Source organism: Phocoena phocoena, chromosome 2 (genome assembly GCF_963924675.1).
Source record: "Phocoena phocoena chromosome 2, mPhoPho1.1, whole genome shotgun sequence".
NCBI classification, from domain to species: domain Eukaryota; kingdom Metazoa; phylum Chordata; class Mammalia; order Artiodactyla; family Phocoenidae; genus Phocoena; species Phocoena phocoena.
Window position 1 is genome coordinate 139,433,912 of NC_089220.1, and position 140,276 is coordinate 139,574,187.

The 140,276-nt window shown below is 49.8% G+C and overlaps 4 protein-coding genes, 1 non-coding gene and 1 pseudogene across 7 annotated transcripts; 3 read left to right on the forward strand and 3 right to left on the reverse strand.

Annotated features, from left to right (window-relative positions):
- The first annotated feature begins 2,351 nt into the window (after positions 1–2,351).
- On the forward strand, positions 2,352–11,437 carry ZNF710 (zinc finger protein 710). Its single transcript, XM_065872614.1, has 4 exons — positions 2,352–3,812; positions 6,552–6,743; positions 7,232–7,406; positions 11,268–11,437. The coding sequence occupies exons 1-4, from the start codon at positions 2,352–2,354 to the stop codon at positions 11,435–11,437; spliced, it is 1,998 nt and encodes a 665-aa protein (XP_065728686.1).
- A 3,860-nt stretch (positions 11,438–15,297) lies between these two features.
- IDH2 (isocitrate dehydrogenase (NADP(+)) 2) lies at positions 15,298–32,249 on the reverse strand. 3 transcript variants are annotated; one of them, XM_065872972.1, is made up of 11 exons: positions 32,010–32,249; positions 22,864–22,955; positions 21,704–21,869; positions 19,905–20,065; positions 19,677–19,820; positions 18,578–18,714; positions 18,239–18,390; positions 16,632–16,744; positions 16,361–16,458; positions 16,175–16,267; positions 15,298–15,697 (listed from the first exon to the last, which is right to left on the reverse strand). In XM_065872972.1, the coding sequence occupies exons 1-11, from the start codon at positions 32,122–32,124 to the stop codon at positions 15,610–15,612; spliced, it is 1,359 nt and encodes a 452-aa protein (XP_065729044.1). In that variant the 5' UTR covers positions 32,125–32,249; the 3' UTR covers positions 15,298–15,609. The 3 variants fall into 3 exon arrangements, with proteins under 3 accessions (XP_065729044.1, XP_065729045.1, XP_065729046.1); XM_065872973.1 differs by lacking the exon at positions 32,010–32,249 and adding an exon at positions 23,130–23,142 and having other exon boundaries at positions 15,610–15,697; positions 22,864–22,922; XM_065872974.1 differs by lacking the exon at positions 32,010–32,249 and adding an exon at positions 23,026–23,035 and having other exon boundaries at positions 15,610–15,697; positions 22,864–22,922.
- Positions 32,250–39,890: 7,641 nt separating this feature from the next.
- Positions 39,891–99,400, forward strand: LOC136118527 (acireductone dioxygenase pseudogene; annotated as a pseudogene).
- Positions 55,347–55,419, reverse strand: TRNAW-CCA (transfer RNA tryptophan (anticodon CCA)). The gene has a single exon. It is a non-coding gene; the product is annotated as a tRNA-Trp (tRNA).
- A 14,584-nt stretch (positions 99,401–113,984) lies between the features above and the next one.
- Positions 113,985–123,274, forward strand: SEMA4B (semaphorin 4B). Its single transcript, XM_065871377.1, has 12 exons — positions 113,985–114,073; positions 114,236–114,298; positions 115,911–116,009; positions 116,685–116,796; positions 117,078–117,191; positions 117,332–117,483; positions 118,674–118,824; positions 119,886–120,096; positions 120,197–120,312; positions 120,536–120,702; positions 122,175–122,260; positions 122,532–123,274. The coding sequence occupies exons 1-12, from the start codon at positions 113,985–113,987 to the stop codon at positions 123,272–123,274; spliced, it is 2,103 nt and encodes a 700-aa protein (XP_065727449.1).
- A 1,532-nt stretch (positions 123,275–124,806) lies between these two features.
- Positions 124,807–127,997, reverse strand: CIB1 (calcium and integrin binding 1). Its single transcript, XM_065871953.1, has 7 exons — positions 127,834–127,997; positions 127,655–127,689; positions 126,503–126,611; positions 125,736–125,886; positions 125,481–125,599; positions 125,305–125,393; positions 124,807–125,060 (listed from the first exon to the last, which is right to left on the reverse strand). The coding sequence occupies exons 1-7, from the start codon at positions 127,882–127,884 to the stop codon at positions 125,039–125,041; spliced, it is 576 nt and encodes a 191-aa protein (XP_065728025.1). The 5' UTR covers positions 127,885–127,997; the 3' UTR covers positions 124,807–125,038.
- Positions 127,998–140,276: the final 12,279 nt, after the last annotated feature.

Consider the following 140,276-nt stretch of genomic DNA (forward strand, 5'->3'; position numbering starts at 1 on the left):
GGGCTCTCACAACCCTACCATGGGTAGGTGTTTCCATCCCCATTTTTGGACAGGGAAACTGAGACGCAGAAGTGACTTTGAAGTGACTTTGCTTTTAGTCACTTGTACACGACAGAGCTGGGACTTGAGGCCAAGCTCAAGTCGGGTGCTCTTTCCAGCAGGGGGTGGGAGGTGGGCTCTGAATCAGGGCTAACCCCCCAGCCTGTTCCAGGTGGACCCAAAGGTTTCCTTCCATCTGACCCCTTCCATGAGAGCCCTGGTTTAAGCTTAATAGTTTAATCTTTAGTGTCTGTTTCAAGGAGGCTAAATTCCTCCCTGGGGTATTTTATTTTTAGCCGGCTTCAGGAAGGGGAAGCTCCTCTGGCCTGTGGGGGGAGGGAGGCACCAGGCCGGGAGCTGGTTTCCTGAGGAAGGGCCGCCGCCGGCCGTGCACCTGACCCTGGCCCTGGGAGAAGAGCCAGCAAGGCAGGCAGGAGCCACCCCAGTCCTGCCTTCCTTTCCCCTTCCTTATGGGGTGCCTCTGATGTGCTGTGCTGGGCACTGAGCTGGAGGCGGGGTACAATCTGATGAGTATCCCAGGCCTGGGAGGAGGCCCTTCCACATCCGGGCTGGCGGGGAGGGCTGGGAAGCCCCAGGAACAGGGGGAATTTGAGGGAAGCCTGGGGCGCTGGTGGGAGGAGCCGGCAGCTCACCGGGGTTGGGGAAAGGGCACCTGGGTGGGAGAATCCCTGTGCAAAGGCCGGGCTACACGGAGGGCACTGGTGCACCTGGAGCCTCTATGAAGGCAGGAAGCTGATGCACCGGGGGTTGGACCCTGATAGGTGGACTCATTGGCTTTTTTAGAAACACCTGTTGGATCAGAGCGCATAGCTGTGAACCTGGGAGCCAGTTTTTTTTTGTTTTTTTTTTTCTGCGGTACGTGGGCCTCTCACTGTTGTGGCCTCTCCCGTTGCGGAGCACAGGCTCCGGACGCACAGGCTCAGCGGCCATGGCTCACGGGCCCAGCCGCTCCGTGGCATGTGGGATCTTCCCGGACTGGGGCACGAACCCGTATCCCCTGCATCGGCAGGCAGACTCTCAACCACTGTGCCACCAGGGAAGCCCTGGGAGCCAGTTTTAGCATTCATTTCAGCCAGTTTTCTCAAACTTGGTAGCCATCATGGAGCCCTTCTTTCAAATCTGATCTTTCAAATCAGATCATGGAACATGGAATTCCAGTGTACAAATCAGACACAAGCTATACATGTTTTTTTTTTTTAACCCACTAATTTCTTTCTGTTTTTTTTTTTTTTTTGGCTGTGTTGGGTCTTCGTTGCTGTGCGCAGGCTTTCTCTATTTGCGGCGAGCGGGGGCTACTCTTTGTTGCGTTGCGCAGGCTTCTCAGTGTGGTGGCTTTTCTTGTTGCGGAGCACGGGCTCCAGGTGCGCAGGCTTCAGTAGTTGTGGCGCACAGGCTTAGTTGTTCCACGGCATGTGGGATCTTCCCGGACCAGGGCTCGAACCTGTATTCCCTGCATTGGCAGGCGGATTCTTAACCACTGCACCACCAGGGAAGTCCCCACAAGCTATATTTTACACGGTATAAATTTAGGTATTTAAATGTCTAACATTTAGCTAATCAAGAACAGTGACCTGTTGCGATGGGCACAGTCATCTAGCATCAGGGCTGACAGGAGGTAGCTGCTGTCTGAGATCGGCCTCGGCACCTAATTGATTTTTGTGTGTTGCCTTGTTTTTGCCCCCCCAAAAAACCCCAAAAGACCACATTCACATGGCCAAGCCGTTACAAATGGTGACAGTTGTTTAACACCTCACTGTACAGTCTCAAGGTCTGTGCAAAATTAATTATACCTTGGCAACAAAGCCAGTGGGCCTACTGAATGTGTAGGAATGAGGTATACATTACATTTGAGTAGATGGGTTTTTAAAATAGCAGAATCTTTATTTTTTGCAATTTTGGATCCGATTTTTTTTTTTTTTTTTGGAACTCCTGAAGGACATGCAGAACATAGTTTGAGAACCACTGAGGAAATCCAACCACCCTGTATCACAGATGGGAAGACTGAGGTCAGCAAGGGGACAGGGCTTACCCAGGATCCCACCGGGAGATGGAGGACATGGCGATGATCAGATACACAGAGGGTTATCATTGCTCCCCATAATTACAAGTGTGCCCTGTTCCCAAGGCAGGAAGAGAAAGGCGTCAGGGACAGACACGCCCAAAGCTGGCTGAGCCCTTGCTGAGTGTGTCTGTCTGTTGTCTGTCTGTTGTCTGTCTGCGCGACATTGAGCGGCAGTGCTAATGTTCCCTTCTCCTCCTGCAGCGATGCCCTCCTAGCCAGCCGCCACGGGATGGAGGGCTTCATGGACTCAGGGACACAGACGGATGCCGTGGTGGTGCTGTCCTTGGCTCAGGCTGCCGTGCTGGGCCTGGTCTCAGAAAATGAGCTCTTTGGAGCCACCATAAGCGCCGAAGCCTTCTACCCGGACCTGGGGCCGGAGCTGTCCGGGGCAGCCATGGGGGAGCCCCGGGCCCCGGGCCCAGATGTCTACCAGCTGGCCTGCAACGGGCGGGCCCTGGAGGAGCCGGCAGAGGAGGAGGTGCTGGAGGTGGAGGCAGCCTTCGAGAAGCACACCCGGCGGAAGACACGGCCGCCCGTGCGGCTGGTGCCCAAGGTCAAGTTTGAGAAGGTGGAGGAGGAAGAGGATCAGGAAGTCTACGAGGTGTCCGTGCCCGGCGACGACAAGGATGCGGGCCCAGCGGAGGCCCCCACCGAGGTGGCCAGTGGCGGCTGCGAGGCCCTGGTGCAGAGCAGCGCTGTCAAGATGATCGACCTCAGCGTCTTCAGCCGCAAGCCCCGGACACTGCGGCACCTGCCTCGAACCCCGCGGCCAGAGCTGGACGTAGGCCCCTTCGACCCCCACTTCCCTGACCCAGCCCGGGACGGCTTCCCCGAGCCCAGCATGGCGCTGCCCGGGCCAGAGGCGCTGCCCACAGAGTGTGGCTTCGAGCCGCCGCACCTGGCCCCCCTGAGCGACCCTGAGGCCCCCACCATGGAGTCCCCGGAGCCCGTGAAGCCGGAACAGGGCTTCGTGTGGCAGGAGGCAGGCGAGTTTGAGGCCGACGCAGCCGGCTCGACGGTGGAACGCCACAAGAAGGCCCAGCTGGACCGGCTGGACATCAACGTGCAGATCGACGACTCGTACCTGGTGGAGGCAGGCGACCGTCAGAAGCGCTGGCAGTGCCGCATGTGCGAGAAGTCCTACACATCCAAGTACAACCTGGTGACGCACATCCTGGGCCACAACGGCATCAAGCCTCACTCGTGCCCGCACTGCAGCAAGCTCTTCAAGCAGCCCAGCCACTTGCAGACACACCTGCTGACGCACCAGGGCACCCGGCCGCACAAGTGCCAGGTGTGCCAGAAGGCCTTCACGCAGACCAGCCACCTCAAGCGTCACATGCTGCTGCACTCGGAGGTCAAGCCCTATAGCTGCCACTTCTGCGGCCGCGGCTTCGCCTACCCCAGCGAGCTCAAGGCCCACGAGGTGAAGCACGAGAGCGGCCGCTGCCACGTCTGCGTCGAGTGCGGCCTGGACTTCTCCACCCTGACCCAGCTCAAGCGCCACCTGGCCTCGCATCAGGGCCCCACCCTCTACCAGTGCCTCGAGTGTGACAAGTCCTTCCACTACCGCAGCCAGCTGCAGAACCACATGCTCAAGCACCAGAACGTGCGGCCCTTTGTGTGCACCGAGTGCGGCATGGAGTTCAGCCAGATCCACCACCTCAAGCAACACTCGCTCACCCACAAGGTAAGGACGCCACAGGCCTCCCCGAGCAAGGCCCCGGCCCCTGGGCTCTCCCCCCGCCTCCCGCCGGGGGCTTGGCCCCAGGCCTGAGGCTCTGCCCTCTCCTCCTGCCGTGCTTTCATCCAGTGCTTCCCGAAGCACTGCCTGAGATCTTTTAGGTGGTGAACATCTCTCATTTTTATAGTTATATTTTTTTGATGAGTGTCAGAAAAGAATGTAATTGAAATTAGTTTTTTTAAATAGTAAAACTTGACTCATTTTAAAACTTTTTAACTGAAATGTTTGAGGAACCCCTGCGGGACCCAAGGAGCACAGTTGGAGGAGAATCGCTGATTCTCTATCTCGTGGCTGGGAGGACCGAGGCCGGAGAGAGGCCAGGGTGCCACGGGGAGGTGGATGAGATGGATGGTCAGAAGCTCAGAGGGCTTCCTTTGCTCCTTGTAATTACACGAGTCTATCAAAAGCTGTGTGCCTTCCCTTTAGGAAAATGCTAAATATATTTCATTTTAAAAGGGAATAGATGTGGGCTTCCCTGGTGGCGCAGTGGTTGAGAGTCCGCCTGCCGATGCAGGGGACACGGGTTCGTGCCCCAGTCCGGGAAGATCCCACATGCCACGGAGCGGCTGGGCCCGTGAGCCATGGCCGCCGAGCCTGCGCATCCGGAGCCTGCGCCCCGCAACGAGAGAGGCCACAGCGGTGAGAGGCCCGCGTACCGTAAAAAAAAAAAAAAGGGAATAGATGTAAGGAAAAATATTTGCTATGGAAAAGTACAATAGGTTCTAGAATATGACAAAATGAAGCAAAGTGGCTTGTGGGGACAGAAGGTGGAGCAACACTGTCCTTTTCCACTGTGTCCCTAGACATAAACTTGACCAGTTCTCCCCTTACCTTCCTCTTCCTTCAGTCCACTGGCCACCCTGCCTTTCAGCCAACGTCACCTCCTTTAAGAGGCTCTTACATCCAGAAGGGGAATGAGGCCTCTCAGGTCCCACAGTCCCACTCTGGCACTTGTCCTGACCCATGGTTTCCACCCCAGATCCAACCAACTTCACTCTTTGAAGCTGAACATGCCTAGAGCTGCCACTCTCCATAATTGCGGCCTTAGAGACACTCCTGGTCAAACTCATGTCCTTATCTCTCACAGTGGACACTACAGTGAGTAGGGAAGAAACAGCCTGCCAGGCCGAGAATCCAGCCTTTCCCAGCCCTGGGAACTCTTTCTGCTGGAGCAGAGGTGATTCTTAGGTATCATTGCAGGCGCTCCTCATTCAATTGGTGTAGCTACCTAGAGTGTAATGTTAAGAAGGATTCTGAAGCTGAATCTGGGCTCAGCTGTAAAACCAGATGATTGATTCTTTCCGCCTGCGGGGAGTTGGGGGTTGCAGGGGTTGAGGGTGGGGAGAGTGCAAAGTGATAAGTACACGTGCTATATATTTGCCATCTTTCTCCTCTACTAGGAGACTTAAAAATCCCCACAAGTCCACAAAGTGTTAAAGGAGAAATAATACTGTGAAGAAAAGGCAAAAGCAAAAATCAAAGGCTGATAAAATTATCATTATCAGCCTCAGTTTACACATGTGCACACCATCCCAAAGGGCAGGGCCCCTTTGTGGTCATACACATCATCTTCGCTCTGTCAAGCAAGCATACGAGACAGGAGACACAGCCTGTCTGCTGAGAGAAATAGACACGGGAACTGTTAAATTATAACATGAAACTTTGTACCAAACAAGCAGTTGGGACAGCAGCTGTGACCACAGAAATGTGTCTGTGCCACTGGAGTTCTACTAAATTACTGGGGTTCTAGGAACTTTTGTCCTCACTTTTCTCCCCAGACAATACATTGTGCTTCCTGTGCACACAGCACCCTGTCCTGCTCTGGGGGTCACCTCCAGACCATGGAAAAGCATGTTGACCATCCAAACCAGAGGGTTTTCCCTTGGAATCTTTGTCTCCTGGGGTTGTGTTCCAAAGTCCATCAGTGATAAGAATCACCTGCGGAACCTGTTGGGATTAAAAATTCGTGGGAATTTGAATCTCCAGGGAGGGGCCTGAGAGGCTTTATGTTCAACAAGAGCTACAGGTTGTTCTTATCACAAGAGAAGCTTAGAATACACTCTCAGGGGTCGTGGACGGGCTCCGAGGTTTGAGAAGTCTTTAAATTCTACACAGACCTGAATGTTTTTTCATTTTTCCTGGGGTGCTCATACCTTTAATCATACTCTCAAAGGGGTCTGTGAACCAAAAAGGCCACTGAGAGACAGCATTGAGGTGAAAAATATATACATGCATCTTGATCTCAGGAAGCCGTCCAGGCCCCCAGGCTAAGGCTGTGTCTTCTTGGCCAGAGGCCCCTGGTGCCTGATGTGATGCTGGCTTATAGCAGGTGCCTGGTAAATGGTTGATGAATTAATGAACGAATTAACGTGCAAACGAACACGCTTGCCTCGGTGCCCTGGTACAGACCTACAAATCCACCTGCCCTCTTGGGCAGGAGACAGCAGGTGTATGGGTCAGAACAATAAGACTCAGCCGATCTCTCCCTATCACTGGAATGCTTTCCATAGTAAACGGTTCTTCCCCAACATCCTCCCGGGCATTTCAAACAAGTGGCCCCTGTTTGGAACATCCCCAGGAAGTCATTTCCCAGAAGCACTGACCCTGTGGTACACACACACACGCACGCACTTCCAGAGCCTGTGTCCGTTGTGTGGCCCTGACCATCGCTCCCACCCCGCACAGGGTGTGAAGGAGTTCAAGTGCGAGGTGTGTGGCCGGGAGTTCACCCTGCAGGCGAACATGAAGCGGCACATGCTGATCCATACCAGCGTTCGGCCCTACCAGTGCCACATCTGCTTCAAGACCTTCGTGCAGAAGCAGACCCTCAAGACCCACATGATTGTACACTCGCCCGTGAAGCCATTCAAATGCAAGGTACCAGGCCTTCGGGCCCCCAGGTGGGACTTCCCCACGAGTGGCCTCAGCATGACGGCAGCAGCCGGGACCCGGTATGGGCAAGGGAGCCCTGGTTGGGTGAAACTGCCTGGGCTCTGGGGGTTGGGGTGGGCGGTGAGGGTTCAGGTCCTACAAGCTACTGAGGTTGTTTTTTGAGAACTGGAGGAGGGGGTGAAGGTCACGGTACAGCCGCAGGGAAAGAGCCCCGACCCGAGACTCAGTACACCCGGAGATCCGAGCCCTGGGTTTCTGACAGCTTCAGCTCAGGGATCGTGGGGCAGACACACAGGAACGGTGACCAGCAGGGAGTGGCTCAGTCCTCGGCCTCTGGGATCACATAGGAAAGGACGAAGTGAGTGCTTGTCCACAGCCGATGGGATTCCGGCCCAGCCGTGGAGGTAGGAGTGGCTGGGGGTCCGGAGAGCGCGGGTTCCCGGGCTGATGAGGCCGGGTGGGGTGTGTTCCAGGTGTGTGGGAAGTCCTTCAACCGCATGTACAACCTGCTGGGCCACATGCACCTGCACGCGGGCAGCAAGCCCTTCAAGTGCCCCTACTGCTCCAGCAAGTTTAACCTCAAGGGCAACCTGAGCCGGCACATGAAGGTCAAGCACGGCGTCATGGACATCGGCCTGGACAGCCAAGGTGGGTGGGCCACACGCAGTGGACAGAGCAGGAGCGGTACTGTCATGGCACACTCAGGAGCCTCCTGTCCAGTGAGGGGAGTGGGGAGGCTGGCCAGGCCTGAGACCTCATTGGGGTGGGCTCAGGTCTGGAGAGGGAGCACCCTGGAGGGTCACCATGGTGATAATGATGGGATATTTGTGTATACTTCAGAGGACTTACGAGGGCTCACATAAACAATAATAAAAATAATTTGTTGAGTGCTGTGTGCCAGGCCTTTATTAACTCACGTAACCCTCACAGTGAGGTTGGCTCTGTTATTATCGCCATTTTACAGATGCAGACACTGAAGGACAGAGAAGTTAGGTAACTCATGCAAGATCATTACTGAGAGATGACATTTTTTTTAAATGGATGGGAAAGAAAGTAACAAAAGGAAAATTGGCAACTGTAAAGATAAGGGAGAGCCAGGTGAGGTCACAACCCCAAGTACACCATGGGATGTCCTATGGGCATGCAGAGGGGAGCCCTGAGCTTCCTAGTCGCCAAGGCAAAAAGGGATATAGAATCAGTCACATTCTTCATAGTGCCTGCCAAAAAGAATGTAGCCCACATACTCAGGAGAAGTGTCCTTACCTCTGCAGTTGGTGGAGGTTTCATTGGCTGTTGGTTATAACATCCCTACATGTTAGTGATAGCTGCTCCCCTCAACACTGGTCAGTACTGGAAGAACTGTAGTCGCTCTGGCCTCTCATGGGGAGGAGGCACTTTAGAGATCCTCCAGGAAGGAGAAGCCAACCACACTTCAGGAAGGTTCCTTGTATAGTCTGGAGCTATTTGACTTTCTGGTGCTCCTTCTGAGACAAATTAGCTGGGAATGTGCCCCGACAATCACCGGGTGAGTCGACTTGCCATGTGAGGTTACTTTCTAGGAGTCAATCAGATGCTGGGGGATGCTGCAATAACCCTGATTTAGTTTTGGAGCAGTGAATGGCCGGGAGTGTTCTGGCAGAAACAGGTGGCATCAGTTTTCCATTCTGGGTGAGGATGAAACGCTGTTGGCTGCATATAGTTGCTCTGTAGCCCCTTCTTACCCAAAATGTGGTTCTAGGACCAGCAGTACTGGCATCACCTGGGATCTTGCTAGAATTGCAGGCTCCACCCCACCCCAGACTTGCTGAATCAGGCTCTGCGTTTCCAAAAGATCCCCAGGTGATTTGTTTGCACCGGAAAGTTTGAGAAGCATTGAATAAAGTGATGGTTTTCAAACCTGAGCAAGGGAGCATGAGAATCACTCCAGGCTTGTTAAAACAAATTGCTGGGTCCCACCTTCAGAGCTTCTGATTCTGTAGGTCTGGGATAGGGTCGGATCATTTACATTTCCGACAAGTTCCCCAGGTCACACCGAAGCTGCTGGTCAGGAACCTCACTTCGAGAACCTCTGACCTAGACTCCAGAGAACTGTTCTCAAACGTGGCTGCACATTGGAATCACTTTGAGAATTTTTAAAATGCTGATGCCTGAGTCTCAACCACAGAGATTCGAATGTAACTGATCTGGCGTGTGGCCCAGGATCCGGACTTTTTTTTACGCACCCTAGTTCATTCTATGCGCAGTAGAGTTTGAGAGCCAGTACTCTAGTGGACATGCCAGGTAGCTAACCCACCAGGAGGGGCCAGAACAGGACTGGTCCTTTTGGAAGTAGCTGTCCCTGCACACCTCGCTCCCAGGGGCTGGTTAAGGCCTAAGCTGTTTCCACCTGAGGTCAGTGACCAGGGATGCCTAGGGTTGCTTTGTTCCTGATTGTACCAGATGACAGAAAGTAAAGCAGGGATTGGCACGGGAATGGCTGGGGCCCAGGTCCACCCACCACTCACGTATAACCTTGGTCTGAGAAGCTCAGGCTTGACACTTGTGCAGGAGGAAGGCAGCCTACAGTCTAGATGGAACCACCCAATAAACGATAGGACTGTAATTCAGGAGGTAGATCAACATCTTTGTAAAAAATGGTACAGAGTATTCCCTGGGGCCAACCGGACAGGCCAAATAGAGTTAATAAAGGGAGGTTGGGAGGATAACAGAGACCCAGAGGTAGAAATTTTCCCAGGGTCTTTATTTAGCTTGTTTTTAATCAACTATATGGTATGAAGGTGTGGCACTAGGATTTGAGGAAGAAAGTGCCTAGGGGCTATAAGATTTGGTACAGCTGAGGGAACTCCCTAGAGGTCAAGTGGTTAGGACTCATGCTCTCACTGCCCAGGGCCGGGGTTTGATCCCTGGTAAGGAACTAAGATCCCGCAAGCCGTGTGGTGCGTGCGGCCACAAAAAAGTAAATAAATAAAATTTTTAAAAAAGATTTGGTACAGCTGGCCTCATTTTATAAAGTCAGATGCTATGGGCACAAGTAAGAGACACCCCATTCAGACTGGTTTAAACAATAAGGCAATAAATTAAGAAATGATTTGCAGTCCAGGCTGTCTTCAAAGTTGGCTGATTCAGCCCCTCAACAAGGACAGGGTGAGGCTCCCTCTGTCTGTCCACATTATTAGCTGTGCTTTTCCTCATAGTCGCAGAATAGCTGCCAGTGGCCTTTAGGGCAATATGCTTCCTTGTTCACCTCCATTGGAAGAGTAAGAGCCTGCTCTCCTTTGCTCTGTGAAACTAATAAGAACATTCTAAGAACTCACTAGCAGGCCTTTCCTCATGATTCACTGGCCAGAATTGGGTCCCATCCCTAATCCTGAGCCACTCATTGGCAACGAGTGGGATTACCCTTCAACCAGTGGTTCTCAACTGGAGGTGAGTTTGCCCCCCAGGGACATTTGGCCATGTCTAGAGACATTTGGTTGTCACAGCGGGGGCAGTGCTACTGGCATCTCGCTGATAGAGGCCAGGGATGCTGGGAAGCATCCTACAATGCACAGGACAGTCCCCCACAACAAAGAATTATGGCCCAAGATGTTAATAATGCCAAGGTTGGAAAACCCTGCCTTAGACTCATCAGGGCTACCCCTGGGCTGGGGTCCATTTCTCCCCAAACACATCGCATATCCCAGATGGACAGGGGCAGAATGCACACTGGGGCTCAGCCACAGTCCCTGCCAGCAAGACTCCCAGGTCCCCAGGTCACACCCTGGGCCTCCCTCCCTCCATAACTCATTGGAAGGCAGCCCCACCCAAGCTCCTTTGTGGAGTTTTCTATCTGGCTTTTGTTCCAACAGTAAGAGCTTTATAAAAGATTTCAATTTGATAAAATTACAAGAGGCCTCTTAGAATTTTTATCTCGTCGTCTTTGTTAACCTACCTTGAGTGCTTGGCCTTGGAGAGCTAGGCCTGAGGATACCACTGGGTAGAACTGGCGCCAGGTCAGAGGAGAAACAGCTCCCTCCAGCCAAGTAAGGTAGAGTTGCACAGTGGATCAAAACAACAGCACTGCTGGGTGCCCTTTGGCAAGTTGATTAACCTCTCTGAACTTCCTTTTGATCTCCTAAACGGGGTTGCTGTGAGCATTCATGAGATGATATATGTGAAGTGCCTGGCATACAGTAGGTGCCAAACGAGTGGTATTGCAGACATGATATAGTACAGGAGGCTTTCATATGGCAAAGGAGGCTAATGAGTAATGTTGCAAAGAATAAATAAGGGCTTAGTGACTCAGGAGGTGCAAGAGAGGGATGACCCCAAGAGTTCAAGTCCAAGCCTGTACCCACTCGGCACACATTTGAGAAGCCACGGGAGTCGGGGGCCTCCCAGAGCAGGAGGGCAGAGGAGGCAGCTGAGAGTCTTTTGGAAGCAGTGACTGGCAATGACTTCTTTAGTTCTGCTTCCCGTGTGGGAGTGACCACAGGCAGCATCCAGGCCTAACTGTGCCCTCTCTTGCAGACCCCATGATGGAGCTGACGGGCACCGACCCCTCCGAGCTTGACAGCCAGCAGGAGATCGAGGACTTCGAGGAGAACGCCTACGCCTACGCCGGTGTGGACAGCAGCGCCGAGGCCAGCGTCCTCACCGAACAGGCCATGAAAGAGATGGCCTACTACAACGTGCTATAGCACAGGCCAGGCCACCCAGGACGGGGCAAGGAGGGCGTGGGGCGTGGGGGGAGACCCATGTGCTGCAGGCTGCACCTCCTGCAGCTGAAAAACAAGCTACTGCCCCACTGTCCTGAGCCCTCCCTCCCACTCAGTCGTTTGCACCACTAGGGACTTGTAGACCAAATGGAGACTGTACTACTGGCCTCAGCTGTGAACCAGGCACAGGCCCCAGGCATCCTAGAGAAGGAAGGGTAACACGGGAGGCCCAGGTCTGGGTCTCCTTGGCCTGCTGCTGTGGGAGAAATGCAGATGGGGGCCGTCTGGGGACAGGTCACAAGGGCATAGGTTCTCAAGTCTCTCCAGGCCCAGCAGAGCTGGGGCGGCCCGTGTGGGCAGGGCCATCCTGATGGCTCCTCGGGGCTCCTGTCACTGGAGGGAGATCTCTTGAGCCATGTCTTGTTTCTCCTCTGGACCCTCTCCTGCCTCTAGGGATGTTTGAGCTCCTGTGCTGGTCAGCCTTGCCCCCCACCCTTACCCCCCACCAGCCCCTGGGCTGCAAAAAGCCCAGGCCCAGAGCCCATTCCCCCACCCTGTCCATGGACAGCCAGGCAGGGCCCTCTGCCTTCTACCTCCTGGTGCCTCCCGCTCTCTCCTCCAGCCAGGCGTGCATGCAGCCTGGTCCTGGCCTTAGGAAAGCGGGGTGTAGCCCAACCCCCAGCTACCGTCCTCTCCAGCCGACCCCCAGAAGGCTCGCATCTTACAGCCCTGTTTGGAAGTGGGCGTCCCTAAAGTGGATTTCAGCAAACTGTTATCTAGTTCTGTCTCGGAGTGGGGCACCACCCCAGGGTCCCCCGACAAAGCCAGGACATGCCTTGCGTCAGACACACACTAACAAAGACAGATGGAGGCCCCTTGAGCGAGGGGACCGGTGATGGGGTCGTTGGGGACCAAGAGAGGCTGTCCTTAAGGAGGCCAAGGAGGGCCTATGTAGGGGTGGGGGCCTGGAGTTTTCCTCTTATTTAAGGTCTAATAAGTATCCATTTTGAGGATGGGGACAGCCAAGAGTCAGCAGGGTCCCAAGAAGAGCAACATATTTAAAAAGGAAAATGAAGACCATAGAGGGAAAAAAAAAAGGTTTTTTGAGCAAAGGGGGATATTTTGAAGGTAATTTATTTTTCTCCTTTCCAACTCTGTGTCACCTATTATCTTTTCTGATGGAGATCATTTTCTTTTTGCCAGCGGAAGCTTTCTCGTGTGCTGTGTGTGCTTTGTGCCTCCCCAACCAAGAGCAGCGTGGCCTGCCCTGGCGGGACTCGGGCTCGGAAGGCACTGTCGGTCTGGCCCTGGGGCTTCAGCTGCTGGCAGGAAGCCTCCGGAGGCCAAGGCGAGAGGCAGGAGGAGTCAGAGCCCGGCAGGCCGTCCACCCTCTCCCAGCTCCTCCGGCTAGTGACTTGCTCTGCACCACCCAGAGCAGCGGCCCAGGCTGCCGCCCCTGCTCAGCCCACGGTTCGCTCCCTCGCCAGCCCGCTCTCATCTCCTCGGTCCCCGCGCCAGCTCCTGTCCCGGAACTGAAGACTGCAGGCCCAGGGCGGTGAAAGAGCACATTCAGGAATGCTGGGGCACCCAGACGCCCACCCACTCGCCCCCTGCGGCCTCCGTGGAGGGGAGCAGGCAAGGCCATTCCCAGAGGCACAGGAGGTGAAGCCACCAGCTTCAGCCCAGAAACCAGGAAGCGGGGAGCGGCTGGGGAGGGAGGTGCCCCCAAGGCCGTATCCTTAGTGAAGGACCAAGGCAGGCCTCAGGGTGGCTGAGATCAGGACGGAGGGGAGGACAAGGTAGCCTCGGGATCAGGCAGCCAGGTGCCCCTTCCTTCTCTGCTAGAGTTCATGCTAAGCAGCAAATAAGAGGCCTGGGGCTCACGGGAGCCTCGCCCCGACCGTGGCTCTCCAGACCGAGGCCCCCAGCCTCCCAGGTGCCCGCCATGATGACCCTCAGGTGGCAGTGACCCCGTCACTGTAGAAGACATTTTCTCCTGCTGAGCAGAAGCATCATCCCCGCAAACTACCTCTTCCCACAACTTCTTTCACCCCTGGTACCAAAAAGAACCCTGTACCTCCTCTTCTTCCTCTTCCCTGCCAGTGCAGTGGCCTTGGTCTTGGAAACCCATGAGAGACGGTCTGGCCCCCAGGGTGGGGCTCTCCTCTCTGCCCCCAGCCCCGCCATCAGCACCAGCCCTCTGCGAGGTTCAATACTTGAACGCCCCCCATGCCCTGTGCCTTGGACCTGGGCAAGGCTGAGAGAAGGAAGCAGCACAACTCACAATTGGAGCTGGGTGGGCGGTGGTCTTGGCAAGGCTCCGGTCCCCACCCCCCACCCCACCCCAACCTTTTCAAAAGAGGCGTGCAGCCTCTCGGGTGACTTGGAAACTCCTGGACAAATCCCATTCTAACTTATTTTGACGTGTATACAAACCAACTGTTTAGAAATTCCACTTGTGCAAAGCCCTACTGTGTTTTTATGTTCCTGTTTAAAAGAGAAGTTTACTTAGCAATAATTATAAATAAATGAATATTCTTTAGTGAGGTGACTGCGAGTGCTTCTTTCCATGGTTCTTGGGGACCCGGTCCTCACCCCTCCCTCAGAAGGAGCTCCCTACAAGGCTTCCCTCTCTGGGGGCCCAGAGGAGCCCCAGCCCATCCTTTGCACTAGAATGGCCACCTGCAGAGCTCCAAGCCCGTGAGAAAGGGGCGCGGGTCAAGGCCCCAGAATTCCCACCACTCGAAGAGAAAAAGCCGCTTCCCCACCAACAGGCCACCAGGACAGAAGCCAGCTCCCGATGCCAGACTGGGCTTCAGAGGCTGTGCCTTCTGGGGAGCTGCCAGCCCTTCGTTACTGATGGGGAAGAGGCCGGAAACCTTGAGCTTCCCCCCAGGAGTTGGGCCAGCCAGAGTCATCACGCCAGCTTTTCCTCCTAGAGCGCCAGGAGTCCAGTGATTACTGAGGAAGAGTGGTCTTAGCACAGAAGGCGGCTGTCAGTGGAGGTGGGCAGCTGAAGCCCATCTCAAAGCTACCAAGGCTCCCAGCTATTGGGTTTCAGAATACATGAGAGCCCACCCAAATGTGGGAAATGGACTTTGGGTTGCCAAGTATTTATTTTCTCAAGTCAAGATGACACAACTCGGGAATTCCCTGGCGGTCCAATGGTTAGGACTCCGCGCTTTCACTGCAGATCCTGGTCAGGGAACCGAGACCCAGCAAGCCATGCGGCCAAAAAAAAGACACAACTCTTCCCTAGGACATTTTAACACCAAAAGTAGAACATAATCCCTGAATAAAGGATAGCCCTTTAAGTTGGATCTGTTTAGCTTTATAGCAACTTTATAAACTTATTTTTCCAAGTTTTGCCACAGAGTGGTGAAGAAGAACCCAAGTCTGGGACTCACTAGCCTGGACCACATGGGGGCCCCACTCACAGGCCCAGGCCCGAGTCCCAGGCAGCCGTGGCGAAGAGAACTGAGGCGGCCACTGTGTGGGACCTGTTTCAAGGACTGAGAAACAGGCAAATAAAGAGGTCTGGGCACGTTTAGAAAGTTAAAACTATCAAAGAAAAAAAAATATATATATAACCGTACTCTATTGGAAGTGACAATCTCAAAATGGAAAAGAGGATACAGAAGCCAGGTCGTGCTAGGAAATTCCAGGGAACCCACAGGTCTTCTGCCTGGTCCCCTCCCCCCGGTGGCCCCCTGACTGGACAGAGGCCTGCTGTGACCCAAGGCACCCCGGGCAGCCCCTGGGGGAATCCGCCAGCCCTTTGAGGGCTTCTGCCTCTAGGCCCCAGCTGCCTCCTTCCCCTCAGGGACAAACACAGCAGACTGTTTTGTGAAGAGCTTTTTAGTAGCTAAATATGGCACCATGTGTTCCGAGGGCAATATAAATTACAGTATGCAAAACATACCACTGGCTGAGGTAAAACACACTGTTCCTGCCTCATGTCACCATGAGGGGAAACACACAGATACTTTTAAAAACATCTTGCTTATAAAAAAGAGTGTCCCCTAGAAAGGTCTCCAAAGAGGGGTTGTGAGGTTCACCCTCCGCTGCGGGGGCGTGTCGGGGTTAGGGGGGACCTGTGGCCACCCGCTCAGCCCCAGCCTGGCCGCCACGGCAGCCAGCAGCGCTCCCACCCGCTACTGCTGGCCCAGAGCTTTGTCCAGGTTGCTCTTGATGGTGTCCAGGAAGTCCGAGGTGTTCAGGAAGTGCTCGTTCAGCTTCACACTGCCAAGAGAGCACCTGCACGTGAGGGCCGCTCCAGCCCGGCCCTCCCAGGGCAGAGCCTGAGCTCAGGCATCCGGACGGCAGCCCCCTCATGCGGTCATGGGGAGGTCTACAGGCCAGAGGCACCTGGAGCCAACGGTCAAGAGGCCACGGCAAACTCGGCAGGAACCCAGTAAGGCCTGTCTTTGCTTTCCCAGGTGACTGGGCAACTAGGTACAAGCTCTCTGGGAGAAGCTGGGAGATGGGTGCAGCGGGGCATGGAAACATTCTGAGCAGCAAGCCTCAGGGATGGGGACCCACTCACTGCGCCTGGTGTGCGGAGGCTGGCCCGAGCCATCCCCCAGGGCCATGGACCTGTCCTGCCCCCGGCAGCTAAGTTAACTCAGGAGGAGGCCTCTAACAAGGACCCTGGGCTTCTTTCCACCTGACCTCGACGTCCCAGAAGGCCAGCCCTGCCCTCTACCCCAGGCCACCCACTTGCTGAGGCCATGGATGCAGCCCGCCAGGTCCTTGGTCATGGCTCCACTCTCCACTGTCTCGACACACACCTTCTCCAGGGTCTGGGCAAACCTGCAGGGGACAGGGCAGAGTGAGACCCCAGCTGTGCGGAGCCAGGGCCCATAACCTGCCCAGATCCGGCTCAGGCGCTCCCTCTGCACTCACCTGATCAGGTCCTGGTTTCCGTCCAACTTCCCCCGGTGCTCCAGGCCACGCGTCCAGGCAAAGATGCTGGCGATAGGGTTGGTGCTGGTAGGCCGGCCCTGGGGGAAGGGGTCGCAGGGGGATGAAGAGCCAACCAGCCATCAAGAGGGCCACCTGGACACAGCTGCCCACCTCTAGACTGACAGGACCAGGCCCGTGCTCCCAGCCCTCAGGGCCAGTGGGCTCGGGCCCCGGGGGCAGATGGACATGAGGCCACAGTCCTCGCACTCACCTTCTGGTGTTCCCGATAGTGGCGCGTGACCGTCCCATGAGCAGCCTCAGCCTCAATGGTCTTCCCATCCGGGCAGATCAGCACGGACGTCATCAGGCCAAGGGAGCCAAAGCCTGGAAAGTAGGAAGACATCCTCTCGGTGCCGGCACCTTTCCTCAAGCCACTGGGGTTGAGCCCACCTGCCCTCCAGCTGTTGTAGCTGCTTCCTTGCTATGTCTCCACCCACCCCCACCTATAACTGGGAGAACAGAGACTGTTTCAGGCTTGTCTGCTCTTGTCCTGGGTCTCCAGGGCCCAGTACAGGGCAGAGGGGCACTCAGAGGTGGCTGTCATCAGCCTGTTAGCATAATTCTGCATCCCCTACCTCCAGGTGCCCCAGAGTCTATGGCCCCCCCAGGGCATAAGATCCCCCAAAATTCTGCCCACCCACCCTGGCTGGTGACCGGGAGGCTCATTCAAGCAGAAAGAATAAAGCCTGCAGCCAGCTGTTTCACAGTGATCACTTTATCTGCTCTTTCAGGCCACTTTAAAGCTTTGTGATTTATTTCCAAGTTTTCCCAAAACCAGATGTCAACCTTTTCTGTGGCCAAGGTCTCCTAGTTTTCAAAAGCACCCCCACAAGCACCAAAGTAAGAATTCTGAATGCCCAAGAAAGAAAAAGTGGGCAACTTCTACAGGAAAATTATTTGCTGTTGGGGCAGAGGAAGGGGGAATCCCTTCTCCATTTGCACCTGGGACCTTCACACTCACCAATCTTCATACACTTAAGGGTACCTTTCACACCTTTCTCTTGTCTGCTAGGGCTTTTCATGCTCCCATCCTAGATGGGAATTGTTCCAGTGAGAGGATCACACCAAACTTTTCAAAATAAAGTCAAAGGTTTTTATAAAGCACTGAGACCCTCTGCCTTTTCATCACAACCTGGCGTGGGCTTCACTTTCCTCCTTATCAGGAGCTAGACCTCGCCCCCTCTCACAGAGCCTGGTTTCTCTTCCACTCGCTATGGATACATGTTGCCTCCTCCCACTATCTTTCCTGCTCTCATTCCCAATACAATTGGGCTATTTTTTTCTGTTCTTCCCTAACGGCTTCACGCAGGCTTTCTGCTGCAACCCAACTTGTGTTTCAGGATGCTCTGGGGCCTGGGGGTTTGCATCATCCCCAATTTTCTCCTACATCCAAAAGGTTTACTGTGCAAAACAAATTCTCTGTAATTTAAAAAGCATCCGGTAGCGCTTACTCCCCTTTTTCTACTAGAGCCAAACCTAGTCCAAACCTGGAGCCAAGCAGAGTCACTTGGCCCTTTCATGGACAGGAACAACCTCGGGGCTAACACATCTAGCCCTTTAGCACCTGAATTCCTACGTCCTCCTTCCTCTGGAACGGCAGCCTTAGTAATACCCCAATCCAAAGCTAACTTAGGATCCTTCCTCACTCAGACACCAGGGAGCCCCTGGCCCCTGCTGTCCACAGGAGCCCCTGAAATGAGCAGGCAAGCCCCAGTCCTGCTGCTCCGCTAGAGAAGTGTTCTCCCCAAAGGAGAAAATCCCCCCAGCTAGGGAAAATCAACAGTCCATCCCCGCAGGGAGCAGGTGCTGCCAGTGTACCCTGGGCCAGGATGTCTGATTGCACGTCTCCGTCGTAGTTCTTGCAGGCCCACACAAAGCCGCCCGAAGACTTGAGGACCTGAGCCACCATGTCGTCAATGAGGCGGTGCTCGTACCAGATCTTATTCTTGTCGAACTCGGTCCTGTAGTGCCTGGGAGCAAAAGGGCCTGTTGTGGGGAGAGGGCGGGAGGCTGACAGGTTGGGGATCCCTCCCTGAGCCTCAGAGCTGAGACAGATGCACTGGGACAGCCATCTCCCTGGGTGGGTAAGGGCGGCTGAGGGGACAGGGAAGAAGGGCCATGGCGTCCCTGGGAAGTATTAAAGGGAGAGGCCATTACTTCTCAAAGATCTCCTGGAAGATGTCCTTGAAGCGCCCGTCATAGGCTTTCAGAATGGTGTTCTTGGTGCTCATGTAGAGTGGCCACTTCTTCTGGATGGCATACTGGAAGCAGCTGTGCGCAAAACCCGAGATGGACTGCAGGGAGAGAGAGGTCCCTGGTGTGCTCCCCCAGGGCAGGCCCAGGCCCTAGGAACGGCATCCCTTCCCTCCACAGGACCCTCGCAGGCAGCCGGGGTTAACCCAGACTCCCTGGAGTGAGCATCTGTTGTTTCTACTGGCCCAGCATCCCCCTCCCAATTTCTGGGACGAAGTAGCCCCACCAACTGCTTTGGAAAGCTACCACCCTCCCCACTTCTTAGACCATATGGCTGGGGTGGGGCTAATGCCCTCAGCCCACCTGCCCGTCTCTAGACTTGATAGTGTGTTCTGGGCTTATCCAATCAGAGCCCTTCCTTCCCTGGGCCTCCATGATTGGCTCAGAGATGGCCATGTGACCCAGGCCTGTACTTTTGCTGGAATCATAAGCAAAAAGGCTCTTTTCCGGGACTTCCCTGGTGGTCCAGTGGTTAAGACTCTGCACTTCCACTGCAGGGGGCACGGGTTCAATCCCTGGTCCGGGAACTAAGATCCTGAATGCCACAGCGCAGCCAAAAAAAAAAAAAAAAAAGGCGGGGCTCTTTTCTGATAGGGTAGCCAGGCTGGCAGCGATAAGCCTGGAGCTACTGGTGGCCATTTCTTCACAGCCTGAGAGTGAGCCCAACCACAGAGGAAAGGAAAGCCAAGAGATGGGGGTAGGGAGGGGAAGAAGTGCTTACCCAGTTTGCTGTAAGCCAAGAGCTAACAACCAATATGCCCCCAAGGACGCACCCGAGAGGGAGTGCAGGAATGGTGGGGAGCACAAGCACCTGGCTGGGCGGGAGTGGGACAGCCCTCCACACCGGGCCCACTGCAGGGCCCTTGGACACACCTAAGATGCATTTGCTCTCAGGCCTCAGACCTTCAGGCCACCGATGCAGGAATAGTCAGAACCACCAACCTGATGTGGCTGGAGATGGAGAGACAGGCGTAGGGGAGGGAGCCGGGGAGCCGCTGCTCACCTCATCCGTGTTGTACATGCCCATGCCCACGCCACCGGCAGGGAAGCTGTACACCTCCCACTCCTTAGCTCCGCTGCCGTCCTTTGGGGTGAAGACGATCTTGAATGTGCCAGCCCGGTCAGCCACAAAGTCTGTGGCCTTGTACTGCAGAGGTGAGAGGGTGGCTCAGGCCAAGTGCTCCAGATGCGGGACCCAGGCCCTTGGAGCCCCAGTCCCACCGTGGCCGACCTGGTCGCCGTGGGCGTGCCTGCCGATGGTGATGGGCTTGGTCCAGCCAGGGACGAGGCGTGGGATGTTTCTGCAGATGATGGGCTCCCGGAAGACAGTCCCCCCGAGGATGTTCCGGATGGTTCCATTGGGACTCTTCCACATCTTCTTCAGCTTGAACTCTATGAGGACAAAGATGAAGTGGCCCCACTGCAGCCCCCACCTTCCAACCAGAATTTGAACCCCAAGCAAGAACAAGGATGGGGGTCCTAAAAATCATCTGGGGGTAAGCAGCAGCAGAGTCTAGAGTGTGCACGTGGGCTCCCGAATCAGATTTCCTGTCCTCAAGGTCCAGCTGTGGCACCAACTCTGACTGTCAGCCTTAGGCAAGTGGCTGAACTTAAGCCATAAAATGAAATTGCTGATAAAACACCTGGCCTTTTGGGTTGTTGTGAGGATTAAATGCATGCATGTGTAAAGTACCTAGAACAGTGGCTGGCACATGGTAAGAGCTCTGTTATTTTATATATATACATATATATATACATACATACATACATATATATACATAGATATATATATATACACATATATATACATAGATATATATATATATATATTTTTTTTTTTTTTTTTTGGCTGCACCAGGTCTTAGTTGTGGCACGCGGGATCTTCGTTGCCGCATGCAGGATCTTCAGTTGCAGCATGCAGGAGGATCTTTAGTTGCGGCATGCATGTGGGATCTAGTTCCCTGACCAGGGATTGAACCTGGGCCCCCTGCATTGGGAGCATGGAGTCTTAGCCACTGGACCACCAGGGAAGTCCCCTCTGTCAGTTATTATTATTCCCACATCACACTTGGACGTAGCTGTCTGATGAACCTGGCAGTGTACGGCCTCACTCCAGATGCTCTGGTTCTAGCCCCAGCACTGCCACTCACCGCTGGGTTCAGCCTAAATTACTAAGACTGTGACCCTCTACTTCCTTGTCCATAAAGTGGGGATGTATGAATCCCAGGGTTCAGGAGAAATCAAAGAAAACCAGCTGAAAGAGCTTAGCACTAAAATGATTCCATACCCTGAGGTCGGGAACAACCTGCATGACAGGAGGAGGCCTGCAGAGTTTGGAGATGTCTTGAAGGTTTCCTTAAGGCCCCTCATACTGCAGGAAGTGGGGAGACAGAACTCTGCAAGTTCTGAAACCACCCTTTCTTGAATTTCCCAAACCCAGATCCTTTACCCACACACTGGTGCCATTTCATGGAACCCTCGAGAGCAGCCCCCAGAACCGAGGACCAGCGGCCTGTCCAAGCGTGGTGGGGCACCTCTCTGAGACCGCTCCACGGCCACAGAGGCAAAGGGCAGACCTGCAGTGCCAAGACAGTGGCGGGACACGAGGGATGTTCCGAGCCTCTGAAGGACACAGGCCTGACACCCAGCACTACCCTGGACAGAGGTGGCCCCAGAGTCTCTCTGTAAACCTGCCTGCAAAGCAGTCCAGGAGGCCAGGGGGGCAGGCTGCCCAAAGAGGCTGTCCTCACTGTGACAGTGTCAGCATCAGCTCTGTGACCAGTGATATCCACACTGGCCAGAGCCACACGGCACAGCAGAAACACCACCAGCCTGGGAGCAGGGGACACAGACCCTGGCCCCAGCTTTGCCACCCCCAACTGTGGAACCTAGGCCAGCCCTCAACCTCCCCTCCCCAGCCTCCTCCACAGGAACCTTGGAGGCTCCGCTGTGTGCTGGGCATTCGCAGGGAGACCAGGGTCACGTCCCAGTCCCCACTGTCCCAGCCGCCCGCCCCCGCGCCCCTCGCACCTTCCACACGGGCCTCGTCAGGGGTGATGGTGGCACACTTGACAGCCACGCTGTACTTCTGGGTGGCCAGCGCGGAGTCGATGGTGACCTGATCATTGGTCTGGTCACGGTTTGGGAGCCCCAGGTCAAAATACTTGAGCTGGACGTCCACATTGGGCAGGATGAGCTAGAGACAGACGGCCGGGGCCTGGCATCAGCCCAGATGACTGTGACTCAGGGGCATGTGGGGACGGTGGCAGGGGACACCCCGTCAGGGCAGGGAAGAGGAAAGGCCAGCGGTGGGCTGGCCAAAGCTGGCAAGAGGTCGGGGCTCTGGAGAGAGGCCGGCAGACCAGGCTGCAGCCCCTCAGAGGGCTCATCCCCTAGCGTGGACCACACACCCCCTGCAGTGGCCCATCAGTTCAGCCAAACCCCAACTCCAAGTGCATCTAGGGTTCTCTATACAGCGGGTTCCCTCTTCTTCCCCACTCAGAAGTGGTGATTCTCAACCTTCTTCTTGGGACAGGCACATGGACAATGTGCTCTCCCAGGCAGACCCAGCCCACAGCGACTTTGGAGAAGTCAAGCAGCCACCCTGGGAACTGTCTGCCATGGTGGCTCAAACGTATCACTGTCCTCCAACAGACCCCACGCCACGACTCGCGATGACATCCTTGAACCGCTAAGGAAAGGTTAATGATGTGGTCCTCCCGCACTCCGGCCCTGTTCTTCTCTCACTCCCTCAATGATGCACATAGGAATGTAGGAGATCAAGATGATATATTCAACTATACTCCAGTAAAAAATAAATTAAAAAAAGGAAAAGAAGAAATTCCCGAAGGATAGTCAATTCATGCTGAAACACGAGTTTGAAAAAAACAAAACAAATGAAAAAAACAAAAGAACGACATGATACAGGGTCAGGCTTGAATCTGCACACATTTTTGAAAACATGCTGGCTTTGGCACGAGCACGTGACACAGATGGCTGAGGACAGTCCCCTGCCTGACGTCATAAGAGCCATGAGTGGTCTGGACATGACAGAAGGATGGATGGAAGGGGAAAAACAGGACTGTTCCTGCCCACCAGGGTGATGGGTGAACCCTGGGGACCCGAAGTGGGGACTGAACACTGAGCCCGGCCGGCCGTGTGGAAGACCGCCCACTTCGGGAGGGAACTACCTTCTCCTTGATGAACTGCCAGATAATACGGGTCATCTCATCGCCGTCCATCTCCACCACTGGCTTCGCCACCTTGATCCTCTTGTCGGCATCTAGGACCAGACACACATAGCACATCACAACCCTGGGGAGGCTGGTGAGGGAGCCCCTCTCCTCTCTGGCCAGACCCACCCTTCACCATGGAGGGAGGAGTGTCAGCCAGGGCCCAGCTGCCCAGCATTCACTCCCCCTCCTGCAGGAGCAGCTCCAGGATCACCCGGGGGAGCTGGATCCCCCGCTGAGTCTGGCCAGCTGGGACTAGCCAGATGCCAGCCTGGCCAGTCAGATCCTTTCTCCTGGAACCTGACAGCAGAGGAGACCAACACAGAGAATGACAGCCAGCTGGGGTCACCTTGTCAAGCAGCAAGCCGGGCAGAGGTTGCCTTCGGCTGCTGCCACCCAGTTCCCAGTTCCAGGGTAGCCTGGAATCCCCTCTTGTCCAATCCCTGCAATTCTATGAGCTACCCCGTGTCCTTCCAAAAACTTCCTCTAACGGTTGCTTGCAACCTGAGAGCCTGACTAACATGAAATGAGCAGGGAAACTGTATAGATCACCTCCCATGGGCCTGAGGGTGTACCACAGCCTTCACATTTAATCCTCTGAACCACCCCCAAGGGGAGTACAGTAAGTCCCCTACATACGAACCTTCAAGTTGTGAACTTTCAAAGATGCGAACGTGCGTCCGCATGTCCAATCACGTAAGTTAGCTCATGTGTCTGGTGTACATTGTCACATGCTCGCCTCCTCTACAAGTGGGTGTGCTTTTCTGTACTTTACTGTACAGTACTGTATAGAGGGCAGTAGTACAGCATCTTTATTTCAAGCCCAGGATGTGAATGAGTGAAACTGCCGCTTGCCCTCCGTCTCCTATTGCTGCCGACCCTTCAGCTCTACCATCTCCCACCTCCTCTCCCTCCTCCAGTCAGTAACTTCTTGGCTGTTCACTCGATGCCAGCCCCTGGATGCCAGCTGTTGTACTGTGCTACCATACTTTCCAAGGTACTGTACTGCACTGCAAGATTAAAAATGTTTTCTTTATTTTTTGTGTGTTTGTTTGTTTTTTATGTATTATTTGTGTGAAAAGTATTATAAACCTATTACATTACAGTACTATAGAGCCGATTTTGTTAGTTGGGTACCTTGGCTAACTTTGTTGGACTTATGAAACATTGGACTTAGAACGCCCTCTCTGAACAGAACTCATTCATATGTAAGGGACTTACTGTATCATTATCTCCACTTTAAATGTGAGGAAATTAAGGCTCAGAGAGGTTGTCAGCTCACTGCCAAAGCTCACACAGCTTGAAAACAGCAGATCCAGGAAGATCCACACCTTCCTTGATGGGCACCTGGGAATGGAATGCAGAAGCCCTGATCCATGCAGGCTCAGGTCCGCCAGTCCTGCCAGAGATGCATCAAAGGACTGGACGAGTGACTGATCCAGGCCCAGGGAGATGGTGGAGGAGGAAATAGGAGCTGGTGGAGGCTCTTCAAGGAAAGTCTGACTCATGAGAAAAACCATCAGTCTGGGAAGTGAATTCCAAACAAAACTCAAGAAAATCGTCCACGGGACTTCTCTGGCAGTCCAGTGGTTATGACTCCGTGCTTCCAATGCAGGGGGCACATGTTCGATCCCCTGTCAGGGAACTAAGATCCCACATGCCGTGGGGTACAGCCCCCCAAAGAAGAAAGAAAATGGCCCGTCCAATTTATCAGTGCAGGCTGCCATGGGTGAGGCTTATTGACCCTTAACCTGCAGCAGGGGCACCCAAGCACCAGCACGTGCCTCTGGCCACAGCCTTGGAAGAAACAGCAGCTGAAGAGCACGGCAACAAGATCTATGTGAAACCTACGACCCCGCCTCAGTCACCCCAGGCAGTGTCACCTTCTGCAGAACCCAAGATCTATGTGAAACCTACAACCCCGCCTCAGTCACCCCAGGCAGTGTCACCTTCTGCGGAACCCCAGATGAAAGCAGGGCCCTGTCCCCAAAGGGGCCCTGCTCAGCCCTTTACGTAGGGCCCATTTAGTCTTATGTTACACACAATCCTTACAGATGTAGCTATGGGTCTTTCAACTCACCGAAGATTAGACACAGCAAATCAGAAGAGGGGACAGGATGAAAAACCCAAGTGACATCTGCTAGGCTGACAGCAAGGGACAGAAGCCTGTGAAAAGCAGGCCTAGAAAAATGAAGAAGCATGGCTACCTAGGCTCATGAAAACAAAAGGGACCAAAGCCCAAGAGACCCCAAACACATCACTGTCCTACGAAACACACCACTGCCATGACTCATGATGACATCCCAACCCGCGAAGAAAAGGGGGGAATTATGTGCAACAGAATAACTCACTTTCCAAAGATGTGCAAACAGATTTTTTTTCTTCTTAATCTAAAAGGGAAGAAAAATGAGACCCAGGAAGCATGGCGTGTGTCAGGGTCAGGATAGGCCTCATCTGTGTCCCAGGGCCCTGGCTCAAGTGCAGCCTCTGGACGCCCTTGTGGGCCATATGTAGAGAAGCAGAAAGCAAACACAGACTCAAAATATTTCATTCCCCAGAAAACATGGTGGACACGGCTGACACCGCTTCAGCTCTTCCCAAGATGCAGTGGGGACTTTGGACCCAAGCTACTAAATTCCTTCAGCATTTCTGGTCTAAAGCTTGAGTGGAAAGGGCTTTAGGACCTGCAGAAAGTCTGTTGGGCTGTTGCGAGCTAGCTTAGTTTTTAGGAGCATCTTCTATGAGATAATGTGATGAGAGCCAATCAATTTTTTTTTTTTTTAATGTACCAAGCCTACGGTAATCAAGTTCCCTAAGTAGAGATCCATTTGGGGCCAGTCCTAAAGGGTTCAGCCTCAGCCTGGGCTCTGCTCAAGCTTTGGGGTTCAGGCACAGCAGCTGGTGTCTTTGGACACCACACTCCTCGATGGGGGAGCTCAATATCAAGATCACAGCAGGCAGCCTTCCCAGCTGTGTATGCAGGTGTCAAACCCTCAGAGACCACAGGGCCCACTTATTTACAACCAGGTGCTAAAGGTAAGCACCCCTTCCTGAAACACCTAAACACAACAATGCCTGTCCTCAAAGAGTGAGTATGGAAGGGAAAAATCTATCAGTAATGGAGAGAGAAAGCAGCGCTGTTATCAAAGTCAGGTGTGCAGCCTCCCTCAAAGCAACTACCCAGAGGAGCTGAGGACTGGGGGCAGTGATGTGAGTCATAGCAGCAGAGGCTCATTTTGTTTGGCCCAGGTCGTAGGGGTTTTCTTTAATGTTGATTGGTGACCAAGGCTTAAAAATCAGGCAATTTCAATAACAACAAAAAAACAAATAACCTGATTAATAAACGGGCAAAGGACTTGAATAGATATTTCTCCAAAAATGGTCAATACGCTCATAAAAAGATGTTCAATGTCACTAATCGTTAGGCAAATGCAAATCAAAACTGCAATGAGATACCACTTCACACCCATTAGGATAGCTACTATCAAAAAAACCCAAAAAACAAAAGACCAAAAAACATAAAGTAACAAATGTTGGTGAGGATGTGAAGAAACTGGAACCCTTGTGCATTGCTGATGAGAATGTAAAATGGTACAGCCACTATGGAAAACAGTATGATGGTTCCTCAAAAAAATTAAAAAATAGGGCTTCCCTGGTAGCGCAGTGGTTGAGAGTCTGCCTGCCGATGCAGGGGACATGGGTTCGTGCCCCAACCCAGGAAGATCCCACATGCCGCGGAGCGGCTGGGCCCGTGAGCCATGGCCGCTGAGCCTGCACGTTCGGAGCCTGTGCTCCGCAACAGGAGAGGCCACAACAGTGAGAGGCCCGCGTATCCCCCCCAAAAAAAAAAAAAATATATATATATATATATATATATATATATATATATATTTGTATACCCATGTTCATAACAATTATTCACAATAGCCAAGATGTGGAAGCAACCCAAGTGTCCACCAACAGATGAATGGATAAACAAAATGTGATATGAACCTTCAAGAGGAGAATAGGACTCTGGGAACTAACCCAGGAAGTTTAAGAAAAACTTTCCTCCAAAAAGTTAAACTATGTTCATGATTCCAAATTTTTTTTCCAAAACTGGGCTGCCCACCACTTCAACATGGATGTACTTGCTTTGAAACTAAAAAAGGAAGTGCTTCCATGTTTTAGTGATGGATCTGGACCTACCTCAATAGCTTTTGCCGCTTGTTCTTTTGCTTCAAACTCCACAGAGACAAATTCCCCTTGGATCACCAGTAGACTTATAATGTGGTATACTTATATAAACAACATCACCACCTTTTCCAAATACTTTGTTTGTTTGTTTTTTGGAGCAGAAGATCTTTTAATTAAAAAAGCTTCTCTGTTATTTTTAATTACATGCATTATTACTTTTGGTAATTACAATGCAGTTAAACAGCAACAGAGACTTATTTAACCCATTCAGTCAAACTGTGGACCTCATAAGCTGTAACACCTAAAACAATTCTCTATCAGCATATGATAAAAACTTAAGGTGCTTGCTCCTATGGACACTTTATGTATTACCCAAATACTTTTTCAATCCAGCTGTGATTAACATTTTTGGGAAATAACTCATGATAAATTAGAAACAGTATTAAATATGTAAGGATTTAATAACTATATCACCTAAGCTTTTCACACTTCCTATACCTTACTCAGAAGGTCAATAGATTTTAACTTGAATATTTTTTTTAATGTGCTATATACAGACAATGGGATCTTATTCAGCCTTAAAAAGGAAGGAATGCTGACACACTCTACAACATGGAAGAACCGTGAGGGAATTCTGCTAAGTGAAACAAACCAGTCACAAAAAACCAAATACTGTCTGATTCCACTTATATGAGGTACCTAGAGTGGTCAAAATTATAGAAACAGAAAGAAGAATGGTGGTTTCCAGGGGCTGGGGGGAGAGGAGGAAGGGTAGTTGTTTAATGGGTACAGAGTTTCAGTTCTGCAAGATGCAAAAGCTGCGGAGATCGTTGAACAACAGTGTATTTTACACTGCTGAACTACACACATAAAAATGATTAAGATGGAAATTTTTGTTATGCATTTTTTACCACAATAAAAAATAAGAAATTAAAAAATTCTTTAATGTTTAATTTAAACCAGTCCCCCCACCAAAAGAAAAAAAAAAAACCGAGAAGATTTTACATAAAAATCCAGTCCCTCTTGAAGAATGAGTCGCTTCGTCCCACTGAGCCCACGCTCACTCCTGGCAAGGATGAAGGATGGGCTGGTATGAGGACAGCCTCTCGCTCCATTCCAGGCCTGCCACGTGCCCTCCAGAGTGCCCCAAGGCATCGGAGTTTGAGACCATGTCTGTTGTTTAGCCACTATGGTGGAGATATCCACACCGTCTGCCCCTCTCTGGGAGACAAGAGGTGACAGGTTACCTGAAATTCAAAGAACAGTGGCTGGGCCTCCCTGAAGGCCTACTAGGGACAGCCGCCATGATCTCTTCAGATGACAGGCTGCACAAACACTGTCCTCTTGGCCAGGGTGTGGGATGGAATTACATCAGTCACAAGAAGCCCATTAGGCCAACTCCTAGCACCGAACACCAAGTAAGGATTTCAAAACCCATCCCCAGGGACTTCCCTGGTGATGCAGTGGATAAGACTCCACGCTCCCAATGCAGGGGGCCCAGGTTTGATCCCTGGTCAGGGAACTAGATCCCACATGCATGCTGTGACTAAGAGTTTGCATGCCACAACTAAGGAGCCCTGGAACCGCAACTAAGGAGCCCGCCTGCCACAATTAAGACCCGGCACCACCAAATATATAAACATTAAAAAACAAAAACAACAAAACCATCCCGGTTTCAGTATCTACTTGCTGCTCAAGTAAGTAGACCTAGCCTCCAGGCTAGAGGTTCCTCCCAAGACAGTCACCCCTTCACCCCCCTGTCTACTTAACTGAACTGCTTTCATCACATTCCTACCCATGCTGCTGTCAGCAGAAGAGAGGCTGCTCAGCCAGCATGGCCCAGAAGAATGTAGGGGGAAGCCCCCAATTCCAGAGGGCTCAAGAAGGCAGGGCAGCAGTTCTGGAAGAGGCTCTAGTATTTTCTTTGGTGTCATCCTTCACTCCTCCCTTTCTCTCACACCCACATCAAAACCATCAAAAAAACTCTACTGGCTCTTCCGTCAAAATTCATCCAGAATCCACCCACCCCAGTACCGCCACCACGGTCAAAGCCACCATGCTCTCTTGCCTGATTCTGACTAAGGCCTCCTACCAGGTCCCTGAAGCCAGAATGCTCCTGTTAAAATGTAAATCAGGTCACAACACTCCTCTCAAAACCCTGCAAAGCTGCCTCTTTCACTCAGAGAAGGCCAAAATCCTCAAAAATGGCCTATAAGCCCCCCATGACCTCCACTGCCTGACCTCATGGCCCATCACTCGCCTTCTGCACTCTGAGCCAGCCTTACTTTCTGCTTCTCCAACAAGCAAAGGTGCCCTCCTGCATCGTGACCTTGGCACCTGCAGTCCTCTCTTCCCCTGAACTCTAAATGGCCTGCTTCCCTCACTCCCTCAGTACTGCATTCAGTGGGGTCTTTTCTGGCAGCCCTACCCAAACTTTCATCCACACCTTCCTTGCTTATTTGTTCTCCTTAGCTCTTGTCTACTGTCCGTCCCCACATTAGAATTTAAGTTCCATAGGGCAGAAATCTTTGTCTCTTATTCCCAGCTCTGTCCCCAGAGTGTCCCTGGCACAGTGCTTGGCACATAGTAGAAGCACAATATTTGTTGAATCCATGAATGAATGTCAAGTTATGGTCAATTCAATCTGTGGTAAGGACTGCTCTGCCATAACCTCCTCTTTGGATGAAAAGTACTCCCTCCCCTCCCCCATCCAGGGATGCATTACCACACAGAGGCCAGTGAGTCCTCACCACAAAACTGCACCAGGAGTAGCTCACAGTTTATCATGTGTTAATATTTGCAATCCGCTGGCATTTTAAACATGGTTTACAGAAGTGTAGAGTCCAGGGCAGGCCACAGATGTTGGCTTCCAGTAATCAGACAGCAGTGTCCAGCACCCCATCCTGGAATCAGTGAAAGAGGCCTCAGCCTCACACAAAGGATCTGGAGGCAGGCCCCAAGCCTTTCTAGAGGCTTTTCCTCAAAACCTACTGGGCCTAAACACAACTACCCAAAAATAGCTCTGATGGGATAGCTGTGGTCTTATCTGATGTGGATGAAACAAGGCTCAGTGGAGAACACACAACCCTACTGGTGGGTCTGCAAAACTGAACAATCATTAAATAATTTCCTCTGGAATCTAAGAGTGCAGGCAAATCACCAAGATCTGAAAAGTTAAGGGACAGGGTGAGGAAATGAAGAAGTTCCCAGACTAGGAGTTGAGCCAAGGAAGGATAGATAATTTTCCCACTGAGCAGTCTCCCTCACTTCCCCAAACTAACTTAATCAGAACAACCACCAGCAGTCGCTGGAGGCCTATGAGTTGCAAAACTAGAAGGAGACACATGTGGGAATTACCTGGCAGCAAAAACACAGAAGTATTTTAGTCAAAGCATATTCTTTCCTTGTCATCAAGGGGAATGCCAAGTATTCTGTCTCCAGCAGTGTTGCCAAGTAACAAGCTAGCAGAGGTCACAATTGTACAGTCTCATGTCCAACCAAGTTCTCCTCGTTAATAACCAACCCCACTTGGGGGCTTCTGGAAGGACCTGAAACTGACTGCTCTTTTCATGTGTTATCAAAATTCAGGCCTCAAAGGGGCTTTTCTTGTTTGTGTGGGGTTTTTTGTTTCTTTTTTTACCATCAGTGCAGAAAAAAAACGGGGAGAATTGGAAAATGTATCTAACTTCCACCATCTTTTGCTGAAGGTGGTGCCATATGGGAAACTTTTTTGGGACCTGGGGACACTGAGAACCTCGAGTTGCAGGGCCGACTCCTTAGAGATAAATCCCATGAGTAGAAAAACAGAAATGCCCCTTTCTCCTTCAAAGGGGAGGTGGGGTGCTGGGGCTCTTCTCAGCTCTGGTCAGCTGCTCCCACACTAGGTTAAAGATTACCTACTCTAGCAGTAAGACCAGCTTGCCTGGGCCCCATCCCCTCCTCCTCACTCCAGGGAGCTGCTGGCCAGGTCAGGATAGGGGTTTCCGTGGCAACAGGCATTCGACAGAGCCAAGGGACCTACATCGTTCCCTGTCTCTTGTAGCTGGCGATGGAGAGCCAGGGGGCCGACCAATGCCAGACCTGGCAGCCTGCCTTGGTAGTGGAAGTTCAGGCTAACTCTTGCTTATTATGCCCTGCTTATTAAGACTATTGTTTTCTCTCCTAAGCAGGAAACTAAGGGTATCACAGAAGCTGTGACGAACAATTTGGGAAAGTGACATTTTGGCGCAGCTGCCGGGTCTCCCCAGTCGGGTGAGCGCGGCAGGGCCAAGGAGCAGCTCAGGAGCGGGCTGGCGAGAAGAGACAGGTCAAGCCAAGGAGAGGCCCCAGGATGGAGCTTCAAGTGGGTCGACAAGGAGAATGGGGGCGTCCAAAACGAAAATAAAAAGGAGACTCCTCCAACTGTCGCGTAAAAGGCTCCAAAAATAGCTGACGAGGGCCTGACAGCGAGGAGGGATCACTGCGCGCCCGGGTGAGAAGGCAGGGGAAGTGGATACCTCCTCCTTCCCCTCCTTTGTCTGAGCAGGGACCGCGCCGGGACCCTACCTCACTCGCGTGGAGCGGGCCAGGCGCTCCAGTACCCACTCGGTTGCTTTGTCTCCCTCCAGGGTCGCAGGACGGGCAGAATACCCTCCGAGCCCAGGATACCCCCCGCACCCCCTGCAGGAAAGTCTGGGGGCGCAGGGCCGGCATCGCCCGGGCCACCAGTTGCCACCTTCCTTCAAGTCCTCCCCCCGCCCCCCGCGACTGGCACGGCCTGGAAGGTGGGGCAGGGGAGCACGTCCCCGTCCGCCGGCTCTTTGTGTGCCCTACCCCGCCATCCCCGGCTCGCGAGCGTCCCGGGTCGCGCTCGCTGGTCCCCGCCCGGAAGGACGCCACGTCGCGGTGCCAGGCGCGCACCCCGCCCGGACCCTCCTCGTGGCACTCACAGTGGCGCCGCGGCTGCTCTTGCAAGTTGGGAGCTGTCAAGGCTGCCGGCGCCCAGGCCGGCCCGGAACCGGAGGCTCTACAGAGCAAGCGTACAACCCGCAGGTAACCAGCCATCCCGAGCGGGTGAGGGGTCGGACTGGCTGGCGAGCGAGCGAACGAACCGGGGTAGGCGAAATCCTAGCGCCGGCCACTGCTCCCAGCTGCCTGGCGGCGGGCTACCTAGGCCTGCCAAGCGCGGGCTGAGCGGACAGGGCCGGGGCGGGACTGCCGGGGCCCGCCACCCTATTGGGCCTCGCCGGGAGGAGGCGGGGCCGGCAGGGGCCGGACTCCTCCTTGGGCCCTGCACCAGCCCGGACCCCGCCCTCGCGCCCGGCGCGCGCTTCTCTGGGCAACGCGGAAAGCTCAGCGCTACTGAGGCGAGAGAGTGGTGAGGCCCACCGGGACCCGGGAGCTGGGGGTGGGAACTGGAGGGTTAGGGGAGCCGTTAGCGAGGAAAAACCCACTCTCCAGGATGCCCTATTTAAACCAGAGTGTCAATTGCAGACACATCAGCTTAAGCCCCAAAAGGCAAATCTGAACAAACTCCTGCGTCCTTCGCGTTGGCTGGGCTGAAACTCCAAGGCGCATTTAACCAGTGCGCGTTCCGTGTTCTTGAACTAAGACCGTGGTCACCTCGGGTCTCCTCAAATTCGCTCTCAGATCCTCCTATCCCCTCCACGCGTTAGGTAGACTGACGCGAGTCAAGAGTTGAAATCCCGAGCTTCCCTCGTGGCGCAGTGGTTGAGAGTCCGCCTGCCGATGTAGGGGACACGGGTTCGTGCCCCGGCCCGGGAAGATCCCACATGCCGCGGAGAGGCTAGTCCCGTGAGCCATGGCCGCTGAGCCTGCGCGTCCGGAGCCTGTGCTCCGCCACGGGAGAGGCCACGACAGTGAGAGGCCCACGTGCCGCAAAAAAAAAAAAAAGAGTTGAAATCCCTCAGCTTCTCACCAGAAGGTCAAGCTGCTAGTCCTCGAAGTCATTAAGCATAGCCAGAGTCTGTTTCCTCCTTTCCGAGATGGGAACTATAAGAGCAACAGGGCTGTCAGGAGACTTGGGTGAAATAACGTTATGTTAAAGACTTGGGACACACCCTGTGCTCAACGACAACCAACGATGCTTGTCAGACAGTACTCAGGCAAACGGTTCCATTTTTTGCCTGCTTTCATACAAAAGACGATACTGATTCGTTCTGCTGTAAACAACCAAAGTCTCTCGCTCTCTCTTCACTCATCTTCTTGAAATGAGACACCAGTTGGGGCTGGGTTTTATTTAGAAAAATCTGACCCCAGCCCCCACTTTCCCAGCTACACCAACCCACTCGAATGCTAGCCACCTCTTTCTGCCCTGTGTTCCCAGCTCTCCCCTTCATTGCCTCAGAGTCAACATTGACAGATGGAGCTGGGCCAGGAAAGTGACCTTGAATTAGTGACTTCAAAGCTTCCTTCTCTCTGTCTCAGCCAGGCAAAGCTACTACTTTGGCCCAGAGATCTAGTAGACTGGGCCTAAGGGGAGGCTGTTCTGGGGCCACCCCCAAAGTCTGAGACCTCATTCAGAGGCCTAACCTTGAACCAGAATGTCCTAGAGTGACCCATTATCCCTTTCATTCTGTTCCAATTCTCTTGCTCAAAACACAAGTAGAGGGACTTCCCTGGTGGCGCAGTGGTTAAGAATCCGCCTGCCAATGCAGGGGATGCGGGTTCGATCCCTGGTCTGGGAAGATCCCACATGCTATGGAGCAACTAAGCCCATGTGTCACAACTACTAAGCCTGTGCTCTAGAGTCTTCAAGCCACAGCTACTGAGCCCATATGCCACAACTACTGAAGCTCGTGCACCTAGAGCCCATGTTCCACAATAAGAGAAGCCACCACAATGAGAAGCCCACACACTGCAATGAAGAGTAGTCCCCGCTTGCTACAGCTAGAGAAAACCCGCATGCGGCAACGAAGACCCAACACAGCCAAAAAACAAAATAAGACAAAACATTAAAAAAAAAAAAAAACACAGCAGAGACCATGGAAGCCTCTGGTATTTGGCTTTCATGCCATCCTAGTGTTATCAGGCACCAGGGCCTCAGTGTCTATACCTATAAACTGGGAGGATGACTGCTCCCCCAGGCTCCTTTTGGCCCAAACAATCAGATTCTGTTATGTATGACAACTACCTATACTGCCACTTCTGAAATGGTCATAAAGAAATTGCTCTCCACCCCCAGGGGCTCATTTGTTTCTCTGTATGGTGGACCAAGGTGTCAGAGGCCTGGCAAGAGGCAATACTAGAGCCTCAGTGTGTTCCAGAGTCTGGCCTTCACCTGCAGAGGGATCAGGGTGGGAGCACATGGGTCCTTTGCAAGCACGGCAGCAGCCCAGGACAGTCAAGGCAAAATCTTCAGATTAAACTGCTCTCACAGCCCACATCCCAGGGCTCCAGCTCCATGCCAGCCTTCCTCATGCAGTATCTATTTGGTGAGGCAGCTGATATCAGCTCCATTGGCTCAGAGAGGTTAGGACACTTGCTCAAAGTCACACAGCTAGGAAGTAGCAGAACTCTAGTTCATACTCATATACCTGGCTAATAGTCCATCATTCTTTTAAGGAGAAAAAATAGGACCCAGAGCCCCTATTTATTGTACTTCTTTGGAATTTTTTGTGGTGATAACTGCTGGCCCTGTAAGCCACCTCAGAGAAAGGTGATATTTAAAGGAAAGGTGCTTATATCCTCCTTTGGGGTCAGCAGATTTGGAAACTCTCACCCTTACAGATTTTATTTATTTATTTATTTATTTATTTATAATTTTTGGCCACACACAGAATGTCGGATCTTAGTTCCCTGACCAGGGATTGAACCCACGCCCCCTGCATTGGAAGCACGGAGTCTTGACCACTGGCCTGCCAGGGAAGTCCCCTTACATATTTTAAATCAAACCTCAATTAGTTATTGAGTCTAGGTCATGTGCAAGTTCCCCGTGGAGGCACAGAAATGCATATCACTCAGTCTCTACCCTCTGGGAACCACAAATCACCACAAACCAGGCACAAGGGGAAAGTGTCCCAGGAGGAGTTTAGATGACACATTAGGCATCTGGCAAAGAGAAAATCACCTCTGATGGGGGAGACCCTGATGAGCTCAGGGCAGGAACATCCATCAAGTGTGTTCTCACGGATCTTTACGATGTGGAAGGAGGCTGACCATGCAGACACGAGTAGAGTGAGGGCCTTGCACTTCACCCAGGTGGACACACCAGGACATTAGTTTCATGCTATGTTTGTAGGCAGGGAGTAACATCTGGTAACATCTGGCACAGCAGTGAGGGGATGTCAGACAGTGGAGAATCAGGCCTGGGGAAGGGAGGCCAGGGTTCTTGAACCGGAGAAACTTGACACAGGGTCCTGGCAGGACCCTCAAGAAGGTGCAAGAGTGCAGAGGTGGTGTAGAGATGGCATATGCAGGAACTGCAGCTAGCTGGACGGGGGAGGAGTCACAGTGACTCAGACTTCCATCCCTGGGGCTGGGAGAATGGTGATGCCATTATTAGAAATCAGAAGATGGGAGGGAGGAAGGTTGAGGGGGAGGCGTTGATAGCAGAGCTATTTATGGTCATCTCTAAACTGATTTCCCTGCCAATAGTCAGTCTGTGCTCCCTCCCCCTCCTATCAGCCCTCCCCGACACTTCCAGCGCTGTCACCCTGAAGCACAGCCCTGAGCAGTCACTCCACAGCTCAGATAGTGAAGTAGCTCTCCACTGCCTGATACAATAAAATCTGAATAGCTTATAACATTTCATGGCCTTCACCTACCCCCCACAGTTACTATTCCCTCTCCACAAGAACCCTAAATTTAGCCATTCCCCTGAGTAGTCCTTGACTCTGAGCAGTTGCACTGTCCCTTCCTTCCATCAAGTGGGTTCTTTCCACTCCGCATTGCCAGACCCAGCTCATCCTTGAAGGCCAAGTACAAATTCACCTTCTCAAGCCTGCCCTGGGGGTGGGGATAAAGGGGGGGTATAGCATTCATTTACACTTGAATCATCATGAAAGGTAAACAGACCCCCCCCCAATAAAAGAACACAAACTACTACTCAGATTTTTTTTTGAATAAATTTATTTTATTTATTTATTTATTTTTGGCTGCATTGGGTCTTCGTTGCAGTGCGCGGGCTTCTCATTGCGGTGGCTTCTCTTGTTGTGGAGCATGGGCTCTAGGCGCGTGGGCTTCAGTAGTTGTGGCACGTGGGCTCAGTAGTTGTGGCTCGCAGGCTCTAGAGTGCAGCCTTAGTAGTTGTGGTGCATGGATTTAGTTGCTCTGCGGCATGTGGGTTTTTCCCGGGCCAGGGCTCGAATCATGTCCCCTGCATTGGCAGGCAGATTCTTAACCACTGCACCACCAGGGAAACCCTACTACTCTGATTTTAACTTTGTAAAACAAATCTATGGACAGTAACAGGTGGGGTCCAGAAACAAATTTGGAAGATTTTAAAACACTATTTAGGGAATTCCCTGGTGGTCCAGTGGTTACTACTCCACACTTCCACTGCAGGGGGCATGGGTTCAATCCCTGGTCAGGGAACCAAGATCCTACATGCATGGCCAAATAAATAAATAAAACTTCATTAAATTTTGTGAAATTTTCTCTTAGGTTGCATAAGTTAATTAATCCTCAAGATTCCTAATAAAACTAGACATCCAAAGTTAGAGGAAGGGGAAATGATTGAAAGGGATTAAAAAGAACTAGAAGCAACATTACCATCTTGGTAACAGATTCCCAGAATATAAAGCTTTCTCCCTGTTTGTGGAAGTCTTTTTTTTTTTTTTTTTTTAAGTTTTTTGGCTGCATGGCATAAGGGATCTTAGTTCCCGGACCAGGGATGGAACCCGCACCCCCTACAGTGGAAGGGCGGAGTCTTAACCTCTGGACCACCAGGAAAGTCCCGTGGAAGTCTTTTGTCGTGATTGTCTCATGCCTGGGCAAGTCACTTAACTTCTCTGAGCCTCAGTTTCTTCAACTGCAAATGGAGATAATAAAAATCCCTACTCCTAGCAGTTACTAGGATTAAATAAATTCATGCAGATAAGTTGCTTTGAATGGTGCCTGGCACACATAGGAGAAGCCCGGCCATAGTGTTAATGTTATCTGTTCATTCACATCCACTCCACACCAGTTTACTGAGCTCCTACGACATGACAGGTGTGACCCACAGATGGACAAGAGGGCACATTCTATTCCTGAGAGGACTGGAGTCCAGTGAGGGTATCCGGAAGATGGAGATATGAACAGATCATTTCAAAATATCGTTGCTGTGGCTGGATGGAGTGTTGGTTAGTACAATCTCTTTGGAAGGCAATTTAGTATCATCCATCCTATTATAAAGTGCACGTAACTCTTCATCTGGAAATTCCACTCTGAGAGACTGACAGCATAGAAATACTTACCAAATTGTACAGACACATAAGTGCAAGGTGTTCACTGCCGCACTGTTTGTAATAGGGAAAAATTGGGAATGACCTAAATGTCCATTGTCATTAAGAATGAGGTTAATATTTGCTGATATAGAAAATGCATTGGGGGACTTCCCTGGCGGTCCAGTGGTTAAGACTCTGCATGGTTAAGACTCAAATAAAAAAGAAAAAGAAAAATGCATTGTTATATATTAAGTGAAAATAGAAAGTTGCAGAGATATATCTTAATATACATACATACATATATATGAAAAATTAAAGGCACAGAAACCTAAGAGGGTATGGGAGTGGGGTATAGTGGGAGACTCAATTTCTACTTTATGCAATTCTGTGGGGGTTGAACATTATATAACAAAAGCATCTATTACTTTTGTAACCAGAAAAAGAACAATCAAGATATATATAGATATAGATAGGTAGATAGATTTTTTTTTTTGAAACAAACGGTCACAGTCGTTTATGTGCTGTGCAGAGTGTCCCCTGTCCCAGCACCATTCACTCTGGTGGCTTCTTTTAAATTGAGGCATTTCCTCTCGCGTTCTTTCCGTCTTTGGGGAAAACGAAGGGTTAAAGGGGCTGGGGGAGGGGAAGAGGAAGTGAGGTAAGGGAAAGAGGGGTGAGGCCCCCTCGGGTACCAGCTGCGGTGGGGCGCTGGCCACGCCCCGCAGCTCTGGCTCCCGCTGGAAGCAGCCGCCCCAGGTTCTCGAGAGGAGGCTGCTGGGCTGTTTTTATGGACTCAGAAGGACGAAAGATCAGAACTTAATGAATATAAAGTTAGGTGGAGGTTAGGACAAGATGCTGCGACCTAGAGCAACCGACGGTTCTCAAAGTGTGGTCCTCGGACCCTGGGGGAGGAGGGGCACCACGAGATCTAAATAATTTTCGTAATGCTAAGAAGTCACTTGCCTTTCTCACTGTGTTAACATTTGCCCAAATGGCGCAAAAGCAACGGTGGGGAAAACCGCTTACACCTTACCCTGAATCATGGCAGAGGCACCAAACTATACTAGTAGTGATTTTATTGCTCACCATCATGCACTCTCTTTTTTTTTTAAGTCTATTAATACGATGTACTAAATAAAGCAGTAGAAATTAATAATTTGATTAAATCGTAACTCTTGGGTATATATCTTTCTAATATCTTATGTAATAAAAATGGAAGTACATACAAAGCACTTGTGCTGCAGACCCTGGTAAGATGGTTGTCTCCTGGAAAAGCACTGAGGAAGAGCGGGAGTGCTTTATTTGAGCTGTGGGTTGAAGCAGCTGCTTTCTTCACAGAACAACATTTCAACTGAAAAGAACAACCGATGCAGAAGCCATTCGGACTCAAATATTTGGCAGATATTTTCTCAAAAATGAATGAAATGAGCCAGTCACTTCAAGGAAATAGCTTATAGTATCTGTTACCAATGATTTTTTTTTTATTGGAGCTTTCAAGGGAAAACTAAAATTTTGGAAACCTTGTATATACCCTGAGTTTGAGAGCTTCTCAATTCTTTTTTTTTTAATATTTATTTATGTATTTATTTGGCTGCGCTGGGTTGTGGCACCACGGGATTTTCATCGGCGTATGCGGCATCTTTAGTTGCGGCATGCGGACTCTTAGTTGCGGCATGCACTTGGGATCTAGTTCCCTGACCTGAGATCAAACCCTGGCCCCCTGCATTGGGAGCACGGAGTTTTAACCACTGGACCACCAGGGAAGTCCCAGCTTCCCAATTCTTCATGATGTTTCTAATGAGATTAATGGTCTACCAAATGTGATTCTTTTTCATATTGTTTAATGAAATGTGTCAACTTTTGGAAGATCTGCATAACTCAGCCAGTATTTTCTAAATGACCAATGCATGATGTTAAAAAGTTATGCATGGGTCACTACTGAGCCTGCGCGTCTGGAGCCTGTGCTCTGCAACGAGAGGTCATGACAGTGAGAGGCCCGTGCACCGCGATGAAGAGTGGCCCCTGCTCGCTGCAACTAGAGAAAGCCCTCACACAGAAACGAAGTCCCAACACAGCCAAATAAATAAATTTTTAAAAAGGGAAAAAAAAAAAAAAAAAAAAGTTATGCATGGGTAAGAGACCTATTCCAGAATGGATTTGAATATGAGGGGTTTGAATGTAACAGAGTAGGAAAGGCATATTGGTGTTGTTTCAGATTCCACATTGCAATTAACCTTTGAGAAAGTATCACTTGTACATTTTGTTATCGTAAGTGAATACCGTGGGTCAGGCCTCGCCCAGTCGGGAAATGGGGGTTGGGCAGTGGCCCAAGCTGGTATGCCCCCCTAAAAAATGGCCACTGGGGCCTCGACCCAGCTCAACCCATGCAGGTCAGGGAGCCCCGGGTGATGCACCGCACCGCCCCCATCCCAGGCCCAGACCATGGTGCAGGAATTCTGGTACATGGAGGAGTCCCAAGATGACCTGAGGTGGCCCCCTGGCCTGGAGCCCAGCTGCCCAGTCCTCCTGGAGCAGCTGCACCAGCTTGGAGTCCTTAACTGGAAGCTGAAAAATATCAGAATGATCCAGAATTAGACTACTCTTGGATGGGCATAATAAACATGCAAAAATAAATTTCCAAATTATAAAGAAAAGGTTAAGATGTTTTGCTGGGACCATTTGTACTAGGATGTAAAATTTGCTACATCTTGGATGGCAGTGGATACTTTGATGAAAGAGATAAAGAGGACTTCAGATTTTCATGGAGAAAGGAAACGTGATAACTCATCCTGCAGGAGTTTATCACTGCTTCACACTGGATGGAAAGAACTATGTGACAGCTGTGTGGATGTTTGTGGGAGAAACAGGGTGGACTGCAACCAGTCGGCTGACCATTTCCACGCTCAAGGACAGGACGTAAAATTTTGGGCATGAACAGCAAGGGGTGCTCCCTGGGGCCTAGCACACTCCTTGTAAAGATCCTAAACGTGATAACTGAGCAGAAAATCATTTGCTCTTTGCTTTTATATTATAGGCTTGAAGCTTGAAGGCTTGAAGGTTATCTCCTTTGCAAGATTATTTGATCAGAATGTTTTTTAATGGCAGACTTCCCTGGTGGCGCAGTGGTCAAGAGTACGCCTGTCAATGCAGGGGACATGGGTTCGAGCCCTGCTCCGGGAAGATCCCACATGCCGCGGAGCAATGAAGCCCCTGCACCACAACTACTGAGCCTGCACTCTAGAGCCCGTGAGCCACAACTACTGAGCCCACGTGCCCCAACTACTGAAGCTGTGCACCTAGAGCCCGTGCTCTGCAGCAAGAGAAGCCACCGCAGGGAGAAGCCCTCACACCGCAATGAAGAGTAGACCCGCTCGCCGCTAGAGAAAGCCCTCACGCAGCAATGAAGACCCAATGCAGCCAAAAATAAAAAAAAATAAAATTTTTAAAAAAGAAAGAAAAGCCTTATAAAATAAGCCATAGCTATTTAAACAAAGAATGTTTTTTAATAAAAGTCGCTATAAAACTGATTTTTACATGGAAACAGCTGTGGAAATGTGGACAAATCACAGTCATTTGCTCTAACTCAGTCAAGATCAGTGGTTCAGACACGTGTTCAATTTTAACCGGAATGAGAGTCTTATCTGCTGTGTGCTTTATCTGGACACGATTTTTAGGCTTTAAACCAGATATCAGTCAATGCCATGCCTGCCTTAGAAGAAAGTTGTGGCAGAGAAGTATATTTTGGTCTTTGTCCCCAGTTTCTGGCATAGAGCTCCTAAAACCCTTGGAATTTCCTGAGCGATACGAGTGGCCTTCTGCTATTCACAGGTAATCCTTTGTGAGCATCTCAGTTCCACTGGGACAGAAGCGCCTGTGCTCAGGACCCTTCTGGACCTCACTCTATGTACCTCCTTATCTGGCTGTTTATCTGTGGTCTTTATGTATCCTTTATAATAAATTGGTAAATGTAAACCAACATTTCCTGAGTTTTGTGAGCCGTTCTAGCAAATTATGGGACCCGAGGAAGGGGTCATGTAAATCCCCAATTTTTAGCCACTGAGTCAGAAGTACAATTGTCCCAGATTTGTGATAGGCATCAGTGTTGTGGGACTAAGCCCTTAATCTGTGGGATCTAATGCTACCTCCAGGTAGATAGTGTCAGAATTGAGTTAAACTCAATTCAGTCCTGCTGAATCGGTTGGTGTAGGAAAACAGACTAGAGGTGTAATTGTAGATAACATAACTAACTAGATACAGGATGCTTTTTTCTCCCAAAATTATACCTTGGACTAAGGAGTGCAGGGAGGGGAGAGCTCTCTATTAGGGGCACATTCTCAGTTGCTTATGCCACTTGCCGCTTTCCGTTCAAACTAAAGTAAATGCCTTGGGAATTCCCTGGCGGTCCAGTGGTTAGGACTCCATGCTCTTACTGCCGTGGGCCTGAGTTTGATCCCTGGTCGGGGAACTAAGATCCCACATGCTGCAGCGCAGCCAAATAATAATAATAATAATAATAAAACACCTTAATTAAAAAAAAAAAAGGCACTCTGGTCCCCTTCCTGTTGCAGTGAAATCTCAAGTTCCACAGACTCCTGCTGGCTCGTCTAACCCTGTACTTGTTTTTCTCATTTCTTATTCTTTTTTTTTTAATGAAATGATCTAATTATCATTATTATTTTTTTTGGCTGCGTTGGGTCTTTGTTGCTGCATGCGGACTTTCTCTAGTTGCGCGGCTAGAGGGGGCTACTCTTCGTAGCGGTGCGAGGACTTATTGCGGTGGCTTCTCTTGTTGTAACGCGCGGGCTCTAGGCACATGGGCTTCAGTAGTTGTGGCTCATGGGCTCTAGAGCGCAGGCTCAACAGTTGTGATGCGTGGGCTTAGTTGCTCTGCGGCATGTGAGAGCTTCTCAGACCTGGGCTCGAACCCGTGTCCCCTGTGTCAGCAGGCGGATTCTCAACCATTGCGCCACCAGGGAAGTCCTCATCTCTTATTCTTTTAAAATTCATGCTTAAGTCCTGTGGGAGAGAATAGTTGTAAACAGCTTTAATTAAATTGTACTTATAAAAAACTATTTTCTTCTACTCCACTTTATGCTTTTGGTATTGTTGATCTTTAAAAATTAAATGGTCTTTGATAATGGGGGGGGAAAGAGAATAGTCCTAACATCTGAAAAAGCTATTAAAATATTCCTCATTTTTCTTTTTCCAGCTACACATCAATCTGAGGCTGGATTTTCTTCATATACCTCAACCAAAACAATATACAGCAGCAGACTAAATGCTGAAGTGGATGTGAGAATCCAGCTGCTTCTGGTAAGTCAGATATGAAGAGAGTTGCAAAAATGTAAACAAAGCAACTCTTCTCATTAACTCTTTTATTTTGGAAAATCTTATTTTTAAATTAATATATAAACATGTTTCAAATTTTCTGTCTTAACTTTTAATTCGGTAAATAGGGTTTTGTATAACCTATATAAACAAGAGCTCTTTTGAGTCCTCAACAACTTCTCAGAGTGTAAAGAGGTCCTAAAGCCAAAAAGTTGGAGAATTATCCTAGAGGAAGGCACTAGGAGCTCAACAAAAATGGGGGCCACATTATCCCACACAAGAAATCTAACATTTATACAATAATGCTATATAATGTATAGTCTGTATTAAATTGTCCCAAGATGTCCCAATAATTCCTTTAAATTTGGGAAGGGGGGATTTCCCTGGTGGCACAGTGGTTAAGAATCTGTCTGCTAATGCAGGGGACACGGGTTCGACCCCTGGTCCGGGAAGATCTCACATGCCGTGGGGCAACTAAGCCCGTGCAGCACAACTACTGAGCCTGCGCTCTAGAGCCCGCGAGCCACAACTACTGAGCCCACGTGCCACAACTACTGAAGCCCGCGTGCCCTAGAGCCCATGCTTCACAACAAGAAGCCACTGCAATGAGAAGCCCGGGCTTTCTCTAGTTGTGGGGGGCTCGCTGCAACTAGAGGAAGCCCGCGCACAGCAACGAAGACTCAACGCAGCCAAAAATGAATAAAATAAAAAAAAAAAAAGAAAACCAGGAATTAAAAAAAAAAAATTAGGGGAAGGGGGTCTGGGATCTAGAATCAAGGCTCAGGCATAGCATTTGGTTGTCATGTCTCATTAGCTTTTTTTTTTAATTAATTAATTTATTTTTATTTGGCTGCATTGGGTCTTGGTTGCAGCATGCAGGACCTTCGTTGCGGCATGTGGAATCTTTCATTGCGGCGCGCAGGCTCAGTAGTTGCCACACGGGCTTAGTTGCCCTGCGCAATATGGGATCTTAGTTCCCCGACCAGGGATCAAACCTGTGTCCCCTGCATTGGAAGACAGATTCTTAACCACTGGACCACCAGGGAGGTCCTCCCTTTTTTAGTTTTCTACTGGATCAATGCAGACTTCTTTATTCTCCCTTATGCCCTTCACTGGTTTAGAAATTATACATTCTATTTCTGCTCGTTTAGAAATTAAATTCTTAACTTGACTATACAGAGTTTAAAATTCATCATTGTTTTTATCTTTCTTAGAAATATGAGAAACTTAGATGACTTCTGTCCAATTTCTCCTCTCCTATCTTCCATGTTATTATTCCATCATACTTTAGTTCTACTGGGTCTTCTGAGCCCCCTCATTTTTTTTCAAATAGGTTTATCCACATGTTTTCCTGTTTCCTAGCTGAGCAACGTGTCTTACTTCCCACTCCTATGTGCTGAATTCAGTTTCCTGTTAACTGAAGGGCATCATTGAATAGGTCTTTGAACAAAGATCTGTGAGTAATTAACTATCTCTGTCTCAAATTGTTCAATTTTATCCTCATTTTGTAAGCTTTTTGCTGAAGTATAATATATACATATGTGTATACAGAAAGTACATAAGTTATTAGTGTACAACTTATTTTTATATAAATTTATTTATTATTTATTTATTTTTGGCTGTGTTGAGTCTTCGTTGCTGCATGCGGGCTTTCTCTTAACTGTGGCAAACAGGGGCTGCGCTTCGTTGTGGTGCGCAGGCTTCTCACTGCAGTGGCGTCTCTTGTTGCGGAGCATGGGCTCTAGGCAGGCGGGCTTCAGTAGCTGTGGCTCACGGGCCCTAGAGTGCAGGCTCAGTAGTTGTGGCACACGGGTTTAGTTGCCCTGCGGCATGTGGGATCTTCCTGGACCAGGGCTCGAACCCGTGTCCCCTGCATTGGCGGGCGGATTCTTAACCACTGCGCCACCAGGGAAGTCCCTAGTGTACGACTTATGAATGTTGATGAAATCACTACCCAGATCAGGAAATGTAACATCACCAGGACCCCCAAGACCCTCCTTAAACCACCTCCTAGGCACTATGTTTCCCAACTTCCCTTTGCTATCTTAACTTCTATTAAAATTGACTGGTTTTGCCTATTTTTGTTTTCCTGTAAATGGAATCATATAGTATGTACTCTGTCGTGTCTTACTTCTTCTCAACACTGCATTTCTAAAATTCACCCAGGGACTTCCCTGGTGGTACAGTGACTAAGAATCCGCCTGCCAATGCAGGGGACATGGGTTCGAGCCCTGGTCCAGGAAGATCCCACATGCCGCAGAGCAGCTAAGCCCGTGTGCCCCAAATACTGAGCCTATGCTCTAGAGCCCGCGAGCCACAACTACTGAGCCTGTGAGCCACAATTACTGAAGCCTGTGTACCTAGAGCCCGTGCTTCCCAGCAAAGAGAAGCCGCCTCAATGAGAAGCCCGTGCACCACAGCGGAGAGTAGCCCCCGCTTACTGCAGCTAGAGAAAGGCCATGCGCAGCAACGAAGACCCAATGCAGCCAAAAATAAATAAAATAAATAAATATATTTTTTAAAAATAAAATCAAGTTTTCAAAAATAAAAATAAAATTAATCCAGGGACTTTGCTGGTGGTCCAGTGGTTAAGAATCCTTCTTCCAATGCAGGGGACATGGGTTCGATCACTGGTCAGGGAACTAAGATCCCACATGCTGCAGGGCAACTAAGCCCTCGCACTCTAGAGCCGGCGCACCACAACTAGAGAGCCCGAGTGCCACAACTACTGAGCCCACGCACTCTGGAGCCCATGCACCACAACTAGAGAGGAGCCCGTGCACTGCAAAAAAGATCCCGCGTGCTGCAACTAAGACCCGATGCAGCCAAATAAATAAATTAGTTAACTAAAAATAAACATATATTTTTTTAAATTAAAAAAATCATCTATGTTTTTGCATGTAGCTGTAATTTATTAATTCTTCTGCCATATAAAACTCTATGTTATGAATATGCCACAATTTATGCATCCATTCTACTATTGACAGACATTTGGGTTGTTTCCAGTTTGGGGTTATTATTAACGATGCTTCTATGAAGGTTCTGACACTTGTCTTTTGCTGCACATATGTATGAAATTCTGTTGGATGATACTTAGGAGTGAATTACTGGGTCATAGGCTACATACTTAAGCATTCAGCTTTAACAGACACTGGCAAACAATTTTCTGAGTGTCTGTATTCTTCCAGCAATGTATGAGAGCTTCCGTTTCTTTACATCTTTGCTAACAGTTGGCATTGTCATTCTTTTCAGTTTTAGTCATTCTTGTGGGTGTATAGTGGTTCTCATGGTGGTTTGTTTGTTGTTGTTGTTGTTGTTGCTGTTTGTTTTGTTTTTGCGGTACACGGGCCTCTCACTGTTGTGGCCTCTCCCGTTGCGGAGCACAGGCTCCGGACGCGCAGGCTCAGCGGCCATGGCTCACGGGCCCAGGTGCTCCGCGGCATGTGGGATCCTCCCGGACCGGCTTATGAACCCATGTCCCCTGCATCGGCAGGCGGACTCTCAACCACTGCACCACCAGGGAAGCCCCTCATGGTGGTTTTAAATTGCCTTTCCCGTGGTCTCTCAGGCGCAATTGGTCAGTGCATTAAACTGATAAATAGCATTTCCCTGGAGACTAAAGAAATTGAGCTCCTTTTCGTATATTTATTGCCCATTTTAATATTCTCTTTTCTGAAGTGCCTGCTTCAAGTTTTTGCTTATTCTTTCCATTGGATTGTCTGCCAGTTTGTGATTTGTAGGAGTTCAATATACATTCTGATGTGAGTCCCTTTTTTGGGTATATGTATTGCAAAAGTTTGGTTTTTTTCCATTCAGTGGCTTGCCTTCTCATTCATTTAAAATGTATTTGGAGGGCTTCCCTGGTGGCGCAGTGTTTGAGAGTCCGCCTGCCGATGCAGGGGACATGGGTTTGTGCCCCGGTCCGGGAGGATCCCACATACCGCGCAGCGCCTGGGCCCGTGAGCCATGGCCGCTGAGCCTGCGTGTCCAGAGCCTGTGCTCCACAACGGGAGAGGCCACAGCAGTGAGAGACCCGCGTACACACACACACACAAAAAAAAAAAATGTATTTTGATGCACAGAAATTCTTAATTTTAATTTAGTCCAACTTATTGACCTTTTATGTTTATGTCTTATTTCCTGTTTGATAAATCTTTTCTTAACCCTATAGTGTCTTCTGGAAGTTTTATTGTTTTATCTTTCACTTTTTTAAAAAGATTTGTTTATTTATTTATTTGGCTGTGTTGGGTCTTAGTTGCGGCAGATGGACTCCTTAGTTGTGGCATTTGAACTCATAGTTGTGGCATGCATGTGAGATCTAGTTCCCTGACCAGGGATTGAACCCGGGCCCCCTGCATTGGGAGCGCAGAGTTTTAACCACTATGTCACCAGGGAAGTCTGTGCCTTTCACTTTGATATCTATAATTTTCCTGAAATTGATTTAAAAATTTTTTTTTTACTTTTGGCTGTGTTGGGTCTTTGTTGCTGCATGCGGGCTTTCTCTAGTTGTGGCAAGCGGGGGCTACTCTTTGTTGCAGTGTGCGGGCTTCTCATTGTGGTGGCTTCTCTTGTTGCAGAGCACAGGCTCTAGGGCTCATGGCTTCAGTAGTTGTGGAGTGCAGGCTCAGTAGTTGTGGCACACAGGCTTAGTTGCTCCATGGCATGTGGATCTTCCCAGACCAGGGATCAAACCCGTGTCCCCTGCATTGGCAGGTGGATTCCCAACCACTGCACCACCAGGGAAGTCCTGAAATTGATTTTTGATGCACCCTATTTCAGATATGTTAAAACATGAAAAACAGTATGTATCCAAGAATTGATAAAATTCAGTTATTTTTTAACCTCCGTTTTTAATTTAATACATAACAGGCATTTTTCTCTACCATTAAATGTTCTCCTACAAGACTTTTTTTTAATAGCTGCCTAATAGTTGTCTAAAAAGAGACAGCAGGAACTTCCCTGGTGGTCCAGTGGGTAAGACTCCGAGCTCCCAATGCAGGGGGCTGGGGTTCGATCCCTGGTCTGGGAACTAGATCCCGCATGCATGCTGCAACTAAGAGTTCGCATGCTGCAACTAAGAAGCCCGTGTGCCGCACCTAAGACCCAGCACAGCCAAAATAAATGAAGGAAAAAAGAAAAGGAAACAACAGGCCCCAAATGGATTTGAAACCGTGCAACTCAGACTGGGACTTAAACCCACCGTCTTTTAATTGAGATCACACACCTGGTCTCAGGACTTAATGAAGCTCAGTTTCTTGATGTCTTATGGCAGAAAGAATTCAGTGAGAGACAAAGTGATACATAAGAAGTGGATTTATTTAGGGAGAAACACACTCCACAGACAGAGTGTGGGCCATCTCAGAAGGTGAGAGGCCCCAAAATATGGCGTGGGTAATTTCATAGGCTAATGAGTGGGAGGATTATTCCAACTATTTCGGGGGGGCTGGGGGAAAGGGTGGGGATTTCCAGGAATTGGGCCACCGCCCACTTTTTGGCCTTTTATGGTTAGCTCTGACCTGTCATGGTGCTGGTGGGTGTGTTATTTAGCAAATGTATTACAATGAGCATATAATGAGGCTCAAGGTCTACCGGAAGTCAGATCTTCTGCCGTCTTGGATCTAGTTAATTCTAACCAGTTTTCGTCATGTCTTATGGCTATGTCATTCTTTTAAAGGTGCCCTGTCCCCTTCCCTTCTGTTTCACATTCACTTGTGCTAAACCCCACATCAGCAAATCAAGACTTAATACCTAACCTATAACACAACATTGTAAATCAACTGTACTTTAAATAAATAAATAAATAAATATTGGCAGTTTCAGCCTCTCCCAGGAATGTGATCTTTAGTCAGCCAATGTGGAATTACCTGGTCAGCACTAGTGAGGTAATCTGCCTGAAGGACCTGAAACAGGAGGGAAGGAGGCAGGGCACAAGGTTTGAAAGAATGACATAGCCTGAGGACATGACATAAACTGACTAGAACCAAATGGATCCAAGATGGCGGATAAGTTGACTATTTCCACTAGACCTTTCTTAAAATAATTAATTAATTAATTAATTTTTGGCTGTGTTGGGTCTTCGTTGATGCACGAGGGCTTTCTTTAGTTGGGGTGGGCAGGGGCTACTCTTCGTTGTGGTGCACAGGCTTCTCACTGTGGTGGCTTCTCTTATTGCGGAGCACAGGCTCTAGGCGCACGGGCTTCAGTAGTTGTGGCACATGGGCTCAGTAGTTGTGGCTCGCGGGCTCTAGAGCGCAGCCTCAGTAGCTGTGGCGCACAGGCTTAGTTGCTCTGTGGCATGTGGCATCTTCCCGTACCAGGGCTCAAACCCTTGTCCCCTGCTGTGGCAGGTGGACTCTTAACCACTGCGCTACCAGGGAAGTCCCTCCACTAGAACTTGAGCCTCAGTATCAGCAAGCTCACATCAGCAAGCTAAATGACACACCTACAGGCGCCATGACAGTTCCAAGACTGACCATAAGTATGAAAAAGTGGGCAGTGGCCCAATTCCTGGAAATCCTGGCCCTTTCCTAAAATAGCTGGAATCCTCCTCCCACTCATTAGCTTATGAAATTACCCACTCCAATAAAAACTGACAACCCCATACCCTGGTGCCTTTCTCACCTTCTGAGATGGCTGGCCCAGACTCTGTCTGTGGAGTGTGTTTCTCTCTAAATAAATCCACTTCTTACCTATCACTTTGTCTGTCACTGAATTCTCTCTGTGATGAGACATCAAGAACCTGAGCTTCATTAAGTCCTGAAACCAGGTGTGTGATTTCAGTTGGAAGACTGTGGGTTTTGGCTGCGTTTGAGTCCCAGCCGTTTGGGTTCAAGTCTCAATCAGAGTTTTGGCCGGGTTCAAATCCCGGCCACGTGGGTTCAAGTCCCAGCCAGAGGTGCACGGTTTCAGCCCCAGTCTTCCCCAAAAGGAAGGTGACCTTGCCTGAAACAATCCACTCTTAGCTAGAATAACTTCCTTGCCCCGCTTCCTTTTGCCTGTAAAAGTCTTCCCTTTGTACAGCTCCTCGGAGCTCCTTTGTTTGCCAGATGGGAGGCTACCCAAGTCATGAATCGTTGAATAAAGACAAATCTTCAAATTTACTCAGTTGAATTTTGCTTTTTAACATACTCATCATATGCCTCTCCCTGGAGCAGGGGCTCTGGAATCAGACAGGCCTGGTTAATATCTTGTCTTCATCTCTTACAAGCTGTGTAACTTTTAACAAGTTATTTAAAGACTCTGGGCTTTAGCTTTCATGGGAGGTGCCCAGGTTTTGAACTGAGTTGGTTTCATAGTTGAATCTCAATTCCTAATTAATAATTGATTTAGAAGCACTACATCAACTGAAACAGTGGATCAATTAACTCTAGAACAGTCTTATTTATTCATTAAAGTCTCCTAAAGACCTGGGATAGGCCACATCCGGTGAGCCCACGGTTTTATTGGATGTGACTAAGAAAAATAAAATGACATCAAAACGGATGCCCTTTGGTAGTTGAAAACTAAAGTCAGGGTTGGTGCCATGAAGAAGTGGCAATTGAACCACTTAATCACATTTCTTTATCAGATTATCAGATTATTCTTTATTTGTAGTGGTTATGAGAGGATTCCGCCTTGTTTTTCCTGGTTGCCTTGGGAGAGAGTTGCTTACTTTCTCTGTGGCTCACTTTATCATCTGTAATTGGTATGGTGATGTTGTGAGGGTGAGCTGAGGGAGGATGAGACAAGTATTAAGTGATCAGTAATGGCCACCATTATTCACACCCTTGCTGGGGTATAGACCAGTGAGATTTGGGAGCTCACTCCAAAACTAGAGTGTGGAAACTCAAAAGGCTAGAGTGGGACTCAGGCCCTGTTTATGTGGAGCAGATGGAGACTGCCAAAACTCATAAGAAGTGGCTAGGGACTTCCCTGGTGACGCAGTGGTTGAGAATCCGCCTGCCAATGCAGGGGACATGGGTTCGATCCCTGGTTCCCGAGGATCCCACAGGCCGCGGAGCAGCTGAGCCCGTGTGCCACAACTACTGAGCCCACGTGCCGCCAACTACTGAAGCCCATGTGCTGCAACTACCAAAGCCCACGTGCTGCAACTACTGAAGCTCACGAGCTCTAGGGCCGGCGTGCCAGGACTACTGAGCCCGCATGCCTAGAGCCAGTGCTCCGCAACAAGAGAAGCCACTGCAATGAGAAGCCCACGCACCGCAACGGAGAGTAGCCCCCACTCTCCGCAACTAGAGAGAAGACCAGATGCAGCCAAAAAAAAAAAAAAAAAAAAAAGTGGCTAAAGACAAAATTTCAATGGGAGTTCCCTGGTGGCCTAGTGGTTAGGATTCCAAGCTTTCACTGCTGTGTCCCGGGTTCAATCCCTGGTCTGGGAACTGGGATCCCACAAGCCACGTGGCCAAAAAATAAAAAAAAATTTCAGACATCAGTTTATGCAGGGAGGTGCTGGTAAATGTTTTTTATTTGTTTTTAGCGGTATGCGGGCCTCTCACTGTTGTGGCCTCTCCCGTTGTGGAGCACAGGCTCTGGACGCGCAGGCTCAGCAGCCATGGCTCACGGGCCTAGCCGCTCTGCGGCGTGTGAGATCTTCCCAGACCGGGGCACGAACCCGTGTCCCCTGCATCGGCAGGCAGACTCTTAACCACTGCGCCACCAGGGAAGCCCTACTGGTAGATGTTTTTAACAACCAGGGTGTGTGTGTGTGTGTGTGTGTGTGTGTGTGTGTGTGTGTGTGTGTGTGTTGATTTATAGCATTTCTGTGGTGTAGATACTTCCACCATGGCCAATGTCTAACTACCAACATAATGTCACTGAACACAGAGTTGCATAGTATTTCTACCAGATAGATACAATAACTAAATATCCTCAAGAGAAGAAATACTACAGTAAAAAGGAAGTGATGAGTTTTGAGTCTTTTAATATGTTTTATTTAATTGTAAGTTTACATAACTTAATTTTTAAAAGTGGCTATGTTTAATAACTGGCTGACAAAATTCCTGAAAGTTTAATGATTTGTTCTCATAAGCCTGTATAAGCTGGCTGCAGCCACCACTGAATTAGCCCACGGGTTCTCATTTGGATCCTGTTATCTTGGACAAATAGCATTCGTGTTTAAGTTCAGGACCTGGCAACTGGACAAGTGCTAAGGGTAGGTTCAACGTACTTCTTAAGGACCAGTACTCGTTCCCCTGGTAACAGTGTCCCTTCCCCCAGGACACAGCCCAAAAGGTGACCTTTTACTTCCCTGGCTCTAAACTGTTTATCATTCTGACCCACCAGCACCTCCCCCAACTTCAGGGCAGACTGTCTCAGGAATGCCTGGGACATGCACGTAGGGCATCGTGGCTGGCCACCTGCTGAACCCACGTCAGGTGCTTACAAGGTCAGCCAGATGGCCAGAAGGAGAGCAGAAGGCCTGAGAAGGAGCTGCCGGCTCCTGGGCTCTCAGCCCTATGGCATCTGCGCTGTTGGGCTAGGAATGCCCTTGGCAAATATACCCCATTGGTCCACTGCCCTCCTATGTTTCAAAACCTGGATCCAAACTACCATTTCTCAGTTTAACCTCACTTCTCCCCATTGCTTCTCTACCCCTGCAAATAACAGAGCCATAATGTTGACAAGTACGGGCACTGAGTGCTTGTTCTAGAATTATCCCCCTTAAGCGTCATAACAACCCTATGAAGTAGGTACTATTCTTATCCCAGTTCTGTGAATGAGAAATCCAAGACTTGGGGTGGTGTGCTCATTTGCCCACAGTCATAGAGGAAGGACCTGGTGTTTTTCCTTTCTCCCTCAACTGTCTTCCTTCACGTGGTAGCCTCAGTTCATACATGCTTATTTTGCATTCTTCAACATGTTGCTTCCTCCTAAATGTTCTCAGCCTAGGGACGGTGGTGGAAGCCATGGGTCTGAAAAGATTGCTCAAGGAGAGAGTGTGCTGTGAGGATGGAGAAGAGGAGGGGAGGAGGGAGCAGTGATGAGACCCTGACGGGCACCTACACCCGAGGGCCCCTGAGGAAGAGGAGACCCAGAAGGGCTGTCACAGAAAATGTGAGATAGCCAGGGGATGGACCGCAGTGCGGAAGTTACAGAGTGGATGAGGAAAGGAGCACCGAGAGGTGTCCCCTGGATTTAGCCGTCCAGAGACACCCGTGACCTTGGCAGGGGCCGTTCCTCCATTGCTCTGCTGGATGGTGAGGAGGCTGCAGCAGGGAAAGCAGGAACTCAGCAGGTGGGTTGAGGAAAGGCTGGGAGCTAGTAAAGTGGGTCAGCCAGTGTAGACCTCTCTTTCAAGATGAAGGAAGCAGCCTGCACGCTGCGTCGACCTGGCACCTCGGCTTCCGCACCGGGATACCGGGCTCGGGTTCCCTGGTGGGATGGTGCCGCGGTGCCAGGTGACGGCCTGGAAGACGAGCTTGTTTCTAAAGGCACCTGTGATCTTTGCCCTTACTTCTCAGATTGTTCGTTTCTAAGAAGACAAGTTTTCAATTTAAAAAGGAGGAGGGAGCTGTGATGGTTGCTGCCTAGTGACCTCTTTTTCCTCTGACGACTGGGAGGCAGAGAGCGAGGGGGATGAATAGTCGGGAGCACTAAGGAGGGTGATGGAGTTTATGACAACCAGTTTGGGAGAATTGTAGAAGGAGGTTGGCAAGAGGTGAGCTGAAGTAGGAAGTAACACATGTGCAGGGGGACAGTCCCCACAGGAGTCCTTGCCCAGCACCACAGACAGGCTTCTTTGTGAATGCTGGTGTGTCTAGCCCTTAAGCTCATTAAGTTCATTCCCCATCAACTTTCTTACTGCTTTTGCCACCAGGAGGGGACAGTCTCTCCCGATACTAAGGACAGCTCACTGTGACTCCCAGTAAGAACGTCATGAGGGTGTTTCAGGATTTCTTTCCAGAAAGTTTACAGGGAGAAGCCAGTTGTCTGTAACCTGGAAAAGGGCTCTCACCAGACATGGAATCAGCCAGCGCCTTGTTCTTGGACTCCCAGCCTCCAGAACTGTAAGAAGTAAACGTTATCTGTTTCAGCCGCCAGTCTGGGGTAATTTGTTACAGCAGCCTGAGCTGACTGGGACAACATGCATAGTAACCCTATGCGCAGAATGAAGAAGTGAGTCGTTTTGCCCAGAACAGAGCAGGACTTCCAGCTCCAGATCAGTGAATTTTCCACTGTGTCACGGGAGGTACTGCAAGGTGCCGTGTTCTCCCAAAGTCTCCCCTCACTTAATTAAATAGAAAACATGTCCTTGGAACTGGCCTCCCTGGACTCAGCATAGATATAGGAATTCATCAGAAGCATTAGCCCTTTTCCTTTGAACCAGATTTACCTCTTCAGTCACTTAAACCTGAGTTTCATTAGGAGGTAATTAGGTTTCCTCTCTGATCAATTGGTGGTGGTTACACAGAAGGCCCACCTGGAAAAGTCCTGTGATCAATTAGCCAGGTCTGCCGGGGGCAAGGCAGAGGGAGAGTTAAGACCTGTGCACTAAATATATGCCCAAGATGGTAAGAAGTGGAATCAGTGATAGACATTAGGATTACCTTTGCAAAAAAGCTCAGAAAGGAAAGAGATGAAAGATTCTACGGAAGTCTAGGTTTTTCAGTCTCCTGGGTGAATAGTTGAGGGTGGTATGCTTGCCGATTGAGAAAGTTTATGTCTATTTGGGGGAGTCAAGGCAGGGGTGTCCAGAAGGGAGAAGCACAAACAGCAGCTCTTGGAGTTTGGACACCCCTATCCCCTCCCCCGTACCACTCCCACTCTGCCCCCCACCCCAACCTTGAATTCAGGGTACAGTGAGCAGGGCAGTTACCAAGATTCCTGGGCAAAGTTTCCTCTTGGCACGCAGACCTGAAGAGATCAGAGAGGCCAAGGGTGTGTTGAAATAGCCTGACAGGATGAATGCTGAGTTTGTCTTCCTGGCAGCAGCAGGCACAGGATGCACCAAATACAGCCTGGTCCTTTGCTCTAGATACAAATGAATCTAGATTTTGTGGGGCCTGAAGCTTACACAGTTGGGTTGGCTGGGCAGGGAATTCTTTTTAAGAAAATAATACAAAATTAGGTAGACCCCTTGGAAGGGGCCTATGTGAGTGAGGGATCCTGAAGCTTAAGCTTCAGAAAGGGGTATGTGTGGAGAAGAAAATAAAATAGTATGAGGAGATAAAGCATAAGGAAGGGGAGGCTACTCTGGACTGAAGTAGTCAGGAGAGGTTGACTTCTGAGCCGCAAACCAAATGACAAGGATCTGTGCGAAGAGCACTCTGATCAGAAGGAACAGCAAGTGCAAAGGCCCTGAGGCTGAAACGGTCTTGGAATGCTGGGACCAGGAGAAGATCAGTGTGTCTGGCGTATGGTGAGCTAGGGGAGAGGGATGGGTGGTGAGTTAAGAAGAACAGGCAGGGACTGGTTCACATTGGGCCTTGAAGGCCTGGTAAGGACACCATTATTCCAGGATTGGTGGGAGGCTATTGAAAGCTTTTTTTTTTTCTTCAATATTTATTTATTTGGCTGTGCCGGGTCTTAGTTGTGGCATGCAGGATCTTCATCGCAGCATGCGGAATCTAGTTCCCTGGCCAGGGATTGAACCTGGGCCCCCTGCATTGGGAGCATGGAGTCTTAACCACTGGACCACCAGGGAAGTCCCTATTGAAAGCTTTTAAGTGAGGCTAAATATAAAAAGAGCATTATGGTGGTGTGTGGATAATGGCTTGCAGGAAATTCTAAAGAGGGTAGCCAGTGGAAGGTGGAGGTGTGTCAGCAGGACCTGGTCCTTCCAGGTCTGACAGTCAGGGGGACAGCCACTGGGACAGAGGGGTGGTTCCTCCGGTTTCCTCTGAGGCTCCCTCTGATGAGCCTCTCCCAATTACTGTCACTCACATTGACCCCACAGAGCAGTTTGGGAACAAAAGGGCTGCTCTGTATCTGCACTGCTGGACTTCATGGTCTGGACAGCTTCTGAAGTCCTGGGTCAAACCCATGGGTTAGAGACAACCTCAAGGTACCCTTAGCAACCTCCAGGGACCTCAGGAGTGAGCACCCTTGTTTCCAGAACATCTGATAGCCACGTTTGGGGTGGAAGGGAAGGACGCCCCCTGAGCACCCCGCTGCGGTCTGGCTGGGACAGCGGTGGCCATACGCCCTCTCCTCCGCCTCCAGAAGGCTGATCTCCGTGGGAATCTCTGAGGTGCTCCAACCATAGAAACATGCCACACAGGGGAAGAGGAAGAAGGAATTGTATTGCTGCAGGTGGCTAATGAATAGGTCTGCCCTGGGGCCAGCAGGGAAGGAAATGTGGAGTGGGAAGAGCACCTTCAAGCCAGGGAAGGAGGGGGGCCATGGGGGCCTGCGGAGCTGAGCATCAGTGAATATGGCGTGTGCTTGGGAAGCCTTGGCCTCTCGCAGGTTCCTCCCCTCCCCCACTGAATCTGCAGGGACTAAGGGCCTCCCTGGACAAGGCCAGGACAACATCTTTGCATGCCCTGGAATCTAAGACAAGAAGCCGGTGACTTCCCTGGTGGTCCAGTGGTTAAGACTCCGCACTTCCACTGCAGGGGGGCATGGGTTCGATCCCTGGTGAGGGAACTAGGATCACGGATGCCCAGCGGCACAGCCAAAAATAAATAAATAAAATATTTTTTTTAAATGTTATCTTAAAAAAAAAAGACAAGAAGACAATCAATACGGTAGCCTAACTGTTTGGGACTTGGGAATGGGAAGACCCAGGAGGTGAAGAGCTGGTCTCCCGGTGGAGTCTGCTGCTGGAGTGGATTTGGGTTTGAGCACGGAGTTTGAGATATCCAAACAAAGGGCTTGGGGCCAGGTCAGAGTGATTCTTAGGGGACCAAGAGGAAAGTGTTTGCCCACAGTTCAAGTAATGAGAGGAGATACAGAGACAGAGAGAGGCAGAGAGGGAGTTAAACTGTAAAAGAGGAGGTAGAAAAACACCTTGATAAACTTGCGAAAATGGTTAATTGGTCATGGGATCCCAGCAGACCTCTCTAAAATGGAACAATAGTTCGGGTGTTGCTGGGGATTCCCAGAAAAAAACCAACCAACCAACCATCAAACAAAGAAACAATGGAAATAAAGATGCAGATGTGAAGAATGGACTTGAGGACATGGGGCGGGGGAAGGGTAGGTAAGTTGGGACGAAATGAGAGAGTGGCATGGACTTATATACACTACCAAATGTAAAATAGATAGCTAGTGGGAAGCAGCCGCATAGCACAGGGAGATCAGAACGGTGCTTGGTGACCATCTAGAGGGGTGGGGTAGGGAGGGTGGGAGGGAGAGGCAAGAGGGAGGAGATATGGGGATATATATATACGTATAGCTGATTCACTTTGTTATACAGCAGAAACTAACACACCATGGTAAAGCAGTTATACTCCAATAAAGATGTTAAGGGCTTCCCTGGTGGCGCAGTGGTTGAGAGTCCACCTGCCAATGCAGGGGACACGGGTTCATGCCCCGGTCTGGGAAGATCCCACATGCTGCGGAGTGGCTAGGCCTGTGAGCCATGGCTGCTGAGCCTGTGCGTCCGGAGCCTGTGCTCCGCAATGGGAGAGGCACAACAGTGAGAGGCCCGCGTACCGCAAAAAAAAAAAAACAAAAAAAAAACCCTACAACTCAACAACAGAAAAACAAACATCTGATTAAAAAATGGGCAAAGGTAGGACTTCCCTGGTGGCACAGTGGTTAAGAATCCACCTCCCAATGTAGGGGACATGGGTTTGATCCCTGGTCCGGGAAGATCCCACGTGCCGTGGAGCAGCTAAGCCCATATGCCACAACTACTGTGCCTGTGCTCTAGAGCCCGCAAGCCACAACTACTGAACCCACATGCCAAAACTACTGAAGCCTACGCACCACAGCTACTGAAGCCCTCGCACCTAGAGCCCGTGCTCCACAACAAGAGAAGCCACCACAATGAGAAGCCCAAGCACCGCAACGAAGAGTATCCCCGTGCTCACCACAACTAAAGAAAGCCCACGAGCAGCAACAAAGACCCAACGTAGCCAAAAATAAATTAATTAATTATTTTTTTTAAAAAAGGTTTCAACCACAAAAGAAAGGCGTGGGGGCGCAAACGACTTGAATAGACATTTCTCCAAAGATAGTATGTAAAAGGCCAGTAAGCACATTAAAAAGTTGATCAACATCTCTAATCACTCGGAAAATACAAATTAATACCATTTAACACACATTAGGATGGCTACTATTAAAAAAAGAAGAAAAAAAAATGTGGGTGTGGATGTAGAGAAATTGGAACTCTTTTTTTTCTTCTTTTGGGTGCACCGCATGGCTTGCAGGATCTTAGCTCCTGACCAGGGATGAACCTGGGCCACAGCAGTGAAAGCGCCAAGCCCTAACCACTGGACTGCCAGGGAATTCCCAGAACTCTTTTTTTGTTTATTGAGGTATTAGTTGATGTACAGTATTGTATAAGTTTCAGGTGTACAACAGTGATTCACAATTTTTAAAGGTTATATTCCATTTATAGTTATTTCAAAATATTGGCCATAGTCTTATAGCTTATTTATTTTATACATAGTAGTTTGTGCCTCTTAATTCTCTACTCCTATCTTGCCCCCCACTTCCCATTGGTAAGCACTAGATTATTCTCTATATCTGTGAGTCTGTTTCTTTTTGTTATATTCACTAGTTTGTTTTATTTTTTAGATTACACATATAAATGATATCATATAGTATTTGTCTTTCTCTGACTTATTTCACTTAGCGTAATATCCTATAGGTCCACCCATGTTGTTGCAAATGGCAAATTCTCATTCTTTATGGCTGAGTAATATTCCATCGTATATATATACTACATCTTCTTTATCCATTCATCTGTTGATGGACCCCTGGGTTGCTTCCATATCTTGGCAATTGTAAATAGTGCTGCCATGAACATTGGGGTGCATGTACTTTTTCTAATTAGTGTTTTCGTTTTTTAGGATATATACCTAGGAACGGAATTGCTGGGTCATATGGTAGTTCTGTTTTTAGTTTGTTGAGAAACCTTCATACTCTTTTCCACAGTGACTATACCAATTTACATTCCCACCAACAGCATATGAGGATTCTCTTTTCTCCACATCCTGATATGGAGATAGCCATTCTAACAGGTGTGAGGTGATATCTCATTGTGGTTTTAATTTGTATTTCTCTAATGATTAACGATGCTGAACATCTTTTTATGTGCGTGTTGGTCATCTGTATGTTTTCTTTGGAAAAATGTCTATTCAGGTCTTCCACCCGTTTTTCAATCAGGTTGTTTTTTTTTTATGTTGAGTTGTATGAGTTGTTTATATATTTTTGATATTAACCCTTATCAGTCATATCATTTGCAAATATTTTCTCCCATTCTATAGGTTGTCTTTTCAGAAATTGGAACTTTTATGCACTGTTGGTGAGAATGTAAAATGGTACAGGCACTGTAGAAAATAGCATGGCAGTTCCTCAAAAACTAAAAATAGAATTACCATATGACCCAGAAATTCTGCTTCTAGATGGACACCTAAAAGAACTGAAAGCAGTGTTTGAAAGAGATATTTATATACCCATGTTCATGGCAGCATTAATCACAACAGCCAAAAGGTGGAAGAAACCCAAGTGTCTACTAATGGGTGAATGGATAAACAAAATGTGATTATACATACAATGGAATGTTATTCAGCCCTTTTTTTTTTTTTTTTTTGGTATGCGGGCCTCTCAGTGTTGTGGCCTCTCCCGTTGCGGAGCACAGGCTCCGGACGCACAGGCTCAGCAGCCATGGCTCACGGGCCCAGCCGCTCTGCGGCATGTGGGATCTTCCCGGACTGGGGCAAGAACCCGTGTCCCCTGCATCGGCAGGTGGACTCTCAACCACTGCACCACCAGGGAAGCCCTATTCAGCCTTAAAAAGAAAGAAAATTCTGACACATGCTACAACATGGATTAACCTTGAGGACATTATGCTAAGTGAAATAAGCCAAACGTAATACAGTATGTTTCCACTTACATGGGGTACCCAGAGTAGTCAAATTCATAGACAGGAAATAGAATTGTAGTTGCGGGGGCTGGGGGAATGGAAAGTTATTGTTTAATGGGTACAGAGTTTCGGTTTGGGAAGATGAAAAGAATTCTGGAGATGGATGGTGGTGATGGTTACAAAACAAGGAGGATGTACACCTAGAAATGGTTAAGATGGTAAATTTTATGTTATGTGTATTTTACCACAATTTTTTTAAAAAGTCCCTTCCCACTGCTACTCCGTCCCTGCCACTGGGAATTTCTCACTAGACACAAAACTCCCAGGCTGAGGCTCCTGCTATTTTTTTCTGGCCCCTTTTCATTTTTCTGACCTTCTCCCCTGTCTTCTCTCTTTTGGGGGGTCCCTTTCCCCAAGTTCTTGTTAACAACCCCTGTAAAGCTGTTTAGTTCCTCATGTGTTTAACCATGCCCTGGCACCTCCCCTTCCTCAACCAACGTGGCTGATCCAGATATTTTCCAAAACAAAAACTGTTCTCACCCTGCTAAATGCATTGAAAACGTGGCCTCCTGAGAAACTGAGTCGTCCAAGTCCACAGCTGAGACTCCATCTTCTCTCCACCAGCTGCCAGGACGTGGGTAGACCTGGGGGCCCCAGGAGTGAATTTGTCAGAGTAAAAGCTGCTCTGGGCAACCTCTTGGCAGCCTGCTAACAGCCCCTGCTGGCAACGTTCCATCTGTCTGAGCATCACAGATCAAGCCTCAGAAGTGCAGGGCCTGAGGAGAAAGCAGAGAATGATGATGGCAAAGAGGGATCCCCAAACCCAGGCCAGGTGAACTCAGTGCAGGATGCAGAGGTGCTTGGGGACCACAGTTGCAGGGGTGACAGGAGGTGATGGAAGACTGGACCTCGAGAAAGTCTACACCTGCGTGTGTGTGTGTGTCTGTGTCTGTGTGTGTGTGTGTGCGCCCATGTGTGTAGACATCCCTGGAGAGGTCTTGGGGGTGGTGAAGATTAAAGGAAAGACCGGGAGCTCTCCCAATGGGTGAATATGACAAAATCCTGCAGGGAAACAGACAATGCATTTCCAGGCATAGATCTCCAAAGCAGAAGCAGGAGAGGGCGCCTGAGAAGTCTTCAGAACAAAAACCGCCACTTGATAAGTGCTTACCAAGTGCCAGGCGCTAAACACTGATGGTAGCTTCAGTTACTCCTGCTACATGCCAGGCAGGCCCTGTTCTAAGCCAGCTGTCTGATAAGCATACAGTGCCAGCACATATATAATTTAAAATATTCTAGTAGCTGCATTTTATTTTATTTACTGTTTAAGAAGTACGAACAGGGGACTTCCCTGGTGGTGCTGGATAAGACTGCACACTCTCAATGCAAGGGGGCCTGGGTTCGATCCCTGGTCAGGGAACTAGATCCCACATGCATGCTGCAACTAAGAGTTCACATGCCGCAACTAAGGAGCCAGCGAGCCACAACTAAGGAGCCTGCCTGCCGCAACTAAGACCTGATGCAACCAAAAATAAATAAATAAATAAATAAGAAATACAAACAGAAATTAGTAATATGTATACCTAATGTACACATGGGTGATACCTAAGGGGAAAATTAGTAACTGCTCTGTATTTTTAAAAGTTTTTTTAAAGTGAAATTAACTGTAAAATATATTCTATTTAATCTAAAAGATGCAAAATATTAATTATCAGTGAGATGTTTCACACTCTCTTTTCTTATTAAGTCTTCAAAATCCGACGTGAATTTACGCTTAACGGCACATCGCAGTTTGAAGGAGCCACATTTCAAGTGCTCAACGGGTGCAGCTGGCTGATGGCTACTCTACTAGACAGAGTAGTTTAGATATATTAATTCTCAATATATGTACTTTAGATACATTAATGCACTGAGTTCCCATCATCATGCTTTTGTAATCCTCATTTTACAGAGGGCAGAAGCACTTTGCCCAAGGCCACCCAGGAGGAAGGTGGCTGAGCCACGACCTGAACCACCAAGCTCAGCAAGTGTGGGCTGGGGATCTGGTCTCCTAACCGCTGTGCTGTGCTGTCACCATTACGTGTCTCATCTCCCTTAGGACTTAAAGAAAAAAGCTGCCTGCTCTTATTCTCTCTGCTTTACAGAGTGGGAACTGAGGATAAGAGAGCCTAAATGGTCTTGCCCTGTAGGTGGTCCCAGTGGGATCTGAACCTACCTGGAGCGAAAACTTGGGAGACATCACCTCACACTGCAGTGCATTCCAGGGAAGGAAAGGGTGTGACTACCTGCATTCCACACTGAAGGTTAAATCCGCTTTGAAAAGTTCAAAGGAGGGACTTTCCTGGAAGTCCAGTGGTTAAGACTCTGCGCTTCTACTGCAGGGGTCATAGGTTTGATCCCTAGTCGAGGAAATACGATCCCACGTGCTGTGCAGCACAGCCAAAAAAAAAAAAAAAAAGTAATTCCTGAACCTGTGCGTTTCTCATGACCAGCGATAACCTTCAGTGTGAAAATTTGAAAAGCCAAGAGCTTGTATCATTGCCATATCAAAGTGCCAGAGACTGGGTGGCTTAAACAACAGAAATTTATTTTCTTACTGTTCTGGAGGCTAGAAGTCCAAGATCAAGGTGTTGGCAGGGTTGGCTCCTCCTGAGGCTTCTGGGTTTGCAGATGGCCATTTTCTCCCTGGGCTTCCCTCTATGAGCATCTGTGTCCTAATCTCTTCTTATAAGGACACCAGTCATATTGGATTAGGGCTCACCCTAATGACCTCATTTTCACTTAATTACCTCTTTAAAAGCCCTGTCTCCAAATACAGACACATTCTGAGGTACGGGAGGTTAGGACTTCAACATACAGATTTGAGGGACACTATTCAGCCCATAACACATGTGTTATATTTCTGTGATTACCAAAGCAACATATGTTCACCATAGAACATTTCCAGAGATTAAGACACTAAGGTAATAATCTCTGCAAAGATCATTCTTTTCCGTAGTTTTTTGTAAAGTATATAAAGTGAAAGTGAAAGCCTACCCCTTTGTCTCCACTTCTACCCCCTCCTCCCCAAAGAACACGACTGTAATAATGAGGGGCACATCTCACACCTTTTCTGGGCTTGTACAAGCTGCTGCCAGGAATGGCCTTATCCGAGCATCCCTACCTGGTCATGCCATGTTCTACATGGTCACCTGTTCCTGGAGAAAACATCCCTTGTGCTGGAGGGTGCTGTGGGTTAAATCTTTCTTCACATTCACAATGATTCTATAATTGTATTGTAGGAGGGTATACAAACTGTTCATCATTAGAGCTTAGATTTAAAAGGAAATTGTATAAAGAAGGCATATGAGGATAAGGGAGACCTGTCGGAATAGCTTCCGTAAGGCACTGAAATGTTTTGTTTTTAAGGGTGTGACTGGGATTTTTTTATTTTTTATTTTTATTGGAGTATAGTTGATTTACAATGTTGTGTTAGTTTCTGGCACTGAAATGTTGACTGTGCTTGACCTTAGGTATAGGGGGCAGTATATTATTTTTCCTTACTCCTTCTTCCTACTTAGCTGGATTTTCTACATTTTCTTAAATGAGTTTATATTACTTTTTATAATGGAGGAAATAAACAACTGTAATAGAATACTGCCAGGGAGAACAATGAAAAGGAGCTTTTAGTTCTCTTCAGAGCAAGGAGATGAAAGAAAGAGCAGGCCTGCTGCTAGATGCTGGGGGCAGAATGCTGGAAGGTGGGAACTCATCAGGCGATGGGGCCTTTGCCTTTCAGACCTGGAGGAGAAGTGTGTGTATGAGTGAGTACCGTCGGGGAGGAACTAGCTCTTAGCTAGTCCCAGGTGGATTAGAGAGTTTGTAAATGAGCTCCTGGCTCCTTGAAATAATGTTCTTTGGCCTGGACTCATTATATCCCCGTCACTGGGCAATGGGACTCTGAGTCACTGCCTGTGGTTTTTGAGATATTACAACAGAAAATGAGCTGGAAGGTTGGAGAGGGTCAAAAGGCCATTCCCGATATTAAAAGGAAAGAACGTGGAGACTTCAAACATTGAGTCAGAAGGCTGAGCAGGAATAAAGAGGTGATTTGGCAAGCCCCAGAAAAGGAAGCAATGATTCCTGAGAGCCAGAATGGGTTCACCAGCCTCAGCTCCACAGCACCCTTGGCTTGAAATGCTAGATGCACGTATCCTTGGGTTCAGCAGGTCTCCAAATAGACTTCTTGTTGTAGTCTTGTAGTGGAGAGGGAGAAGTACAGGGTAGATACCAGTATAAATCAGTCGGACGGTAGCAGATTGAATTATCAGAGCCCCCAAATCAGTGGACTGATTGATGTCAAGGTCTATGTTGAAAAGCTCTGGGGACTTCCATGGGGGTCCAGTGGTTAAGACTCCGAGCTTCCACTGCAGGGGGTGCATGCTGCAAGGTGCGGCCAAAAAAAAAGCCTCTGTCCTGTTCAACATTTTTAATCAATTGCTAGGGATTGGGGTACAGCAGAAACCAAAAAAGGCACACCCCTGCCCTCATGGAGTTTATAAACTGGTATAATCTATTCGTTTATTAAGGAAAATTTGTTTTTGTTTTAAGGAAATACAACCACTTCTTTGACCTCATTGAGAGACGTATATGTAGCTCATGTAGCTATGCAGTCGTAGTTTACAGGACTTTGCTGCCCAACAGGTGAGACAGGTCACAAATTTCTGCACTCAGGTAGAGCCTGCAATGCCCTAGAGCAGTGTGACTGGGCAGCGTGTCCATGTAGGTGAGACACAAGTCACTCCCCCAGGCGCAGCCCCGAGCTGAGGCTACTCTTTCACTCACTGCAGGAGACCCCACTGCCTATCCACTCAGCAGCCATTTCTCACCCCTTCCTTTTTAAAAATGCCACCATCCTCCTGCCTCTGGTTTCCACCTCTCTTCCCTGTATCCATATGCCTCAGTGAACATTGCCCCCATCCCAGGAATGACCCCATTGGCCTAAGGGGAATCCTATGCCCCTTGAGGTGATTGGTTCAGGAAAGGACATGTGACCCAATCTGACCAATGTCCTGAGGGGAAGTCCAGGGAAAGGGGGAGGGTGACTTCTGGGAAGTTTTCTTCCTCTTAAGAGAAAGCCACAGTGTACCAGTTAGGAATGTGTTCATCAGCAAGTAAGAGAACACACCCCCCTCCACCCACACCCTGACAAATAATAATTTAAGAGTGAAGATATTTAATGAGCTGTGTACAAACTCTGGAGGTAGGTGGTTCCTGGTGTTGGTTTAGTGGCTCCAATAATATTAGGATCAACATCTCTGTGACTGTCTTTGTCTTTCATTTATGGTGTCAAGAAGGCTGCCACTCCAGCCATTCTGTCCATGTTAAGGCAGGAAGAAAGGGGCTATGCCAGTGACACCTGTGCTTTTTCTAACCAAATCTTTCCCAGAAATTTCCTCGTACTCTCCCACTTTCGTCTCATTGGGCAGGACTATGTCCCATGGCTGCTCCTCACTGCAAAGCAAACTGGGAAAGTCAGTTTTTAGCCCTTCTTGTCCAAAGAAGAAACAGGATGGGAATTCCCTGGCGGTGCAGTGGTTAGGACTCGGTGCTTCCACTGCAGGGGGCCCGGGTTCGATCCCTGGTCAGGGAAATAAGATCCCACAAGCTGCACGGCGAGACCAAAAAAACAAACAAAAATAAAGAAGAAGCAGGAAAGGGAGAAGGGGGTTGGAAAGTGGAACTGGGTTAGCTACAAACAGAAAGTGACAAACCTAATTTCTGAACATCTCAATGTCTAGAACTGCTGCTGCCATCCTGGTTCCAGCCTGAGCAGGAAGCAAGCACTAAAAAGGCCAGAGCAGAGAGATGGAAAAAACCCTGCGTCCAAGGTCAACAACCCAAATGGAAAGTGAGAAAAGTAGGTGAAGACAAAGTTCACAGAAAAGGAAAAACAAGTAAGTAGCCCTTAAGCATAGGAAAAAATGCTCAACTTCACTCATAGTAAGAGCAATTAAAATTGAAATAAGACTGTTATACCACTTTTCACCTATCAGATTGGCAAAAATCCAAATGTTTGACAATACATTCTGTTGGTAGGGCTGTGAGGAAGCAGGGACTCTCATGCATGAAGGGCAAAATGGCACAATCTCCTGTGTCAGGGAAGGAGTGAACAAAGGAACACATGAACTGGGGTCTTTATGTCCTCACTGAGATGCTGTATCAGCTTACCTGGAAACCACCCTCTCGTGGGACTTCCTATTAAATGACACAATAAATGTCCTCACTGATTAAACCAGCTTGAGTACGGTTTCTGTTACCTAGAGCCAAAAATATCCCAAATGATGCCCTGCCCCCCACCCTGAGCCCAGGAGCAAAGTTGTTCTGTCCAGAAGCCAGATCACAGAGTCTAATTGAGTCATTCAGGGACTAGCCAAATCCAAACAGGTACAGGTCCAAATGCTGAGGTCATCAATGACAGCAAAATCCCCCCCAGAGAAAGGGCCACAAGCTGTTCCAAAAGCGGTGGGTGGGCAACTGCCTAGGGTAATATACAATCCTTACGGTCATGAGAGGGGGCTGCAGCCTGAGTGGTTAAAAGGTCTGGTGGAGGGGCTTCCCTGGTGGCGCAGTGGTTGAGAGTCCGCCTGCCGATGCGGGGGACGCGGGTGCGTGCCCCGGTCTGGGAGGATCCCACATGCCGCGGAGCGGCTGGGCCGGTGAGCCATGGCCGCTGAGTCTGCGCGTCCAGAGCCTGTGCTCCGCAACTGGAGAGGCCACAACAGTGAGAGGCCCACGTACCGCAAAAAAAAAAAAAAAAAAAAAAAAAAAGGCCTGGTGGAATCCAATGTAGAGATGATCCTAAGAAGTTGGAACTTGGGGTGATAAGATGACTGCCTTGGGCTTTCTTGATCTGATGTCTTCAGCTGTTTGGTTCATCTGATTGTCTTTATTTGAATTTCTTATTCACTGAGCAACTTTCTAGTTCCTGAGGATTTCCAAACTGTGTGGCAATTCTATACGCGACTAAAATGAATCAATTAGCATTCACTTTGTCTTTTGAAAAATTACTAGTGAAGAATGGACAGACCCAGTGGAATCTCTCAATCCTCGCACCCAATATTCCTCACTAATGACCTTCCTGGTCTGAGATGTGGTTAAAACAGTTGACTCCTGCCCTCAAGCTACACCACTTCGTGTATTGCATTTCATAACCCCTGACCTCTATACTGAACCCAATGACTGGAACAAACTTCCAGGCTATTCACAGTCAGAGTGCATGGCTACCACCTGTAGTGTACTACAGCCCCATCCATGTATAGGCCTGCATCAGTCCTGCCCAAGTATTCACTGCCTTGAGAATACCTGGCTTCTGGGATTGGGAGACTTCATGACTCTGGGGATCCAAAGAACTTGGTTGGCTCCCTTCTAAGACGGAGGCAGGACAAAGGCATAATCAGTAGAACCTCACTGAGGTTGTACTGGCAAGGGGTACTCTGATGCCCCCAGGAATAGCCTTGGGTTGGCTAGAGGCAGTAAGAGGTGTACATGTGGGCCAGGTATCCCTGGTAGTGGTTCATGTTTGACCATGTGGCAGCCCAATGATAGGAGCAGGAGGGTGGGAAGGAGTGTGGGGTCTTTGGCAAGGATGGAACAGTGAGAGGAGGTGCCAGGTAGGCCACCATGCCTTGGAGGCATAATGGTTGTATCTCCAAAGTTGTGTAGATGCTGGCCTCCTTCTTGACAAATATTCAGCCCCAGAAGGCCTCAGTCTTCGGGCCTGGCATTCTTCCAGACTCCTCTCAGACCATATTTCCAGCAAGTGTCCTGCCATCAGCCTTCCACCCACTCTGATTACTGCTTTCAGCACATTTATGTTTAGTTTATACCCTGCTGTTAATTTGTGATTGTTTGCAAGTTGTGTCATGTGTGTATATCCTGTCTAAGATGGATACAGCCCCTGAGATCAGGATCTGTCTTGTAGTTTTTTTTTTTCAATCTCCATTCTCCTCCTCCACAAACACTACCACCAGCAATAACAGTGAGCACCTAATACAGGGCATTACGTATTGTAGACAAAAATGCTTGTAAATAAGGTAATATCACCAATGCTCAGAGGTTTGCCCCCATTGCAGACAAACACTATGCAGGTGAAAAGCTGAGTTTGCAAAGCTGAGAAATGTGTAGAGAGGAGCTCTTTACTCTCACAGCTTATTTTATGAATGAGGTATCCACTTGCCCTGACAGGGCTGTGAGAATCACAAAAGAAGTGGAAGGCATGTTTCATAACCTCACGGAACATATTAACCTGGGAAGACTCTTCACAGAACTGGAAAATACCTAAAACAACAATTTCCAGACATCCCATCCTCCTGCTTTAGCAGATAAACGTAAAAGAAATTAGAGTCAGAAAAATTTGCTTTGGCGTTGGAAAATCTGAAATAGCTTTTTCTAGAAGTCTTACTATGAGTTTCCTTGAGATGTCAACCTAACTTATGTGATTTGTGTTCTCAGCTTTTCAGAAATGTATTTCCTTTTTTAAAACTTCCCTAAAGTAAAGTAAAAGTGTAAATATGTCGTAGTCCGGGAAGACCAAGGTGCTGACTGTCTCCTGGCCACGAGGGGGCATGGTCTCCCTAGTTCTGAGCTCAGGAGCCGACTGTGGTGACCCCCGCTGTGCTCAGGCTCAGCCTAGCTGGGACTTCAAGCCCCTCCCTGTAGCCCAGGTCAGGGGCTCAATGGACACCAGACCTCTTCTTTTTGGGCAGCTCCTGCAGCGGGTACGTCTGAGGTGCGGAAGGCGACGAGCAGCCAGGCTGGGAGGAAATCATGTTTAAATTACAGACTGGGCAGGAGTGATGTGCTGGCAGCTTCACCCAGGAGCCAGAAGGGCGGTGGTGTCTGGGGCATGACCTTGGGTAGCTGGGTTGCTAGTTAGGGTGTTGGGCAGAGCCTGGCTGGCGAGGCTGAGAGAGCATGCGTGTGGCAACCACAACAGAGGTGGGGGCCACACGGGGCCTGTGAGATCCACTGTCCTGCCTGGCCAGCTCCTACGAGCCCTGCCAGAATTGGGACTGTGTGGTGTGGCCCAGGCCAAGTCCACACTTTTCAGCAAGGTCCTCTGCGGTCTGGCTTCAATCTGCCTTCCTCAACATTGCCTTCTCTAAAAGTAGCTCTTCTCCTGCCAAGCTGAATGACCTGCTCTTCCCCCAAATGACTTGCACTTTACTTCACTCACGTATTCATTCACGTATGCATACCATGCAATAAACATGTATTGAGGAACTTCCCTGGTGGTCCAGCAGTTAAGACTCCGCGCTCCCAATGCAGGGGACCCGGGTTCCATCCCTGGTCAGGGAACTAGATCCTGCATGCTGCAACTCAAAAAAAAAAAGAGATCCCACGTGCCGCAACTAAGACCTGGCGCAGCCAAATAAATAAATAAATATTAAAAACAAAAACAGGGACTTCCCTGGTGGTCCATTGGTAAAGAATCTGCCTTCCAATGCAGGGGACGCGGGTTCGATCCCTGGTCAGGGAACTAAGATCCCACATGCCATGGGGCAACTAAGCCTGCACAACACAACTACAGAGCCCACGCGCTCTGGAGCCCGTGCGCCACAACTAGAGAGAGAAAGCCTGCACGCCACAACTAGAGAGAAGCCTGAAAAGATCCTGCATGCCTCAATGAAGACCCCGTGTGCCACAGCTAAGACCCGACTCAGCCAAAAGCATAAAGAAAATAAATAAATAAAATAATTTTTTTTAAAAAAAGATAGGATCTTTACATGTATTACCTCACTTATTCCTATTTTAAAAAAAAAACACAGGACTTCCCTGGTGGCTCAGTGGTTAAGAATCTGCCTGCCAATGCAGGGGACATGGATTCGAGTCCTGGTCTGGGAAGATCCTGCTGAGCAACTAAGCCCGTGAGCCACAACTACTGAAGCCCACACGCCTAGAGCCTGTGCTCCACAATAAGAGAAGCTACTGCATTGAGAGGCCCATGCACTGCAGTGAAGAGTAGCCCCCGTTCGCACCTAGAGAAACCCCACACGCAGCAACAAAGACCCAATGCAGCCAAAAATAAATAAATTTATTAAAACAAACAAACAAAAAGGCAAAAACAAAAAACAAAACGTACTGAGTGCCTGCTGTAGCCAGGCACCATGGAGATACAAGACAATGCGCTTCGCGGACAAGAGTCTTATGCCTCCATATCTTTATTCATGCTTTTCTCCCCCTCACTCTCTGCCTGGCCAGATTTTACCATCCCTCAGTGACTTCCTACAACCTCCCAAGCTCCAGGAAGTCCCTTCTGATTACTCCAAAGTGAGGAAAAGTACTTAGTCTGTCCCATTCACTGTTATATCCTGAATGCCTAATACTGTCCCTGGCTAGGGGCTTAGTAAATGTTTGTTGATTTGAATGAATGAGGTAATCTTGTTTGTCTCTGCCGTCACAGCCCAGATTGCCTAAAACTTTCACTTGGCAAGTCATCAAGTCCTGCCTGTGACATCTCTCCTACTGAACTGCTGTGTTTATTACCACACAATGCTTGGTGGCTGGGTTAGGCAGGGCTCTTAACTCACAAGGTATAGGAAGGAGCTTATTGGCTCATTGAAACACACCACCAGCAGATGGGCAGGAAGGGTTGAGCCTGCCTTATGGACGACAAGAATCTGAGATTATCATGTCAGGACACCCTGCTACTCATCATGGCTTCTCTCTTTGAGGTCTTCATACCCTGTTTTTTGCAAACAGGCTTTCTGCATCCAGAAAATCGCTGTCATTAGTCCGGATTTATATCCTTCGAGCTCACCAGTCCAAGAGGAACAGGATTTTCCTCTCCAGCTCCAATTTTGAAATCCTGGTAAAAGCTCTGATAGCCTTGTTTTTCTGGATCACATACCCTTCTCCTGGACCAATCACTGTGACCAGGGGCAGTGATGTAGACTGATTGGCAGCCCTTACATGAATGGCTGAGTTGGACCAGAGAAAGAGCAGTTTATCCCCCAAAAGATGATTGAGAGAAACAGGCATGGCCCTTGGGAAGAGCTGGGACCACCACCCTGATGTGTATCTACAACAGTGGTGGTACCTATGTTTTCACGTATATTCCCTGTTATTGGGGGTAAGAAGCATTTACTGATAACAAGAACTTGAAAAATATTGGCTGATTTATAGGAAAAGGAGTTTAGTGTTTTGTCTTGTTTTTGGCTGAAATCCCTGGTGGATCTTCCCTGGTACTTTGCATGAGCCTACAATTGTCCATCTTGGTGCCGCTGCTGTGGGTGGTGTCGTCTGTCCCAGGGTGTGGAACTAGAGAGAATCCTGGTAACCATGTTATGACTTGAGCTGTCACTTCTGTTTTTCCTTCTGAGAAAACCTTCTAAGCCCAGCAGTGTGCGTAATACTGGCTTTTTGTCTCAAATGGGGAATGGCTCTAAGACTGGTTTTTCTATTTGTGTTTCTTTGTTTATTTTGATAGAAAGCAAAGATGGCAATTTTGTAAAATGGCACCTTCCTTGAATGGTCTCAGGAATGGGGCCTTTTCAAAAGATGAGGCATGCCTCTCAGGAGAGCATCAGGATTTCAACAGCCCTATTGCATAATGTCATTGTACCTATTTCTTTGATGAAGAAACTGAGGCTTGGTGGTGGTAACATGCCAAGGTCACAGAGCTATGGGAAGTGGGGAGGAGGACAGAAAGACTTGTCTGGATGGAGAGCCACGTGCCAGAGGCTTTGCATATCTCAAATCATTTAATTGGCACTGCAGTCCTCTGAGATCAAAATAAGACGACAGGCTTGGAAATTTTTAAATGCCTTGCCGAAGGTCATAGAGGCAAATAGGGCTGGGATTCATTGATTCCAAAGCCCATACTGTTTTCACTTCCTTATACTGTGTGACCTTGCACAGGTCACTTTATCTCCACGTGCCCCCATTTCATAATCTGTAGTATGTAGATGATAATAGTACATGCCTCCTCGGTTTGTTGTAAGGGTTAAATGAAATGTCTCTTGCACATAGTAAGTGAACCTATTGTTGTTATTATATCATGAGACCTCCCTCCGGGTCACAAGTCAGGCCGCTCCCTGTTGCAGAACCAAATCCCGTGGGAGCCCCTTCCTGGCCCTGGCGCTCCTGAGGCCCAGCTGCAGGTGCCTCAGAAAGTCTGCAATGGGAATAAAGGGAACAAAGCCTCCAGGTGCTGGTTGATGCTTTCTCTGGCTGCAGGCCCATTTCCTGCTCAATCAGGTTGCTCTTGGCTGGCTGAGCTCCTGGAGTTGACCACCACCCCCCTCCACTGCCAGCTGAGGGCTGAGCACTGGGCCTAGTGATGCAGGACGAGGCCCAGCTGGAATATGCCCTTCCTGTCTGGAGCCCAGCCCTGGGATCTCACCGGCTGAAGCTGGAAGCCTTGGGGCGCTGGGCCCATCTTCCAGCTCTGCGGCCTCAGTGAACCCCCTCCCATTCTCCATTGGTGGGGTGGCCCTGGGGGGAGAGGATGGGTCTCAGGGACCAGGATCAGAGACCTGGGCTTGAATGCCAGCCCCAGGAAGGAAGCAGTGGGGCCCCCTAGGCAAGTGGCCTTTCTCTCTGCCTCTCAGTTTTCCTAGTATGTAGGTTTAGGAGTTTTGCTGGTTCCTGGATAAAGCCCTTGAAAGCCCTAAAAATTTCTTGGGGCCCCCAACATGGCATGTAAGAGATGGAACTTCCAACCCAATGCAGGCTGATCTTAGTTCAACACAAACTAGATCATGTCTCACTAGCCTCTCCTGAAACCCACTGCAAGCCCTGGCCTGCTGCCCCGCCTGCCCTCTCCCCCTGCAGCTCCAAACACCAGCTTCTCGAAGTTCCTTGAACAGGAATTTATTCCTGCCTCGGGGCTTTTGCACTGGCTGTCCTTTTGCACTGGAACACTTCATGCTCCAGGTCTTCTCGTGGCTGTCCTTGTCACTCACGTCCTAGTTCTCAGGTGCCACCTCCTCTGGGAAGCCTTCTTTGGTCACCCCCTCATCTAGCCCCATCCCTCCTTAACAGCCTCATCCTGTTTCATTTCACTCAGAGCACTCACCTCTCTCTGAAGCTACCTTGTTTTTATTTGTCTCCCTTTCTATTGTCTGTCTCTCCCCGGGATTCTAAGCTCCATGAGGAAAGGGCCTTGCCTGCCTTTCCTTCTGCTGCCTCCCCAGCTCCAGAGCGATCACTGATGCTCAGGGCCTCTCTCTAGATGGCCCCTTCTGTAAGACCCACTTAAATTTTTTTTTTTTTTTTTAATTTTTGGCCATGCTGTGCGGCATGCGGGATCTTAGTTCCCCAACCAGGGATCGAACCCTATGCCCCTGCGGTGGAAGCACAGAGTCTTAACCACTGGACGGCCAGGGAGGTCCCTGTAAGGCCCACTTTTGAACGAGGGTCTTGGTGGCCATTCCCTTCACGCCTCTCTGCTCTGGGCAGTGGACCAGAGCTATAGTGAGGCAGCTTTGCAGGTGTGAAGTCACTTTAGATTTCCAAAACACTTTCACATGCGGTGCCTTATTTAAACCTCATGTCACACCTACCTGTAAGATAGGTAGGGCAAGATCAGAAGCCCCGTTTTATAGATGAGAAAATCGAGGCTCGCAGAGGCTTAAGGAACTTGCCTAAGGTCATATGCGTCATAGGTGCTGATCCAGGACTAGATACTTAGGAAGCTCTTTCCAGGACTCCAAGCCAGACATGAGAATGCCTTAAGAGAGAAAAACCCACATTCCAAACCCATTTTTCCATTAGATCATGTTACAGATGCGCAGATATTCAGAATTATTGTGTGAGGGGGTAGTACTCTGATCTCCGAGGTTCTTTTCTGCTCGGTTTTTCTTTTTTTTTTTTTTTCTTTTATTTAAAAAATTTTTTTATTGAAGTATAGTTGATTCTAAGTTTTTCTAGAACTCTGTGATATATGTGTTACCCCCTTAAGTCATATCCAGGGAAACTCTAAAATTTGCCCTCTTTCTTGGCTGAGAGACCCCAGTTTCTTCCCTGCTCTTTAGTAGTGCCTCTAAATAGTACCTAGTACCTAGTGCTTAGTGCATAAGTACATAGTACTTTGTACTCTGCATAGTCGTATGTCACACCCAGTTTCACATATATTCAACTGCAGATGAGGCTCAGAGAGACAAAGGGACTTGCCCACCAGGAAAGTGGCAAAGGCAGGTCTAGAACTCAGCTGTAGAACCAGCTGGCCTGACTCCCAGCAGGGTGTCCTGCCCACCATGCTCATCTGCATGTGAATTCATTTCCAGCTGCACGGAAGATGGAGTTCTTCAAGGCATAAATGGTTCAAATCCTAAGGCCATCTTTAGATGCCTTTATTAGCTCATTAAGAGTTTATTAAAGTCTTGCCATGGCCTTCTGCTAGATCTTGCAGCAAGAGAGGGAGGAGATGAGAGGCTTCCAGCTGCACCCGTACGAGGGAATACACAGCAGCTCCTCCAAAGGAGGGCTATACTGATTGGTAACTTGATTTGTATGTGCCTCTGTGGCCGTGCAGGTGAACATAGAGTCAGTTTGGAAAGATGTACTTCAAAATGTCAATAGTGCGACTTCCCTGGTGGTCCAGTGGTTAAGAATCTGCCTTCCAATGCAAGGGACGTGGGTTCAATCCCTGGTCGGGGGACGAAGATCTCACATTCCATATGGGACAACTAAGCCCGCGTGCCACAAATAGAGAGAAGCCTGTGCGTCGCAACGAAAGATCCCGAGTGCCGCAACTAAGACCCGATGCAGTCAAAAATAAATAAATAAATAAAAATAAACATTAAAAAAAAAAAAAGAAAAGAAAAGAAACCAAAATGTCAATAGTGGCCTCTCTGGGGATGGCCTGCTGGGTGATTTCCACTCTCATTTTATGCTTTTTGGTATTGTCTGAGCAAGCGTTTCCTTTATAATCAGAAATAATAATAATAAAGCTGTTTTTATCTTAAAAAGGAATTGAGAAAAGCCATTGAAGAGAAAGGAATGGGAAGAGCTCTTGATAGGCACGTGACCAATGTTTTCGGTCAAATCACTCTGGGAATGGAATGCGGGAAAACCTGTGTCAGCCACTATCGGACCCTCTACTTGGGGGCCTTTCAAAATACGAATGTAATAAGGAGTAATTAGACATCTTCCTATGAATGAGGCCTCAGAATGAGGCCTCATAATCCTCTTGGCACTCTCTTTGAACAGCTCTCATCTTTCTCAGACTCCAAACAATTAATGTCACAGCCCTTCCCAAAGATTGTGTAGTGGCGCTCGGAAGAAAACTGAGAAGTGAGAGGACTTGTTTATGGATAATTGTCTGAGTGAGTCAGAACTCAGTCAGAGAGCTCCAGGCCGTTAACTTATCTGCCTGAACCTATGAGTCAGGATCAGTCCAGCCCAAGTTGCATGTGTACGTGCCTCCCTGCCCTGCTCTCCCAGGCCGGCTCCCAGCCTTCACACATGCACACGCACAGGCTGTCACCAGCCTCCGCATCCGTACGTCCTAAGAAGGGTGCAGGCACACTTGGCTTATTCATCTCTCTCTAGGAGGTGCCCACAGCTCTCTTGAGTGCTGAGCTCAGGCTGTAAACTAACGGCAAGATATGAACCATAAAGGGAAAGTAAATAGTAGTCCTCCCTTTCCCAGAAATGTTGCAACAGCCTAGCCGTAGCTTAGAGCGTGTATTTTGTGAATAACCAAAAACAACCTATATGTCAATAGTGGTCAGTTGTAAAACATTATGGTATATTCAGAGAATAGAATACTATGCAGCTGTTAAAAAGAATGAAGTAGGGACTTCCCTGGTGGTCCAGTGGTTAATACTGTGTGCTTCCACTGCAAGGGGCACCGGTTCGATCCCTGGTTAGGGAACTAAGATCCTGCGTGTTGCTGCACGGCCAAAAAAAAAAACAGGAATGAAGTAGACCTAGGTAAAGTGACATAGGAAATGGTTAGTTTTAAGAATAAGAGGGAAGTTGCATAGCAGGGTGTATATTATGTTCCCAATTGTGTGAATGTGTATTATGACTTTTTTTTTTATATTTTATTTATTTGGCTGCGCCAGTCTTAGCTGCGGCGTGTGAGATCTTTTTTTTTTTTTAACATCTTTATTGGAGTATTGCTTTACAATGTTGTGTTAGTTTCTGCTGTATAACAAAGTGAATCAGCTATATACATACATATATCTGCATATCACCTCCCTCTTGCATCTCCCTCCCACCCTCCCTATCCCACCCCTCTAGGTGGTCACAAAGCACTGAGCTGTTCTCCTTGTGCTATGCTGCTGCTTCCCACTAGCTATCTGTTTTACATTTGGTAGTGCATATATGTCCATGCTACTCTCTCACTTCGTCCCAGCTTACCCTTCCCCCTCCCTGTGTCCTCAAGTCCATTCTCTACATCTGTATCTTTATTCCTGTCCTAGTCCTAAGTTCTTCAGAACCTTTTTTTTTTTTTTAGATTCCATATATATGTGTTAGCATACGGTATTTGTTTTTCTCTTTCTGGCTTACTTCACTCTGTGTGACAGACTCTAGGTCCATCCACCTCACTACAAATAGCTCAGTTTCATTTCTTTTTATGGCTGAGTAATATTCCATTGTATATATGTGCCACATCTTCTTTATCCATTCATCTGTCGATGGACACTTAAGTTGCTTCCATGTCCTGGCTATTGTAAATAGTGCTTATGCGAGATCTTTAGTTGTGGCATGTAGGATCTTTTAGTTGCGGCATGTAGGATCTTTCAGTTGCAGCATGCAAACTCTTAGTTGTGGCATGTGGGATCTAGTTCCCTGACCAGGGATGGAACCCGGGACCCCTGCATTGGGAGCATGGAGTCCTAGCCACTGGACCACCAGGGAAGTCCCATGACTCTTATTTTTTTAATTATAAATGGATATCTTCTCAAAGGATAAAAATTACAGAAAAATTTAGACTAAGACATGAAACTCCCCATCGCCACTTGTAGAAGTCAGGATAGGCTAGGTTATGATGTGGTAACAAACACCTCTAAACATCTCTGGCTTAAAACAACCAAGATTTCTTTCTTGCCCATGCTTAAATTCCCAACGTGGCTTGCATAGGCTCAGCACTTTGTAGTCAGCACCTTAGTCATCATTAAACTCTTATGATGCCACCATCCCAACATGAGGCTTCAGGGCTCACCACTGCAAGGGAAGAATGCATGAGAACTGCACACTGGTTCTTGAATGCCTCCCCCAGAAGGGACACGTGTCACTTTTCCTCACATTTCACTGGCCAGAGCAAGTCACGTGGCTACACCTAACTTCCAGACAGTATGGAAGTATGGTTCTCCTATGTATCCAGAAAAAGAAGGGAGCTGGAAATATTGGTGAGCCCTGGTAATGTCTACCACCCACCCCAAACCAGCTGCATCCTTCCAAGCCTTTGTGTTTAATTGATATACATAGTAGTTCTACAGTAATTTAAAAATAAAACACAGGTTTGTTAGTCAGACAGACCTAGCTTTGAATCCCAAGTAGGTTATTCACCTGCTGAGTTCCCTTAGACAAGATGCTTGATCTACCCAAGACTCAGTTTTCTCGCCTGTACCTGCTTCCTGGGCCAATGCAGACATGAAATTTAGTAGTATAAATGAAACCTTTAATAAACAGTAGCTTACAAAAGTAGTGGTGTCTAACTAGGAAATAAAGAGTACTTGAGGGTGGTTGTTTAGAGGGCTGGAGGTGGGGTGTACAAAGAAATATGGGAAAAGAAAGTCCCTTTCCATCTATCAGAGTTTTTTTGGGGGGGGGCCACGCCCTGTGGCATGCAGGATCTTTGTTCCCCCACCAGGGATCAAACCCATGCCCCCTGCACTGGGAGCACAGGAGTCTTAACCACTGGATCACCAGGGAAGTCCCTATCAGAGTTTTCTAGGGCAATATCTGGACCAGTTTTTCGTGTACCCCATGGCCCCAGCTGTGATGTGGGCTGGGAGAGAGGAGCATCTTATTGGCCCCAGCAGTAGCTGCCTGGTGAGATGCAGCAGTGGATCAGGTGCAAAACAGCTGCCCTGCGTCAACCAGCCCTGTTCAGTCGAGCTGGGCTCTACTTTTTCCCACCCTTGTCTTCCCAAAGCTGAGTGTGCTGTTGAAGAGATTAGCTTTCTAGTTAAAGAAGGACCAGCCTTCATATATAAATATGTTGTTTGAAGAAATAACAATTATCACAGCTTTTCTAGAGGACAGTCTGGCAGCATGTATCAGAAGCCTTAAAAATACACAGACACTTTGATCCAACAGTCCACAGTGAGGAATTTATCCTAAGAAAACAACAGAACAAGTGAATAAAGATGGATTTTTATTGCTCATAATGAAAAATTGAAAACCTAAATGTCTAGACATAGGAGATTAAACAAACTATAGAATGCTTCATTTATCCAACTATATCTAGACGTGTAAAGGATGTCAGTTGTCCACTGAAAAGTTATATGGAAAAGAGCAATATGTATATAAAAGTGTAGATAGATAGATGATAGATAGATAGGTAGGTATCCTATGATCTCATTGTTGAAAAAGTATATAGGGAATTCCCTGGTTGTCCAGTGGTTAGGGACTCTGCACTTACACTGCCAAGGGCCCAGGTTCAATCCCTGGTTGGGGAAGATCCCACAGGCTGCACTGCACGGCCAAGAAAAACAAACAAACATATACAAATATATACCTTATATATGCTTTGACATTGCAAAAGGATAAATGCCAGAATATTAGCAGTTATTTCCTCCAGGGGGTGGGAATATGAATTTTTTTTGGTTTGTGCAAAGAACATGATTAACTAATAAAAGACAAAGTTATTTAACTGTGTCTTTTTTTTTACCACTGCGCCACCAGGGAAGTCCCTATTTAACTGTGTCTTCAGCAACTTTTCAAGATCAATCAGTGCTTAAGGTAGTCTGCTCACCTCTGGAGGAGACTGGGCCCTTGGCTGGGAGTCAGAAAACCTTGGTTTGTGCTGTGTGTGATCTTGGGCAAGCTACCTGGGGTGGCAGGTATTCGTACAAACTTTTTACAAATAGATACAGACACATAGAAAGGACCCACATTGTGCCCGAGATCTCACAGCTCAGGGCACCTGAACTGGATTCTGAACCGAGGTTTCCCGATACTGGGTTAGGATATTCTTACACTACCTTACAGCCACCCCTCTCTGAGCCTCATCTCTAAGGTGACAGGGTCAGAATACAGTCCCTTCCAGCTGAAAAGATTCAATGTTCACAGGAAGTTGCCCCTCCCCCCCATTCCTCGTGCATCACTCGTGCATCACAGGCCCAAGCAGTTGGTATGCGTGCCCTATTTGTCAGATGCCAGCTTTCCCCAGGGGAAGGGACTCCAGGCTGGGGGCTGGAGAGTTCTGGCCTGCCCAGGGCCATCTAGAGGGGGCGGGGGTGGGTGTACTCTTTGGCCAGGCATCTGGCTGGCTGCCTACAGAGCCAGGCGAGAATTGCCCATGAGGGCTGGCTGGGGGCCGAGAACTTGTTGTCTTTCCCTTTAAACAGACACAGGCTGTCTGTTGAGATTCTGGAAACATCTGACCTTTTGCAGAGCATCTCAAGAGTCGTCATGGAGGGCTGGAGAGAGGTCCTTCGCTTTCTGTAAATGCTTTAACCCTTTCCACGCAACACTTAACAATAATAACAACAAAAAAGATCAGTTGCCGGCCAGGAACTAGAAAGATTTGTTGGGCCTGTTTCCTTTGGGTTGTCTGGGGGAGTTAAGTCATGCCTGGGGGCAGAGAAGAGACTTTTAACCCAGACATCTCCTGCATCGTTTTCTCAGCTCCTGGTCTTGGGGGCCAGAGCCTAGAGTGAGGTGAGGGGCTAAAAGGAGAACAAAGAGGGCCTGGGCCTTTAGGGCGGAAACAGGAACTGCTCCTTTGACTGACTGAGCAATGTATTCCTTCATACTTCCTACAAAGGTTTACATTTGTTTACAAATAGGGCACCTGCTGTGTACCAGGCACTGCGTGAGGCAACACAATGGCAGCACAACTGGCAAGCAAACACAGATAGAAATGTCCCATGCCTTCGTGGAAGGCTTATTTTCTGGTGGAGTAGGCTGTGATAAAATAATCATAAGCACAATGTCCCATAGCAATAGGGTTAAGTGCTGGGAAGGAGACAAGCCGAGCTGAGAGTGTCTGATGGTGGGGATAGAATTTAGGAAGGTCAGAGGAGGCTTTCCCAAGGAGACCTTGAGCAGGGGTCTAAAGCTTCTCTGCTTGGGACTTCCCTGGCTGTCCAGTGGTTAAGACTCCACACTTGCAGTGCAGGGGACCTGGGTTTGATCCCTGGTCGGGGAACTAAGATCCCACATGCCACGCGGTACAGCAAAAAAATAAATAAATTCCCACTAAAAAAATAAGTAAAAAATAAAGTAAAGTTTTCCTGCTTGAAGATTGAGCACAATATCGGCATGCAGCACACACAAGTTTGTTAAAATGCAGAATCTTAGTGTCCCGCCCAGGCCTGCAGAATCTAAATCTGCATTTTAACCAGATCGCCCAGGTGATCCGAGTGCATATGAAAGTTTGAGAAGTGGTGCTAAGGGTTGAACTAGGAGTCACCAGTCTCTGTACAGCTTAAAACTGGAGGAGAACCTTCCAGGTAAGAGCCCTGGGGTGGGAGGGAGCAGACAGCGGGATGGGAGTCAAAGGCTATTTGTGTGCATATGTACAGTGGACCCTTGAACAATAACAAGGGTTTGAAATGCGCGGTTCCGCTTCTATGCAGATTTTTTTCAATACATATGTATTACACGGTCTGCAGTTGGCTGAATCTGCAGACGCAGAACCACGGATACGGAGGGCCAACTGTAGAGGAGGGTTTTGGACGGCTCGGGTGGGTACCCCCAACCCCCGTGTTGTTCAAGGGTAATATTTTTTTTAAGTGGGAGAGACTTGGGCATGTTTAAAAGCTTTTAGAAGTAAACCAGTGGAGAGGGAGGGAGTGGGGAGGAAGTACAGTGAGGAGATAGACAGAGGAGGAGCAGTTCCTACAGTGTAGGTTTCTCAGCTTCGAATGCAAGCTGGCATCACCTGGGGAGCTTAGAAAATGCTGACGTCTGGGCCCTCCCCTAGAGGCTCTGATTCAAATGATCTGCAGGTGCAGCCAGCTTCCCCAAGTGACTCCAATGTGCATCCACGGGTGGGGTGGGGGGGCGGGGAACCTCTACTGTGCTGGAAAAAAGTCTAGGAAGTGGAGGGCGATGTGCGGGGTCTGTTGGTGCCCAGGAGGGTCCCACATTCTGGAAGGTCCTCAGATTTAGACATATGATGTTATTACCAAATGTATTTGTACCTATAGCCATTGTATTTGTGTGGGTATGTTAAAAAGCACTAATTTGTTGTGTTGAAACATTTAAAATAACTGCATTGGTTGTAACCTGGTTTTGGCATGCTCTCTACCTAGCACAAGACTACCACCCTTTTCCTGAAAGTCGCCTGGGTCTCTCTCAGTGCAATTAGGAAAAAGATAAGGGAGACCCCATCCGATGACTTCTATTCTGTAATGTTAAGTAAAGGGAGGGTGTTGGAAGCTTGGGGAGAAGGTTGAAGAGGGCTGTTACAGAGAATGGTGCAGAGAGGTGACCACAGAAATGAGTAGGACAGCCAGGTGGTGGTGAGGGTCCATCTGGTGACCTGGACTTTGCAGTGGAACCTTCTGCCCTGAGTGACGCTCCCCAGCCACTGCTCAGGAAGAAGCACTGAGAAGGTGGATCACAGAGCTCATCCATGGCTTTTGCCAGACAGTGAAAATATAGCAGCAACAGAGTTTATGGAACTGAGACAATAATGCTGTTGGAATGGTGAATCGTGGAATCTAAGTTGGGTAAGGAGGGAATGAAGGAAGGGGAAGGAGAAATGGGATGGATCAGGAGGAGGTAGAGATGCTGGTGAGGTCCAAGAAGGGTCAGAGGGAGTCTGTTAAACCAGAAAGCTGGAAGGAAAAGAGACTGTGCCAGAGAGAGGGATGCCTGAACTGAGGACCTTGGAAATGGAGCCAATTACTGGCAGTAAATGGGAGTCGTGGCTGAGATGAGTGGGGGAGGGCACTGGAGATCTGAGAAACCAGATTTAGGACGTGTCTTCCACATGGATGCTGAAGTCATTAAGGACAATGACAGGACTTTAGGTGAAGAGAAGGATGGGGAGCCATGTGCCAAAGTCTCCAGTGACTACAGGGGAGTGGCCAGGAGGTGGGTGGACAACCTCAGGGCATTTACCAGAGGATGGAAGAGTGTGGTTCAGGAGAGGCATGGGGATATGATCATGAAATGTGTGGATGGAGCCTCACGTCCCAGGAGACCTGGGAGAGGTAGGGGAGGGGTGCAGGGTGGAGGACAGCCAAGAAGTGCAGGGTATTATGGGAGATGCCAGTGAGGTAGAGAAAAAACTCAATGAGGTAAAGGTTTTAAGAATATGGCAGTTGTGCTCAAAGTTTGCTTTCTCCACCTGCAGCAGTGGCATCATCTCATCACTTGGGAACTTATTAGATATGTAAATTTTGGGGTCCCACCTGAATCAGCTGGGTGGGGTCCAGAAATCTGTGCTTTAAAAAAAAATTTTATTGAAGTATAGTTGATTTACAATGTTGTGTTAATTTCTTCTGTACAGCAAAGTGACTCGGTTATACACATATATACATTCTTTTTTTATATTCTTTTCCATTATGGTTTATCATAGGATACTGAATATAGTTCCCTGTGCTATACAGTAGGACCTTGTTGTTTATCCATCATATACATAATAGTTTGCATCTGCTAATCCCAAACTCCCAATCCTTCCCTCCCCCACCCCACTTCCCCCTTAGCAACCACAAGTCTGTTTTCTATGTCTGTGAGTCTGCTTCTGTTTCATAGATATGTTCATTTGTGTTGTATTTTAGATTCCATATATAAGTGACATCATATGGTATTTGTCTTTCTCTTTCTGACTTACTTCATTTAGTATGATAATCTCTAGGTCCATCCATGTTGCTTCAAATAGCATTATTTGTGGTGCACAGGCTTAGTTGCTCTGCAGCATGTGGGATCTTCCCGGACCAGGGCTCGAACCCGCGTCCCCTGCATTGGCAGGCGGATTCTTAACCACTGCGCCACCAAGGAAGCCCCACAATACATCTTGCAAGAAGGCATATGAACAAAAGCATATATTAAACACCTTAAAATGGTAGCCCGTGTGGGGAGGGGTGGAAGGAAGTGGAAAGATAAAAGGAAATGAACAGCCACATTAATCAGGGACCCTGTGCAGACCATGGTGATAACATGCTGTGAACTGAGAAGGTGATTAACTCAAGCCTCTCTGCACCTGAGGTCCCACAGCCAGGAAAGGGGGTGGGTGGAGGGGGATCAATAATGTTAAAGATAAGGCCTTTTTTCGGTACATTAAAGATGTTTCTCTTTTTTTCAATAAAAGACTGGAAAAAGGTTGGAGGAGGAGGACAGGCAGGAAAAGGAGGTGGGCAGAAAGGGCAGAAAAAAGAGGAGAGAGAAGAAAGAAAAGATGATGGAGAGAGAGAAGGGGGGGCGGGTCGTGGACGTGGACGGCATTCTTTCCTGGGGTCTCTGGGCTGGACTGGAGATGGAAAGGGTCAGGGTTGCCTAAAGCCCTCTGGAGCTCTGAGGCCCCACGGGGAGGCCTATATTTCAGAAGCTCCTCTGAACAACCCGGGCTCAGCAGGACACGACGCGCTCTGTGTGCAGGAAACTGAGCAGTGCTGATTTTTGCATATCTTCCTGTTCCCCCCACCAATCCAGTAGTGTGTGGAAGGCAGAGTTAATAAAGTGATTGGACTATTTTTAAAGCCATTTGCACAAATAAAGTGCACCACCTTAGGTGTAAACACAGCAACCACTAATTGGAGACTGTGAGTAGGAAGGAAGAATACAAAGAACAAAAGGTAATGAAGAAGTATGTAAAGGCTTATTGATAAGGATGCTCGTCTGGACATTATTTATGATAATGAAAAATTAGTAAAATAAGTTAAATGTCCAATAGTAGAGACTTGGTTAAAAATGTATGCCACATTCATACAATAGAATACACTAAAAATGAAGGTATGAGAGAATTTTTGATGTTAAGGAAAAATGTCTGTGATATATTTCTGTCCTAGGGAAAAGTCACAAAGAGTATGCACTGAATACTCTTTTTTTCTAAAAAATGTAAATGTTTAACTGCGTAGAAAGGAGACAGGAGTATCTTCACCAAAATATTAACAGCAGTAGACTTAAGATCATGCACTTTACAGGCATGTAAACTGTATCTCAAAAAAAGTTTTAGAAAATATTAACACTAGTGGTCTCTGGGTAGGGTGATATTTTTCATTGTGTTTATGAAAAAACTTTATGGTAGTAAATATGTGTTCACTTTTGTAGACAGACAACAGAATAGCCACTTCTTTCTATGTGTGGGAGAGCATTCTGTGGGGAGTCTGGCAGTCCCTTACCCCACTCTGTCTAGAGGAGAGGCAGCAGAGAAATGGCGGGCACTTAAGCCTAGCCTGGCCTGGGAAAAGGCTGGCACTTGGCCTCTGTTTTCACCAGCCCCTTGACCAGCCAGCTCTGGCCAGCTCAGCCACTTACACGGGCAGAGCTAGCTGTTTCAGGAACTGCCCTAAGAGCTGCTGTTGCTTTCCTGGAAGATAGGAGAGCCAGGAGGCAAGGGCTGGAGAGGGATGAGCCAAGGTCACTTGATAAACGCTAGACACTATTTACAACCATATCTCTCACCCCTCCCGCACATCTCTTCTCGTTTCACTCCCACAGCGCGGCCCGTGGCAGGTTAAGGGATGCGGTGAGCAGCATTCCCTGCGGGCAGAGACATGGGGGGTTTCGTGGCGGGTGGCTCTGCGGTTCGGCTCTCCCTTGCCTCTTACTGTAAACAATGCTACCATTATTGAGAGCTGACCATGTGCCAGGTGTGTGCCTACATAATTGCAATTTCTCACAACCCTGTGAGGTCCCTACTGTTCCGAGGCCTACTTCCCAGATGAAGAACTCGAGGCTCAGAGAGGTTAAGAAACTCACCCTAGGTAACACAGCCAGGTGGGTGGTAGTAGATTGGTGTCAGTAAATTGGCTTTACTATGCATGCGCAGGTAAGGGGAACCAAGTTTGGTTAAGCAACAGATCTAGTGTAACAACCCGGCCCTCCGGATTCCAGCTAGCGAGATTGCCCCCTGCGGGGCCTAAGTCAGGCCAGGCAGAGGCTCCCAAGGTCAGGGAGGGGGCGGCCCCATAGGCCCCACGGCCTAAGGGAGCCGCCGAGCCGTCGCGGGGACAAGTCCCGACTGGGACTAGTAGCGAGCCTAGTGTCGCCATCAACGCTCAGGGGCAGAGGCGGGGGACTGCTGGACAGCGGGCGAGGCCCGGAGGGCGCCTCTGGACAATTCTATCAACACGGGCGGGGCGGGGCTTGGCGGCAGCCCTGCATTTCCGGGGACGCAGCGCCGGACCGAGGGTATTCGCGGGGACATCCCGGGTCCCCAGGGAGTCGGGCCGGCCTGGAAGCAGGGACGAGTCTGGGGACACCCCGAGAAGAAGGGCTGCGCCGCCGCACAGAGGTGACCCTGTCGTGGGCGGTGGTTGCGCGCGGGCCGCGACACTCAGGTAGGCGCAGGGAACAGGAAGGTCGGGCGCCGCGGCCCCGGGAGGAGGCGGAGGGAGCGGAGGCAACGCCGAGGCAGCCGCCGCTCCTGCCCCTCACCTCCCGCCTGGCCCCTCTCCCAAGAGGGCGCCACCTGCACGCTCTGATGGGCACCAGCGCCCGCCACTGAGGGAGCCTGTTGTCATGGCAGCGCAGAAGGCTGGGCCCACGTTCCCATGGCCACCCGGGGCCTCTGAGCCAAACCTGCAGCTGAGAGGCAGTAATCCTGGCCCTGGAGGGAGATCATTTGGAATTTGGGAAAGGCCTTGGCCCCTCCTCAGAATGGTCTGGGTTTGACCTCTGAGTTAGGCTCTTTGTCATAGCTTCTACTCTCTGAGCGACAAAGTGGGCATAGGGGTTAGGAGGGAAAGGAAGTTGGGGTCCTGGAAATGAGGCTGCTCTAGTGGCCTCCCTGGAGCCATTCTGGTCTGACAAAAAGACTCAGGGGCCCTGGGTCACCTGGGTAAGGTCGTCAACCTCTGCTCACATTTCCTCACCTGTAATGTGAGTATGCCATTTGGTTTATGAATCACAGGTTTCTTGTAAGGGTCGAATGCTATAAGGACAGGGAAGCACACAATCAAAAAAAAATTTTTTTTCCCTGTAGATGGTTTAGCACTGGAAGACATATAGAAATCCAGCCGGACCCACCCCCTTATTACCATAGGAGAAAATGGATACAGAGAAGTTAAATTACTTCCCAAGATGACAGTGAGTTGGGAAGGTCAGGATTTGAACCTAGTCTCCTGACTTCCAGGCTGTGACTGTTTCCTCCGGTGGTTATTATTACTGAAGCTCAGGGAAATCTGTGGTATGTCTCCTTGCAACCCGGGGCTCAAACTTTTGGTGACAGGTGATCTAAAGATATGGACATTGGCAGCAGGTGAACCAAAGATGGGAAATGGAGGCTGGCACCTTGAGGAGAGCTGAAAGAGCCCCTCTCCCTGGTGCATAGGTCCTATGCCTTGGGGCTCTTGCTTTTAGCTGACAGGATTGCCCTAAATTAATCCCCAGGAGCCAAGCATTCAACAGCTTTCCTAAATACCATCTCTTCTGAAGCCAACAAATCTGTTGAGACTGTGTGAGCAAGAAATCCTTTGGCTGCCCTAAAGCAGGGAAGTGGGACTTCCCACATCAGTGAGGTGCCTTTCCTTTGAAAAGGTTAAGAGCAATGTGGACAAAGAGATCCAGAAAGGAACGCTTGAATGAATCATTTGGAAATGATTTGAGACAGTCAACTAGAACAGAAAACCCATTTATTCATTTAGTAAACATTTACTGGGTGTCTGCTATTCCCAAACGTTTACTGGGGCTGGAGATTAAAAACCTGAGTTAGAAGAAAAAAAAAAAAAAAAAAACCTGAGTTAGGCAGGTCTGGTCCCTGCACTCAAGGAGCTTATGGAAGAGATGGGAAGAGAGGGATGTGATGTGTAAATGAGTATTTCACTACAGCATCGTGAGTGACTTGATGGAAATCTGAGCAGAGTACCGAGGGAGCTCAGAGGAGCAACTCTGGAAATCAGCTGAAAACAGCACGATTCTAGTCTGTGAAGCCTGGGAGCACTTCTGGTGCTCTGCCAGGTTGGCCTTTTGTTGGAGACAAAGGAATAAGTGAGTGAAAGTGTCTAAAGAAATGTGGACAAGGGTGGGTATTCTCTGGAAAGAAGAGTTTGAGGAATCTTGATGAACTGGAAGCTCTGTGAAGGCAGAACCATGTCAGTTTCCTTCAGCTTCAGTGATGCTTAGAAGGCAGCAAGTGCACAAGAACTATTTGTTGAGTGAGTGAAAGAAGGAAGGGAAGGAGGGGAGAGGGAGAGAGGGAGGAAAGAACAGCAGCTTATATTATCAAGAGGAGGATGGCTATAACTTGAGACAAAGCCCTGGTTGAAATTCTAACTATATGTAGAGCATCTACATGGTGTTCTGGATTCAGACCTAGTTTCTGGTCCTAGTCCTAACTTACCACTTATGTGACCTTAGCAAGTCCCTGAACCTCTCTATGCCCCACTTCTCATCTGTAAAGTGGGAGTATCATAATTCCTGTTTCATCCTGTTGTGAGAATTAAATAAATGACTGGTTGTAAAAAACTCAGCACAGTGGCTTGCTTACAGTAAGTGTGCAATAAATGTTAGCCTTATAAATGTCAGCTTTGCTTTAGGTGGAATAGTTTGCCAAATAATTCATGTCAAGGTTATATAACTACTCCTAAATGAGGTATAATTTCTTTTTACCTGATAAAGGCTAATTCTGAAAGTTCGCTTTGTCTTCAGACTAACACACCTCAAAGAAATTATTCTTTACTATAATAATAGTAACAATCTTTTGAAATCAATTGAACAATCTTTTGAAATCTTTTTGAAATCAGTTGAAAGCTCAGATCCCTCTCATCAGAAGTGGCATATCATTCTTGGGGTTCACAACTCACTGAAGCCGACCCTGGTGGTTAAGGGGCTCCCTGCTCAGTTCCACTGCTCACAGGCTGTAAGGAAAGAGCTAAGGCTTTTAGATAAAGAGTTTGAGGGGAGCAAGGCGGGTCTGCTCCCTTTCAGGGGGCTTGTGGGGTCCCTGTGGACTGGGTGGGTCAGGCCCCAGGTCCAGGCCCCTTAGAGCCCCCTCCTTTGCTAGAGCCAAGCTGGGCCCACTCAGAACCTCGTGGCATCCTCCAGCCTGACACTCAGCACATAAATGGTGCTGTCAGGTGTCCCAGGAATCTCGGGCCTAGGTAGCTGGTATGTAAGATCCCTGTCCAAGCGTGGATCTTTGATGCCTCCCTCACATTGGCTTTCTGTGAGCGTTGTCTCCTGTTGCCATTGCTTTAGGGTGGCAAGTGGGCACATCACCAAGGTAATGCATTCCTCCCTCCATCCTATCAAAGCAGTCTTCAGAGCCACAGGAAATCAATGGAACCCACCTGTTCAGTCCCCCACCTGATGGGCTCACCTGTCTAGGCCCACTCTCCACAGGCAGTGCTAGAACCAAGAGCAAGGCTCTCTGGGAGAAAGAGTTGTAGCCACCAGGTAACCTAAGGTGACTGGGAAACTGCAGAAGTCAGAGAGCCCCTCTTCTTTGGGAGGGGAGAGCCTTGGTCCTCTGGAAAGGAAGCTTAGTTCCCTGGGGTGGAGGAAGGGCCTTGGCTGGGTCTTCTTTCCCTTCACGTAGCAATGGCCAGGGGTCTAGGGCTCAGAGTAGGATTTACGGAAGAAGAACTTGGGGGCAAACGGAGAGGTAGATTCCTGGTTTCTTGAGATGTTGGGAATGGAGGGACCTCAGGTCTGATAAGCCAAACTAGAAACCAGACTGTGTCCTAGACCGTTATGCTTCTCGCTCCCCATCCTTACCTGGCCTAGAACATCTACCTCCCACCTGTGAGTGGCTGCAGTGGTTTCAGGGGAAAGAGAGTCTCTGAGCATTAATTGTGCCCCTGCGGGTTGACAGTTGCCAAGCATCAGCCAGGCCAGTTACCCAGGGTCTCCAGGCCCCTTTGGGGAGCAGGCCTGCGGACACAGGCAGACAGGCCCTCCTGAACTTGTCTTGGGGGCAGGGACATGACAGTGGCAACTTTGTGTTCTACCGTGTTGAGGCAGGGACAGGCTGAACCCTGCTGGTTGCACCACAGCCCTGTGGGGTAGGGGGAATCCCCTCCCAGGGAGTGGCCAGCTCAGGCCCTGACAGGCCCCAGCAGGGGTGACGCTGGGGAGAGCGGCAGGCTCTTCACCACAGCGGGCACACCCGGGGCCTGGGCTGGACAGGCCGGTTCCTTCTCCCTGTAAGAGTTGCAGCCTCAGCTCTAGGTTTGTAGGAGGCAGCTGAACCTGAGCGGAGAGCCCAGAAGGGGGTCCTCTGGGTTGGGCATCTAAGATGGTCATGGCCACTTTTAGGTAATGAGGTGAACCGATAATATAATGTGCATTCGCCCCAGGCCAGTGCTGCCAGTCACCTTATGTGCACTGTCTCATCAGCTCTCCTAACAGCCCAGGCAGTACTGTTAGCGCTCCCATCTTACAGATGAAGAAACTGAGGCTCGGAGAGATCGTGTGGCTTGCTCACAGTCCCCAGAATAATGGATGGTGCTGAGATTATCCTTATGGAAGAACTGGTGTGTTCTTCCCCTGGATTTTTTTTTTTTTTTAGTTTTTGGCCACACCCCATGGCATGTGGGATCTTAGTTCCCCCCGACCAGGGATCGAACCTGCACCTCCTGCATTGGAAGGCAGAGTCTTAACCACTGGACTGTGGGAGAGGTCCCCATCCCTGGATTCTAATCACTTGGAAGAGCAAGCAACATAAGGGACCAGTGGAGGGGCGTGCGGTTTGGGGAACAGAGATGAGGCCATTTACATTTATTGCCAGACTCTGGTTAAAAGCCACCTGTGAGATTTGAAGACAGTGTTCGTGCTGGCCCTGTGAATGCCCTCTGCTGCAGAGGGAAGCTCCCAGCACCCCCCCACCCTGGGATCTGGAACTCATTGGCTGACTTAAAAGCACACACAGGGTGGGCCAGCTGGTGTCACTTCCTCATCAAAATGTATTGATGCTGCAGCCAAGCCCTGGAGGAGGAGACAGCAGCAGTGTGCCCAGCCAGTGCAGGTGGGGAGCTGCAGCTGCAGGTTGGCATGAGAGGAGGGCTCCGGGCTACGAGGGGATGGTGGCAGGGGGCCAAGGCCCTGGGAGCTGGGCCTTAGCCAGTGCGTGTCTTCAAGGCCTTACTGGGCAGCCTGCCAGCCAGAACCCGGGGATGGGAGGAGCTTGAGTGCTACTCCAAGAGGGGGCGGGTGGGACCTTGGGTTCAAGCTCCGCTGGGCTTGGCAGGAGGCCCCTCCTCCACAGCCAGCAAACAAAGCAAAGCCATGGCCTCCAGAGTAGAATTGTGGGGGCTGGAGAGCCAGGCTCCCCTGGGTGGGAATGAGAGTGGGCAGGCCCGGCTGGGGGCAGCCTGGCAGGAGCCATGCGTACCCAAGGACAGGGCTGGCCTGCACGTGGGCAGAGGCTGTACCTATAGATGATTAATGAGTATTGATGGCTTGAGAGGCTGACTGTGGTCTGGACTGACCATTCCACTGCCAGCACTTGCCCTGAGCCTCCGCTGCCTGTTTCCTTTGCACTGAGCAGTAAGGCAGTGGACTCGTGTGTTCATTTGCTTTATATTTTTAGCCGTGCTTCCCTTTATTTTCTTTCTCTTGTAGCCTTTCATATTTCTCTTCACTTTCTCCCCCTTATATAGCTAGTCTCATTTTCTTCTTTCACCTGATTCTACAGGTGAGGTGTTTTGTTTTTTTTTTTTACCTTTCAGTCTCTAGAGTCCCCCCTCCCCCACCGGCATGATAACAGGTATAAGGTATACGTTTACATATAGGGAAATGGACAGATCTTAAGTGTACAGCTCGAGAAATTTTAATATTTGTATACACTTGGGAAACCAACATCCAGATCAAGATATGGAGGGGCTTCCCTGGTGGCGCAGTGGTTGAGCGTCTGCCTGCCGATGCAGGGGACACAGGTTCGTGCCCCGGTCCGGGAAGATCCCACATGCCACGGAGCGGCTGGGCCCGTGAGCCATGGCCGCTGAGCCTACGCGTCCGGAGCCTGTGTTCCGCAACGGGAGAGGCCACAACAGTGAGAGGCCCACGTACCGCTTAAAAAAAAAAAAACAAAAAACATATGGAATATTCTTGTCATCCCTAAAGTTTCCTTGTCTGCCTGTGAGGCATGTGGCCCTGTTTTGTTTGGCTTCTTTGCATGTACTCCTATGTGCGTTTTACCTCTCATTCTTGCGTTTTTGTCCTTCTTATGTGTGTGTTTGTGTGTACATGAGAGACAGAACCTCAGAGAGAGAGAGAGAGAGAGAGAGAAGGAAGGAAGGAGGGTGAGGATGGGTGGGCAAAGGCTGTGTAAGTGTAGACAGAGAAAGGGCCAGACTTGATGCCTGCATCTTGCTGGCTGGGGGCAGAGAGGGAGTGTTGCTTTTCTCTTCGTCTCTTTTTTTGAATTTTATTTTATTTATTTTTTATACAGCAGGTTCTTATTAGTTATCTGTTTTATACATATTAGTGTATATATGTCAATCCCAATCTCCCAATTCATCCCACCACCACCACCCCAGGCACTTTCCCCCCTTGGTGTCCATACGTTTGTTCTCTACATCTGTGTCTCTGTTTCTGCCCTGCAAACTGGTTCATCTGTACCATTTTTCTAGGTTCCATATATGTGCATTAATATATGATATTTGTTTTTCTCTTTCTGACTTACTTCACTCTGTATGACAGTCTTTAGATACATCCACGTCTCTACAAATGACCCAATTTCGTTCCTTCTTATGGCTGAGTAATATTCCATTGTATATATGTACCACATCTTCTTTATCCATTCGTCTGTCGATGGGCATTTAGGTTGCTTCCATGATCTGGCTATTTTAAATAGTACTACAATGAACATTGGGGTGCATGTGTCTTTTTGAATTATGGTTTTCTCTGGGTATATACCCAGTAGTGGGATTGCTGGGTCATATGGTAATTCTATTTTTAGTTTTTTAAGGAATCTCCATACTGTTCTCCATAGTGGCTGCATCAATTTACATTCCCACCAACAGTGCAAGAGGGTTCCCTTTTCTCCACACCCTCTCCAGCATTTGTTGTTTGTAGATTTTCTGATGATGCCTATTCTAACTGGTGTGAGGTGATACCTCATTGTAGTTTTGATTTGCATTTCTCTAATAATTAGCGATGTTGAGCAGCTTTTCATGTGCTTCTTGGCCATCTGTATGTCTTTGGAGAAATGTCTATTTAGGTCTTCTGCCTATTTTTTTTATTGGATTGTTTGTTTTTTTTGATATTGAGCTGCATGAGCTGTTTATATATTTTGGAAATTAATCCTTTGTCTGTTGATTTGTTTGCAAATATTTTCTCCCATTCTGAGGGTTGTCTTTTCATCTTATTTGTAGTTTCCTTTGCTTTGCAAAAGATTTTAAGTTTCATTAGGTCCCATTTGTTTATTTTTGTTTTTATTTCCATTACTCTAGGAGGTGAATCAAAAAAGATCTTGCTGTGATTTATGTCAAAGAGTGCTCTTCCTATGTTTTCCTCTAAGAGTTTTATAGTGTCTGGTCTTAGATTTAGGTCTCTAGTCCATTTTGAGTTTATGTGTATCGTGTTAGGGAGTGTTCTAATTTCATTCTTTTACATGTAGCTGTCAGTTTTCCCAGCACCACTTACTGAAGAGACTGTCTTTTCTCCATTGTATATCCTTGCCTCCTTTGTCATAGATTAGTTGACCATAGGTGCGTGGGTTTATCTCTGGGCTTTCTATCCTGTTCCATTGATCTATATTTCTGTTTTTGTGCCAGTACCATATTGTCTTTTTTTTTTTTTTCATATTGTCTTAATTACTGTAGCTTTGTAGTATAGTCTGAAGTCAGAGAATCTGATTCCTCCAGCTCCATTTTTTTCCCTCAAGACTGCTTTCGCTATTTGGGGTCTTTTGTGTCTCCATACAAATTTTAAGATTTTTTTGTTCTAGCTCCATAAAAAATGCCACTGGTAATTTGTTGTGGATTGCATTGAATCTGTAGATTGCTTTGGGTAGTATAGTCATTTTCACAATATTGATTCTTCCAATCCAAGAACATGATATATCTCTCCATCTGTTTGTGTTATCTTTGATTTCTTTCATCAGTGTCTTATAGTTTTCTGAGTACAAGTCTTTTACCTCCTTAGGTAGGTTTATTCCTAGGTATTTTATTCTTTTTGCTGCAATGGTGAATGGGACTGTTTCCTTAATTTCCCTTTCTGATCTTTCATTGTTAGTGTATAGGAATGCAAGAGATTTCTGTGCATTAATTTTGTATCCTGCAACTTTACCAAATTCATTGATTAGCTCTAGTAGTTTTCTGGTGGCATCTTTAGGATTCTCTGTGTATAGTATCATGTCATCTGCAAACAGTGACAGGCTTACTTCTTCTTTTCCAATTTGTATTCCTTTTATTTCTTTTTCTTCTCTGATTGCCATGGCTAGGACTTCCAAAACTATGTTGAATAATAGTGGTGAGAATGGACATCCTTGTCTTGTTCCTGATCTTAGAGGTTTCAGTTTTTCACCACTGAGAATGATGTTGGCTGTAGGTTTGTCATATATGGCCTTTATTATGTTGAGGTAGGTTCCCTCTATGCCTAATTTCTGGAGAGTTTTTATCATAAATGGGTGTTGAATTTTGTCAAAAGCTTTTTCTGCATCTTTTTATACTCTTTCCAAGCCACCCCCGGAGCTCTTTATAAACACCAGCGTTCTGGCTGAGAAAGACTTGCCTACAACCCAGAGTGGCACAGGGGAGCAGGAGACACAGTGTTGGCTTGGGAACCACTCTTTAGCCCACGGGAAGTCAGCTCGAATGAGGTTTTTCTCTGTTGTCCTCCTGTTTTTTCCACTCTGGGGAGAACAAATCAGCACACTGACGGAAGACAGTGGAGCCCACAAGGCCTGAGGCCACCGTGCTGGGGGCATGGGATAGAGGGCTCATCTCCAGGCCAACAGTTGGGTCCCTCATTTTGTCTGCCCTGTGGAGATCCTGCTTGAGTGCCACGCTAGGCAGTGGGGTTTCCAAAGACAAGACCCATTACTGTCCTCAAGGGGCCTGCCACTGAGTTGGCATAAGACACACTTGAAGCATCTGAGCAGCCATGAGCAGGATATAATTAACCACCAGGTGAGTCTACATCAGCCCCTGCCTCATCTCCTCAGGGAGGAGCATAGCAGTCAGACAACCCATGTGTTGCCAAGACACTAGGGCAAACCAGGCTTGCTGTGGCTTGAGAAGCTACCTGACATGGAGATTCAGGCACTCAACAAATTCTAATTGACCACATGCCATTATCAGGCCCTGTTCTAGGTAAGAGCTGTAAGCAGAAGATAGAAGGAAATGCTATGGGTAGTACCCTGATTTCAGTAAGATTTCTTACAATTTTTTTCATATTGTTATTTTTTTTTTTGGCCGTGCTATGCGGCTTGTGGGATTTTAGTTCCCCAACCAGGGATTGAACCCGGGCCCTCAGCAGTGAGAGCATGGAGTCCTAACCACTGGACCAACAGGGGATTCCCTCATATTATTATTATGGATAATATGAAGAAATGTGGGCCGAATGGTACAGTAAGGAGGATACATAGCTAATTGTTCAACCTACAAAGGGTACTGATCAGTTTCAGTCCAGATGAAGGTTTCCAGTGTGCTCTGTTTTTGGCCCTGTCTCACTCAGTTCCCCCCTGCCCCGCAAATTTACAAAACACTGATATAAAAACACCCATAACTTTCTATATTAACCAACTGTTAAAACTTTGCCATAGTAGCACTCACACTCTTTCTTTTTTCTTTTTTTAATTTTTATTTATTTATTTTGGCTGCGTTGGACCTTCGTTGCTGTGTGCGGGCTTTCTCTAGTTGCAGCGAACGGGGTCTACTCTTCGTTGTGGTACGCGGGCTTCTCATTGCAGTGGCTTCTCTTGTTATGTAGCACGGGCTCTAGGCAGGCGGGCTTCAGTAGTTGCAGCACGCGGGCTCAGTAGTTGTGGCTTGTGGGCTCTAGAGCACAGGCTCAGTAGTTGTGGCACACGGGCTTAGTTGCTCCGTGGCATGTGGGATCTTCTCGGACCAGGGCTTGAACCCATGTCCCCTGCATTGGCAGGTGGATTCTTAACCACTGCACCACCAGGGAAGTCCCCACACTCTTTCTTTCTAATACACACAAAGAACATGCTTGTTTTGGCTGAATCATTTGAAAGTAACTTGTAGACATCGTGATACTTCACGTCTACAGACCTCAGCAGGCATCTCCAAAGAGCAATGACATTCTCCTAAGAACACAATACCATTATTATAACCTAAGAAAATGAACAATAATGCCATAATATCATCAAATACACAGTGTGTGTTAAAATTTTCCCAATTGCTCTATGGCTTTTTTTTTTCTTCAGAATTCAAAGGTTCACATATTGCATTTGATTACATGTCTTTTTAGTTTCCTAACCTAAAACAGTTCCCCTGTCCTTTTTGTCTTTTCATCAGTTTGATCTTTTTGAAGAGTCCAGGTTATTTGTCTTGTAGAATGCTGGATGTATCTGATTGTGTCCTCATTATTAGATCTGGGTTAGACACTTTTGCTACAATGGTTGATGGGTTGTATATTTCTTATTGCTTCCTATCAGGAGGTAAATGATACCAGGTAGTCCCACTACCAGTGATATTACTTTTGGCCACTTGATTAAGATGGTGTCCACTGGGGGGAAAAAAAAGAAAAAGATGGTGGCCACCAGAGTTCTCCCTTAGAGAAACATTTTCCCACTGGTAATTAGTAAAAGTCATCTGTGGGACGGATTTTGAGACCTTGTTAATATAGTTTCCTAAAAATCTGCCACCCAAACGTTTAGCATCCACTGATTATCCCTGTTTGAATCTCGATTTTCTAAGTCTACCATTTCTTCTACATGTATCCAGCAGTACTGTTCTACAGAGAAAAGCATCCTTTCTAGCCCTTCTCTTTCTCTGTCCGTGCTTTGCCGAGTTTTACTGTGGACTAATGGATTGTTTTATTTTGATGCATTAGAATCCATTACTTCCTTATGCTTTCTGTTGCTCAAATTGTCCCAAGTTTGGTCATCCAGCTGGCCCTATATCCTTTTGACATGACCCCATTAGTCTTTAGTCACTTCCTTGTTTCCCGGCCCAACACAACATCCCAGGCTCACCTTGTACTTTCCCTTTCATTTCTCCAGGGAGTCCTAGAACCTTTTATTGGAGAGTAATATTTAGAAACCAAGAAGTGGGTGCTAGGTCTGCTCACCTAATATTTTTATCAATGATTTTAATACAAGGTCAAGGATGCTTATCAGATTTATAGATGACTCAAAACTGGGAGAGGAAGCCTAATGTATAATAGAATCAATATTCAAAATGACCTCACTAGGATGAAATCTGGGCCAGAACCAATAGATTTAAAGGAGATCAATACAAAGTCTTGTGCTTAGGTTGAAAAAGTTAATTGCATAATTTCCGGTTTGGGGGAATCCTAGACCAAAGTCGATATCAAAAAGTAGCTCTGGGGCTTCCCTGGTGGCGCAGTGGTTGGGAGTCTGCCTGCCGATGCAAGGGAGGTGGGTTCGTGCCCCAGTCCGGGAAGATCCCGCATGCCACGGAGCGGCTGGGCCTGCGAGCCATGGCCGCTGGGCCTGCGCGTCCGGAGCCTGTGCTCCACGGCAGGAGAGGCCACAACAGTGAGAGGCCCTCGTACCGCAAAAAAAAAAAAAAAAAAAAAAAGAAGTAGCTCTGGTTGTTTGTTGACATGTACCAGCAGTATTCCATGACTCTCAGGCTGCATTCATTCATTCATTTGTCCAGCCAATACTTACTGAGGGCCTACCATATGCCAGGCACTGTTCTAGAGGCTAGGGATGTGTTAGTTCCCTTCTCAGTCAACATTCTTGGGGGTGAGAAGGTGGGTAGGGAGTTCAGACAATGAAGGAAAACCACAACAAATAAATCATATAGTGTTTTAGATGATGAGTGCTTTGAAGAAACATCTCAGGGCAAGGGGAATATTGGGGGAAGATCTGATTCTTCAAGGTTATCTTTGAGGAAAGATTTGACAGAAACAAGGGAATCAGTCAGTTTCTGGGAAGAGTGCTCCAGGCAGAGAGAGTAGCCAGGGCAAAGGTCCTAATACAAGAGTGTTCACAAGTGTGCCTGGGGTAGAGTGAATGGGGGAAGAGCAGTGGATGATGCAATGGTGGTAGGGGTGAGGTAGCCTAGGGCCTTGCAGACCACTGTAAGGAACCACTGGAGGGTTTTGAGCAGAGGAGTGCCATGACTTGACTTTGGTTTTGAAAAACTCCCTCTGGCTGCAGAGTTGAGAAAAGATTGTAAGGGGCGCAAGGGTGGAAGAAAGGAGACCAGTTAGGCTGCCCTTGCAGCACCCAGGAGAGGGCAGTAACTGGGCCCCCAGGAGGTGGTAAGTGATCAGACTGTAGATTTGCTAGTGGACTGGATGTGAGGAGCAAGTGAGAAGAAAGGAATTAAGGTTTTTAACCTGAGCAATTTAAAGATGGACTTGCCATTAAATGAGATGGGAAAGGCTCACACAGATGGAGCATGTTTTGGGGAGGGAGAAGGGAGAGATCAGGAGCTTGGTTTGAGACCATGTTGAATTTAAGATACCTGTCAGAAAAGAGAGCCTGGTAGAAATGTTGAGGCCAGTTGGAGTTTAGGACAGAGGTCCTAGCTACAGACAGAAACATGGACATCACTGGCTAAAGATGGATTGACACCATTAATAGCGGCAAAGTGTCCCAGGCCTGGGCAATGCTGGAACTACAAGTAGCTGGTGCTAACCACGTCCTATGTGGAATTCTGTGTCCAGGGCTGGGAGCCCCTGTAAAAGGGGTACTGCTGGCCTGGACCATAGCCATAGAAGGGTATTGGGATGGTGGAGGTACAGAAATCATGGAAGCTTGCTGTGCACGAGGAGACCTGGGACCACGTGAGCACTGTGCCCACCCACCCTGTGGGAGGCCCTGGGAATAGGGTGAGAGCAAAAGGTGCCAGCTCTGAGAAGGCTAATTTTGGCTGGGGGTGAAGAGCCATTGCGGCTAATTCCTGGAGGAACTGTCCCCACTGCCATGGAAATGACTGGCAGAGGTTTTCAAAGTCCTTTTGACTTGAACTACAGGAAGAATTACACTTTACTGTGATCCTGTGCACACTTAGGAAAAGTTGAAACAAGTTTCCTAAAGCTTACTTATCGATAATTTCTATGGTCATTGCACTTTGGTATCTTCCATTCTATTTCTTTTTTAATGCTGATAGGGATCCACTAAATTGACTTCAGGAGCCACTAAGGGATCCAGTCTGCAGTTTGAAACCCCTGGTCTCAGCACAACTGAACTCCACCCCTGGGTATTCACACTGCAGGAGGATTGAGGGTGGGTGCCTCTGGAATTCCAGCCTTAGGGAGTACTTTCCCCTGCCAGGCTACGTGCAGGTTGTGGAGAAGGTCCACCTCCTTGGCAGTACATTAAGTCCTATTATCCCACTTAAGCTAATCTTGCCCGGATCCCCCCATCCGAGGTTTGGCTTCGTGCGGACAGAATTCCAAGCGTGGATGACCCCGCAGGGTACCTAGATTAAGTGTTAAGCCTCTAGTGAACACACAAGACCTAAGGTGGAATGACCCGTGCAGAAATTAGGTGCAGAAGCAACTAGCCCCGGAGTCTACCAGCTCGGCGGAGTTCACTTGGTTACGGACAGTGGGTGCCAGGAGCATTGTGGGGGGACGGGGGGGCGCGGCAGGGATAAAGGGAGAAGACACAGGAGCGCAGTGTAGAGACCCAAGCGTTTTCCCAAAGGAACGCGCTGAGGGTCCTAGAGGAGCCGGAAGGGGCCGGGGCGGCTGTGGGAGGGTCTGCGAGGTGGGGGCGGGGAACTAGGGGTCTGCTTTCCTCCGTGCCCCCGCGCTCCCGCGGACTCGGCTGGTACTGATCCCCGGGCTCGGCCCCCTCCGGACGCGCACCAAGCTAGGTGCACCCAGCTGGCGCCCCTTGAGCCTCCAGCGCCCAGGAAGGAGGAAGGGGGAAGGGGTGGGTCGGGCACGAGCTGAGCAGGGAGAGGCTGGACTAACCGCCCAACTTCCTCCTTCAGCCCCTCCCTCCCGCACTCGCGGGCGAGCTTCGACAGAACTGAGCTAGTGGAAGACCGCGGTGCCGCTGGGGGCGGAGGGGCCAGGGTTCGCAGCAGCCCACGTGACCCCATTTCCCACCCGGTTCCAGCCCCCAGGTCCGGAGGCGGGGGCCCGGCGACCGACTCCCGGGCCGGACTTCGCGGTGGGGCCGCCGCCCGCGAGTCCTATAGAGCCACCTGAGCCGGAGCCCGGAGGACGCAGTCGCTCCTCGCTGTCCGAGTCCCGCGCGCCGCGATGGGCCGGGGGAGCCGGCCGCCGCCGGCTCTGCTGCTGCTGATGCTACTGCTACTGCTACCGCCGTCTCCGATTCGGGCGCTCGCCCCTCGGATCAGCCTGCCTCTGGGTGAGTGCTGGGGCGACCCCGCGGGGGACGCGGGCTGGGGTCTGGGGAAGGGGAGGCGGCCGGAGAGGTGCCTCGCGCGGAGGTTGTGGTGACAAAGGAGGGAGGGAGGGAGGGGGTCTGTCGGAGGCTTGGGGTCCATTAGGACCCCTCCTCCTTTCAGAACGGTCCTGGGAAGGAGGGAAAGGAGAGGGGAGCTGTGGGGCCGCGGGCCCCTTTCTTCCATTCTTTTTAATGGACAGGGAGGGGATCTCTCGCCCGCTCTGTCGCCCCGGCTCGCCCCTTGGTAGGGCACCCTTTCGGCGGTGGCGCCCCCCCTCGTTCCCCACCCCCGGTGCTGGCTGCCCGCTGGTCCGCCTGCCCATCTGCTTGTCTTTGATGCTGACCAGAGCCAGCCGCGGTGCCCCCACCCCCGCCCCCGAGGGGCGGCGCGGGGTGGAGGGGGCCTTGGTTGCCGTCCCATAAACACTGGGGTCTGGTATTACAGCAAGTCGCAGCAGGACTCGGGAACCGCGGCGGGGCGGGTGCCCCATTCTCCCCTCCGCCTCTTCATCCTGGTGGGCCAGCGCAGCCCGCTCCCACCGCGCAGGCTTGGTGGGATCCCCCCAGGGCCTGGGAGCGACCATACTAGGGATGGGGGCAGCTCTGGGCTCCTAGACTTCCAGGCCCTGGGAAGGACTGCTTCTCAGAGTCACCCTGGAGTACCATCCTCATTGGCCACGTCCCTCGCCTGGTGCTCACGTCTGCTTCTCTGGCCCCCTCCCTTCCAGCCCTCCACTCTCCCCTCTCCTTACCAACCGCCCCCCCCCCCCCCCCCCCCCCCCCCCCGCCACTTTCATCTCGTTGCTTTTCCAAGTCTTTGAAATCAGAGGGACCTGGATTCCAGTCCCATTTCTGCTACTGGGCAAGTGAGCCCCTTTTCCCTGTGCCCCAGTTTCCTCATCTGTAAAATGGGCACTGTCATAGGTATTTTGCAAGGCTATCTTAGAGATTTCATGAAACCGGGTGTATTACTAGGCAACATATATAGATGCCCAATAATGTTTCTCCAAGCCCTTTAACTTGTTGGTTGTCACACTGAATGAATTAGAATAAAGGATTTATAAATTAGTGTTGGGGGCTTCCCTGGTGGCGCAGTGATTGAGAGTCTGCCTGCTAATGCAGGGTACGTGGGTTCGTGCCCCGGTCCGGGAAGATCCCACATGCCGCGGAGCGGCTGGGCCCATGAGCCATGGCCGCTGAGCCTGTGCGTCTGGAGAGACCACAGCAGTAAGAGGCCCGCGTACCGCAAAAAAATAAAATAAAATAAAAATAAATTAGTGTTTACAGACTAAAATTGTACCAGCCTTCCTTCTCTTTACAGCATCCCACTTCTAAAAGCATTTCATTTACAAAAGGAAGGAGTAGCAGAATCAGTACTTAAATTAAGTCAGGGCCACTAGGGAAAGCCCTACCTGAAATATTGCAGGATAATACTGAGAAGATGGCCTGGGTTCAAATCCTGCCTCAGCCACTAGGTAACCCTGTGACCTTGAGCAAGCTCCTTAACCTCTCTGGGCCTTGATTTCCTCATCTGTAAAATAGGGATAATGATGGCACCCACCTCAAAGTTGTGACGGTTAAATCATTTTCTGTTTGAAAAGTGCTTAGGGCAGGGCTTGATACGTAGAACCCGCTTCATAAGTGTTAACTACCATCGTTGCTATGTGTTAAGCACAGGCTTCATTCTGGCATATCCTGCCCAGAGCTGTGTTTTGTTAGTTTGACCACAGCTCCTTGGGTGCTCCAGCTGGGTAAGTGAAGATAACAGGTGTATCCGGACCCAGGCCTGCTGCCTCGCTACTCTTTCTGTTGTGGCCACCACTCCCTTTACCCTTAGACCCTCTCAGCTCTGCAAGAAGGCGAGGTGAGGGGGGAACAAAGGCTCTGATGGACTCTACTTCTGGCTGTGGGAAAGCTGGACTGGTTCACAGGGCCATGTCAACTGTAGCAGGTATTGTGTCCAACTCTGAAGCTGGCTGGGGACCACTCATAGTGTGAATGAAAGACAGAAGGGGGAGCTGTGCGGAGGAACTGAGAGGACCTGCTTCCTGAGAGCAGCTAGAACACTTGGTCATTACCACCCACTGCCCTGAAACCTGGCCCGCTTCCACGTATTCAGCACCATGGCCTGGCCGTAGTACAGGCTACTGTCACACACTAGCACCCCTTGCACAGGTCAGGTGGTGCTATGGTCTGGATGTCTGTGTACCCCCAAAATTCATATGTTAAAATCCTAACCCCCCAAAAGACTAAGACACTCAGGCTCACCTGTGAGAACCCACAGATGCACACATTTTGTTTATGGCACAGAGGTGCCCAGTTGAGGGGTGGAGGGCCTGAAATGCAGTTTATACTCTGCTTTCCAAGCTGTGGAGCCTAGAGAAAAAGGCCTTCCGCTCTCTTCTTGAGACTGGGACTACCCAGAGGGGACTTCTTTTTCTAGTTCCACCAAAGCCCTGGCATCGTTTAGCAGCACCCCAGCCCCTGAACTCGGGAGCATCCACACTTTGCTGAGCTGCACTGCGCGGCACCCAGAGTGCTCGCCCCCCTGGCCTCCCTCCAGGACCTTGATCCCCGCTGCCCCCCTTCCGTCTACATGCAGGTCCTCCCAGCCGGCTGGGATCCCCAGAGGGGGATCCCCGGTGACTGAGCAGGCACACCCTCTGAGCATGGCCGAGGCAGTTTCCTGCCTCATCCCTGGGGGCTCATCAGATGTTCCTGGCAGTGTGCCCATACCGGGCAAGCCCATGGTGACCATGGGATGCTGGGCTTGAAGCCCCAGGCCTCTCCCTCACAGAACAGGGAGAGAGGCGTGGAATGGAGAACACACCTCGCTTCCTGCCACCTGCCCTCCTGTACTGAATTCCCACCCAGGCTCTCCAGGGGCCCAGATGCCTAGGGAGCATGGCCTGTGTCTGTGGTTTAAAACAAAATCCTTGGAAGTAGAGCATCCAGTTTGCATCTGAGGTCCTTCGTATGGAACCCTCATTACCGTTGATCAGCAGCAGATTCCTGGGGCCATGAGGAGGGGGTTCCCCACTTGTGGTCTCACCCAGTGGACAGGAGTGGGAGGAGGACTGGGGGCTCCAGGGTCAGCTAGGCAAGCAGTGGCCTTAGGAGGTTTCTTATCTCTGTGAAAGGGACGCTTCAGAGAAGCGTGTGGAATTTTGGTTCTGTTGCATCGGAGACTGTGCAGTCAGGACAGAGGCCTCGCAGTGGTCAGGAGCAGGAGAGACGCGGAGTGGAAGCAGTGGGCCTGGGCGTGCCGTGCCTTGCAGCCTGGCCGTGCGGGCGGAAACCAGACAGCCTGCTGCTATGCTCATGGTAGTCATGTCGGGTCCCCTTATTTGGGCAATTAAAATGAGTTACTAATTACCCCCTGCCCCAGAAGTGCCTGGCTGGAAGACTCTGTACACAGTGTTTCCAAAGTAGACTGGATATAAATCCCTGGGCCTGCAAACCGCAGTCAACAAAACCCCATTGAGCAGAGAGAATAGCGCATTGGCCTGAATCAGCTGCTTGTCCTCTGACCTGGAGCGGGCACCCAGGGTCATGGCTGCCCTGAGAAGCCCCACGCAAGCCACTTTAGAAGTCTTTTCCTGGCTGGTTACCGGCCTCCCTCCTTGATGTGGCCTCAGCTTGACATGAGCATTTGTCTTCAGCTCTGTCCCGTGGGCTGGCATCTTCAGGGCCCTTCAGCGCAGAGCTGGAACTGTGGTGCTAACAGACGGCTCACCGCACAACCTGGGGCAAGTGTCCACCTCCTCCAAGCCCATTTTCACATTGGGAGTAATAGCAGGATCCATCTCTCAGGGTCCTGAGAGGATTACGTGAAATAACGTGTGTAAAGTGTTTGGCCCGGGTGCTACGTCCCCAGTAAAAGGTAGTGGCCACTCTTCTTTGTGGTGGAAATTCCCTGCCCGCCTTGCTGGGTGAGGTTATTTGCATCAATTGGGTAGATACTGGTGAGTGCTGGCTGTATACAGGCCCTCTGCTAGGTGCTAAGACCTTCTGGCCAGGGAATGAAGTGGTGCAGACCCCACCCCCTAACCTGGGGTAGGAGACCGAGCAAGTCGCCCGAGGGCTGACTGGAGGCCATCGTCAGGGGTCCTGCTTAATTTAGTCCACTTTTCAGGTGCTCCTGGTCCAGCTCTTTCAAAGTCCTCCTCTGCCCCAAGAACCTCCTCTGCCTGGGGCTGGACCGCACCTCTGCCTCCTCCGTGTCCGTGGTTGCCTCCACTCTGCCCTCTTCATAACCCACATGTAGCTGGGTGTTGAAATGCCTGTGTGCCAGCCCAGCAAAGCTCTGAGCTTGCACAACTTTTGGGGCACAGCTGGATACACCTGCACGTTCCTCTCCTAGACAGGGGAGACAGAGAGGATGGCACGGGGCCTGGAGAAAAAGCTGGACTCAGGTCATGTCCGTCACACCTTCCTTTGTCCCCTTTCTTAGGGCCTGTGGCCCCACTCCCCCATCCCTGGGTGCTCAGGACCGGAGGCCTCTGATGTGGTCCTCCGTGTGGGTCGAGGGGGAAGAGGAGTGAGAGTATGTGAGACTCTCATGATCTGGGCTGGCCTGACCTCAGGAGCTCCTGCTGCTGCTTTTTCCTAGCCAGCACCCCCACCCCTACCCCTGCCTCTCCTCTTCCTCGCATTCTGACCTCCCTGTCCTGGCAGTGCTCCCCCAAGTCCAGGATGGAAAGTAGAGCCCTGTGCGGTCGCCCTGGTCACTCTTCAGCCACCCACCACTCCTGTGTGACCGTCTCCACTATGGGGCAGGAACCAGCCCTTAGGTGGCACAGCTGGCGTCCTTATGTTTGTGTTCCACCATCCAGCACCTAGAAGAAGGTAGAAGGTAAGGTAGCAGGTATAGGGCTACTGTGGGCACCAGGCTTTTAGTATATTATTTCCACTTACATGGTAGATGGAATTATCCCCATTTTACAGTTAAGGTAGCTGAGGTTCAGAGAAGAGAAGTATCTTGTCCACGTCACACAGTTCTGCCTTGCAAGCCTGCGACCTGACCTGTTCTCCATGGGACTTGTTTGGTCTGCACTCATGGGTCCATCTGAGAAGCCCATCCTGACAGCTTAGTGGAGTTCAGAGAGGTGGGGGGCCTGTGGTGAGGGGGTTTCAGTGGGGATAATAGACAGTAGACAGAAACCTCTCATTTTATCTTCAATTCTTTTTTAAATTTTATTTATTTATTTTTGGCTGTGTCGGGTCTTCATTGCTGTGCGCAGGCTTTCTCTAGTTGTAGTGAGCGGGCACTACTCTTTCGTTGTGGTGCGCGGGTTTCTCATTGCGGTGGCTTCTCTTGTTGCAGAGCATGGGCTCTAGGGGTGCGGGCTTCAGTAGTTGTGGCACGTGGGCTTAGCATTTGTGGCTCATGGGCTTAGTTGCTCTGCGGCATGTGGGATCTTCCCGGACCAGGGCTCGAACCCGTGTCCCCTGCATTGGCAGGTGGATTCCCAACCACTGTGCCACCAGGGAAGCCCCGTATCTTTAATTCTAAAGAGGGGCCAAGTGAACTGACTTGCTGCCTCCCTCTTAGCCTCCCCTTGCCCATCCTCTGAGAGAGGTGTTAACTGGAAGAGGGAAGAAAACCACCCGGGAAGGAGCACCCAATGTGTGCTGGGTGCTGGCCTGGGGTATGGAGGTGCTATTGTTTCATCTCATACAAATGAGAGACCCGAGGCTCTGAGAAGAGAACTCATATTGTCAGGGCCGTGCAGCTAGAAGTTTCAGGGCAAAGCCTTAGACCACAAGCTCTCTGCCTCAAGAATCACATTCTTTCCATGACAACATCTGGCTCCTGCTTCACCTGTGAAATGTACAAAAGCAGTGAAATGACCCAGCTCAGCCTTTGAATAATTGATAGGTTATGTATTTCCATCTGGTAAAGAAATCTATTGAGGTCACTCCTTGGATGGGACAAGGGATCCAGCTAAGGCCCTGATGGCACAGCCATGGTCGGAAATAGGGCAGACCCGGCAGACTTGGCCAGGAGCGCGGTGCACCAGAGACTGGGGCAGACAGACGTTTGCAAACGGGGGGGAGCAACAGGCCAGAGCCAGCATGGAGATATATTTTGTTTGGCATCCAAGTGTTTTAGAAAAATTTTAATTAGTCACCAATATTTAAAACTCAGGAAATTTTCTGTAAAAATCCAGGTTTCCAGTTCTTCTGAAGACCTGATGAGGCTGAGCCCTCATTGCATTGAGTAGCAAATGGTCTGCGAGGAAGCAGCAGCTACCCCTTCAGAGGGGCTCCTGCCTGTAGGAGGCTCCACCCCCACCTGCCCTTGTCCCCTTCCCTGTACAAGTGGGCTTCCGAGGTGGCCAGGGGCTGGGGGTTTACTCAGAGCAAAGATGAGGAGTGGGGGTGGGGTGGGCGGCATGGGTAGGACCAATCCTAATTGTTGGTGGCCCCCTAACCCTGGAAGCTTGGCATTTCCACATGCTGTGTTTATTTGGTCTTCCCAGCAACCCTGCGAGGGCTCCCTCCCAGAAATGGCAGGTATCTTGTCTAACTGGTCAGTGATAATACTCAGGACTCACACACAGACCTTGTGACTCTCCTTTCCGGTCCCTGTGGCCTCTCCCGTCTCCCTGCAGCACTTTCAGCTGTCACACTTCCATCTAGACCCCGGGATTCCGGGACTGAGCTCTGGGGAGGGGACAGGGCAGGGGCCATGCTTCTCAGACACACTCTCGCGATCGTGAGGCTTCAGGACCTCTGGACTGCCCCCTTTGAATCTGGTGTCTGTCCCTGGACCAGAGCACCCTGAATTGGGACTTGGGACACTCTTGGTCATTCATTCAATCAACAAATGTTTATTGAACAACTCCTTGGAACTCCCCTGGCCAGATGATACAAATATGAGCTGCAAATGATAAGACAGTTTTGATCCTCAAGGTTCAAAGCTTGGTGAGGGAGACAGGCATCTGAGGCCCATCATTGTCAAATAACGTGGCCAGTGCACTGCGAGAGGTGTGAACAGGAAATGATGGGTGCACAGGGAAGGGGCTCTCACCCAGCTGGGGATTCAGGAAGGCCTCCTGGAGGAGGTGATACCGAGCTGAGTCTCAAAGGATGAGTAGGAGTTAGTCAAAAGGAAGAGCATTCTGGGCAGGGAGACTGCCTGGGCAAAGACTGGCGAGGAGAAATAGGACCTTGAGTCAAAGTTCACTCCTTTGAAATGGGAGGGGGATGTGGCAAGGGCTGGCGAGTTAGGGGCTGGGACATAGGGACACGGGACCGTGACAGTCCCCAGAGAGCCCTCTGACCTCAGTGTAGCACCTGGGCTGGGGGCAGAGGCCAGATGGGAGGGTGCTGCAGTGGCTCGGGTGAGAGAGGGCAGTGGCCCGGTTCAGGCCCAAGGTAGCGGGGATGGTGAGGGGAATAGATTTGGACAGTACTGAGGAGGGAGTCTTGGCAGGTTTTGAGCATGGATTAGATGTCCACGGTGAGGGAGAGGGAGGTAGAAAGTGTGACTCACAGGTTTCCAGCCCGCTGAGCTGTGCCACCCAAAGATGCAAGATCCCAAGCCGAGGAGTGGTCTGGAAGGGGGCAGTGGAGGAGGTGCCCGTGGAGGGTCTCCTGCATAGTGGGGTATGGCATACTGGAGGACAACCTGCATACTGGAGGATGAAGAGATTTGGGAGTTGCCAGCATCCAGGACATTGAAGCGATGGGCATGGATGTGTGGCCCGAGGGCCAAGGGCCGACCCCAGTGAACAAGAACATTCAAGAGCGAGGCCTGGAGAGGCTGAAGGTGATTAATAATACAGACTCTGGAGCTGGTGACCCAGGTTCAAATCCCAGCTCCACCGCTCTTCCTAACTGGGTAACTGAGGGCAAGTCATTTCACGTGTGCCTCGGTTCTCTCGCCCGAAAAAAGCAGATGGTAATTCCTACCTGACAACCTGGCCAGAAGTACATGCACCAGCCCAGTTAAAGTGCTGAGTAAGTGCTACAGCGCATCAGCTCCTGGAGGGATGGAGGCCTCGGGGGAGTGTGAAGGAGACGTCAGGCGACCCTTGAGACCAGTGTGGCAGACCCCCAGAGGAGAGGGGACCCCCGCCAGGCCGTGCCCCTCGGCGTCTGGGGTTTGGCAGCGAGGCGATGTCTGGGCCCTGGCGAGTATGGGCCTGGTTCAGGCCTGATCCCCAGGCAGGGAGTGAGTGGGAGGTAAGGGACGGAGATGGCGCTGGGTGGCTCTTCTCCTCAGGAGTTTGGCTGAGGAGGGAGGAGGGAGGCACACACATTTCTAGGATAGATATCGAGGGAAAATAAAATTCTTTGAGAGGCAGAGGCTGATGACACAGGATTCAGTCTCTGAGGAGATGGAGGATGGGAAGTTGGGGTTGTTTATGCCTGATGGCCCCAGTTTCCTTAGAAAAGGGGGGCCTCTGAGAGGAGGAGGATGGGGGTAGAGGCTTCAGGAGAGAGGGGATGGCCAGCCCCGGGGCAGAGGGCCGGAGGAGCTGACCTTAGTCCTTGGTGGGCGGGTGGGGATCAGGCTTCCAAGGTGATGGCGGCTCATGACAGGTCCTGGGTTAAGACTCTGTTGTCCAGATGGACACAAGGGGAGTGTCTGTGAGGGGTGGGGGCCACCGGGTGATTCTGGCAGGAGCACTTGGCCAGCTCACCTGGGGTGGTAGCAGCAGCCAGCTGGGAAGCGGGCTGTCCCGAGCGTGCGTGCCCCAGGAACACAGGACGTTTCTAGGCTGGGTTCCCTTGACTTCTTGCCTTTCTTGGTTACCTCAGTCCATGGGGAGCACTTGTGGCACACAGTCCCCTTCCCCTATCAAGAGTGACCCTTGCCTGGCTGGGGTCTCTACCCTGGCATTGGCCTGTTGACAGCAGTTTGGTGTGCCGCTTTCAGCCTGTCTGGCCGCCCTGCCCTGACACTGGGCGGTGGGGAAGGAGGACGCGCAAACAGGTCGGCGGCATCCAGGTGGATGGCTGCCTTGCCCTAGTTCACTGCTGAGTCAGCGCTTCTGTCCTGGAGGTGGTGCTTCTGCTGGCGCAAGTGGGTCCTAGGGTCCTGTGTGACTCCCTGGGGAAGAGGTGCTCCAACAGAGCCTTGGGAGGCTCTCAGGGATTTGTCCAGGGCCCAGACCCCTCTCTGGGGACCCTGTGATTCAAGCCGAGGGGCAGCTAGCTGCCCACCATGCCCCACCCCTGTTCCCGCTGGGGACACCTTCCAGGCCCTGACTCCGCGGGGAAGCTGGTATCTTCTGGCCTAGTCCTGCTGGGGCCTGTGGGCGGCGGGCTGTTAAGGCCAGGTCAGCGTCAGCTGTGGTGCCCCCGGAGCCACAGTGGAGGGAAAGGTGGGGCGGGGCTCTGAGTCACGGCCCTGCTGCAGTGCCTGGTTGGCAGGATGGGGACTGCCCGGGGTGGGGATGGTGCTGAGCCCTGTTCCCATCTCACCCCAGAGAGCTCCAAGCTTCCGGCTGAGTCACAGGCCAGGGGAGAATCTCTAGATGAGGCTGGGGGCTGAGTTGTTCCTGCATCACTTCCTGCTGAGAGCCCAGGCCCTGAGGGTGTGGGAGTGGGGCTCTGCAGGTAGCTCTGACCCTCTCAGAGGGTGAGGGCGGGCGAGGCCCAGGGTGGAGAGGGCTCAAGGCCTTGAGGTGGGACAGCCCCAGGCCTACCGCCATCCTGCCTTCTTGGAGCCCTGGAGAAGCCACTGGCTCAGGCCTGCCCAGGCTAGATGGGACGGCTTCATCCCACCTGGGAGAACTGGCCATGGCTTCAGGCAGCCCGGCTTTCTCTGCACTGGACTAGCCCGCTGGGTAGAGGGTGTGGAGGATGTCTGAGCAGCACAGGTAGCCCAGGAGACCGCACAAGACACTCTCTTTCCACACAGAGAGCAGGGTGGACACTAAGACTGACCCCGAGGTGGGCCAGCACTCACGGAGCTGAGTGCACAAACACCTCCTTTTAGTCGCCTCTGCAGATAGTACCCCAGAGCGAACACACAAGCATGGACAAGCCCTGTGGTAAGGTGTACACGCACACAAACACACACATGGGCAAGCTGAGGCAGGAACCCCACTCAGAACACCGCCGAGCAGGGACCACCTCTCACACACCGCATGGGCCCGTGACACCGGCCCGTGTCTGAGCTGTTGCTCTCTGCTTGGCCGTGAGCCCCTCGTGTGACCAGACGCAGGCCTAGGTTAGAATGGCCCAGGACGAGTTTGTTAGCCATGAGGAACAGGGAGGCCCAGCTCTTCAAAGCAACCCTGTTTCTCTGGCAGCTCTCGCTGGGCTGGATTTTCCTGCAGGGCTTTTTGGTTTTGTTTTTGATCCACTCAAGTGTTGATCGTGTGCCAGATACTGTGCCAACACTGGGATAACGTGTGCGAAGTTGTTTTGAGTAAAGCTCCCAGTAAATGTGGGTTATTATTATGTATGTTATAATTTACATATATAATCTCATTTCTTTTTGTAACAATCCTATGAGGCGAGGTGGTATTATCCTCATTTTACAGATAAGGAAATTGAGGCTCCAAGATGTTAAGTGGCTTGTCCTGGTAGCAAACTGACAGTAAGTGACAGAGGCAGGATTTGAACCCAGGTCTCTGTGCTTCTAATCTGTGTCGCACTGAGACTCCCAGGTGGTAAGCCAGCCCCACTGACCGGCCCTGGTGAAGTCCACAGGGCAAGAGGGATTGTGGAGGGCCAGGCCTTCAGGACACCATGGCTTTGAGTCTGAGAGACTCAGGGCAGAGGGGTGAAGAGGCAGCATCCCCAGGATGGGAGTGCGTGGTGTGAGGGGCCCCTCGCCCGTTTCTCCCAGGCGTTTTCTGTCCCTTGGCCGTTTCATTGACTGGACTCCCAGTGTGACTGGAGGAGGTGTGGGGGCCTCTTGAGCAGCTGGCTTCTTCGGAGGGCTGGGCTGGACCAGGGCTGGGCAGCTGGCGCCCTGGCTGGCCCTCCAACCTGGCTGTGCTCTGCCTGCATGACCCTTGGCAAGTCTCCCCACCCCCCCCCAAGGCCTGAGTGAGTCTGAGCTGCCACCTGGACTGAAGCTTATCTCTGACCTTTGGCATTTCTGTATCTGGACAGATTCCAAGAGCAGCCTCCTGCCCAGACTTACGGGACCCGCCTGGGTAGAAATGCCCCTCCTCTGTAGGCAGATAAGCATGGGCATATGTGAGCCAGCCTTGCTGTCAGGAGCCTGGAGGGCTGCAAAAGATGAGGAGGGACTGTGGTAGCCATTTGCCCTGGTCTAACTGACTCCTTGTGAGCCTGCTGGGGGTTTTATTTTCATTATCCCCATGATGCATATGAGAAAACTACAGTTCGGTGAGATGACGTCCACACTGCCCTACAAAGGACCTACCTACACGGTGCTTCTCAAAGTGTGCTCCTTGGGCCTCCAACTTCAGAATCCCCTGGGAGCTCATAAAATTGCATGTTCTCAGGCTCCATCCCAAGCCAGCAGCGTCAGAGTCTCCAGGGTCAGGTCGTGGATCTAGAGTTTAGATCTTCCAGGTGCTTTTGCTGCATCTTGCAGTTTGCAGACCAGGAGTCCAGGGAGGAGACCTCCTGGGCCAGCCTTTGTGTACATTGCTTAATGACTCTGAGCTTCAGTTTCTTCATTTGTAACCTGGAGATAGCAGCAGTTCCTACCTCACAGGATCATCGTGGGCACCCAGGGAGTTAATATCTGCAACATGTTTACCCAACACCTTCCTGTGGTGGCCAACGGGAGGGGTCTCTTTTGGGGGGGCGGTTCTTCCCGGACCAGAATGCAAAATGGTCAGTTTGCTCGTTCCAGAAGGCTGACCAGCTCATCAGCACAAAGTACAAGCAACGTAGCTGGGCCCTAATTACGTGTTGGGAAACTTTCTGGTTGGGGAAAGTAGGGGGTTAGTGCTGGAAACTTTCCTTGGGCCTCCCAGTATATAGAGTGCTGATAGGAAGTGGTGAGGAGTTGGGAATTTGAGGCAAAAGACCTGGAGTCTAGTGTGATTCTGGACTTAAGTGTTCAAAGAGAGGCCTTAACTTCTCCAGACCACAGCTGCCCTATGTGGTTTCAGTAACAGAGTTCAGGTTCCGGACATTAGGCTGGACTTTGCCCTGTGAACTCCCAGTGCAGTCCCTGTTTCGGCTCTGGTCATAGAGTGACAAGCCACCTAGCTTCAGGTTCCCTGTAGGTTCCTGCACTGGTACCTTGTGATACTACCCTCCCTCATCAGGAGGGGAACAGCCTTGGAAACTCTGTCATTCCTGTTTGCTGGTGGGATGTCCCAGTATATGTGCTTAGGAAGTCCTACCGAAGGGCTTCCTTCACCATTAGCAACCAGGTAAAAAGCTTGGCTTCTCCAGAAAGGCTGGTATGTGTTCTTCCTCTTGAATAATGAGGACAAGGTAACCTGATTTCCGTTTTCTCTTTGACCACTGGGAGGCTCAGCACTAAATGTGGAGCCCATCTCTGGTAGCTATGTGAGGACCTTATGACCTGCTTATGTGAAATCTGTCCTTCGTTTCTGGATTAGATGTTTTCTTCAGATGTGTTTTTTCCTCCACTCCTGATTTTAGTGTTTATATTTTACTACCTTCTTTTCTTTGTGTTTCCTTGCCCTTTGTGGAACCAGGCTGGGGGTATGTAAAAACACTCACCATGTAAACACACAGGAAGCTGTCTTCTCAGCTGCTTTGTTGGCATGTTGCATTTTTTGCTTCCTCAGCTTCGTGAAGCTGTTTGTCTGCGTGGTTGCAATCCACTGGTCAGTTAGAAGATGCCTGGGGTTGGGTAGGGTGGCTGCTTTTTGCTTGTTTTTCTTTTCTTATCAGCTGCTTTGAATTTTTAAAATAATTTCTCTCCAAATCCATTAGTCACTGAAAGCACAGATGGTATCGTGGTGGATAGATGTGTGTGTTTATTTTTGTCTTCTTCTTCCTTTTCTTCTAATTTATTTCTTTAGCATTGCACAACTATAACCTGTAGAATCCAAAAATGATAACAAGTGCAAAGGGAAAAAAAATTACCTATAATTCCACCAGGGATACCACTTTCCAGCATTTTGTGATTCACCCTTCTGGATTTTTTTCTATGTTTATATTTTTCCCACAAACAAATAGAATCTAACTATGCATACTCTTTTATAACCTTCATTTTCATTTAATGAAAGATACTTGAAATTTATATCAAAGATAGATGCACATAATTTTTTTTTTTAAGCACAGAAGGACTTACTGTGAAAAGCAGTAACTGCCTCAGTCTTCCCCAGCCCCAGGCCTGGGTAAAAGGGGCAATTTTAATCATTTAGACTTCTTGTTATACAGTGGTTTCCTCCACTTAAGTAAAATGCTTATCCCACGATTTCTTGGCTTATCTGACTTACTGACTTGCTGCTGAGAAAAATAAAGCTTTCCATCAGTTCCATCACCCTTCCCCACTTCCTCTAAACATTTTCTGCCACTGTGTTTGGTTACCTTTGCAATTTAAAATAAGATACTTAAGGACTTCCCTGGTGGTCCAGTGGTTGAGACTCCCATCTTCCACTGCAGGGGGCGCAGGTTCGATCCCTGGTCAGGGAACTAAGATCCCACATGCGGCGGGCAGGGGGGAGGGGGTGGAAAAATAAAATAAAATAATATACTTAAGCCTCAGTGTCTTGTTCCACTAACCACGGACAGTCTCTGTGGCCCTCATTGCTCTCAGAGGAAGATATGGAGACTCGACTTTTTCCTTGACTCCCCTGGCCCCCAGCATCACAATGCCTGTCTGTTGTACATTCAGTGTAACATTTACATTCTGTTTAATAACCATAAATCTTCCATGAGTGACTGCGAGGCAGAATAGTTGAAGACCAGCGCCCCATGTTTGCATTCCTCTGTAAATCACCCCACAGGAGTGGGCTGTACTTACAAGTCCTTCTCTTTGGGTCTAACGCCACTCAAAGGAGAATGTTAAATATACTTTCCTTTCTTATATTCTGTCAGGTGCTCAAAATCCATCACTTTATATTTTAGCTTGCTTCATATTTTGACCATGCTTTTTTACGTAACTCTGTTTGCTTGTTGGTCTGGAGTTTCTAATGCAATAGCATTTTACCAGCTGTGTAGTATTCCAGCAAAGGAAGTATTTGGGTTTATTTTCACCCTGTCCCCTGTGGTTGGACATTTAGGTTGTTTCAATTTTTCATTAACGTGAATGGTGCTATAATTGATGTTCTTTTACGTTCATCATTGTGCCTTTGTCTCGTACATAATGTTTGAGGGTTCAGGAATGCTGCTCCCCTTAAATCCGATCACCTTGTCCCCAGCCCCATGCCACCCACTGCTTTGCTGATCTACCTTCAATCAGATTGGCGCATTCTAGAGGTTGGTATGGGAGGGGGGGCCCCCAGGTAATGTCCATCGGTCGTCCTCTCTCCAGGCTCTGAAAAGCGGTCACTGCTCAGATTTGAAGTGGATCACATCTCCAACTATACAGCCCTCCTGCTGAGCAGGGATGGCAGGACTCTATACGTGGGTGCTCGAGAGGCCCTATTTGCACTCAACAGCAGCGTCAGCTTCCTGCCAGGCGGGGGGTACCAGGAGGTGAGATGATGCCCGGGGCTGGCTAGCCTGGGTGGAGGGTGCCAGTGGGGAAGATGGAACTTCTGGGTCTGAGGATGATGCAAACAGGAGAGGGGAAAGGAAAAGAGGGGCATATCCTTTGTTCCCACTTGCACACTTACCTTCCCCTTTGTAATTCCCCAGCTGCTGTGGAGCGCAGATGCAGAGAGGAAACAGCAGTGCAGCTTCAAGGGCAAGGACCCACAGGTGAGCTAGCACCTGGAGGTGACCTGGGCTGAAGGAGGGACGGAGGGTGGTAGATCTGGGCCCGGGATGGAGGCAGGAGGTGGGAGCAGATGCAGCGAGCTGTGGTAGAAAGGGCATAGGCTTCTGAGATGGCCAGACCTGGGTTTGAGTCTCAGCCCTACATTTACTATGTCTGTGACATTGGACAAGTAAGTAGATTTGCCTCTCTGAGCCTTGGTAAAATGAGGATAATGATGCCTGTCTCACTGGACTTACCATGAGGATTCAATGAGCTAATAGGTATAAGGCACCTGGCACATAATAAGTGCCAAATAAACATCAGCTTCCAGCATGAGCAGTGATTGGGTGGGGGTGGAAGTCTGTCCTTCTGAGGGTGGTGCCTAATGTAGCAGGTCTGACATAATCCTGGCTTGGTTTTGGCCAGACCACTGGGTGGGAGCCAGTCCAGCCTGGGTTCTCTGGGAGGACTCCCCACCATTCCCAGAGGCCTTCCTGGTCCTGAGTGCAGCAGATGGCAGTTAAGGTGAAGGCAGAAGAGCACCGGACTTGGGGTCAAGACGCAGGTTCAAGTCCAGACCAACCCCGATTTCTTTTATTCAGCAGAAATGTATTAAGCACTTGCTCTGTGCCCAGGTGCTTTTAGACACTGGTTATTATATCATTGTGAAAAAGAAGGTCAGGTTTAAAAGGTGGTCAGGTTACACTTCATTTAAAAAGTGACATTTGAGCCGAGATTACTTGGCTCAGATGAGGTGAGGGAGTTGACATGGGGGAGGAACAGGACTGTAGATTTCACTCTGAGTGAGGTATGTGGGGAACCACTGGCTGGCTGAGCAGGGCAGTGACATGGTCTGGCGTGCGTTTGCAAAAGGTCACTCTGGCCGCGGTGGTGGAGAGCGGCCTCGTTGGGGCGAGGACAGAGGGAGAGAGACCAGTGAGGGGCAAGAGGCGATGGTGCCCGGACCAGGGTTGGACCAATAAAGGGAGTGAGGAATGGTCGGATCCCGGAAGTATTTTGAAGATGGGGCCACCAGGATTTCTTGATGGAAGAACCGGGGTGGCGGGTATCAGAGAGTCAAAGCTGGCCATGAGGCTCGGGGCCTGAGGAGCTGAGAAGGCGGAGTAGCCGTCAGTGCAAGGGGGCAGGTCCCGGAGGAGAGAGTTTTGTGGGGAGGAGGAGAGAGTTTTGTGGGGAACAATCAGAAGCTCAGTAGACACACTGTTAGAGCTGTTAGACACGCTCGCGGAGGTAATCCGCAAATCTGGGGCCCAGGATTCAGGGCTGCGTGTTTCCTCCTGCTCTGGGCGTAGCTGCCTCACCAGGTGGGGCCGAGACAGCTCAAAAGGGAGGGATTCTGTGCCTTCACCCCAAACTGAAGAGAAGTTTTCCAATCACGGAACTACGTGAGGCCCAAGGTCCCCTCCTGCGCACACGCTCCGTGGTCCTCCATCTGCTTTGCCCCACGAGGCTCCTGGAGTCTCGTTTACTCCAGGATTTGAGTACTGGGGAGCAGAGGCCTCACCCCCAGGGCTGGCCTTGCGTCCCATGGGGAGGGCTCGGCGGTGCCCCCTGGTGGCTTGCTTGGGCCTGACATCCTCCTCCCTCCTCCAGCGGGACTGTCAAAACTACATCAAGATCCTCCTGCCACTCAACAGCAGCCACCTGTTCACCTGTGGCACCGCGGCCTTCAGCCCCGTGTGCACCTACGTTGTGAGTTCCCCTCCTCACCCCGGGCTCGCCTGCGGCTGGCCTGGGAACTGCCTGTCTTTGTGCCCCAGGGAGCTGGTCCCTAGCACTGACCCCTGCTAAAGGGCAGGGCCCAGGGGGAGGCTTCTTGACAGCAGTGGGCCCCGAGAGCCCTGAGGCCCCAGCCCCAGCCCTGATGGCCAGGTTGCCCTGCAGGGGGCGGCAGGGGGTGGGATTCCCCAGGCACAAAAATGCTGGCTGACCCACAGTCACGCCCTCTTGCTTCCTCCAGTTCTTTCCCCTGCTCTCACTCAGTTCCCGCCAGGCCACCTTGTCCACCCTCCTCAACACACGCATACCATTACGTTTCTGCCCTATGCACACCTTCATAAAGGGTGGCATTTTGAGGCTTTGGAGCAACCAGCTTTAGAGTCAGACATACCTGAGTTTGAATCATGTCGCTGCCCTTTCCTGGCTCACATTGCCTTTCTAAGCCTCCTCTCCTCTCTGTTACGTGGGGCAACAGTGCCCACCGCGTCAGGTCCTGGTGAGATGGTGCTGGGACTGTGCCCCGGGTGCCGGGATGAGAAGGACGGCCCGTCAGACCCCTCCCTTCCCTCCAGCACACCTCCCTGTTCTCCCGCCGAGCCCGCTCACTCCCTGGCGTTCCCCTGAGCTCTCCCATCTACTCCCCTGCAGAACATGGAGAACTTTACTCTGGCACAGGATGTGGTGGGGAACATCGTCCTGGAAGATGGCAAGGGCCGTTGTCCCTTTGATCCCAATTTCAAGTCCACGGCCCTGGTGGTGGGTGAGTGTTGGGGGTCAGGGGGGCAGGATGGGCTCATTGAGGCTCCATGTGAGGGCGGGCAGGGGAGCAGGGTGGGCCCCAGGTCTGAGCTGGTGGGTCCATGCCACACCAATTCCCAGCGGGTGCGGCGACCCTGGGCTGCCCTCGGGTTGGCTTTTCTTAGTTCCTACTCCCTCCTCTGTCCTCCTCAAACAAGAAGGGCAGCACTCGTGTCACTCCGGGCCTTGGGCGGGAAGGGGCTGTGCTGAGGGCTCATTCCCATGGGCATGTCCTCTTGGCAGATGGCGAGCTGTACACTGGAACAGTCAGCAGCTTCCAGGGGAATGACCCAGCCATCTCACGGAGCCAAAGCCTCCGCCCCACCAAGACTGAGAGCTCCCTCAACTGGCTACAAGGTGAAGTCCTCTCGCCCCACCCAGTGGGCTGTCACGGGGCCTCAGTGGGGGGGCCCTGTCCACCCAGCAGGGCCTGAGAACAGAGTCTCGCCTGTCTGGGATTCCTGGGCTGACTCTATGCTCCCCACTGGCCCCCACAGACCCAGCGTTTGTGGCCTCAGCCTACATTCCCGAGAGCCTGGGCAGCCTGCAAGGGGACGATGACAAGATCTACTTCTTCTTCAGCGAGACTGGTCAGGAGTTTGAGTTCTTTGAGAACACCATCGTGTCCCGCATTGCCCGTGTCTGCAAGGTGAGCGGGCCGGGCCATCCCAGAGACCCCGAAGGCTCCTCGGGTATAGAACCAGAAGGCCCCGCACCTGTGGCCTTCTCCTGTCCTCCAGGAGGAACGACTTGGCTACTGGCTTTTCTCTCTCTCCTTTTCAGTTAAAATGTCTGTTTTTCCTTATTTATTTTTAAAAACATGAAAATGTAGAAAAGTACACACGAAAATCACTTACAAGATAAGAGGCACCGTGGTATCGTGATTAAGAGCATAGACTCTAGAGCCAGGCTGCCTGGGTTCAAACCCTGCAGGTCGTGTGATCTTGGGCAGTTTCCTTACTGAGAAATCAGTTCATTTCCTTCTCTGTTCAGTGGAAATCATAACAAAACTCCCTCAGGGTTGTTAACGATCTGTGTAGGGCTTTTAGAGATGTGGTGAGCAACCACTTGTTGTTGACTATTGGTGTTATAATCCCACCATCCTACCACAAGAAGTTAGAGTGTTCCTTGCTAATTTTTTTTTTGGCACGTGTGTAAATACACACATATTTATATTATTTAAAACCATGTACAAACAAGAGTTATACTGTAATGTAATTCTTTAGCTCCCCTTTTTGCTCAGTGGTGAATCGTGACATCTTTCCACATTTGTAGATAGACTCCCCTTCGTCCTTTTCCCTGGTGTCCCACAGTAAGGAAAGCGCTGTCATTTACTTAGCTAGCCTCCCGGTGAGGGGACCTGACGGCTGCCACCTCAAGTCTTCTTGATGTGAAATGGACTCAGGCCTGGCTTTGGGTCTGTCTGGTTCTTCCTGGCGTCTGTCTCAGCCACCGCTGGGGAGGGGGCAGCGAGGAGCACCAAGTGTCCCACCCCTGCTCGTGCCTAAGCCCTGGCCCTCTCTCTCTCTCCCAGGGTGATGAGGGGGGCGAGCGGGTCCTGCAGCAGCGCTGGACGTCCTTCCTGAAGGCCCAGCTGCTGTGCTTGCGGCCTGACGATGGCTTCCCGTTCAACGTACTGCAAGACGTCTTCACGCTGAGCCCCAGCCCCCAGGAATGGCGTGACACCCTCTTCTACGGGGTCTTCACATCCCAGTGGTAGGGCCCCCAGGACCTAGCTGGGAACGGGGTTGGGGGGATGAGTTGGGGCCGGGATTGGGCCCCGCTGGCCTCATCGTGAGCCCCAGGGCTGCTGGGCTAATCTGGCCACTTCCTTGGTAGGCACAGGGGGACCACAGAAGGCTCTGCCATCTGTGTCTTCACCATGCGGGACGTGCAGAGGGCCTTCAATGGCCTCTACAAGGAGGTGAACCGCGAGACGCAGCAGTGGTACACCGTGACCCACCCGGTGCCTTCGCCCCGGCCCGGCGCGGTGAGTGCTGCCCCTGTGCTGGGAGGATGGGTCCCCAACTGTGCTGGGATCACTTGCTTTCTCCGAGTTTGTTTTCTCACCTTGAAAGTGGGGACGAAGCCCAGGCCTGCTTGTCTTTCTGAGTTAGATGTGACCATGAATGTCGGGGTGGCTTCAAACCTGCTTTAGGCCGCGCAGGGGTGTCCCCCATCAGGACACTGACTGCATGTGCCTCTCCCCAACTCTGCCATGAGCTCCTTATTCATTTATTGAGTGACAGGCCATGGGGAAATAGTCCTTTCTTCTTTCCTTCCAGCCTCATGGGCTCCCCACAAAGCAGACCTTGAGACAAGGATGTGAGTGCCAGCAGTTTTTAGGGGAGGTGATCCCAGGAAGAAGCAGGAGGGGACAGGATTGTGGGAAGAGGGGGCGGAGCTAAGAAAGTGTGTGTCACTGAGCTGCTACTGCTGTGGGCACCTGGAGCTCGTTCCCTGGGGCCCTGGGAGGCTGCGTGGAGCACATCTCAGCATTGTCCCACTGGGGTGTTTGTCACCAACTCCTGTGCAGTTGAGGGTCACTCCAGGGTATTAATTCCTGGGGCTTTTACAGAGAATGACCTGGGGCAGAGAGAATCAGGAAGCGCCCCTGGCAATATGGGAAACTAACTGCAGGCACCCTCATGCCCCTATACTAGGAAGCCTTGGTCAGCCAGGGCGTCCTGAGAGAGCACTGCCAAAAGGATGCTACAGGAGCAGGAAGTGTGGTCATGCTTCTTGAGGCTTGCGGAAGGGGGTGGGGGAAGGGTGGACAGGAAGGAGAGATGGTTGGTGGGCAGAGAGGGGGAGACCCTGGCAGCTGGGGCCCTTGGGTGCCCCACACCCTGGGCTTTGCCCTTAGGCCTGTAGATCAGTGCACTGGCTTCGCAGAACTGGAGTGCTGTGCTGTGGCTTCCAAGGGCGGGGCAGGTACCCCCGCTGTTCACTGGGGAGATAGGGCCGGCAGTCCCAGTGGGATTTGCGGGACCCACATCCTGCTTGCTGCCCTGAGTGCCACTCGCCTCAAGCCACCGCCTTCTCCTTCAGTGCATCACCAACAGCGCCCGGGAAAGGAAGATCAGCTCGTCCCTGCAGCTCCCCGACCGTGTGCTGAACTTCCTCAAGGACCACTTCCTGATGGATGGGCAGGTCCGCAGCCGCCTGTTACTCCTGCAGCCCCAGGCCCGCTACCAGCGTGTGGCTGTCCACCGCGTCCCTGGCCTGCAGCGCACCTACGACGTCCTCTTCCTAGGCACTAGTGAGTGCCCACGGCAGGGCAGGCTCAGAGTCAATGGGGCTAGCTTTTGGGACATGGGCCTCAGGCTCTGCGCAGGGCCTGAGTGCTGTCCATGTTGCAGGTGACGGCTGGCTGCACAAGGCGGTGAGCGTGGGCTCCGGGATGCATATCATCGAGGAGCTCCAGATCTTCTCATCAGGACAGCCCGTGCAGAACCTGCTCCTGGATGCCGACAGGGTGAGCAGAGGAGGAGTCCGGGCAGCGTGCTTGGGGTGCCCGACCCCTGCCCCAGCCAGATGGAGAGATCCAGGCTTCTGGCATAAGCTCTCAGAATGTGGGGGCCCGGGAGCATGAGAGGAGGCCCCCTGTGGGTGGCTTTTGTGTGCACTCGAGCCGGGTGCAGCTCTGGGTGGTGGCCCTGGCTGCCTGTGCCTGCTTCTCATCCCCCGTGCCTGTGCAGGGACTGCTGTATGGTGCCTCACACTCGGGTGTGGTCCAGGTGCCCGTGGCCAACTGCAGCCTGTACCAGAGCTGCGGGGACTGCCTCCTGGCCCGGGACCCCTACTGCGCTTGGAGCGGCTCCAGCTGCAAGCACGTCAGCCTTTACCAGCCTGCGATGGCCTCCAGGTGAGAGCTCCTGAAGGCCCCACCCACTTGTCCAACCCTATGCACTAGGCCTCCGAGTGCCTTCCCTAGGCCCTCTGTGGAGTCACCACACAGCCTCATTTGTGTCCACTGTCTGGGAATAATTATTAATCAGCTCCCCTTCTGACTCTCATCAAGTGTTGTAGTTCAAATGATAAATTATGTTTGCCTTACCCATCTGTAAAGCAGAGACAAGATTTGGTAAAGTATGAAATATCAAGAGCTATGAAAAGCTTTGCAGGAGAATGTCGATTGGCACGTGAATGTAGTTAAGGAACAAAAAAATAAGGGCTACATAACAGTCCGTTAACAAACCCATTAAGGGAATTCCCTAGCGGTCCAGTAGTTAGGACTCTGCGCTTCCACTGCGGTGGTCACAGGTTCGATCCCTGATTGGGGAACTCAGGTCCTGCAAGTGGTGTGGCCAAAAACCAACCAACCCATTAAAAACTGTTTTCAAAATCACTTATTTAGATTTAAAATTTTCATATAGAAAAAAAGAGATAAATAAAATTAAAACTACCCTAATCCTACCACCTAGAGAGACTTACACTGAGATTTTAATATATATCCCCCCAGATTTTTCCACATATGTGTAAAATAAACAAAAATACACATATTTTAAGTAAATATGGGATCTGTCCTATTTGTAGTGTACATACTTCACTCAAGGGGATACCTGGTTCCAGTTTTAATATTTCAAAACACCATGTATGCGTATACATATGTACACCTGAAGGCACACTCAAAAAAATGCTGCCTGCCATTCTCGCTGGATGGTTGATTGTGACTTTCATAATGTATTTAGCCTTTGTGCTTGTTTTTTTCCGGTTTTCTAAAAACAAATCAATGCATGTACATTGCTTTAAAAGAAACAGGTATATACATACAGATACAGCTGTCCTTCCAGACTTTTTCTAAGAGCTCAACTCACTGCTTTTGTAATTCAGGGAAGTATTACAGTACCTCTTTTTTTTTTTTTTTTTTTTTAATATTTATTTACTTGGCTGCACCGGGTCTCAGTTGCAGTACACAGGATCTTTCGTTGCAGCACAGGGGCTTTTCTCTAGTTGTGGCACGCAGGCTCTAGAGTGCGTGGGCTTAGTTGCCGTGCGGCTATGGAATCTTAGTTCCCCGACAGGGATCGAACTCACATCCCCTGTGTTGGAAGGTGGATTCTTTACCACTGGTCCACCAGGGAAGTCCCTACAGTAACTTTTAACTGAAGTAAATGCTGTGTAGACAGAGGAGATGCCGGCACAAACCCTGCGGGGTGGGGAATCCACCCAGGGAAGCTGCCTGCCTTTCACCCCCACTTTGGGCCTGGTGGTCCCTGAGCCCTTCCCCAGGCCCACATCTGCAGGGCTGCGTGAGGGCATGTGCTGCACGGAGGGCGAGCAGATGCGGTCTTGTGGGGGTTCCTGGCCCATCCCAGACTCTTCTTTGGTCCTTAGGCCATGGATCCAGGACATCGAGGGAGCCAATGCCAGGGAACTCTGCAACACTTCCTCGTCCAAGGCCCGGACTTTTGTACCAAGAGGTAAGGTGCCCCGTCAGGGTGGAGGAGATGTGGGGGGTCTAGTGTGCCTAGAAGGCTCCTGCAGCCACTGCTGTGTGTTAATGCCTTTGCTCACTTCCTCACCCCTTTGGCCCTGCAAGCAGGACCCTGGCAAGTGAGACCCCCAGTCCCTGAAGTCCCCAGAGTTGCTGTTACAGCAGGAGGACCATAGCGCAGAGGGAGGTGGGTGAGCCTGGGGCTACCGTGGACATCAGTCCCCCTTTACCCGGGACTGTGCCTCCTTTGCCTGCAGGTGAGAAGCATTGTGAGCCAGTCCAGTTCCAGCCCCACACAGTGAACACCTTGGCCTGCCCTCTCCTCTCGAACTTGGCAACCCGGCTCTGGCTGCACAACGGGGTCCCCATTAATGCCTCGGCCTCCTGCCGCGTGCTGTCCACCGGGGACCTGCTGCTGGTGGGCAGGCAGCAGGAGCTGGGGGAGTTCCAGTGCTGGTCGCTGGAGGAGGGCTTCCGGCAGCTGGAGGCCAGCTACTGCCCAAAGGTGGTGGAGGACGCAGTGGCAGACCGAGCAGACCAGAGTGGCAGCGTGCCCGTCATCATCAGCACGTCTCGGGTGAGTGCGCCGGCCGGGGGCAGGGCCACCTGGGGTGCAGACAAGTCCTACTGGACCGAGTTCCTAGTGATGTGCGCGCTGTTCGTGTTCGCCATGGTGCTCTTCATTTTATTCTTCCTCTACCGGCACCGGGGCGGCATGAAAGTCTTCCTGAAGCAGGGGGAGTGTGCCAGCGTACACCCCAAGACGCGCCCAGTGGTACTGCCACCTGAGACCCGGCCGCTCAATGGCGTGGGCCCCCCTAATACCCCACTCGACCACCGAGGCTACCAGGCTCTGTCGGACAGCTCCCCAGGGCCCCGGGTCTTCACAGAGTCAGAGAAGAGGCCGCTCAGTATCCAGGACAGCTTCGTGGAGGTGTCCCCGGTGTGTCCCCGGCCCCGGGTCCGCCTGGGCTCTGAAATCCGGGACTCTGTGGTATGAGAGCAAACTTCTAGAGGCAGCCTCCCTCTAGGGGGCAGGAGTGCTCAGAGAGGGTCGGCTGGACCCCTGCTCCTCGTGGAACACAGCCACAGCCGCGGTGCCCAGCCCTCGGGAGCGATGGAGCCAGCTTGCCTGGTGTCAAGCGACAAGGCCCCTCCACCCCAGATGGCCACAGCCCCACAGGGCCTGGCTGAAGATCGGGGCCTGCCCGGGTGCTCCTTATGAAACTGAGCCCTTTGTTTCAAAACAGTTGAAAATGTGAAACAAGAGAAAACAGTGAGAGAATACAGAATGCCATGCACACGGCCGGCCCAGTCTCCGGACTGGGAGGGCTCATCCAAAGTGGTTGTTGGAGACAGAGTTGGACATCCCACACCAACTGGCCTCGCCTCTTCCACCTTCTGCCTTATCCTACTGCCACAGGCTGCCCCTTCTCACGGCAGAGCCAGGGGCCAGCTCGGGCTCCAGTGGGTCCAGCCTCGCCAGCTGGCCAAGTTGTTGCAGCCATCATCCTGTCACCTCAGGGACCGGAGGGCCACGCTGGCACCACAGCCCTCACGACGCCCTGGGCTCAGACCCACCTCCTGGACCTTTCCGGCCTGTATCAGGCTGCGGCCACATGAGAGAGACAGAGGGTAGCGTGAGCCCAGGAGAGAGTATATGACAATGTACACCTTCCCTCGGAATTCCAGAAGACTGTTGCCTGCCTTCCTCCATCCCAGCCTGCAAACCTGTGTCCCTTTTCCCCACACCAGCCCTGGCCTCCTCTTCAAAACGAGTCCCCAGTTCACCCCTACACCTTGCAGCTTCCACTCTAAGGGATGTTGATACTGCCCAGCACAGGGGCCCTGAGTTTATGTGGGTTTTGTATTCTTTTTAATAAAATGCACTTTACTTTTTTTTTTTTTTTTTAATAAAATCTAAAGAATTGAAATTGAATCATGCCCCTTCCAAAAAGCAAAGGACTGTTGCTTTTTGAGGCTGGTATAGTTCTTTGAGTTCTGGGAGGTTCTAGGCCTCCTCTTTCAGGTGCTAGTGGGCCAGACCCAGCCCAGCCTGGCCAACCACACCTCCCAGCAGAGCCAGGTTCTTAAAGTGGGGAGTTCAACCAACACACTGATGGGCGGGGGAGGGGATTTGTTCACTTTACTTCAGTCCCTTTACTTTGTATCCCCAGTTCAGTTCAGGGATGGGGCACAGGGGACAAGGTCTTGAGTTTTCTTGTTTTAACTTGAAAAGAATTTTTATCTTTAAAATGATCATACAGTAAAACTAAGTTTTTTCTTTTAGTACACAGTTCTGCAAGTTTTAACACATGTATAAATTCATGTAACCACCACCACAAATCAGGATACAGAAGAGTTCCACCCCTCATGTTACCCTTCATACTCACACCCTCACGAGAGGTGGGAAGCGCGGGGTACAGCCTGACTTCCTGCTGTCCGCTTTAGATCCTTATTCCCAGTGTGACCAAAGGCTCCTAGAAGTCCACTCCTTCCTCATGCCAGTGTTTCTAGTGTCACACAAAGGCCCAAAACTTCTAAACCTTTATTTTTGACTAGTAGAAACACAAACAGCGATGACAATGACAGAAGGGAAGAAGCCTTGACATGGAGGACCCTCCCCTGTCCCAAGCAAGACTGCGCAGTGCCACCTCCAGGCTGGGCCAGCTTGACCGGCCCTGGCAACACAGGGGTAACCTTGGCCGTGGCTCAGCAGTGGAGTTTCTTCGACAGGGTGCTGGGACACACGCTGTGGCTCCTGTCACAGGACAATCTTAAAGGAGCTGAACAAAAGAAGAATGCACTGGGTTTTCTGCTGGCAGAGGAAGGTAGGGACTAAACCCAAACTTCCCTACCTCTCCCCCAAGACCCTTTGGAATGGGCTGTGTCCCATATCTGTGAGTCTCCTCTAGAAGAAGAGCTACTCTACTACATTCAGAGGAAGCGGGAGGCTTTCTCTAACCCCAGGTACCGCCTCCCATAATAACGTCGCAGACTCGGTGCAACAAATGAGCACCACAGTCATACCTGGCAAAGTCTGGTGAGCGGGAGATGACATGCTGGAATTCAGAAAGATTGATGGTCCCATCCCTGTCAATGTCAGACTCTTCTAGGATCTGGGAAAGGGAAAGCTTCAGGCCAAAGCCCAACCCTTCCCTCCTGCTCCCCGGCCCGGCCCAGCCGAGCCCGGCCCCGTTGCTCACATTGTCGATGAGCTGCTTCATCTCTGAGGCACTGAGCCGTGTGTCCTCCCCCTCTCCCGTGAGGCAGTTCACGAGCTGGCTCAGGTCTTCTCTGTTCAAGGTTCCGTCATCATCAAAATCTAGAAAGCAGACGCAGGAAGCCAGAAAGGACGTGGTCAGGATGAGCTCCAAGCTCCTGACCCCCAGCTCCCAAGCAGTACCCCCACAAAGACCATGTTGGAAGGGGTGGTGTTCCACCCGGCCCCTGGTTCTTACCGAAGATGCGGAAGGCATAGTGGGACTTGATGTCTGGGGTGGCTGTGTCACTGAATACACTGAGGAGGTCCAAGAAGTCCTCAAAGCTCAGGCTGTCTCTGGTTGGGGAAGTGGAGAAGACCCTGCAGATTCGCTCCTTGAAGGGGTTGGCCTAGGCAAGAAAGCCCTCTATGAATGCCACAGGATGCAGCCCAAGTCACACACTCAAACCCCACTGGGAAACTGGAGGGAACAGTTCAGGCTCTCGAGGGGAGAACGATCAGTGCTTTGGGGCCAGCACGGAGCTCAGGAGGACCAATGACCCAGCTGGGGATGGCTTCCCAGGAGTCAGAGCTTAACCCAAAGGCAGGCCTGGGAGCACAGAAGGAAGAGGAAGGCCTCCTAAGCAAAGAGGACAAGATGGGCTGGTTATTTTAAAACACAAAACATTTCACTGAGCACTTACTGTGTTACAGGCACTAGGCCAGGCACTTTGCATAGCAATTTTCACAGCAGCCCTATGGAGAGCAATCAGCCTCTGGAACAGGGTTTCTCAAGCTTTAATAAGGTAATTCAACTCCTCTTAAAGGATAAAACTTGTTTGAACCTCCAAGAATATGTCTGAGAATCCCAGGTTGCACAACACCCTTCTATATAATTCCCTTGGATGATTTTGGTAAAGCCCTAGCCCCCAGGAAATCAGGGCTAAAAAGGGAAAAGACTAGAATGGGGACCAGTGACCACATGATCTCAAAAGGAGTAGCAGAGGGAGGCTGGGGGGCTGGCACCTTGAGCTCTGGAAGGCTGAGGATCTGCTCCAAGGACACTCGTGCCTGCAGTGACTCCTCCACACTCCGGTGCTCCTGGGGAAGAAGCTCACAAAACCGCCTGTGGGCTCTGGCAGAAGGAGGGGAACCTGTTGTTGTCCTTTCCTGAGTGTATTACATCCCCACTCCTTGTCTTGCTACCCATTATAAACCAGGTGAGGAGCTAAGCCCCACACACAGTATGTCTGAGTCTCAGGCATAAGCCAAGAGGAGATGTATCACAAGACAATATAGGCTGGGAGTCCATTCTTGCAATGGGTATTGACTGTGGGCCCACTGTGTCCCAGGCACTGGGCCCTGGTTCTAGACCTCCTGAGGGATAGAGAGGTCTGGGAAGGAGCCAGAAGTTGGCCCTCAAGAACAAATGAAAAGAGCTGAACTGAAATCTCATTCTCATTTCATTTCAGGAATCTCCTGCTGCTCCTCAAAGCAGCTACCCTGAACTATCTCCTCCTTAGGCACCATCTCATTCCCACTGGGATTACTTTTGCCCAGAGAAGCTCAGTAATCTTCTCACTCAAGTGCCCTGGCCACATAAAGCTTGCCCACGGCTAGGAAGGGGGTTCCAGTCCCAGTTCAAATTCTCCTACTCAGTCTTAGGCAAATTATCAAACTGTTTCATTGTCCCCATACCTCCGTCGTGAGGATTAAATTAGGCAATGTAGACAACCTCGTAGCACAGCCTGGCACATGGCAAGTGCTCAATAAGCGTTAACGGTTACTGTATTATTCAGGTAAAGGAGGAGCCAGGCTCCCCAAGTAGGTAAAGCAGCCCAGAACTACAGCAGCCCCTGCCGGACTGGAGCAGGAACTTCGGTTATGCAGAAGCCAGCGGAGCGAGGTCAAAGAACGCCCAACTTTGGCTGGAAGCTGCGAGGTGACTCCACGGTGCACAGCTGCGGCCGCCGGCGACAGCGGGGAGGTCGTGCCGGGAAGAGGGCACAGCCTAGCGCCCAGGGCCCTGCACTCCAGTTCCGGGGCTCGGGCAGGCCCCTGCCGCTCCCTCTGGCGGGGCCTCAGTTTGCCCACCTGTAAGACAGAGCCTCCCCCCGCCCCCCACCCCCGAAGTCGTCCCTAGAAGATCCCGGAGGTGAGGTTCGAGACAGCACTTACAGGAGGATCTCCTGTTTGGTCAGGAACGTCAAGTCCTGGAAGGCAAAACAAGACAGGGGGTCAGCGTGCGGCCCGGGGCCAGAGGCCGCGTCCGCCGCCCTGCCGCCGCTCGGGGACACCCCCACCCGCCCGAACGCAGGGCCGCGCACAAACTCCCTGGGAACTGGCGTCTCACGCACCTGGTACTCGACCAGCAGCTCCTTGGACAGGCGACTGCCCGAGCCCCCCATTGCCGCGCCGCACGTACAGCTCCGCCAACTCTTCCCGGGACGCCGGCAACTTTCTCACTTCCGCCCTCGGGCCGCGTCACCGCCCAGTCCCCGCGGCAACCGCTCCTGGGGCCACCGCCCCCAGGCCCGCCCCCTCCTTTAAAGTTCCCAGGCGCTCCCCGCCGGGTTCAGCCAGCTGGATCCCGGCTCTAGGCAGTTACCGGCGAGCTGGAGGCGGGGCCCGCGGCGGGGCCGGACGCTCCAGGGCGGAGCCCAGGCCGCACGACCCCGCCTCCTGGATGGGCGGGACGGGCCGCGCCGCGTGCCTGCGTGCAGGTTGCGCAGGCGTTAAGGGTGCCACGACCTCTCTATGGCCCCGGCAGGATTTCGGGGGAAGGCGAGCGTGTTCGCCTCACCTGCCTTGCGTGGCGGCGGGGGCGGGGCGGCTTTGTGTGGAGACCGGTAAGGGGCATTAGGGAAGTGTTTAGAGCAAGGGTAACCGAGAAGCGTCGTGACTCGCTGAGTAGCCCGAGGCGGTCGGCTGCCCCTCTGCCCAACGAGGGCTTTTCCACCCAGACGTTACCACCGAGCACCTGCCGTACGTGTTGCAACCCTCATACCACCTCTCCAGAAATAACTATAACCTTTCTGCCTACTGAGGCCGTTTACTGAGGGCCCACTGAAACGCTCTGCATAGCTTCAGTTCTTACAACAGTTCTGCAAGGTAAGTTACCGTTTTACAAATTTGGAAATGCAGAGGCTCAGGGGAGTTCAGTGACTTGTCTAGACTCGGTCATTTACAAAGCCGTCTCTCCAGTCTAAGGCTCTTTTCAAGAATCCACCCTGCTGTACTCATTCCAGCCTACATGCTGTCCTCTGACCCCACCCTGCGTCCAGACTGCATGCTGGGCGAGGCAGCTGACCTGTTTGCTCTTGTCCCCTCTCAACTCCTAGGACAATGCTTGACACATGGTAGGCTTTCAATATTTATTGGATGTATGCATGAATGAATTAAACTACACTGTTCCAAAAGGTGAGGATCACAAGCTACTGTGTGGAGGAGGTGGAGGTGCGGTTAATTTTTTTTTTCCACATCTTTATTGGAGTATAATTCCTTTACATTGTTGTGTTAGTTGCTGCTGTATAACAAAGTGAATCAGCTATACGTATACATATATCCCCATATCCCCTCCCTCTTGCGTCTCCCTCCCACCCTCCCTATCCCACTCCTCTAGGTGGTCACAAAACACCGAGCTGATCTCCCTGTGCGATGCGGCTGCTTCCCACTAGCTATCTATTTTACATTTGGTAGTGCATATATGTCCATGCCACTCTCTCAGTTCGTCCCAGCTTACCCTTTCCCCTCCCCGTGTCCTCAAGTCCATTCTTTACGTCTATGTCTTTATTCCTGTCCTGCCCCTAGGTTCTTCAGAACCATTTTTTTTTTAAGGTTCTATATATATGTATCAGCATACGGTATTTGTTTTTCTCTTTCTGACTTATTTCACTCTGATAAAAGACTCTAAGTCCACCCACCTCATTACAAATAACTCAACTTCGTTTCTTTTTATGGCTGAGTAATATTCCATTGTGTATATGTGCCCATCTTTTTTTTTTATTTATTAATTTTTTTATTTTTGGCTGCATTGGCTCCTTTGTTGCTGTGCATGGGCTTTCTCTAGTGGTGGCGAGCGGGGGCTACTCTTTGTTGTGGTGCGCGGCCTTCTCGCTGTGGTGGCTTCTCTTGTTGCGGAGCATGGGCTCTAGGTGCACGGGCTTCAGTAGTTGTGCCACGTGGGCTCAGTAGCTGTGGCTTGTGGGCTCTAGAGTGCAGGCTCAGTAGTTGTGATGCACAGGCTTAGTTGCTCTGTGGCATGTGGGATCTTCCCAGACCAGGGCATGAACCCATGTCCCCTGCATTGGCAGGCGGACTCCTAACCACTGTGCCACCAGGGAAGCCCATGCCACATCTTCTTTATCCATTCATCCATCAATGGACACTTAGGTTGCTTTCCATGTCGTGGCTATTGTAAATAGTGCTGCAGTGAACATTGTGGTACATGACTCCTTTTGAATTATGGTTCTCTCGGTATTTGCCCAGTAGTGGGATTGCTGGGTCATATGGTAGTTCTATTTACTTTTTTAAGGAACCTCCATACTGTTCTCCATAGTGGCTGTATCAATTTACATTCCCACCAGCAGTGCAAGAGGGTTCCCTTTTCTCCACACCCTCTCCAGCATTTATTGTTTGTTTGTTTGTTTAATTCAAACCTATATTTGCAGTTTCTGAAATGCTGATCCATAGACCACTCTCTCGTTACACATGTGCACCAACGGAAAAGCAAAGAGAACCCCGGTCATCCCACGAGAGGAACAGCTCCTCATCCAACAGTCTTCAGAAGGCTACACGTGCAGTCCCTGCGCCCGTCCAGGTGGCGATGCAATAAATACACAGCTCGCCCTGCTCACCTCAGTCCAGCCAGGCCTGCCACTACCTGTTGTAGGCCTGCTCCTTTTTGGACTTCTCCAGGGCCTTGTCCATGGTCTTCTCGTTCTCCCCTCAACATTTGGGGCAGTACCACTTGCCCTTGGGTTTATGGTTCAGTCCCACGCAGGAGAAGTGGAACCACTCGATGGGGCACTCGTCATTGTCACAGCCGATCATCTCTCCATAGGAGACCTGATTGCACAAACAGTACGTGGGCTCATTCAGGTCAATGGGAAGGTCCACAGGGGATGCTTCCCTCTCGGCTTTGACCTTGGAGCGTTTCTTCTTCTTGGAGGTCTTTGCCTTTTTCTCTGTAGATTTTTTGATGATGGCCATTCTGACCCATGTGAGGTGATACCTCATTGTAGTTTGATTTGCATTTCTCTAATGATTAGTGATATTGAGCATCCTTTCATGTGTTTGTTGGCAATCTGTATATCTTCTTTGGAGAAATGTCTTCTGCCCATTTTTGCATTGGGTTGTTTGTTTTTTGATACTGAGCTGCATGAGCTGCTTGTAAATTTTGGAGATTAATCCTTTGTCAGTTGCTTCACTTGCAAATATTTTCTCCCATTCTGAGGGTTGTCTTTTTGTCTTGTTTATGGTTTCCCTTGCTGTGCATAAGCTTTTAAGTTTCATTAGGTCTCATATGTTTATTTTTGTTTTTACTTCCATTTCTCTAGGGGATGGGTCAAAAAGGGTCTTGCTATGATTTATGTCATAGAGTGTTCTGCCTGTATTTTCCCCTAAGAGTTTTATAGTGTCTGGCCTTATATTTAGGTCTTTAATCTACTTGAGGTTATTTTTGTGTATGGTGTTAGGAAGTGTTGTAATTTCATTCTTTTACATGTAGTTGTCCAGTTTTCCCAGGACCACTTATTGAAGAGACTGTCTTTTCTCCATTGTATATTCTTGCCTCCTTTATCAAAGATAAGGTGACCATATGTGCATGAGTTTATCTCTGGGCTTTTTATCCTGTTCCATTGATCTATATTTTTGTTTTTGTGCCAGTACCATACTGTCTTGATTACTGTAGCTTTGTAGTATAATCTGAAGTCAGGGACCCTGATTCCTCCAGCTCCATTTTTCCTTCTCAAGATTGCTTTGGCTTTTCAGGGTCTTTTGTGTTTCCATACAAGTTGTGAAATTTTTTGTTCTAGTTCTGTGAAAAATGCCATTGGTAGTTTGAGGGATTGCATTGAATCTGTAGATTGCTTTGGGTAGTATAGCCATTTTCACAGTGTTGATTCATCCAATCCAAGAACATGGTATGTCTCTCCATCTGTTTGTTTGTATCATCTTTAATTTCTTTCATCAGTGTCTTATAGTTTTTTGTCTCCTTAGGTAGGTTTATTCCTAGGTATTTTATTCTTTTTGTTGCAGTGGTAAATGGGAGTGTTTACTTAATTTCTCTTTCTGATCTTTTGTTGTTAATGTATAGGAATGCAAGAGATTTCTGTGCATTAATTTTGTATCCTGCCACTTTACCAAATTCATTGATTAACTCTAGTAGTTTTCTGGTAGCATCTTTAGGATTCTCTATGTAAAGTATCATGTCATCTGCAAACAGTGACAGTTTTACTTTTTCTTTTCCAATTTGGATTCCTTTTATTTCTTTTTCTTCTCTGATTGCTGTGGCTAAAACTTCCAAAACTATGTTGAATACTAGTAGTGAGAGTGGGCAACCTTGTCTTGTTCCTGATCTTAGTGAAAATGGTTTCAGTTTTTCACCATTGAGAACAATGTTGGCTGTGGGTTTGTCATATATGGCCTTTATTATGTTGAGGTGAGTTCCCTCTGTGCCTACTTTCTGGAGAGTTTTTATCATAAATGGGTATTGAGGGCTTCCCGGGTGGCGCAGTGGTTGAGAATCCGCCTGCCAATGCAGGGGACATGGGTTCGAGCCCTGGGCTGGGAAGATCCCACATGCCGCGGAGCAGCTAAGCCCGTGCGCCACAACTACTGAGCCTGTGCTCTAGAGCCCGTAAGCCAAAGCTACTGAGGCCCATGCGCCAGGAGCTCGTGCTCCACAACAGGAGAAGCCACTGCAGTGAGAAGCCCACACACTGCAACGAAGAGCAGCCCCCGCTCGCCACAACTAGAGAAAGCCTGCACGCAGCAATGAAGACCCCAACGCAGCCAAAATAAATAAATAAATAATTTTTTTAAAAATAAATAAAATAAATAAATAAATAAATAAATAAATGGGTATTGAATTTTGTCAATAGCTTCTTCTGCATCTGTTGAGATTATCATATGATTTTTATCCTTCAGTTTATTAATATGGTGTATCACATTGATTGATTTGCGTATATTGAAGAATCCTTGCATTCCTGGGATAAACCCCACTTGATCATGGTGTATGATCCTTTTAATGTACTGCTGGATTCTGTTTGCTAGTATTTTGTTGAGGATTTTTGCATCTGTGTTCACCAGTGATATTGACCTGTAGTTTTCTTTTTTTGTGATATCTTTGTCTGGTTTTGGTATCAGGGTGATGGTGGCCTCGTAGAATGAGTTTGGGAGTGTTCCTCCCTTTGCTATACTTTGGAAGAGTTTTAGAAGTATAAGTGTTAGCTCTTCTCTAAATGTTTGATAGAATTCACCTGTGAATCCATCAGGTCCTGCACTTTTGTTTGTTTGAAAATTTTTAATCACAGTCTCAATTTCAGTGCTTGTGATTGGTTTGTTTATATTTTCTATTTCTTCCTGGTTCACTCTTGGAAGGTTGTGCTTTTCTAAGAATTTGTCCATTTCTTCCAGGTTGTCCATTTTATTGGCATATAGTTGCTTGTAGTAATCTTTCATGATCCTTTGTATTTCTGCAGTGTCAGTTGTTACTTCTCCTTTTTCATTTCTAATTCTGTTGATTTGAGTCTTCTCCCTTTTTTTCTTGATGAGTGTGGCTAATGGTTTATCAGTTTTGTTTATCTTCTCAAAGAACCAGCTTTTACTTTTATTGATCTTTGCTGTCATTTCCTTTATTTCTTTTTCCTTTATTTCTCATCTGATCTTTATGATTTCTTTCCTTTTGCTAACTTTGGGGTTTTTTTGTTCTTCTCTCTCTAATTGCTTTAGGTGTAAGGTTAGGTTGTTTATTTGAGATTTTTCTTGTTTCTTGAGGTAGGATTGTATTGCTGTAAACTTCCCTCTTAGAACTGCTTTTGCTGCATCCCATAGGTTTTGGGTTGTCATGTTTCCATTGTCATTCGTTTCTAGGTATTTTTTTATTTCCTCTGATTTCTTCAGTGATTTCTTGGTTATTTAGTATTGTTTAGCCTCCATGTGTTTGTATTTTTTACAGTTTTTTTCCTGTAATTGATATCTAGTCTCATAGCGTTGTGGTCAGAAAAGATGCTTGATAGATACAATTTCAGTTTTCTTAAATGTACCAAGATTTGTGACCCAAGATATGATATATCCTAGAGAATGTTCCATGAGCACTTGAGAAGAAAGTGTATTCTGTTGTTTTTGGATGGAATGTCCTATAAATATCAATTAAGTCCATCTTGTTTAATGTATCATTTAAAGCTTGTGTTTCCTTATTTATTTTCATTTTGACTGATGTGTCCATTGGTGAAAGTGGGGTGTTAAAGTCCCCTACTATTTTTGTGTTACTGTCAATTTCCCCTTTTATGGCTGTTAGATTTGCCTTATGTATTGAGGTGCTCCTATGTTGGGTGCATAAATATTTACAATTGTTATATCTTCTTCTTGGATTGATCCCTTGATCATTATGTAGTGTCCTTCTTTGTCTCTTGTAATAGTCTTTATTTTAAAGTCTGTTTTGTCTAATATGAGAATTGCTACTCCAGCTTTCTTTTGATTTCCATTTGCATGGAATATCTTTTTCCATTCCCTCACTTTCAGTCTGTATGTGTCCCTGGGTCTGAAGTGGGTCTCTTGTAGACAGCATATGTACAGGTCTTGTTTTTATATCCATTCAGCCAGTCTGTGTCTTTTGGTTGGAGCATTTAATCCATATACATTTAAGGTAATTATCAATATGTATGTTCCTATTACCATTTTCTCAATTGTTTTAGGTTTGTTATTGTAGGTCTTTTCCTTCTCTTGTGTTTCCTGCCTAGAGAAGTTCCTTTAGCATTTGTTTTAAAGCTGGTTTGGTGGTGCTGAATTCTCGTAGCTTTTGCTTGTCTGTAAAGTTTTTTTTTGGGTTCGTGGGCCTGTCACTGTTGTGGCCTCTCCCGTTGCGGAGCACAGGCTCCGAACGTGCAGGCTCGGCGGCCATGGCTCATGGGTCCAGCCGCTCCGCAGCATGTGGGATCTTCCTGGACCGGGGCATGAACCCGTGTCCCCTGCATCAGCAGGTGGACTCTCAGCCACTGCGCCACCAGGGAAGCCCAGTGTAAAGGTTTTAATTTTTCTTTCGAATCTGAATGAGATCCTTGCTGGGTAGAGTAATCTTGGTTGTAGGTTTTTCCCTTTCATCACTTTAAATATGTCCTGCCACTCCCTTCTGGCTTGCAGAGTTTCTGCTGAAAGATCAGCTGTTAACTTTATGGAGATTCCCTTCTGTTATTTGTTGCTTTTCCCTTGCTGCTTTTAATATTTTTTCTTTGTATTTAATTTTTGATAGTTTGATTAATATGTGTCTTGGCATGTTTCTCCTTGGATTTATCCTGTATGGGACTCTCTGTGCTTCCTGGACTTGATTGACTCTTTCCTTTCCCATATTGGGGACGTTTTCAACTATAATCTCTTCAAATATTTTCTCAGACCCTTTCTTTTTCTCTTCTTCTTCTGGGACCCCTATAATTCTAACGTTGGTGCGTTTAATGTTGTCCCAGAGGTCTCTGAGACTGTCCTCAATTCTTTTCATTCTTTTTTCTTTATTCTGCTCTGTGGTAGTTATTTCCACTATTTTATCTTCCAGGTCACTTATCCGTTCTTCTGCCTCAGTTATTCTGCTATTGATTCCTTCTAGAGAATTTTTTATTTCATTTTTTGTGTTGTTCATCATTGTTTGTTTGCTCTTTAGTTCTTCTAGGTCCTTGTTAAATGTTTCTTGTATTTTCTCCATTGTATTTCCAAGATTTTGGATCATCTTTACTGTCATGACTCTGAATTCTTTTTCAGGTAAATTGCCTATTTCCTCTTCATTTGTTTGGTCTGGTGGGTTTTTACCTTGCTCCTTCGTCTGCTGCATATTTCTCTGTCTTCTCATTTTGCTTAACTTACTGTGTTTGGGGTCTCCTTTTTGCAGGTTGCATGTTCGTAGTTCCTGTTGTTTTTGGTGTCTGCCCCCAGTGGGTAAGGTTGGTTCAGTGGGTTGTGTAGGCTTCCTGGTGGAGGGGACTGGTGGATGAGGTTGGATCTTGTCCTTCTGGTGAGCAGGACCATGTCCAGTGTTGTGTTTTGGGGTGTCTGTGAACTTAGTATGATTTTAGGCAGCCTCTCTGCTAATGGGTGGGGTTGTGTTCCTGTCTTGCTAGTTGTTTGGCATGGGGTGTCCAGCACTGGAGCTTGCTAGTCGTTCAGTGGATCTGGGTGTTAGTGTTGAGATGAAGTTCTCTGGGAGAGCTCCCGCCGATTGATATTACATGGGGCCAGGAGGTCTCTGGTGGTCTAGTGTCCCGAACTCAGCTCTCCCACCTCAGAGGCTCCAGTCTGGTAGCCGGCCGGAGCACCAAGACCCTTTCTGCCACATGGCCAGGTACGTGGGGAGTTTTTTGCCTTTTGGGAAGTCTGAGGTCTTCTGCCAGCATTCAGTAGGTGTTCTGTAGGAGTTGTTCCACATGTAGATGTACTTTTGATTTATTTGTGGGGATGAAGGTGTTCTCCATGTCTTACTCCTCCACCATCTTGAAGGTACTCTCTGATCCATGTCTGAAGCTTCCAGTTCTGAAGCTTTGACAGCATTTCCTTCCCTCCATTCACAGCCACGTTTCTCTGCTAGCCTGTTGTTGGCAGGAACCAGTTCCTCACAAGCTGGTGGACTGAGCAGGTCACTTCCTCACTGCTTGTTGGCTGGAAGTCTCAATCAGTTCTTTGCCATTTGAGTCTTTCCATAAGGTACCTTCCACATGGCAGGTGGCTTCCATGTATATATGTCGCTGCAGATTCTCTCCCTGGTAGGCTGCTCTCGCACCAGCGTTCGCTGCCAGTCATGGAACTTCCAGAAGCTGAGGAGGCATGCTCCGAGGTTAATTATCTTTTATTGTTGTTTGTTTTCAGCTTTAATGAGGTATAATTTTTTTTTATACAAATTTATTTATTTTTGGTTGCCTTGGGTCTTCGTTGCAGTGCATGGGCTTCTCATTGTGGTGGCTTCTCTTGTTGTGGAGCTCGGGCTCTAGGCGTGTGGGCCTCAGTAATTGTGGCTCATGGGCTCTAGAGTGCAGGCTCAGTAGTTGTGGTGCACAGGCTTCGTTGCTCCACGGCATGTGGGATGTTCCCGGACCAGGGCTCAAACCCATGTCCCCTGCATTGGCAGGTGGATTCTTAACCACTGTGCCACCAGGGAAGTCCATAAATTATTAAATAGTTATTCTGAGTCATCCAGCAGTCCCTGGTAAGTCTGGTTAGCATATTGTCCTTCCTGTGCCCGATCAACCCTTGACACAGTGATAAAACTGAGTGGCTGATTTAAAAATAACTCGTAGTGCTATTTTTAAACAAAACAATTATTTTGTTTCTTGGTTGGGTCTTTCAAAGGTTTGTTCATTGATCATTTTTTTATTAAAGTACCCGCCCTTGGATTTGTGAATTCTAACTTTTTTTTGTTTTCTAAGACATTTCATTCCCTGCTTGTAATATTATTTCCCTCTTCCTCTTTTCCTTGAGACATTGCATAGGATGGCCACACAGGGTTTGTCTGACGCGGTGATATTTGTTGTTTGATGTTTGAGACCTCAATGAGCCAGGCATGTGAAGAATACCTCGGAGGGGGGTATTTTAGGCTGAGAGAACATAAATCACCAAGGCCCTGAGCAGGAGCAAGTTTCGGAAGAGTGAGCAGCAGAGTGGGCCGGGGGAAGAGTGGTCTGGGAGGAGGTTAAGAGGGGGAGGCACCGCTAAGCCTTGAGAGCCCGGAGGCCATGCTGAGGAAATGGACTTTGTTCTAGGGGCTCAAGGTTACATCCCTAGTGAATGGAAGAGCCAGAATTCAAACACCTTGTCAGCCTCCAAAACCACATCTCTCACCTTCCTGCCAGGATGATACTGACTACACAGGCTTGTTGTGAGGGTCACCTGAGTGCACTTGGAAAGCCCCCAACCCATGCCTCGCACAACATAGACATGCGAACAGTGTGCCCTTTCTCCTGGTTTTCCTATGTAGGTTCAGTCCTGTTGTGTGGTCACTATGATTTGTCACTTTCAAGTATTCCTCTTTATTCCTAGGTATTGTTTTTGCCTCCTAGTTCACTTGAATATAAATACAACCATACCCACTTTCTTTTTTTTTTTTTTCTTTTTGCGGTACGCGGGCCTCTCACTGCTGTGGCCTCTCCTGCTGCGGAGCACAGACTCCTGACGCACAGGCTCAGCGGCCATGGCTCACGGGCCCAGCCGCTCCGCGGCATGTGCGATCTTCCCGGACCGGGGCACGAACCCGTGTCCCCTGCATCGGCAGGCGGACCCTCAACCAGTGCGCCATCAGGGAAGCCCCATACCCACCTTCTATTGATTCTATTGACTGATATGTCTTTACTCATATTTTTAGCCTTTTGGTATCATCTTGGCCCTAGGTCCTTGGTCCTAGCCCCTGGCTTTTAATGTTACTCCAAATTTGTATCTAGCCCAGACCTTACCCTTAACCTCCAGGTTTGACTGTCCTACTGCCTACACCACTTTTCTTAGATGCCCAGGCTGCCTCTCTGGGTCAATAATCAAAACTGAACTCTTGGTCTCTCCCTTCCTCTAGTCAACCTATTCTCACCGCACCTCCGCAGCATCTCCATCTCTGTAAATGCCACTGCAGTGCCTAGTTCCTGATGCCGAGTCACTCCCAGCTCTTCCTTTTCTGTCAGTCCCCATAGTCAGCCTGTCAGCAGGCCCTGTTGGTTCAGCCTTCAAAACATGACCCATATCCCCAGCTCCTTTGTCTCTGTTGCCATCTGTGTTGTCCAGTCGCCCTCACTGCTCACCTGGCCACCAGAGTGGCCTCCAAAGTGATCTCTGCTTCCCCTTTGCTCCCCTACAATCTATTTTCCACACAACAGTTAGAAAAAAGTTTATAAAATACCAGACAATCCTTATACTTAGAGCCAGTGATTTCTTACTCCGTTTAGAATAAAATCCAAGTTCCTGACCATGATGCATAAGGCCCTGCAGCTAATCTGGCCCCTGCCTTCCTCTCCAGCCTCATTGGGGGGGCCCTGTCCCTTGTTCGGCCATACCTCAGTAACACTACCTCCTTTCTGTTCCTTGAACAGGCCACCCACCTGCCCTGCGAGACTTATGGCCTTGGACTTACAGTTTCCTTTGCTTAGAGTACACTTTCCTCAGCTCTTCATTGTAGGCCTCTTCTCATCCTTCCTGTCTTAGTTCAGCTGTCATTTCAGAGGGCCCTGCCCCACCCTCTTGTAGAAGTGGGATGCCCTGATCCCACCCCTTAGTCACCCTCTGTTGTATCATTTGTTTATTTCCCACAAAATGCTATCACCACGGGTAGTTAATATTTTCCTTTTGCTTATCATCTGATTCCACCCCGGGATGTAAGCTCCATAAGGGTATGTGTGGACTTTGTTCTCTTTATTTGTACCATTTCCCCATTGCCTCATACACAGCAGTTACTTCATAACTACTTGGGTTTTGTGGCTCAGCTGAACGTGGAGCAGGGTGCACAGAAGAGGTGGCCCCAGGGTATCAACAGTGGGGATGACGTAGGCATTGATTCTGAATGAATGAATGAATGAATGAATGAGTGAATGAGAGAGTAAGTGAATACTTAGGTTTAGCTCATCAAATGGTTGGATTTCTTAAATCTATTTTGAGACTCACTTAAATTTTTTCAAGTTGTGGTAAAATATACATAACATGGGGCTTCCCTGGTGGCGCAGTGGTTGAGAGTCTGCCTGCCGATGCAGGGGACACAGGTTCGTGCCCCGGTCCGGGAGGATCCCACATGCTGCGGAGCGGCTGAGCCCGTGAGCCATGGCTGCTGAGCCTGTGCATCTGGAGCCTGTGCTCCGCAATGGGAGAGGCCACAACAGTGAGAGGCCTGCGTACCACAAAAAAAAAAATAATAATAATACATAACATGAAATTTACCGTCTTGATATTTTAAAAGTTGTAATTAAAAAACATGTAGCAGGGGCTTCCCTGGTGGCACAGTGGTTGAGAGTCCGCCTGCCGATGCAGGGGACACGGGTTCGTGCCCCGGTCCACAGGGGACACAGGTTCGTGCCCTGGTCCGGGAGGATCCCGCATGCCACGGAGTGGCTGGGCCTGTGAGCCATGGCCGCTGAGCCTGCGCGTCCGGAGCCTGTGCTCCACAACAGGAGAGGCCACAACAGTGAGAGGCCCGCGTACCGCAGAAAAAAAACAAAACAAAACAAACATGTAGCAGGGCTTCCCTGGTGGCGCAGTGGTTTAGAATCTGACTGCCAATGCAGGGGACATGGGTTCGAGCCCTGGTGTGGGAAGATTCCACATGCTGCAGAGCAACTAGGCCCATGAGCCACAACTCCTGAGCCTGCGCATCTAGAGCCTGTGCTCTGCAACAAGAGAGGCTGCGACAGTGAGGCCCGCACACCTCGATGAAGAGTGGCCCCCACTGGCCACAACTAGAGAAAGCCCTCGCACAGAAAACGAAGACCCAACACAGCCAAAAATAAATAAATTAATTAATTTTTTTAAATTCCTCCATAAAAATACCACTAAGCTTTAAAAAAATAAAAATAAAAAACACGTAGCATAGGGACTTCCCTGGTGGCGCAGTGGTTAAGAATCCGCCTGCCAA

Coding starts and splice junctions, on each gene's coding strand:
- ZNF710 (XM_065872614.1), top strand. CDS start 2,352: ATGGAGGGCTTCATGGACTCAGGGACACAGACGGATGCCGTGGTGGTG. Junction 3,813..6,551: donor AACACTCGCTCACCCACAAG/GTAAGGACGCCA, acceptor CACCCCGCACAG/GGTGTGAAGGAGTTCAAGTG. Junction 6,744..7,231: donor TGAAGCCATTCAAATGCAAG/GTACCAGGCCTT, acceptor GGTGTGTTCCAG/GTGTGTGGGAAGTCCTTCAA.
- IDH2 (XM_065872972.1), bottom strand. CDS start 32,124: ATGGCTGGTTACCTGCGGGTTGTACGCTTGCTCTGTAGAGCCTCCGGT. Junction 18,715..19,676: donor GCATGTACAACACGGATGAG/GTGAGCAGCGGC, acceptor CTCTCCCTGCAG/TCCATCTCGGGTTTTGCGCA. Junction 15,698..16,174: donor TGCATCCATGGCCTCAGCAA/GTGGGTGGCCTG, acceptor CTCTCTTGGCAG/TGTGAAGCTGAACGAGCACT.
- SEMA4B (XM_065871377.1), top strand. CDS start 113,985: ATGGCAGGACTCTATACGTGGGTGCTCGAGAGGCCCTATTTGCACTCA. Junction 117,484..118,673: donor GCATTGCCCGTGTCTGCAAG/GTGAGCGGGCCG, acceptor CTTCCTTGGTAG/GCACAGGGGGACCACAGAAG. Junction 122,261..122,531: donor CCGGACTTTTGTACCAAGAG/GTAAGGTGCCCC, acceptor CTTTGCCTGCAG/GTGAGAAGCATTGTGAGCCA.
- CIB1 (XM_065871953.1), bottom strand. CDS start 127,884: ATGGGGGGCTCGGGCAGTCGCCTGTCCAAGGAGCTGCTGGTCGAGTAC. Junction 126,612..127,654: donor ACCAAACAGGAGATCCTCCT/GTAAGTGCTGTC, acceptor TCCTTCTGCCAG/AGCCCACAGGCGGTTTTGTG. Junction 125,394..125,480: donor TGAAGCAGCTCATCGACAAT/GTGAGCAACGGG, acceptor TCCCTTTCCCAG/ATCCTAGAAGAGTCTGACAT.